Genomic DNA, 144,179 nt, shown 5'->3' on the forward strand with positions numbered 1-144,179 from the left:
CACGCCTCCTGGTTCTGGCTCTGTCCCTTGCCTTGTCATCGCCTACGCTATTCTGATCTTCTTTGCTCCATCAGAACTACAACCTCGAGTCTGACCATGCTCCCCTGCTGTCTGTGGGCACGCCTGTCTACTATCTCTCCAAGAGACCCTGCAAGGCCCACCTATGTCCAAGTGGCCCGGATCCCTACGGGCTCCTCCCGGGGGAACCTTGGGCTTCCAGTGGTGAAGTTCATCCTAGCCTCTGTCTCCTCCAGTGCTCTGCCCCCTGGGGGCAGTGCTTCCTGGTCCCTACTAGGGAGCCGTTCTCCACTGATCCAGGACAATTGTCTACTCCCGAGCGCAACGCCTTGCACTTATCCACATTAAATTTCATCTGCCATTTGGATGCCCAATTTTCCAGTCTAACAAGGTCTTATCACAATCTGCTTGTGATTTAACTACTCTGAACAATTTTATATCATCTGAAAGTTTGATTACCTCACCCATCATATTTCTTTCTAGATCATTAATAAATATATTGAAAAGTATGGGTCCCAATACAGATCCCTAAGGCACTCCACTGCCCACTCCCTTCCACTAAGAAAATTGTCCATTTAATCCTACTCTCTATTTCCTGTCTTTTAGCCAGTTTGTAATCCACAAAAGGACATTGCCACCTATCCCATTACTTTTTACTTTTCCTAGAAGGCTCTCATGAGGAACTTTGTTAAATGCCTTCTGAAAATCCAAATATACTACATCTACCAGTTCACCTTTATCTACATGTTTATTAACTCCTTCAAAAAAGTGAAGCAGATTTGTGAGGCAAGACTTGCTGACTTTGGGTAAAGCCATGTTGACTTTGTTTCATTAAACCATGTCTTTCTATATGTTCTGTGATTTTGATATTTAGAACACTTTCCACTATTTTTCCTGGCAATGAAGTCAGGCTAACTGGTCTGTAGTTTCCTGAATCACCCCTGGAGCCCTTTTTAAATATTGGGGTTACATTAGCCATCCTCCAGTCTTCAGGTACAATGGATGATTTTAATGATAGTTTACAAATTTTTACTAATAGCTCTGAAATTTCATTTTTTAGTTCCTGTATAACCCTGGGGTATATATCATCCGGTCCAGGTGATTTACTACTCTTCAGTTTGTCAACCAGGCCTACCACATCTAGAATCACCATGATTTGGTTCAGTCCATCTGAATCATTACCCATGAAAACATTCTCTGGTACCGGTATCTCCCCAACATCCTTTTCAGTAAACACCGAAGCAAAGAAATAATTTAATCTTTCCGCAATGGCTTTATATTCTCTAAGTGCCCCTTTAACCCCTCGATCATTTAACGCAGATTACATGCCAGAACTGTAGGTGTTCCCGAATCGGGCTGGAATCTAAGTCCCTGATTTACTAAGACTTTTCTCTCATTCTGTGTCTATCGGGAAAATGCTTACTAAATGAAACCCTAAGGTTGTACCTGAGATAAAAGAAGGTGAAAAGTTCAAATCCTGCTGACACTCCCTGGATCACATCCCACTGCTTTAACCAGTAGGCTACTCCTCCTTGCCACTTCTGCTTTCTTGTCTTTTTACTATCTGTAGTAAATATGATCACCCCTGCAAACCATTTTGCTCTATTAACATTATATATTATCCACATTATGTATCCAGTTTTATTACAGGCAAATAACACTTCTTCCACCATATGTCAAAAGTGATCTTGCAGCGAACTCCCTGAACCCTGATGGATGTATGGCTGAGATGGTTCTAACTCCTTGTTTCCTTTAGGTACCTACCACCATTGACTTCTTCAAGACTTTCATTTCTTTCTCACACTCTTTCAGGCAATCACCTCCTATCCTCTGTCAGTTATTGGTGACCATCTTCACATTTGCTTCATGGTGTACACATTAGAAATAAGCCCCAGAATGAAACAATATGAACCCACCCCCAACAATATATGGAGAATATCACTATACTCAAGGCTGTTAGGAATGTGTATGCAGGTAATAATACATTAATGATGTTCTCTGCCCTGGGCTATGATCAGGAAGGGTAGATTAGAAGGATTAAAAAAAAAAAAAAAGGAATGACTCAACTTTACTTGAACTTTGACCTACTTCATAAATGAATTTTGTTTTCAGTAATCCAGAACGGTCCAGATTAATTCAGATATACGTGAATATTCAAGGATTTGAACTCATTCAAAGTATTAAAGTTCAATGTTTTTCATGAATTGCTTATAATGCAAATCTGAGACTAGTCAAAAAGATTGAGTGTATACATAGATCTGAGTTGAACAAAAAACTGCTCAGAATTATCAAACCATTCATGATCTGTTCAAGTTCAGTTATCCAGACTTCTACTGGTTCATATGTGAAATAGGGTGATTTATGTTTGATCTGAATTTGTTCATTTGTACTATTTGTCAATATTCACATATTCCATTCAAACATGAGTTGATGTATATCAGCGGTGCTCAAACCAGTCCTTGGGGGACTCCCCAAACAGTCAAGCTTTCAGGCTCTCTCTTATGAATATTCATGAGATTTGTATGCAAATATTTTTCTTCCTTATTAATTAGGGATATCCTGAAAATCTAACTAGCTGGAGGGGTCTGAAGATGGCTTGAGCACCTCTGATACATCTGTATCTCTCTCTCTCTCTCTCTCTCTCTCTCTCTCTCTCTATATATATATATATATCAGGGGTGGCTAACTCAGGTCCTTAAGAGCCAAACAGACCTGGTTTTCAGTATATCAGTAATGAATATTCATGAGATATATTTTCATACTATGGAGGCCACCTCTGAAATATATATATATATAAACTAAAAGAAAGAAGACAATGTAATGATGCCTGAAGTACTCAATATAACACTAAAGAAGTAACTCCAACCAAGGAAAAGAAGAACACTAATGTTACATGTTCATATGTAAAAGCAAAATTTATTATCAAATCTAAAAAATAAAATATGTAAGCACCTTCTAAAATACATCTAACGAATTATTTTGTAGATGTAAAATGGCCTATATAGATATACATATTATTTAATACATAAGTGTCAAGGGGCTGATGGCATGTATCAGTTACATATAGTGCTCTTTAAATATGCCAGTCTTTATTTAATGGCTCTTTCTACACAGTTATAATTCACATTTGTTGCGCTTCCCGGCCGCACTGGTGCCACAACTGGGCCTGCTCACCTGGCGTGCCCATCTACTTGCTCCTCACTCGCAGTCTCCACCAGCGCTGCTTGTCCACGGCACCCCTGGGCATCTCCAAGCCCATTGAGTCCCTCTTCCTCGCAGTGCTCCTCCCGTTGGGGCTCGGCATCCTCCATGGCGTTGGTGCCACCCCCTAGCGCACGAGTGCGTGGAACTCCCAGACATTTAAAGTTCCAAGCGCAGGAAACCCATCCAAGGCGCACCCCGATGATGTCAGCTGAGCCCAGTATATAAGCAGGGCTCAAACTACTGCTCTTCACCTTGGCAATTGTATCTACACCGTTGGTATGATAGTTTGCCTCTGTTCCAAGTATCTCCTATTCCAGTGTATCCTGTTCCAGTGTCTCCTTGTTCCTGTGTCCTTCCCAGGTAGTACCTATTAGGGATGTGAATCATTTATCTGATGATTGAAAATATCGTCCGATATTTTCAATATCATCAGATATCGGGGGTCCCCGATAGCGATAGGAAACCCCACGATTAATTTAGTGGGTTATGGGGGGTGGGGGGGCGGGAAGAAAGTACACAACCTAAAAACACAACCTGACCCTTTAAAATGAGTTTGTTAGTATCCCCCCACCCTCCGGACCCCCCCAAATTTTTTTTTAAATACCTGGTGGTCCAGCGGGGGTCCCGGGAGCATTCTCCCGCACTCGGGCTGTCGGCTGCCACTAATCAAAATGGCACCGATGGCCCTTTGCTCTTACCATGTGACAGGGGCTATCAGTGCCATTGGTCGGCCTCTGTCACATGGTAGGTGCACTTGATGGCCCGCGCCATTTTTAAAGATGGCCCAGGCCATCCATTGCTCCTACCATGTGACAGGGACCAGCCAATGGCACGGATACCCTGTCACATGCTAAGGGCAAAGGGCCATCGGCGCCATTTTGTTTACTGGCAGCCAACGGCCCTAGCGTGGGAGAATGCTCCCGGGACCCCCGCTGGACCACCAGGTATTTAAAAAATTTTTTGGGGGGTCCGGAGGGTGGGGGATACTAAAACTCATTTTAAAGAGTCGGCTGTATTTTTGATTATCGGCTCAGACGCAGCCGATAAAAAAAACCTGATCGGACTGCAAGAAAAAAATTTCACGATGTGAATCGGAACCGGAATCAGAACCGATACCGGTTCCGATTCACATCTCTAGTACCTATCCGGACTGATTTTTTGATACTGATCTCTGCCTGCCTGACCATTCTCTTGCCTGCCTCCTGGAACTGACCACTGCCTGCCTGGAACTGACCACTCTACTGCCTGCCGCCTGGAACAGACCCTCTCTTACCTCGACTATGCAAGGACTGATTCTGTTATTGACCCTGCTTTGGCTGACCTCTCTTGGACTGATACTCTGGCTCTGACCCTTGCGCTTCACTCGGACATTCACTTCTGGCCCCCAGTGACCATTGGGCCAACATACTTGGATAACAACCATGGCTTCCACGTAGCTAGACCTGCAGGCATTGCGTGGCTCATCTAGAGGATTTCCTTGAACTGTTGTCTTCCGAGGTCTCCGGAACCTCCGGTTCAAGTCTAGTTCATCCACTTTGCATCAGCCGCGCACCCTTGCTCATGGTGGGCACACCTCTCCGATACCTCTCCAGGAGACCATCGGAGGCCAACCTAAGTCTAGATGGTCCAGGTACCCAAGGGCTCAACCTGCGGAAACCCCGGACTGTTATTGGTGAAGCTCCAGCTAGCCTCTGTCTCCTTGTGTGCCCTGCCTCCTGGTGGCAGGCACTCTTTGGGTCCGACCAGAGGGCCGTACCAATCCTGCACCAGGCCAAGGGTCCACCTCCAGCGCAACAGGTTGCCAAGGCCATGGACTCGGCGGAGTCTCCGGCCTTACAGGCCATTCCTGGTATGGCTAATCGTGTCCGAGAACAACAGGTCCTGGAAACATTGGCCTCCTCCTTGGAAAGACTACGCTCTCAATTGAGGAGTCTGTCATGGCCAATTCAGGGGGTCTTGCCCAAAGCCTATCCTCTCGTGCACCACTGGCCCTCCCAGCTCCACCCTGTTTTAATGGGGATATGCGCTTTTGTCAAGACTTCATAAACCAATGCTATATGCAGTTTTCATTGCAGCCCTCGCTGTTTCCTGATGAAGCAACTAAGATCACTTTTATCCTTTCACACCTTGAGGGGAAGGCCCTGGCATGGGCTTCCCCACTTTGGGAGCGTTCTGACACCATCCTTCGCCAGCTTCCCCAGTTCATCTCCATTTTACGAGAGACCTTCAAAGACCCAGGCCAACAAGTGATCGTCGGGCACCACCTGCTCCACCTCCATCAAGGCTCACATCTACTTGCTGAGTACACTGTAGAATTCAGAACACTTGCTATGGAACTGGGTTGGCAGGATGACTGCTTAAGAGCACTCTAACTGGAAGGACTGTCTCTAGCTCTTAAGGATGAATTGGCCACCCATGAAATTCCCATCTCCCTGTAAGAATTGATCTCCTTGGTCAGTAGGATTGACTACCGCCTCTGACAATGTAATCATAAGGTGAGGGTCCTTCGAGCACCTACTCCACAACTATCAAGTGCAGAAAGTCCTCCATTGAAGGCTTTACCAGCCCCTCAACCGCCTGAGGAGCCCATGCAAATGAATCGCGGTAGGTTGACCCCAGGATCAACCTACCTCAGGATCTTCGATGCAAAAAAGCAGGACTCTACTTATATTGTGGCAGTTCTGGACACCTTCTTCAAACCTGCCCCGTGCGGCCGGGAAACTCCAAAGCCTGAGGCCGGCGGGGGTCCCGAGCTTGGGCACTACTGTTTCTGGCCCTCAACTATTGCTCCCTATCTCCTTCCTAGGAGAGATGCATTCCTTTGCTACCACCGCCCTCATAGACACTGGGGCGAGTGGAAACTTTATCATGTAAGATATTGTTAATATTCTTCAAATACAGACCCAACCACTAGCAGTACCTCTCCATATTGCCTCAATCCAGGGGGAACACCTCCACGGTCGTATTACTCACTGTACTATGACCAGTCGCCTCACCGTTGGACCCCTCCATGACGAAGAAATCTCTTTACTGATCCTGAGACGGTCCATGCATCCTGTAGTCCTTGGACTTCCCTGGTTCCATTTACATTTTTATTTATTCATTTATTTTAAACTTTTCTATACCGTCGTTTAGTAGTGCACCATCACAACGGTTTACAGTTAGGCACAAATATGTTTAGTTTGGTTTCTAAATTATTCATAGGGTGCCAGTATTATACGGTTATATAGTTCAATAATATACTCTAAGGGGCGGATTTTAAGATCCCTGCTCACCTAAATCTGCCCAAATCCGGGCGGATTTAGGTGAGCAGGGCCCTGCGCGCCGGTGAGCCTATTTTACATAGGCTCACCGGCGCGCGCAGACCCCGGGACTCGCGTAAGTCCCGGGGTTCTCCGAGGGGGGCGTGTCGGGGGGTGGGCCCGGTCGTCGTGGCGTTGAGGGGGCGTTCCGGGAGCATTTCGGGGGCGGGCCCGGGGGCATGGCCGCGCCCTCCGGACCCGCCCCCAGGTCGCGTCCAGGCGCTCTAGCGGCCCGCTGGTGCGCGGGGATTTACGCCTCCCTCTGGGAGGCGTAAATCCCCCGACAAAGGTAAGGGGGGGGCTTAGACAGGGCCGGGTGGGTGGGTTAGGTAGGGGAAAGGAGGGGAAGGTGATGGGAGGGCAAAAGGAAGTTCCCTCCGAGGCCGCTCCGATTTCGGAGCGGCCTCGGAGGGAACGGGGGTAGGCTGCGCGGCTCGGCGCGCGCCGGCTATACAGAATTCATAGCCTTGCGCGCGCCGATACAGGATTTTAGCGGATACGCGCGGCTCTGTGCATATCTACTAAAATCCAGCGTACTTTTGCTTGCACCTGATGCGCCAGCAAAAGTACGCCTATTCGCGTTTTTTGAAAATCTACCCCTAAATGAGGAATGGGTGTGGTTACCATTTATGATTGTTAGGGTAATCATATGTTTATAATGGCTTTCTAATTTAATACTTAAATATGAGAAAAATAATTAAAAAAATAATAAAAAATGCACCCCACTTTGACTGGCAGTCCCTACAACTCACACAGTGAGTCCCTCAATGTCAGAACTGCTCCATCTGTGACCGTGCTCAACACTACAACTCTTACTGGACTGCCTGCTCCATACTCAGACTTCAAGGATGTCTTCTCAAAACTAAACCCTGATATCTTACACCACTTTGAGAAATTAACTGTCCCATAGACTTTCTACCCAGAACCATGCCTCCCAAGGGCAGAACTTATCCCCCTATCACTTCCTGAAACACAAGCCATGTCTGCATATATCAAGGAGAATTTAGATAAAGGATTCATCATACCTTCTAATTCCTCGGCAGGAGCCTGATTCTTCTTCATAAAGAAGAAGGACGGCAGCCTGAGGCCCTGCATAGACCACAGAGGCTTGAATGCAGTGACTCATAAGGCCCGCTATCCACTGCCACTCATTAGCAAATTATTTGATCGTCTGCAGGGCGCACAGATCTTTACAAAATTGGATCTCCGAGAGGCATACAACCTTGTATGAATCCAACCAGAAGACATATGGAAAACTACCTTCAACACAAGAGATGGCCATTATGAGTACGTAGTAATGCCCTTCAGGCTTTGCAACTCTCCTGCAGTGTTTCAGCGCCTAATGAATGAGATCTTTCGGGACCTATTATACTCCTTTGTTGTGGTATATCTGGACAATATATTAATATCCTCCAAAGACCTAAAGTCCCATTGTTCCCACGACCAAACAGTCCTTCAATGCCTCAGAGACTATCATATCTATGCGAAATTAGAGAAGTATATTTTTGAACAATCCAGACTTCCAATTCTAGGCTACATCATTTCTAACCATGGCTTCACCATGGACCCTAATAAACTGCAGGGTATTAGAGACTGGCCACAACCAGTTGGTCTCCGTGCCCTACAAAGATTCCTTGGGTTTACAAACTACTATCGAAACTTTATTGCTAACTACTCCTCAGCCTCTCTACTTACCGCCATGCCTAGAAAGGGATGTGATCTCTGAGTGTGGAATCCTAAAGCTCAGTCAGCATACCACGCCTTGAAAGAAGCCTTCAATTCTGGTCCATGTTTATGTCATCCAGATCCAAACCGTCCCTTCATTGTCAAAGTTGATGCATCCGCCATTGGAGCAGGAGCAGTTCTGAGTCAATACTCCACAAAAGGAACCTTAGTACCATGCTCCTTCTACTCACACAAATTCTCACCCACTGAACAAAATTACACTATAGGGGACCATGAACTCCTAGCCGTGAAGCTAGCCTTCCAGTAATGGTGTCCTTGGCTGGAAGGGGCACAACACAAGTTCACAATATTTACTGACCACAAGAATCTAGAATACCTAAAGGAAGCCCAATTACTTAATCCCAGACAAGCCCGCTGGGCCCTGTTTTTTGAATGCTTCAACTTCGAGCTCTGCTATTGCCCAGCAGCTAAAAACCTCTGGGCAGATGTGCTCTCTAGCTCTGTCAAGCCGGAGAATACACCCAAGACTCCTAGGCACATTATCTGTCCAGCTTGCATATCCATTGCAGTCACCACCATGGTACCAGCCGGGAAGACGGTGGTCCCCCATCATCTCCGCGAACGTGTGCTGCATTGGGCTCATGACTCTAAGTTAGTTGGTCACCCCGGCCGAACCTGGACTCTCGAAATGCTTCGAAGGCACTATTGGTGGCCTAATATGGTTAAGGACTCCCGTTACTATGTGGACTCATGTCCAGTTTGTGCACAACAAAAACCTCCAACTGGCCATCCCTGGGGCATCCTCCAACCTCTTCCGGCACCCACTGAACCTTGGTCAAGTCTCGCTACTGATTTTATTGTGGACCTGCCTCTCTCAAAAGGAAATACTGTAATCTGGGTAATCATTGACCGGTTCTCAAAAATGGCTCACTTTGTCCCATTGCCTGGTCTCCCTTCAGCTACAGAGCTAGCTAAACTCTTTCTGACCAATGTATTTCATCTGCATGGACTCCCACAGGAAATCGTCTCTGACTGGGGCCCTCAGTTTGCTGCCAAATATTGGAGATCACTTTGCAAGAAGTTTAATATTACATTAAACTTAACCTCAGCCTAACATCCACAAGCAAATCGCCAAGCTGAAAGGACAAATTATTCCTTAAAATCATTTCTACGGTCATATGCCAAAGACCAACAAAATAATTGGGCTGACCTCCTGCCTTGGGCAGAACTATCCCACAACACCCATGTTGCCTCCCCCATGGGTGTCTCATCTTTTGCATTGGTCTTTGGTCACCAAACATGCCTATCCCTAATGGTTCCACTCACTGTACCTTCACCAGCAGCTCAGTTTACAGTGAAAACTATACACAGACTCTGGAATCAAGTAAAGAAGAGACTCAACCAAGCAGCCGAGCGGGCCACACACTTTACCGATGCCCATTGTCGGGCCACACCACTGTTTCAGTCTGGCCAGAAAGTCTGGCACAGTACAAGACATATTCGGTTACGCCTACATCTCAATGACTAGCCCCCAGATTCATAGGGCCTTTCCCAATTCTTCGATGCATTGGTGCAGTCACCTATCAGGTAAAACTCCCTGCCTCCATGGGAATCCACAACACATTCCACGTGTCACTGTTGAAATCTTTGGTCCTGTCCTGGCCTTCCCAAAAGCCTCCTCCACATATACAACATGCTGCTGAGCTCGAGAACATCCTACAGGTAAAGGAGGTCCTGGATGTATGGCATCATGGGGGCCATTGGGAATACCTCCTGTCATGGGAGGGCTTTGGTCCAGAAGAGAACTCCTGGGAGCCCTCCCACCACATCTATGACAAAGACCTCCTCGCTACCTTCCATCAGAGTAATCCTGAGAAGCCTAGGCCGGTAATGGGGAGGCCTAGAAGAGGGGTACTGTTGCGCTTCCCGGCCGTGCTGGTGCTGCGACCAGGCCTGCTCACCTGGCGTGCCAGTCAACCAGCTCCTCACTCGCAGTCTCCACCAGCGCTGCTCATCCACGGCACCCCAGGCATCTGCAGGCCCATCGAGGCCCTCTTCCTCGCAGCGCTCCTCGCGTCGGGGCTCGGCATCCTCCACAGTATTGGCCATGACTCATAGCAAGCGGAACTCCTGGACATTTAAAGGGCCAAGCGCAGGAAACTCGTCTGTGGAGCACCCCGATGACGTCACCTGAGTCCTGTATATAGGCAGGGCTCAAACTACTGCTCTTCGCCTTGGCAATCGGGTCGACATCATTGGTGTGATAGTTTGCCTCTGTTCCAAGTGTCTCCTGTTCCAGCGTCACCAGTTCCTATGTCTCCTTCTTCCTGTGTCCTTCCCAGGTATTACTTATCCGGACTGAGTTATTAGTACTTATCTCTGCCTGCCTGACCATTCTCTTGCCTGCTGCCTGTAACTGACCTCTGCCTGACTTACCATTCTCTTGCCTGCCTCCTGGAACTGACCACTGCCTGCCTGACCACTCTACTGCCTGCCGCCTGGAACCGACCCTCGCTTACCTCGACTATGCATGGACTGATCTGGTATTTACCCTGCTTTGGCTGACCTCTCTTGGACTGATACTCTGACTCTGACCCTTGCGCTCCACTCAGACTCTCTCTTCTGGCCCCCGGTGACCATTGGGCCAACATACTTGGATAACAACCATGGCTTCCATGTGGCTAGACCTGCAGGCTCTGCCTGTCTCATCCAGAGGACCTCCTTGAATTGTTGCCTTCCCAAGGTCTCCAGAACCTCTGGTTCAGTTCTAGCTCATCCACTTTGCATCAGCCGTGCACCCTTGCTCGTGGTGGCACACCTCTCTGATACCTCTCCGGGAGACCACCGGAGGCCCACCTAAGTCCAGGTGGTCCGGATACCCAAGGGCTCAACCTGCGGAAACCCTGGACTGTTATTGGTGAAGCTCCAGCTCCTTGTGTGCTCTGCCTCCTGGTGGCAGGTGCTCTCTGGGTCCGACCAGAGGGCCGTACCAATCCTGCACCAGGCCAAGGGTCCACCTCCAGTGCAACAACATAGTAATGTACACTAACCCACTCATACATTCATTCATAACCTCACCCATCCATACCTTTATAACTACCAATTACTAAATTATTAATTATTACATATTGAAAATAACAATTTGCCTATAACATTGGATCTACTCAAAGCAGTTTATAAAACTTATAGATTTTTATATAGTGTTTCCTGGATCTGATGTAAAAAACATCAGATTAAAGATTTAATTAATTGGCTATACTATACTAAATGTTGTGTATGTGGCATTGTGGACCCTTAGTCACAGTGGAGATGACTCCTCCCATAGGGAGGGGCCCCATGGGGAACCACAGCGTTAGGCTAAATGCAAAGAGTGGACACTTGTAGGTGGAAAGATTTATTGTACTGCTGTAGATAGATGGTATGAGGCAGGAAGGGAAGGCACTGGAGTTCAGCAAGGTGGCAATATGTTCTGACAGTCTCAGATGTAGATATCTCACCCAGATGTTCAAGGTAGATAGGACCCCACAGTGCGGGATAAGCTGAGCCTGGTGGGTGAAGTTGGAGAACTGGATCAAAAAGGTACTCACTGGAATGTAGTGCAGGTGTCTTCCTGGTAGTGAAGATGCTGAGACCGAAGGTCCGTAGTGCAGGATACTAGACCGGTAGGCCCTTGAGGAGCGAGTACCTGATAGTCCTGAGATCCTGAAAAGTATAAGAGAGATAGACTCCCAAGGAGCGGTTGTCTAATTAGTAGAGACCCTGAAGGGTGATGGAAACGAGAGACCCCCGAGGAGTGGGTGTCTAGAGCTTCTAACGGAGCGAGGCTCTGGAGTGTAGTGCAGCATCTAACCATGCAGCTTAGTGTGATCAGAGAAGCTAGACATAGTCTTTGCTAACTCAAAGGTGGAAGCGTAATGGAGGCTTTAAATACCCAGAGGTATTGACGTCATGCGGTTGGGACGCCCACGAGGTTTCCGCCATGAGGTGTATTTGAGCGTAGGAGATGTATGCGCGCGCGCACTAGGAGGCCACGGCAGTGAGTATGGTGTACTGGGATGCCCATGCTAAGTTGGAGACGCCGAGGCCCTCGGCACTTGGCAGCGGAAGTAGCCATCTTGCCCAAGGAGAAGGAAAAGGCAAGAAAAGATGTAAGGCAGAGTGGTCACAGCCGTCTGTGACCGACGGATACAACACTAAACTTAATCAAGATTATGAGAAGTCACAAATTTATTGAGCACCATCAAATAAAGAACTAAACAGCTATAAAGACTATCACCATTAGGTACCATTGTTTGTTAGTCAGAATAGTACTGAGTCACTCAGGACAACTAACTGTAGTGTAAATTAGGGATGTGAATCGTTTTTTGATGATTTAAAAAAATCGTCAGATATATTTTAAATCGTCAAAAATCGTTAGAGTCACGAAAGAATAGAAATTCCCCCGGATTATCGTGAAAAATCGTAAATCGGGGGAGGGGGAGGGCGGGAAAACCGGCACACCAAAACAACCCTAAAACCCACCCCGACCCTTTAAAACAAATCCCCCACCCTTCCAAACCCCCCCAACATGTTTTAAATTACCTGGTGGTCCAGTGGGGGGGTCCCGGCGTGATCTCCCGCTCTCGGGCCATTGGCGCCATTTTGGCTGCCACTAATATAAATGGCGCCGATGGCCCGATAAAAAAAAAACCCACCCGACCCTTTAAAATTACCCCCTTAGCCTCCCCCACTCTCCCGACACGCCCCCAAAACTTTTTACACATACCTGGTGGTCAAGGGGGGCCGCGGGCAGCGATCTCCCGTTCCCACGCTATCAGCTGCGCTAAAAAAAATGGCACCGATGGCCCTTTGCCCTTACCATGAGACAGGGCAAAGGTAGCGCCGGCGCCATTTTGGATATTGGCAATACGGCCCGCATGCAGGAGATCGCTCCCGGACCCCGGCTGGACCCCCAGGAACTTTTGGCCAGCTTGGGGGTCGGGAGAGTGGGGGAGGCTACAGGGGTAATTTTAAAGGGTCGGGGTGGGTTTTATTTTTTTTTTATCGGTGCAGGCCTCAATAAAAAAAATTAGTGATGTGAATTGGAATCGTAACTGATTCCAATTCACATCTCGTAACGATCAGATTTCGCCCCCCCCTCCCCCCCCACAGCCGAACCCGATCGTTAAAACGATCGGGCACACGATTCACATCCCTAGTGTAAATCTCCAAAGGGATTGTTTTACACTAATTTACCTTAGAAGCACATTATATATTGCAAGGGAAGAGCTCAGTAACCCACAATCCAGTGGGAGCACCGAGAGGAGAGGATCACCTTGCTGGTGGCTGAAAGGAATCAGTAAGTTTTTGCTTGGGACATTATCTTTTTTAAAAGTATTGGGGCAAAGTTAACTATTTGGGAATATTATTTAGTGTGTTTGTGTGTTTGTGCTTTTAATAGTCTGTAAGGCAGCGAATAAACAGATGTTAGACTGTATTTTTAAATAGTCAGTCAGTAAGGCAGCTAGTAAGCAGTAGTTAGTGTGTTTATTTTTAAAAGTCTGTAAGGCAGCTAGTAAGCAGAAGTTAGAGTGTTTGTATATTTAAAAAAAAAAAGCCAGAAATAAGCTAGGAGCAGTGTATATCTAAGTTAAAAGTTTGAAAAGCTCAGTTCAGTTACTCACCTTGGAAAGGTGTTGAGGTAGTGTGATTTGGTTTGATTAGGTACCAACATTTGTTAATCAAGAGAGCAGTGAGTCACTCTGGCTGAATAACTGAAGTTAGACTGTTTGTATTTCCCAACCCTCCCACCCCTAGCTCATCCTTTAATTTATAGGCGGGTGCCACTTACCAAAAAAACCCTCAAAAAACAAAAACCATAGGGCCAAATCTTAAAATCTATGCACGGGCGTAGATTTCTTCGCCCAACTCGGCGCAAACAAATCTACGCCCGATTTTATAAAATCCGAGCTCAGCACATGCAAGGGGGTGCACACATATGCACTTTGCGCGTGCCGAGCCTGAGGGGAGCCCCAATGGCTTTCCCCATTCCCTCCAAGGCTGCTCTGAAATCGGAGTGGCCTCGAAGGGAACTTTTTTTTGCCCCCTCACCTTCCCCCACCTTCCCCTCCCTTCCCCTATCTATCCCACCCCTAACTAAATCGTCCCCCCTACCTTTATTTCAAAAGTCACGCCTGCTCTCCAGGTGATGCATTGACCTTTCGCACTGAGGATTTATCCCCCAAAGCCTACTGCCCAGGAGGGAAGGGTTAAGTCGGCCTTCATAGTTGTTGATTCGATTATTAGGAATAGACAGCTGGGTGGCTGGTGGGCACGAGGATCACCTAGTAACATGCCTACCTGATGCTAAGGTGGCGGACCTCACGCGTCACCTAGATAGGATTTTAGACAGTGCTGGGGAGGAGCTGGATGTCGTGATACATGTGGGCACCAACAACATAGGAAAATGTGGGAGGAAGGTTCTGGAAACCAAATTTAGGCTCTTAGGTAGAAAGCTTAAATCTCGAACCTCCAGGGTAGCATTCTCTAAAATGCTCCCTGTTCCACGGACAGGTCAGCAGAGGCAGGCAGAGCTCTGGAGTCTCAATGTGTGGATGAGATGATGGTGCAAGGAAGAGGGATTCAGTTTTGTTAGGAACTGGGGGAACGTTTTGGGGAAGGGGGAGTCTCTTCCGAAGGGATGGGCACCACCTTAACCAGGGTAGAACCAGACTCCTGGCACTAACCTTTAAAAAGGAGATAGAGCACCTTTTAAACTAGAACAAAGGGGAAAGCCGACAGTCACTCAGCAGCGCATGGTTCAGAGAGAGGTATCTTCAAAGGATACTAATGATGCATTAGAATTAGGGCATCCTCACAGTGAGGTTCCAATAATAAGAAAAGTAGTCCAAGTGCCTGTAACTAAAAACTCACCTGAGCTAAAAAATTCGAACTTATCTATATCAATTAAAAAGCAGAATGAAAATACAAACAAAAAACAAACTTTGAAATGTTTGTATGCTAATGCCAGAAGTCTACGGCGGTTACTACCCCAAACCAAATGTGCCTGATACTTCACTTTCGATGCATATCCAGCATGGCTCTCTGCTTCAACGGCATGGGAGAAAGACTGATACATCACGCATTTCCAGCATAGCTCTCTGCTTCAACAGCAGGGGAGAAGAAAAACTGATACTTCACGCATATCCAGCATAGCTCCCTGCTTCAACGACAGGGAAGATGAAAAAAAACAACCAATAAGGGCTGTATAACATAGTCTGGGTAAAACAAATAAGCATGGGTGTAGCTTGCTTATTGCGGCGGTTACTACCCCTACTACCCCTAACTAATCAAGCTAGATATTTCACTTGGATGCAGCTCTATCACTGCTCTCTACATTAATTTTATTTTATTTATTTATTTATTTATTTAACAATTTTATATACCGACCTTCATAGTAGATTACCATATCGGATCGGTTTACAATTTAACAAAGGGAAAAAACTAGAGTAACAAATTCACGTAAACGAAAGATAACCAAAGCAGGAATAAGTCAAAGTTACAATCAACAGGGGGCGAGAACTTGGAAGCTTGCAACAAGCTGGAAAGAAGAAAAGGCCAGTAAAGTAATTTTACCGTAGAGTGTACAAGTTACAAACTTAAGAACGGTGCTTTAATCTGAAGTCTAAGAGTCCATTTATTTTTTTTCTTTGAGAAACGGAGTGACAGACTGGGTAAGAAAGAAGGCCAGCTAGTGATTGTCTGGTGGTTCAGGGAAGGCTTGGAGAAAGAGCCAGGTTTTAAGATTTTTCCTGAAAGTTAATAGGCATGGCTCCAGTCTGAGGTTTGATGGGATACTATTCCAGATGGAAGGGCCTGCTGTCGAAAAGGCTCTGTCTTTGGTCGTAGCGAGGCGTGTAGCTTTAGTGGGTGGAACATTAAGAGTGCCTTTGTAAATGTCTCTAGTTGGTCTGTTAGAGGAGTAAAGTTTGAAAGGTATTTCTAGGTCAAGTTGAAGTTGATGATGGATGGTTTTATGGATTAAGGTGATTGATTTGTATAGAATTCTGTAATTTACTGGTAACCAGTGTAGGTTCCTGAGAATTGGTGATATGTGTTCATAGCGGCTGGTGCTGGTCAACAATCTTGCTGCCGCATTTTGAATCATCTGAAGAGGTTTGGTAGTGGATTTGGGGAGTCCTAGTAGAAGGGCGCTGCAGTAGTCTATTTTGGCGAACAGTAGCGCTTGGAGGACTGTCCTGAAGTCGTGGAAGAATAAGAGAGGTTTAAGTCGTTTTAAGACCTGTAATCTGTAAAAGCAATCTTTCGTTGTTGAATTGACCATTTTCCTTAGGTTTAGACGATTGTCTAGAATCACCCCAAGATCTCTAACCTGCTTACATGTGATGTGGGGGTTGAGTGGTGTTGGTTGGTGGATATTGATATCATTTGAGGAGATGAGGAGAAGCTCTGTCTTAGAAGCGTTGAGGACCAAGTTTAAGCTGTTGAGTAGGTTGGTGATGGATAAAAGGCAGTTATTCCAATGGGTGAGCGCTTTTGAGAGTGATTCTGTTATGGGGATTAGAATCTGTACGTCGTCTGCGTACAGATAATGAGTTAGATTGAGATCTGTTAACAATTGGCTGAGGGGGAGGAGGTATATGTTAAAGAGGGTTGGGGATAAAGAAGATCCTTGTGGTACGCCCAGATTAGATTTTGTTAGAGGTGACTCTTTATTATTGATTTTGACTTTGTAAGTCCTATTGCTGAGGAAGGACTTGAACCAGTTGTACACAGTACCAGAGATGCCAATATCTGCTAGGCGATCCAACAAGATGGAGTGATTGACGGTGTCGAAAGCCGCCGAGATGTCTAATAAGACTAGTAAGAAGGAGTGTCCTTTATCTAACCCTATAATAATATGGTCTGTTAGTGAGATGAGGAGGGTTTCAGTATTGCGTGATTTATGGAAACCATATTGCGAAGGGTGTAAGATCTTGTGGTCTTCCAGATAGTCAGAAAGCTGTGTGTTTACCAGTTTCTCCGTTAGTTTAGCGACGAATGGGAGGTTAGAGATGGGTCTGAAATTTGCTGGTACGTTTGGGTCTAGATTGTGTTTCTTGAGGAGGGGCTTGAGTGAAGCTGTTTTTAGGATGTCTGGGTAGCTTCCTTGGGATAGGAGGCTGTTTATTATGTTGGTCAGGGGTCCTGAGATCAAGTTTGGGATGAGAAGCAGGAGTCTCGATGGGATATTGTCAGCTGGATGGCTAGAAGGTTTCTGTCTTTTTAGAAGAGATTCAATCTCTTTGGTGGAGATTGAATCGAAACAGTCAAATTTGGGTCTGTTTAGAGAATTGGAATTCTCACCTGACTTGATGGGAGTTGTATTTGTAGGAAGGAGGGCGAGGGTATTTAAGATCTTCTGTTGGAAGTAGGAAGCAAGTTCTATGGCTTTGGTGAGAGCTTGTTCATCAGGAATAGGTGGTGGGGTTGATTTGGTGATTTGTGATACGTAAGAGAAAAGGGCCTGCGCATCATATTGAAAGTGGTGTATTTTGTTTGCATAGTATTCCTTTTTTTTCTGTAGAATGGCGGTCCTGTAATGATTTAAGAAACCCTTGTATGATGCGAGGGTTGTATTGTTTGGGGTTTTGCGCCATCTATTTTCTTTCTATTTTCTATTTTGACTTTGTCATTAATGGTGGGGGTGGAAGGGAAATAGAACCAAGAGCTAAGAGAAAGATAAGTATGAGAGAAAAAATGTGTGAAGCTTGCTGGGCAGACTGGATGGGCCGTTTGGTCTTCTTCTGCCGTCATTTCTATGTCAGTTCTAAGTAAGATGGGAAAATTAGAATGTACAGCAGTGAATGATGACATAGACTTAATTGTCATCTCAGAGACATTGTGGAAGGAGGACAACTAATGGGACAGTGCTATACTGGGGTACAAATTATATCGCAATGACAGAGAGGAGCACCCAGGAGGTGGTGTGGCGCTTTATGTCTGGGATGGCATAGAGTCCAACAGGATAAACATCCTGCATGAGACTAAATGCACAATTGAATCTTTAAGGGTAGAAATCCCTTGTGTGTTAGGGAAGACTATAGTGATAGGAGTATACTACCGTCCACCTGGTCAAGATGGTGAGACTGACAGTGAAATGCTAAGAGAAATTAGGGAAGCTATCCAAATTGGTAGTTCGGTAATAATGGGAGACTTCAATTATCCCAATATTGACTGGGTAAATGTATCATCGGTACATGCTAGAGCAGGGGTCGGGAACCTATTTGGCTGAGAGAGCCATGAACGCCACATATTTTAAAATGTAATCCCGTGAGAGCCATACTAACTACAACCCCCCACCCTCCTGACTCCCCCAAGAACTACCAAATTAATTTGCTACAACCCCCTACTCTCCTGCCACCCCCAAGACCTGCCAAAATAATTTACTAAAACCCCCATCCTCCTAACCCCCCCCCCCCCCAAGACCTGCCAAAAGTCCCTGGTGATCTAGCGGGGGTCCAGGGCTCGCAGACAAAATCTTTAATAAAAAAGTAAAAATCTAACAAAACCCCCCACCCTCCTGACGCCCCACAAAACCTCCAAAATTAATTTACTACAACCCCCCACCCTCCTGACGCCCCCCAAGAACTCCAAAATTAATTTACTACAACCCCCACCCTCCTGACCCCCTCCCCCCCCAAGACCTGCCAATAGTCCCTGGTGGTCCAGCAGAGGTCCGGGAGCAAACTCCTGGACTTGGGCTGTCGGCTGCCAATAGTCAAAAAAGCGCCGACGGCCCTTTGCCCTCACTATGTCAATGGGGTTGACCAATGGCGGCGGTAGCCCCTGTGACATAGTAAGGGCAAAGGGCCGTCGGCTGCCAGTAATCAAAATGGTGTCGACGGCCCTTTGCCCTTACTATGTCACAGGGGCTACCGCCGCCATTGGTCGACCCCAGTTACATAGTGAGGGCAAAGGGCCGTCGGCGCCATTTTGACTACTGGCAGCCGACAGCCCAAGTCCAGGAGATTGCTCCCGGACTGCTCCTGGACCCCCGCTGGACCACCAGGGACTTTTGGCAGGTCTTGGGGGGGGGGGGGTCAGGAGGGTGGGGGTTGTAGTAAATTAATTTTGGAGGTCTTCAAGGGCATCAGGAGGGTGGGGGATTTTGTTAGATTTTTACTTTTTTATTAAAGATTTGTCTGCGAGCCAGATGCAGCCATCAAAAGAGCCATATCTGGCTCCCGAGCCATAGGTTCCTGACCCCTGTGCTAGAGATATGAAGTTCCTGGATGGAATAAATGACATTGTTATTTATCTATCTATTTATTTATTTATTTAGAGTTTTTTATATACCGACAACCGTTTGCACATCGTATCGGTTTACATATAACTTGTAACTTTTCGGCAGTGCCTTTACATAGAACAGTAACTATACGTACAGAAACTAACAAAATAACCTAGAAACTGAGTAACTATTTACAGGGTTCAATAGCAAATCGTCCATAAACTGGTAAGAGACAGAGTCCATAAACTGATTGAGGATCTGGGTAGGCATAAGAAAATTACAGGATTTGCGATCGAACAGAATGGTAACAGAAGACGGTTTCAAAGAAGGTTTTGGCAGAGGGGGGAAGAGAAGAGAGGAATAAGTAGTTTAACTAAGTGTTAGCACGAGGAGAAGTGGAAGCACATTGTAAAAGGTAATGCAAAGTAAAAGTACTATAGGCAGCTCAGTGGGTCGTCAGGATGGTGGTTATCGTAGGAAGGGTAGGCCTGTAGGAAGCAATTGGTTCAGGAACCGCCAAGAGAAGGAAAAATTTTAGCTCTAATTCTCAGTGGAGCACAGGATTTGATAAGAGAGGTAATGGTGAAGGGGCCGCTTGGCAATAGTGATTATAATATGATCAAATTGGAATTACTGACTGGAAGGGGACAGTAAGCAAATCCACGGCTCTCATGCTAAACTTTCAAAAGGGAAACTTTGATAAAATGAGAAAAATTGTTAGAAAAAAATTGAAAGGAGCAGCTACAAAGGTAAAAAGTGTAAAAGAGGCGTGGTCATGGTTAAAAAATACCATTCTAGAAGCACAATCCAGATGTATTCCACACATTAAAAAAGGTTGAAAGAAGGCAAAACGATTAACGGCATGTTTAAAAGGAGAGGTCAAAGAAGCTGTTTTAGCCAAAAGATCTTCATCCAAAAATTGGAAGAAGGATCCAACAGAAGAAAATAGAATAATTGGCAGGTTAAATGTAAGACATTTATAAGACAGGCTAAGAGATTATTTGAAAACAAGTTGGCTGTAGAGGCAAAAACTCTCAGTAAAAACTTTAAAAAATATATCTGAAGCAGAAAGCCTGTGAGGGAGTCAGTTGGACCGTTAGATGATCGAGGGGTTAAAGGGGCACTTAGAGAAGATAAGGCCATCGTGGAAAGATTAAATTATTTTTTTGCTTCGGTGTTTACTGAAGAGGATGTTGAGGAGGTACCCGTACTGGAGAAGGTTTTCATGGGTAATGATTCAGATGGAGTTAACCAAACCACGGTGAACCTAGAAGATGTGGTAGGCCTAATTGACAAACTGAAGAGTAGTAAATCACATGGACTGGATGGTATACACCCCAGATTTCTGAGGGAACTCAAAATTGAAATTTCAGACCTAGTAGTAAAAATATGTAACCTATCATTAAAATCATCCATTGCACCTGAAGACTGGAGGATATCTAATGTAACCCCAATATATAAAAAGGGCTCCAGGGGCGATCCGGGAAACTACATACTGGTTCACCTGACTTCAGTGCCAGGAAAAATAGTGGGAAGTGTTCTAAACATCAAAATCACAGAATAAATAGAAAGACTTGGTTTAATGGAACAAAGTCAGCATGGCTTTACCCAAGGTAAGTCTTGCCTCACAAATCTGCTTCACGTTTTTGAAGGCATTAATAACTGGTAGATGTAGTGTACTTGGATTTTCAGAAGGCATTTGACAAAGTTCCTCATGAGAGGCTTCTAGGAAAATTAAAATGCATGGGATAGGTGGTGATGTCCTTTTGTGGATTACAAACTGGCTAAAAGACAGGAAACAGAGAGTAGGATTAAATGGACAATTTTCTCAGTGGAAGGGAGTGGGCCATGGAGTGCCTCAGGGATCTTATTGGGACCCTTACTTTTCAATATATTTATAAATGATCTGGAAAGAAATACAACGAGTGAAGTAATCAAATTTGCAGATGATACAAAATTGTTCAGAGTAGTTAAATCACAAACAGATTGTGATAAATTGCAGGAAGACCTTGTGAGACTGGAAAATTGGGCATCCAAATGGCAGATGAAATTTAATGTGGATAAGTGCAAGGTGATGCATATAGGGAAAAATAACCCATGCTACAGTTACACAATGTTAGGTTCCATATTAGGTGCTACCACACAAGAAAGAGATCTAGGCGTCATAGTGGATAACACATTGAAATCATCGGTTCAGTGTGCTGCGGCAGTCAAAAAAGCAAACAGAATGTTGGGAATTATTAGAAAGGGAATGGTGAATAAAACGGAAACTGTCATAATGCCTCTTTATCGCTCCATGGTGAGACCGCACCTTGAATACTGTGTACAATTCTGGTCGCCGCATCTCAAAAAATATATCATTGCGATGGAGAAGGTACAAAGAAAGCCAACTAAAATGATAAGGGGAATGGAACAGCTCCCTGTGAGGAAAGACTAAAGAGGTTAGGACTTTTCAGCTTGGAGAAGAGATGGCTGAGGGAGGGATATGATAGAGGTGTTTAAAACCATAAGAGTTCTAGAATGGGTAGATGTGAATCGGTTATTTACTCTTTCAAATAATAGAAAGACTGGGGGCACTCCATGAAGTTAGCATGTTGCACATTTAAATCTAATCGGAGAAAGTTCTTTTTCACTCAACGTTCAATTAAACTCTGGAATTTGCTGCCAGAGGATGTGGTTAGTGCAGTTAGTATAACTGTGTTTAAAAAAGGATTGGATAAGTTCTTGGAGGAGAGGTCCATTACCTGCTGTTAATTAAGTTGACTTAGAGAATAGCCACTGCTATTACTAGCAACGGTAAAATGGAATAGACTTAGTTTTTGGGTACTTGCAGGTTCTTATGACCTGGATTGGCCACTGTTGGAAACAGGATGCTGAGCTAGATGGACCTTTGGTCTGACCCAGTATTTCATGTTCTTATGTTCTTATCCCTTCACGATATCTCAATAAAAAGTCTGCTTCCAGTGTGCTTTTTGCTGCTTAGTGACTCTAACACTCATCAGTGCTATTATCATCACTGCTATATATCGTGATTTGAAATTGGGACTTAAGTGTTTCAATATAAGGTTTATGCAGGTTACATTAGGCCTTATTAGTGGATATGGTGGAGAATGGGATGCTGCAGCTGGAAGTGTCAGGCCACAGTGATCATGGCTGGCGCAAGACAGGCTTATGCAGGATACATCAGGCTTGAGTGGAATCTTTTGGCGAACCTTTTGGGGGAGGGGTAGGCTTTTCCAAAGGGACAAGCTCCACCTTAACCAGGGTGAAACCAGGATGCGAGAGCTAACCTGTTAAAGGAGATAGAGCAGCTTTTAAATTAGAACAAAGTGGAAAGCCAAAAGTCGCTCAGCAGCTCATGGTTCAGAGGGCGGTATCTTCGAAGGAAAGGGCATCCAAACAGAGAAGTTAAAAAAAAACGCAAAAACAGTCCATTTGCCTATAAATAAAGAATAGTCTGAGCTAAAATATTCCAAATTATTTGTGTCAACTGAAAAGCAGGTTGTTAAAACAAACAAAAAACACACTTTGAAATGTCTGTATGGCAATGCCAGAAGTCCATGAAGTAAGATGGGAGAGTTAGAGTCTAAAGCAGTGAATGATGAGATAGACTTAATTGGCATCTCAGAGACATGGTTGAAGGAGTGCAATCAATGAGCTAGGGCTATACCAGAGTACAAATTATATTTAAATGATAGGGAGAAGCAACTTGGTGGGGGGGGGGGCACTTTATTCTGGGATAAAGATTCTGCAAGAGACTAAATGCACAATAGAATTTTTATGGGTAGAAATCCCATGTGTGTTGGGAAAGAGTATAGCAACAGAGTATACTTCCGTCCACCTGGCCAAAATGATAAGAGGGATGACGAAATGCTAAGAGAAATTAGGGAGTCTAACCAAATTGATAGTGCATTTGTTATGAACTCGCTGCCCGCAGGTTTCCCGCTATTGGGTGCGAAACCGGCAGCGATCGTACCGTGGCGGTGCGATCGCTGATGGCTAGCCCAGGAACTCCCCCCGTTTTGGCCCCCTGCCCCTCATTCCCTAAAGTATCGCAGGCCTGCGATACTTTAGAAAATGAGGCCCTTAGTTTGTCAATCTGGCCTACTACATCTTCCAGGTTAATCATGATTTGATTCAGGTCTTTTGAATCTTCACCCTTGAAAACTGTCTCCAGAATGGATATCTCTTCAATATCCTCCTCATTAACCACTGAAACAAAGAATTCATTTAGCTTTTCCGCAATGGCTTTATATTCCCTAAGTGCCCCTTTAACCACTCAATCATCTAATGGTCCAACTGACTTCCTGGTTTGGATATATTTTTATTTTGAGTTTGGTATGGATAAATTCTTTCCAAATTCTCTCTTAATCCATCTTATCAATGCTTATGCTTTTTCTGATTTTCTTGAGATAGATCCTTCTTCCAATTTTTAAAGGAAGATGTGTGGATAAAATAGTCTCTTTCGCCTCACCTTTCAACCATACTGGCAATTGTTTGGCCTTCTTTCCTCCTTTCTTAATATGTGGAATACATCTGGACTGCGTTTCTAAGATGGTATTTTTAAAAAATGTCCACACTTGCGGCCGGATTTTAAATGCCCTGCGTGCCGGCGCACCTATTTTGCATAGGCTGCCGGCACGCGCAGAGCCCCGGGACGCGCGTAAGTCCCAGGGCTTCGTATAGGGGCGGGGAGGGGGCGTGTCGGGGGCATTCCCGAAATGACGTGGTGTTTCGGGGGTGGGTCCAGGGGCATGGCGACGGCCCGGGGATGTGGTCAAGGCCTCTGGACCAGCCCCCAGGTCGGGTGATGGCGCGCCAGCAGCCCGCTGGCGCGCGCAGATTTACGTCTGCTTTCAGCAGGCGTAAATCTGCCAACAAAGGTAAGGGGGGTTTAGATAGGGCCGGGGGGGTGGGTTAGGTAGGGGAAGGGAGGGGAAGGTTGGGGGAGGGCGAAGGAAAGTTCCCTCCAAGGCCGCTCCGAAATTGGAGCGGCCTTGGAGGGAACAGGCAGCGCGCACCGACCCTGGATTTTATAAGATACGCGCGGCTACGCGTGTATCTTATAAAATCCAGCGTACTTTTGTTCGCGCCTGGTGTGCAAACAAAAGTACGCGATCGTGCAAATTTATAACATCTACCCCTTGTTGTATACTCTCAACCTTTCATTTTTTGGTCTAACTAGTTTTCTCATTTTATCAAAGTTTAACTTTTGAAAGTATAATGCTAAAGTCGTAGATTTACCTATTGCCCCACTTCCAGACATTAATTCAAATTTGATCATGTTATTATCACAATTGACAAGCAGTCCTACCACTGTTACCTCTCTCACCAAATCCTGTGCTTCACTAGGAATTAGATCTAAAATAACTCCCTCTCTCATCAGTTCCTGAACCTATTGCTCCATAAAGCTGTCATTTTTTTCATCTAGGAACTTTATCTCTCTAGCAAATCCTGATATTACATTTACCCAATCAATAATGGGGTAATTGAAATCTACCATTATTACTGCTGTTACAAGGGGATGTTTTAGTGTGCCCATGGGCCTCAGCCCGACTCCAGATGGATCCAGGACCGAACCGAGGGTTGACAGCGTGTACCAACATGGCTGATGGTCTTACCCTCTACCAGGACTGCAAGCTCCCAAGGCCAACAACATGATGATGTTGGAATGTGAATGGTTTCAGACCTGCCGCTTGGATCAGCATGGAGCAGCAGGCCTGGCCTGAGGTCGAGTGCAGACGGGCCTTGACACGAAGACATGACAGCAGGATTGATGCAACGGCATCGCGGACGAAGATTTGGCACCAAGGCTGATGTAGACTGCATCACAGATGAATTCATGGGCTGATGCAGACAGCATCACAGACGAAGACATGGGTTGATGCGATGGCATCACAGACGAAGACTTGGGCTGATGCGACGGCATCACAGACTAGACAAGGAACTAGGCGAAAGCTGGAAGGATAGACTTTGGCACTGTCTCTCAGGGCGCCCTACTCAGCCCACCTTCACGGGCAGACCCAATGGGCTGGTCGCGGACCACCCTGTCCCACTGCATGCTCTACACAGCCCGAGGAGGCTGGTCACGGACCACGCTGAGAACGGGACAAGTGCAGGGAAGGATCCAATCAAAGCAGAAGGTGTAGCTATTGGGCGCGAACTCGGACGCGAAAAGGGTCTTACCTTTTCATCATCTGCGGTGTCTTCGCGGAGTCGGCCTCAGTGACGCCACAACTCCTCCTCTTCTGGGGCCGACTACGCCCCCATTTTGCTATCGGACGCGATAAGGGACTTTGCGTGTGAAACGTCCCTTATCGCGTGTGATCTGGATGGAAAATGAGGCCCTAAGAGTGGCAAATCACCTGGACCGGATGGTATACACCCCAGGGTTCTAAAATATCTCAAAAATTATATTTCATATCTATTACCAATAAGATCTCAAAATAAAGGACTATTGTCTATTCCTACCGGTAGCCCCTGTCGTCAGTGACAGGGCCGGCAGTGCCATTTTGATTACTGGCAGCCATTGGACTGGGAGTGGGAGATCACTCCCAGGCCCCCCGCTAGACCACCACAGACTTTGGGTGAGGTTTGGGGGATCAAGAGGGTGGGTGGCCCAAACCAAAAATGAAAATGACCTGAAAAAAATTAATTTGCATACCTCTACTAATCAACACTTTTGATTCTGCCTGCCACTTTCCTTGTGACAGTGCCACCAAACAAAACCCCATTTCTACCATTGTGGCTGTCACTTCCAAGGTATAGCTGGGGGTCTACTGCTTTTGGCTTGTCACCTGACTGATAGAAGGAGATGAAGGCCTGTAAGCAGCTTGAAGAACACATCCCATTTTAAAATATTGTTCTCTGCCTTGCAGAAGGGGTCCCCTGACTACTGCTTTCACCATCATCCCAGGTGCATATTGAAAGAGATGCTGCTTCTTCAGGTGATGCTCTATCCCAGAATGGCTTAAATGGCCTGCTTGCCTCCTTCACTGATCTTCTTTTTACAATAGTTATATTGTGCAAAGCATGGGTCCTCCCTGATTTAAAAATGGCTCCAGATCACAGATTTCTTTCTTGATCCCTTATCTCTGTCTGCATCCTTGGTGGTGGATGATAGTGGCACTGAAGTGGCGGTGGAGAGAGATGGAGCCTGAGAAACTGGGCTAAAGGATTCACTCATCCTCTGCTCTTGCACTGTCAGTGTGGTCTGCTCTCCTTCACCAACATCAGTTCCTGCTTCTCTCTCCTCCATCACTGAAGTGGAGGATACAACAGTACTCATTTATCCTCCTAATTCAGAGTTCTTAGCTAACTGCTCTTCCGAGTCAGGAAATCCTTTAAAGAGAAATTCTTCAAATTCTGATTTAGAGGAAGAATATGGCATAGCTCCTTTTGCTGCCTCTGCTTACCAGTGGTTGATTGCACTGCCAGCGTTGTAGTTTTTACCACTTGCACTACAACTTCCACAGGCACTGCTGGTGGTTGTACCCTACGACTGCTGTCTGTCCTTTCTCTCCCCTCCGACACAACAGGGTTTGGCTAAGATACATCTGGTTCTGGCATATCCTCCTCCCCAAATTTCAATTTCTTGCAGCTTGATATGCCTGCCTCTCCTGCTGATGTTTTGGATTAAAAAAAAACCCCTCTTTATTTTGGTTGGGGGACTCACTGTTGTCTTATAAAAGAATCATTTTCTAAATGCGGGCTTGCCATTATGTAATTTTAATAGGTGTTGTACCAGCTTATTGGGATTTAAATGATGGATTGGACAAAATATGTTTTAATCTTTATTGTTTTCAATCAGGTGAATATGTTTGACAATGACAAAACTGAGTATATCACTCTATATATACAGTTGAACAGAGGGAAAGCACTACAGTACTATTTTAATATACTATATTTTTCTCTTCAGGCTAGTGCACTGAGCAACACACACACAAAGCAGAGAATGATGAATAATGCTATAATATGTGTGAGTGCAGCCATGCGTGCACTACTAGTACTGCAGTTACAAAATTAATCTACAAAGTGGCTGGCTGTACCTTTGACAATGACTGCCTGTTTTATTTGTAGATGCACTGACTCTGGTGCACAGACCCTTATAGATCAAGAGTGTAGAAAAAATATCTCTATCTTGGGCACTGTAGTACAGCTAGCATAGCACTAGCTGCCTGCCTGGCACAGCAGCTGGCTCACTGGAACAATCACTTCAGCCTTTCCTCTTCAGTGACAGTTGTTACAGTAAATAAAAATTAAAAACATATATAGATTAATTCACACAGCAGCCAAAAGGATTGGAAAGGAATGTTTGTGATGTTGAACAAGAGCACACTGTTGATTTAAAACACTGTGGAATATGGAACAACACAGCTCACATAACAGCTAACAATGGACCTCATTTTCTAAAGCTATCGCAGGCTTGCGCTAACAGCGCAAGCCTGCGATAGCTTGCGAAGGGAGCGCACGCCGCGCTACCTAATTTGGGGTGGAGTGAGCCCCGGAAGAGGAGGAGTTGGGGCGTCACCGGGTCCAACTCCACGAAGACGCCGCGGACTGCAAAAAGGTAGGTGCCTTTTTGCGTCCTATTTCGCGCCCAATAGCTACATCTTCTATGGTGGTGCTATTGGGTACGAAACCGGCAGCGATCGCACTGCCGCAGTGCGATCGCTGCTGGCTAGCACATGACTGCCCCCCCCGGGTCTACCCCCTGCCCCCCATTAGCGCAGGCCTGCGATACTTTAGAAAATGAGGCCCAATGTTTCTATCTCGAGAGAATGATTCAAATGCACTTTCAAACAGTTTGCACATTCTAAAGACAATAGACAGAGCAGTGATTCATTGATTTAGAAAATGCTTCACTCCTATATGTTCCCTTACATTGTCAGTCTGGTTTCCTTGTAAATAAATACAGTTACTCTCTGACCTCACACTTGAGTCACAGGCACAAAGGCTGGTTGCTATGGAAATTCTCACATGACCAGCCTCAGACAGGGTCTAATCTTTACAATGCTCTTGAAAGTAGCCCATTCTTTTCTAAGGGAAATGTAAATGAATGACATATGTTTCATTTGTGGGAAGTGCCTATTCTTATTTGCGGACCAGAGAATGAAACAAATTCTTCATCACGGATTGTGAATTTATTTTAAATGAATGTACATCCTTGCTATCCGAGTACAACCAGCCCAGAGGTTACAGATATATATATATATATATATATATATATATATATATATATATATATACATTTTTACAAATTACAAAGTGTGACAACATATTTGCAGAATTACTACTAAAAATAAAATATTTAATAAACTTGATCAGCGCTGATTCCTACAGCTTTGAGTACAGATAAGTCTCTGCCACGAGCAGATCATTTCTACGGCATCTCCCACTTTTTAGCTAGCCATGCTGTGCTAATACAATACAAGGCTGTCTCAATCAGTAAAGTATACTCTAGGTCTCATTTTTCATATTAATAATTATACAAATGTCTTACGAAGAAGCTTAATTTCCACATGCCTTATATTCACTATATTTTAAATATTTTTTTCTTTATTTCATTTTCAGACTTGAGGATGGGAGTTTCAGTTCCAGAGAAATAGTCACGTAATGTATTGTTAGTCCAAGTAAAACATTATATTATTAATGTTTTTTTACTAGCATAGCTGTACTTTCTTCTCTTCTGAATATTTGGCCACTAGATGGCACTATGTAACCCATTAAGAATCCCCAAGATAATATTTTATCCATAATTGAATTGAAGTTCTCTTTCTAATATCTATAAGACAAAACAGAAAAATTCTGTATGTAAAGATATGCAATAATTATAACAAACTCTTATCTATTGATAAAGCTAGTTCATAATAATAACTTTTCTGGATGTGTTCAAATATAATTATGGCATATGACATTGTGAAACAATTGATAGCATATTATTTATCACCATATATGTTCAGTATTATTGTTATAAACTTTAATAAATTTGTAAATAGTTAAAGGATCAATTTTCAAAAGCCAACTGGGTAAGATAACCAGTTATCTTTACACACATTTTAAACTGCAATTATGAAGCTACTTGTGTGGCTATATAATCTGATTAATATATAGTACTCACCCAAAACTTGAGAATGTAGATTCAGGCCTGCCATTTGCACATCCAGGGTTACATGGCTAAATTTGATAGGTTACCACTGAAAATTGTGCTAGCCAGCTAATAGCCCATTATCGCGAGTGTTAGGGCATTATTGCACGCGATAATGCCCTAACACAAGCAATAATGGGCTTATTTCAGTGGCAAAATTAAAAAGGGGGATGGGTGGAGTTAGGGAGGAGCTTGGGAGAGGTTTAGGGGAGTGGGGTGGCGACAGTGCTGCCGACGATAATATTTTGGACATCATCGCTGGCAGTAGCACAGGAAATAGCACCACCTTTTAGTGTGGCGCTATGGGGCGATAGTTTGCAACACAGCCACACTGCAGCAGGCAAAACCTCACTGTCGTGATGCTGCCGGCTGCACACTAGCTCCCCACCCCCCCCCCCCCCTTTTTTTTCGTCCTCCTCATTCTGCAGGAATGAGGAATCTAGGCCTAAATTTGAAAGCTCACTTCAGGGAAAATAATGACCTGCCCCATCATTACCCAGCTAAATTTATGTAGCTTGAGATTTTAACTGCACATATTTAGCCAGGTAAAAGGGCCACATTTTTAAATGCGTAGATTTATATGGCTAAAACATATTTTTATCTGGATAAATCTTTTGCCTCTAAAATAAATCATTTATAAAACTGTTATACAGTAAGGCAATACACAGCAGAGTTCAACAATTGTATTTTTAACACCAATTTGTCATTTTTCTATACTTTATAATTTAGAAGACTTGGGTAGAAAGTAGAGCTTTTTTATATTATTTTGGAGGATCTTTCCCTTCCTTCCATTTTTTCTTACTTATTTTTTCTCTTGTCTTTTTCTTTTTTTTTTTAACAATTCATCAAATGTAGCACAGTCAAGTGGTAGAAACTTATCTGGGAAGAAACTATGATCTGCAGGTACTTGTTATGCTCTATTTCTTGTTTTTTCCCCAGAAGTCAGGAAAAAAGTTCATGTGGCCATTACTAGTGAAGATATGCAACATAGTTTAGATTAATAATTCAAGAAACCTGGAAGAATTCCAAAAGTTTGTTGAAGTGGTTGATCCAACTTTTTTGAAGAAATCTGTATCAAAACTGAAAATCTTTTTAGAGATTTCTCAAAAATGCAAAACAGATTGTTGGATTGCAGATCTGCTTCATGTTTTTCAAGGAAATATGAAACATATTTCAAAAATATTTCCTTATAGCCTCTGTCCTGTTCTGGTCCTGGGGCACACAGGGAGAGACACAAACCATGCAAGGCCCCATGACCATCCTGGGGTGCGTACATAGTGAGGGAAAAACAGTTTTCAATGCCCTTAGGGCTTTTATCTCTGGAGGATACTTCTGCACACCAATCAGTCACACTAAAAAACATTTATCACTTGCAGGTTGTTGTTCAAAATATGGTCTTTACTCACAAAAACCTGGTGGCAAAACACAAATCCAAAAATCAGCACACATAGGATAGTGCCTCAATACTGTAACAGAATTCCACACCACAAAAACAAAAATCACAGTCTTTTTCCAACTCTCCCTCAGACAGACCAGCTCTTTTAATAGGTACCCTTTTCTACCCTGGGCCCTCCCAATGCCTGTTTGGCAGATGGAATCTGTTCCTCCAATGTCCTTATCCTTTTACTTTCCTGTGAGTCTTGGGCTGATTTTAGCTGGATCAGTCTTTGACTCGGTCACTTTCCTAAGTAGGTTACCCTTTCTCCTAGCACTTCCCAATATACTGGTCCACAAAACTCTGCTAGGATTTTTTCTCTTCTCTCTCTCACTTTCAAACTCCTAAAACTTCTACCTTGGACCTTTTCTCCTCCTCTTAAATCTCTCTGGGACCAGCTCTGTTGGAGACAGGCCCTATGTGTAAACTACCACCTGTGTGTGGTGAAGATGGCTGTCATGTCCAAGGTTGATGTTAAAGGTGTAGTTGATATAACCAGGGCAGCAAGCTCTCAGATGTTGCCCACAGGGGTGCAGTTCAGTATCCTCCTCTCAGCCAGGTCTCCTAGCCGGAAAAAGGTCCTCAATCCACCCAGCAAAGTCTCTCAGGGTTAAAAGGGAAGGTATTAGGTAAGGATAAAACAAACCAAGGAATGAATTTCCCTCAGAGATATTCAGTTAACTGTATTTATTTAAAACAGAACAGTATGATAGCAAACAATACTTTTGTTACTCAAACTTAGGGGCAGATTTAAAAAAAATACACGCGCGCGTACTTTTGTTCGTGCAACCGGCGCAAACAAAAGTATGCCGGATTTTAAAAGATACGCGTATAGTCGCGCGTATCTTTTAAAATCCGGGGTCAGTGTGCGCAAGGCTGCGCAAAAATCGGTAGCCTGCACACGCCGAGCCACGCAGCCGGCCTCGGAGGGAACTTTTTTTTATCCCCCCTCACCTTTCCCTCCATTCCCCTATCTAACCCCCCCCCCCCCCCCCCCCGGCCCTACCTAAATCCCTCCCTACCTTGTTCGATGGAGTTACGCCTGCAGGCGTAACTCCATCGAACAAGATAGGGGGGGATTTACGCAGATGGAATCTGCTCCTCCAATGTCCTTATCCTTTTACTCTCCTGTTAGTCTTGGGCTGATTTTAGCTGGATCAGTCTTTGACTCTCGTAACTCACGCGTGCCGGCTGGCCAGGTCCTGACAGAGGCCGCTGTGTCGGGGCACTCGGCCACGCCTCTGGACCACCCCGGACAGCAGGCACGTCCCTGGATACACCCCCGGACCGCAGACATGCCCCACAGATCGCCCATTTTAGCAAGCCCTGGGACTTATTCGGGTCCCGGGACTTTGCGCACGCCGGCGGCCAGTGCAAAATAGGTGCACCAGCGTGCGAGTGCCCTGCGTGCGGAAATCCGGCTGGATTTACGCGTGCAGGGCTTTTAAAATCTACCCCTTAGTGTTATATTAATCCACAAAATTAAAAAGCAATACTTTATTTTGCTAGACTATAATTTAAGAACACAGTGCAAAGACTTCTGAATCCTACATTCTATCAAATAGCACAGCCAGATAAGTATCAGTTCTGTTCATTGCAACTTTTGTTTCACTTTATAGTTGTTTCTTTTGTATAACCTTAGGACCAATTCTTTGTGGTTTCTTTGTTTGTCTCCCTAGGTCACCAGTGAATATTTATTCTTCCTTTAGGAGTGTCTCTGGGTAAGTATTTTTCTTTTATAATTTTCTATTTTCTGTCTCTCGTTGTGCATTTTTCCTATTCTCTTTTCCTTTCTTTCACTGTTCTTTCTATTCTGTTGATTCCTGTGTTGTCCCTAATAAACAGGCCTGCATGTTTAGCTGGTTTGGTCACCCTTAACTCTTTGTCTCTTGGACTTGTTTGGAGTTCTTTGAATTTGTTGCTGGGGTGAGTTGATTGTTTCTCTTGATTATCATAGCTCTGTATCTACTACCTGACTCTACAAAATCAGTAAGGAAAATTGACTCTCTAGTACCAATAGTTCTTCAGGAAACTAATCATGTACCCTAGGGTGCTGTATCCATGACAGCTTGTTATCTAATACGGCTAGCTATTAAAATAAAGGATAATTATACATTCCCTAACTAAGCTGATCAGGAACAATAGTGGGTAGCTGCCTTACATTTTGTTAGTGAGAACTCACTCTGAGTCACTGTTATTTATAAGGCCTCTTTTGTTTCAAGTTTCTTTTCTTTCTTTATCTTTATTCTTTTAGTTGTATTTATCTTCTGTTTGAGAGAACTGGGTGTCTTATTTTCAAATGCAAAAACTATTTTTCTTTTCTTGAAATCCCTCCAGTTAGAACTTAGAATTTCCAACCAGTCTTCTCAGGCCCAAAAGCACAAGCTCTTGTCGCAAAATAACTTCTCACTTCTCTGAGCTCTTAACTTCCAGGTTTTTGGTTTTTTTTTTACAACCTGTTCAACTTTTTCTCACCTTAAAATACACTGAACTCAGAGTAAGGGTTTCAGTTTGATACTTTCTCTTAAATGGGGAGTCTCAAAGGCGTTTCATGTGTCTTCCGAGTTAGTCATTCTCTCTCACAAACAGTTTTCCAAATAATATATTTCCCCTCTCAATCATTCTTTTTTTTTTTTTTTTAATAAATTTATATTTTTATTGATTTTTCATTTTTAAAACAGAAACAGAACCATCAAGAACCAAAAAAGAAATACAATATAGTTGGTACAGTTAACAACCTTCCCAACCCTTTCCTTCAATATTACAATAACCATACATTTGTTTTTTTCATAATCAAAAGAAAAAGGTACTTTTGTCAACCTAAACAGAGGCTTGGTAGCATTTAGGGAGAATACTATAATGACATAACTATAAATTCAAAAAGAAAAATTCATAATACTGTACTATAATTATACACTTTCACTGGTTAGTGGGGAAGAGGTGGTTATTTTTCATTGGTCTATAAAGTTTTTTAGCTGGTCTGGTAGAAAAAATATAAACACATCCTGTTCTTTCCTTATTACACATTTACAGGGAAATCTCAAGTTAAATATATACCCCATAGCTATTACTTCCTGACGGTAAACCAAAAACTTGTTTTCTCCTTATCTGTGTAGTAAATGAGAGATCAGGAAAAATCTTTACTGCATTTTCATGAAACATGATAGGATATTTGGAAAAACATCTTTTCATGACCTTATTTAGGTCTGCAAAATTTATAAAAGAAACTAGCAATATCCCTCTATCTATTATTTAATTATTTGAATGTTCAAGAAAATTGGTTAAATTACCTTGAAAAGGTAACCCCAAAGCGTTCAAATTGGAATTTTTCTTGGGCAAAAAACAACAATAACTTATTTCAGGAAATTCTTGTTCAATCATTCATTTTAACTATCAGTACTGACACTAAATAACCATTGGATAACTGCCTTTTACAATGAAATTTATCTTTCTTAATCCTTATCTTTGTTGGTTTCATAATTATAATTGAACATTATGGAGTAGATTTTAAAAAAATGCGCGTTTGCGTACTTTTGTTGGCACACCAGTCGCAAACAAAAGAACGCTGGATTTTATAAGATACGCTCGTAGCCGCGCGTATCTTATAAAATCCTGGATCGGCGCGCGCAAGGCTGCCGATTTTGGGCAGCCGGTGCGCGCCGAGCCGCGCAACCTGCCTCCATTCCCTCCGAGGCCGCTCCGAAATCGGAGCGGCCTCGGAGGGAACTCTCTTTCGCCCTCCCCTCACCTTCCCCTCCCTTCCTCTACCTAACCCACCCCCCCCGGCCCTATCTAAACCCCCCCACACCTTTGTCTACGGATTTACGCCTCCCGGAGGGAGATGTAAATCCACGCGCGCCAGCGGGCTGCTGGCACGCCGAGACGCAACCCGGGGGCGGTTCCGGAGGGCGCGGCCATTACCCCGGACCGCTCCGGGCCGAAACCACGCCCCCGGGCCCGCCCCCGAAATGCCGCGTCCCGCCCCCAAAACACCACATTGATCGGCCCCGCCCTCGACACGCCCATGACACGCCCCCAACAAAAAACCCCAAGACTTACGCGAGTCCCGGGGCTCTGCGCGCGCCGGCAGGCCTATGGAAAATAGGCGTGCCGGCGCGCAAGGCCCTGCTCGCGTAAATCCGGGCAGATTTACGCGAGCAGGGCTTTTAAAATCCGCCCCTAAGTGAACTTAATAGCAGGTAATGGACTTCTCCTCCAAGAACTTATCCAATCCTTTTTTAAACACAGCTATACTAACTGCACTAACCACATTCTCTGGCAACAAATTCCAGAGTTTAATTGTGCGTTGAGTAAAAAAGAACTTTCTCCGATTAGTTTTAAATGTGCCCCATGCTAACTTCATGGAGTGCCCCCTAGCCTTTCTACTATCCGAAAGAGTAAATAACCGATTCACATCTACCCGTTCTAGACCTCTCATGATTTTAAACACCTCTATCATATCCCCCCTCAGTCGTCTCTTCTCCAAGCTGAAAAGTCCTCACCTCTTTAGTCTTTCCTCATAGAGGAGTTGTTCCATTCCCCTTATCATTTTGGTAGCCCTTCTCTGTACCTTCTCCATCGCAATTATATCTTTTTTGAGATGCGGCGACCAGAATTGTACACAGTATTCAAGGTGCGGTCTCACCATGGAGCGATAGAGGCATTATGACATTTTCCGTTTTATTCACCATTCCTTTTCTAATAATTCCCAACATTCTGTTTGCTTTTTTGACTGCTGCAGCACACTGTACCGACGATTTCAATGTGTTATCCACTATGACACCTAGATCTCTTTCTTGGGTTGTAGCACCTAATATGGAACCCAACATTGTGTAATTATAGCATGGGTTATTTTTCCCTATATGCATCACCTTGCACTTATCCACATTAAATTTCATCTGCCATTTGGATGCCCAATTTTCCAGTCTCACAAGGTCTTCCTGCAATTTATCACAATCTGCTTGTGATTTAACTACTCTGAACAATTTTGTGTCATCTGCAAATTTGATTATCTCACTCGTCGTATTTCTTTCCAGATCATTTATAAATATATTGAACAGTAAGGGTCCAATACAGATCCCTGAGGCACTCCACTGTCCACTCCCTTCCACTGAGAAAATTGCCCATTTAATCCTACTCTCTGTTTCCTGTCTTTTAGCCAGTTTGCAATCCACGAAAGGACATCGCCACCTATCCCATGACTTTTTACTTTTCCTAGAAGCCTCTCATTATCCAGTCATTATCCAGTTCTGAGCAACATTTACACTTTTGGAGAGGAGAACTAATGCAGCACTCCCTCTGTGACAACTGCAGTTCAGTTCTCTGCCAAATATTAAATGGTCAGTCTTTCCTAGCTTTCCTATATCCATGTTCCATGATGTCATCTGGTTTCATATTTCCTGATGCTGGACGGGATTTCCCTTATTACGCATAAGTCCTTGGGTTAACAATGCAGGTTCTGGGGAAATATTCCACAACATTTCCTTTTTTCTTAATAGTACTTAATAATCTGCATCATACCTGTGCTTTAATCCATCTTAACGATGCTATGCCTGCCTCTTTACTGGTTGCTAGCAAAGCCATTCCTATGTAACCCTTCGATACAGTTTCAGAATTCCCATCATTGTCATAGCATTCCTAGGATTTTAGGGCAGCTTTAGGATGAACCACCAACTTTAGACGGATGTTACCATTTACTTATAAAACATTAATTTTCTTCTTTAGCTGTACTTAAAATGTGCTTTTCTGGTTGGCAAAAATATTTCCCAGATTCACCTGCTTTTCCCCATGGCATCCTGAACTGTTAAAGGGTCCAATAGTTTTTCATTCTCATTTTTTTTTAAAACATTTTTCGGATAACGTTTCCAATAGCAAGGTAAGGGTTCCCAGGCACCCTGATGTGGCCAACATCAAAATTCCCTGGTTTTTAAATATTGTAGGGGAGGGTTAAACCCCCAAACTAGCTTGGCATCCATTGGGATAAATATGGCTTTGGAGTGAGTGAGGTGGTGTCAGTCAGGTGGCCCTCACTGACATCAGCAGGATCATGGCCCAGCATTGCTCACTTTAGTGTCAGGGCTTCCCCAAGGCCCCGACACCAATTTTTTTTAAATCCAACCGTGGTGGCAAAAGATCTGGTTGTTTACCCCATTGGCCCAGGCCAATCATGAAAGGAAGCAGCAGGAGCAGTAGTGACTATCAGCACCAGCAGCAGCAGTTGCATTTGAGTTCTTCTGGCCCAGCCCCCTCCTGTCACGATTACCAGCTAGGCTCATCCTTTTCGCCACTGGACTCGAGCTGTCATCTCCTCCTATGTGGGCCTGTTTATCCCTGCTGCTGCTGCTTATCCACATCTCTCTCTCTTGCTCCCTGCTGGCTCCAGGATGATCACGGGAAGAGGAAATCGACACTTCTTTCAAAACTGGTCCCTCACTTCAGTGCTTCTTGTCACATCAGTGCCTTCTTTTCTGTGGCCATCTCTTCACCATGCCCTCTGCGCCTCTCCTCCATACTGCATTGGGATTACCAGTATTCTCACAGTCCCAACCAACAGGCCCTTCATCTCATTATGGCCTATACCTGCTCTCAGTCTTTTCTCTCCCGGGGTCCACCCCTTGAGCCACCTTTACCACCCACAATCAGGATCCTTAAAGAGATGGCCCAGGACCAGGAAATCTATTTTTTTAAATATTTTTAGGGTACCCTGTTTACATGGAAGGGGACTCTAGACACTACCTAGGTACTTTGAAGTACCTAAATAAAAAGAATACAAATAAATACATTGCTAATTAGAGTGGTATACTTACAATATTGATGAACTATAGAAAAGATGATATTCAGGTGATATTCAGGTGATATTCACTGGGAAGTATTTTATTAAGAAAAATATTTTATAAATATCACAACACGAGGGTAGAATTATTTGACTTCCAAAACTGTGTGTGTTTTCTTTAAAAACCAAGACCCTTTTTTTTATTTTGACTACCAAAATTATAGGAATGTATCCAATTTCAAGTGTATGGAGTTTTGACTTCAAAAGCTTAAACTTAAATTAAACTCCCAACTATTTACTAGAAAAAAAAATTCTCAATATCAGTCAACAAGAGTGGAGAAAACTTACACAGTCTTATCTCTTACACTGCATTATGAGTTGCAAATTCTTTTTTAAAAATCTATTTTCTATAACCCAATAAAATAATTTATTTAAAATAAAGACAAAAGGGATGCTTCTAGAAGTGTTTGCTTAGATCTACAGTGACAGAAATAGCAATGCAAGATCTTTTGAAATACATCTAATTGCCTCAAGTGAATAAGAAAACAGAAAAAGGAAAATGAGGTATGTTGATACATATGTTTCTTTTAACTACTGATTGTATTATTGTAAGGGTATTACTTTTATTGCTGAATAGTAAGAGCAAACTAATATTGTATATTACTTAAGGCATTTTGATTACAGATGTTAGATACAGGGCAATTTTTATTTATTAATTGAAGTGAGCATTAGTTACGTATTTGTTGAGTGCTGTTTCATTTTCACTGCGAGAAAAGACAATTATTTTCCCCTGCAGGAAACATCTCTACAGAATGGTAATTGATATTGTCATCTCCAGATGTATCCATGATAGAGGGAAAGACAGAAAATAACACATCAGTTGCAATTTTCAGGAACATTTTGTACTTAAAATGCATATGCTTTCTGCTCTGAAAGACACCCGAAGCTGCAACTTCCCCTTCCTCAATTATTCTACTGAATTGTCAGACTTCACTTGAACTAAGCATGCAATGTGTGCATGTTTTCTGGAAAGTAATCCGAATCATATTTAAAAATGAGAAACCACAAAGCCTGAGAAAAAATGTATTTGGGATTGTTTGAGTCCCTGTCTCAGTTTGATGAGAATCCTCAATCTATCCTATCTATTGCTGATGGAGAAAGGTAAGACTCCTTATTGCCACCAGTAGCACACCCAATAGCATCACCTTTCATGTGTCGCTATTGGGTACAAAAGCTGGCAGCAAGAACACTGCAGTGGTGCAATCGCTGCTGGCTTTTGCAAGCCCACCCCCCTGCCCCCACACTATTCTCAAAGGCCTGCAATTTTAGAATATCCAGGCCTAAGGGTAGATGCAGAGGTATTTATTTATTATTTTTATATACTGAAATTCAATCTCAATTGAGATATCACACCGGTTTACATTCAGGTACTGTATTTCTCTATTCCCCCCCCCCCACCGAGGGCTTACAATCTAAGTTTTTGTACCTGAGGCAATGGAGAGTAAAGTGACTTGGACAGCAGGACTCAAACCCTGATCTCCTGGTTCTCAGTCCACTGCTCTAACCACTAGGCTATTTCTCCTCCCTTTAACCACTCACTAGCAATTCCCACTCCTAATGAAACAATAGAAATTATGCTTGATTGCTCTTGAAGGAGCTACTAAAAGGGCAATATCCTTTCCTTTGCCCTTTTGGTGCCACTCTGCTGGTGGTACCCAAAACCTGCAGGGGAGTTTTACTTAGTATCACCCGCTGATGACATCAGCAGGAGAGAGCAGGGCTGTAGGTAAACATCAGAAGCAGGGCTGCAGGATCTGTGATTTATCTGCCTATACACTAAATTTTCAAAAGGGTTAAATTAGAAAATTAGCATAAATGCACATAAATAGCTTACAAGTATATTTTATACTGTTTTAGAAATATCAAGAGTATGCATGTATTTTCAGTTTCATGTGCACATTTACAGAACCTGCACAAAAACGGGGTGATCTACAGGTGTTACAGGGTGGGGCCAAGAGATAAACACATAGAAGATAATTTTCTAAAGGGTTTAAGTGCATAAACAGGCTTTTGAAAACTATATATATATACATACATAATCTCTTTGAAAATTCACTCTATGAATTAATATTTTATAAGAGATTCACATTAATACATTAGGCAACTTATTTGCACAATTTTATGCCTGCTAATTAATTAGTACAATTGATATCAGACTCATCTATTGCCTGTTATTTTTGGGTAAGAGGTCTGAATGAATGGGGAGTTCAGGGTGAAGTACTGGAGTTGAACCAAATGAACTGATTAAGGTATTGGCAAACAGATGATTTCAAGTATAGATGCATATTTTATAATCTATCTACCTCCATATATAAATGAGGGTTTTATGCATACATTTTTTTCGCATATAAAATATATGCTCTTACAGGTGATTTTTCAAAGGAGTTAAGTGTTTAAATATAACATACTGTCATAGCAATATTTAAAAGTCATTTATACATGCAAAGTGCACTTATGCGAGCAAACCCTATGGACAAATCAATGGCATATTTTCTAGCAATTTTCAAAAGCCCACTTACACGGCTAACTTGCATTTACACTTATAAAACCCAGTTTTACACATGAAAATGCTTTTGAAAGTCAGGCATATAAGTTTGTAAAATAAGTAAAGTACACACATTCAATGCTAATGAATATTTGCGCGTACCAAAGAGAGATGTATATTTTATAATCCGTGCAGACCAGATACATGCAGTTGATAAATTACTATAGTAAATCTCTGCAAACCTTTACACATTCATATATAGAGCTGCACAGAGATATTTGACAGTTATCCTCTAAATGTTAGTATGCATGTTAAATTATTTAGCATGCACAAAATATAGTTTACAATACACTATTGACAACATGCATTATAAACATTTGAGCAGCATTAGCAAGTATATGATAAAATAATCCTATATCTATATTAAAATCAGGGAATACTGTATGCAAATGAGGATTTTATATGCACAGTAAGCATGTGCAAAGGCAAATTTTATTTTATAGATCACCTCCATTCATTTGGTTTGTTTCAAACTTTTTTTTTGTAACAAATAAATATAATGTACTGGCAGCTAAGCAGAGTGGCAAAAAGATATCAAAGTGGTACATCTGGGGCATGACAGCTTGGCAGAGTGGTAGCAAGACCCCGCAAACAGTACATTTTGGGTATTGCAGCTAGGCAGGACAGTACCCAGACATCAAAGGTGGTACATCTGTAGCAAGGCAGCTAAGCAACATAGTAGCAAAACACCCAAAGTGCTTTCAATCATCTTCCCACTTGAATGGAAATTCTAGAAAGCCCAGTGTAAGCACATTGATTTTCAAAATATTAAACTTTATTATTATCCCTGGTACCAGCTTTGAATGATGAGGATTTATGATGTCCCCTGCTATTGAGAAGACTCATTTACTGGGTAAGCTGGTTGGTGAGTGAAAAGATAATGCTGAGCCACCTTGGCTAGGTCTGGCCAGACTGTGAACTTGTGTGCCCAATATGACAGCTGATCTGTGTGTTCATGTCTTCAATGGGTTCTGCTAGACCTTGAGACACAGAAATTTCTGTGGGGGTCTCATTTGCTGAAGTGGAGCAAGGGCCTCTATTGACTGCTGCTTTAGCTATGACCTATGTCAGGAGAAACGGCTCTTTGTGGGCAATGTGGCTTTGGCATTTTAAAGTTGGAGAGTATGTGGTAGCTGACAGGGTGCTGCTTTTGTTTCACTAATCTCTAGGGTGGCCACTTTTTTTCTGTGCTACATCCTAACAAAATAACATAGTATCATAGTAATGATGGCAGAAAAAAAAACAAATGGTCCATCTAATCTGCTCAGTAAGTTTCTTATGGTAGTAACTTCCACTCTATGCAGGTTACCCCATGTTTTTGTTAAGGATAGTAATTATCATTCTGTGCAAGTTACCCCAAGCTGTATGTTAAGGGTAGTCATATTTACAATCAAAACTAAGCAACTGCCAAACCCATAGATGCCTCTACCTCTGGATCTCCTGTTCTGTTCATGCACCTTAGGCTTCTATTTATCCTTCATGCAGCAATCCTGACAAGCTGTGGGCACTGAGGACAGCCCCAGCCATCACACCTGATGTCATCCAACATCACTAAGAGGTCTAGATAAAAGGTGAGGCTCATAGACTTTCTGTATGACTGCAACTTATGAGGCAGAAAGCACTTGACTTGTAAGAACTGCAAGAATGGCACGATTTGCTGCTATCAACTGGATTATTTATCTGCATTCAGTGATCTTTATTAGCCACAAGCACTGAGGACAGGCATACTCATCACATGCGACCAATGACAGATTGTGGGAAAATATTGGCAGAGGGGATATTTATTCAGACTGGCCCAGGTGTATCCAATTACACACACAGAAAAAAAAAATTATATATATATATATATATAAAACAACATTTCTTGACCACTAAATATAAAACATTATAGAATAAATCTAGACATAAAAATATGGAAAGTACAAATATTGTAATATATAGTGCAAAATTTTAATACTTTGGGGTGAATTTTAAAAGCCTGGTGCATGCCAAAACCAGGAGGTACATGCAGAAATTGGGCTGGTACGTGCCGAGCGGATTTTAAACGGTACATGCATAAGCGCTTATCTCCCGGTATGCGCACAAATCTTTTTTTCTGAAAAAGGGGTGGGGTGTGGGTATGGTCTGGGCAGGGCATGAGATTTATGAATTACACTAGATTGTAAATACTTATGTGCTCAAGCGCGCCGATATCCCCTACCGGATGACTTTACTTCTGCTATGGATAGTGTGTAAGTCCTAAAAAAAAACAAAAAACTAGGGTAGTCAGTGGGGATTTAAGGGTTGGGGCTTTAAGGGTAAAAGCTCAATTTTTTAAAAACAAGGTATCATCCATCACGGCACAGTTCTCGCACAACAACCTCAATATCTGTCTTCCCAATATCAACTCTCCAGTCTCCCTTTCCTCATTTGAGTCCTCATCTTCCCTAGAAGTAGAGAACATATTTAAGAAAATGAAACCATCAACACATCCCTCTGAAACTATTCCCTCTAAACTCCTACTATCTATACACAATGTAATCGCCAAACCCATTTCAAATATTCTCAACTGTTCCCTAGAGCATGGCTTTGTCCCGGATTTTCTGAAACAAGCTATAGTTAAACCGCTCCTCAAAAAATCCAACCTTGACCCCACCACTCTTTCTAATTACAGACCGGTGTCCAACCTACCCCTCCTAGCTAAAGTTCTTGAGAACCTGGTGAAATCACGCCTATCCGATCACCTTGAACAGAACAACATCCTCCCTCCTACCCAATATGGTTTCAGGAAGCATTTAAGTACTGAAACATTGCTCCTCTCCCTACACGATACCCTTATCAAAGGAACCGACTTTGGATCCTCCTACCTTATCGCATTACTTGACATCTCGGCTGCATTTGACACAGTCAATCACGATGTCCTACTCAACATACTCAGAAATATTGGGATCACTGGCAAGGCCCTTGATTGGATTCAATCTTATCTCCAAAATCGCACTTTCACTGTCACAATGGACAACAATGAATCTGATCCCATCAGTCTTCCCCAAGGTGTACCCCAAGGTTCCTCACTCTCATCCACGCTATTTAATATATACATGCTTCCCCTTACCACGCTTCTCACTAACCTGCACATCAAGCATTTTATTTATGCTGACGATGTGCAAATCATCTTCCCTTTCTCTGACACCATCCAAACTGCTTTACACAGCTGGGAATCCTGTCTTTCCTCCATCAACCAACTCCTAAAGGACATGCACCTAGCTCTTAATTCCAACAAGACTGAGCTATTGATCATATCTAATAGGCAACCGATCCCAGACATCCCTCCTGCTTATTCAGCTACCAACTTCCCATCGCACACTCGCAACTTAGGAGTTATTATTGATAATCACCTCTCATTTAAACCATTCATCAAATCCATTATAAAAGACTGCTATTTTAAACTCCAAACAATAAAGAAACTCAGACCCCTACTACACTTCAATGATTTCCGTACAGTCCTCCAAGCTATTATTTTATCGAAGATTGACTATTGTAATGCGCTCTTACTTGGCATTCCTGCAACACACACTAAGCCACTTCAACTCCACAAAATGCCGCCGCTCGGATATTGTCAAACACAAAGAAAAGAGATCACATCACCCCCACACTTATTGAACTACACTGGCTCCCTATACAGTCACGAATTCTTTATAAAACACTCTCGATCATACATAAGAGTCTAGTAAATTCCAACCTCAACTGGCTTAACCCCCCCTCTTACCTCGTACCTCCAAGAGACCTACACGCTCAGCCCTCCAAGGAACACTACATGCCCAATCTATTAAATCTTTTAAACTCTCCTCCACTATTAACAGAGCCTTTTCTCTTGCCGGCCCCACCATATGGAACTCACTGCCCCATGATATCTGCATAGAGACCTATACCCCCACTTTCAAAAAGAAACTTAAAACCTGGCTCTTTCAGCAAGCCTACTCCATCTCACCCCCTATTACATAAACCCCCCTATGAATGTTATACTGATATCTTGGTATGAACGCCTTTATGTCTGCTGATTTTGTACTTTGCACTATCATGTATATAGTTATAGTTATATTCCATAGCATCTACCCATTGATGCCTGTTATATGTAAGGGCTCCTCCCATAAATTATTTATATGTTGCCTAGTTCATCATATTATATTATGTTATCTGTTATATGTACGGGCACTGCCCAATGGTTTTTTGTTCACTGTGAACCGATACGATGTGCGAACGGATATCGGTATAAAAGAATTTTTAAATAAATAAATAAATAAATAAATAGGAGGCTAATTAACTGGGGGGGGGGGGGGGGGGTAGGAAGTCCTATCTTTTACCTGGGCAAACTGAGAATGAACTGGGCAAACTGGTAATCACGTCGGAGAGGGTGTCTACAAAAATCCCACAACTTATGTGGTAGAGGCAGCATTTCTGCACACGTGCATGTCTATATAAAATTGTGCGCACATGTTCGTGCACACAATCTATTTTAAAACCATGCATATGTACGCACAAATATTATCCTATGGCATGAGCCGGCATGTGCCTGTGCAGCTGTTTCAAAGTTACCATCGCAATATATTGTTCAGAAAATGTTTCAGTAAGCACTTTCATTCAGTAAGAAACCTACTAGTTTAGGATAATTTTCAGTTTTCAGTGGAAGAGCAGGTGGCAGCTTAACAATGCAGTGCTCCAGTCATCAGCAGCTTGAACTAACAGGCTTAATCCCAGAGTCAGAAAAAGCTGACTTCACATTACTGCTAAGGGTCATTAGAAAGACAGAACTGGTCGAGAGAACTTACAGAGAATGCTGTGGTTACCAGTGAGCAAGACAGAACTGGTTGAGATAGTACTGATTAAGTGAATAAAGTTCATTCACATTTGGTGGTTTCTGCTGAGAGAGACTGCTTCTGGTTACTGCTGATTTAGAGAGAACTGGCTGAGAGAGACTGCTGCTGGACACCACTGACAGAGAGAAGTGGCTGAAAAAGACAGCTTCTGGATATTACTGATGGAGGGAGAATTGGCTGAGAGATGCTGCTGCTGCTGGTTACCACTGAGCAAGAGAGAACTGGCTGAGAATGACTGCTTCGTTACCACTGATGGAAAGAGAACTGGCTGAGAGAGACTACTGCTGCATTGCTGCTGATTTAGAGAGGACTGGCTGAGAGAGGCTACTGCTGCATTACTGCTGATTTAGAGAGGACTGGCTGAGAGAGTCTGCTGCTGGTTCCACTGCTGACAGAGAGAGAACAGGTGGAAAAAGACAGCTGCTGATTACCAGCTGCTGATTACCAGTGTTTACCGTGAGTGTGAGAGAACTGGCTGAAAGAGACTGCTTCTGGATACTACTGATGGAGAGAGAGAATTGTCTGAGAGATGCTGCTGCTACTGCTGGTTCCACTGAGCAAGAAAGAACTGGCTGAGAGAGACTGCTTCATTACCGCTGATGGAGAGAGAACTGGCTGAGAGAGGTGCTGCTGGTTACTGCTGAGCGAAAGAGCAGAGTAGCTGTGTATGTGGTGGTGTTTGGTGGTGGTGGGGGGATCAGAGTTGGTGTGTGAGTTGGGGGTTGAGAGGTGTGTGGGGTGTGGGGTGTGCATGTATGGGGTTGTATGTGGGAGAGTGGTGTTGGATGGATCTAGGTGAGTGTGCGCAGGTGGTGAGGTGGGAGGAGGGACAGTGGTGGTGTATGTGAGATTTTCACAGGGGTTGGGCTGATGCAGAGTGAATGTGGGGTGTACGCATGTGTGGAGGGATGGTGGAGTGTGTGATAATGTGGAGGTTGTGGGGAGAGTGTGTGTGTGTGTGTATGTGTGTGTAAAGGGTGATGTTGTATAGGGTGTAGGGATGTGCAGAGGGACCGCATATGTTACATTCAGTATTTGTATTCGTGGGGGGGCAGATACGTTGCATTCAGCAAGGGGGGCCCCGATCTGTTCATGCGTTCCATTCTTATTCGTTTCCCGGCTAAAATTTAACTAACTACAACTCCGCCATCTCCTGTACTCACGCCGTCGGCTGCCAGTATTCAAAATGGCACCGATAGCCTTTGACCTTACTATGTCACGGGGCTACCGGTGCCATTGGTTGGCCCCTGTCACATGGTAGGAGCAATAGACGGCTGGCACCATCTTGTGCTCCTTCCATGTGATAGGGGCCGACCAATGGCACCAGTAGACCCTGTGACTTTTGGCGAGTCTTGGGGAGGTCAGGAGTCCCCCCAAGACTTGCTGAAAGTCCCTGGTGATCCAGGAGTGATCTCCTGCACTCGGGCTGTTGGCTGCCAGTAATCAAAATGGCGCTGATAGCCTTTGCCCTTACTATGTCACAGAGGCTATCGGCACCATTGGTCGGCTCCTGTGACATAGTAAGGGCAAAGGATATCGGCGCCATTTTAAATACTGGCAGCCAATGGCCTGAGTGCACTGGCAAGTCTTCGCAGCGGCTAACGGTGCCATTGGTCAGCCCCTGTGACATAGTAAGGGCAAAGGCTATCGGCACCATTTTGATTACTGGCAGCCGACGGCCCGAATGCAGGAGATGGCTCCCAGGCCCCCGCTGGACCACCAGGGACTTTGCGTCTCACCATGGAGCTATACAGAGGCATTATTTATGACATCCTCCATTCTATTTTCCAATCCCTTCTTAATAATTCCTAACATTCTGTTTGCTTTTTTGATTGCCACAGCACACTGGGCCTAGATCTCTTTCCTGGTAGTAACTCCTAAGATAGATGCTAACATTGTGTAACTACAGCAAGGGTTATTTTTCCCTACATGCATCACTTTGCCCTTGTCAACATTTGTTCGGGATCTGATGCTAGGAGTTAGCAATCTGTTCATGATCTGTTATTGATCTGATGCCTGATGGGAGGAGCAATCAGATAGTAGTGAGAGTAGAGGGTGAATCCTTGGACCAGTGGCAGATGACCATGCCCCCGGGGAAATGATCCCGAGAGGGACCACCGGTCAGGCTCAAAGTTAGGAGACAAATATACACTAGTTCTTTTATTAGACAGTATACTGAACCACTAGAGATGGCAGTAGTGAGCTGGTAAGCCCAGCTGGGCTGTAGTCCCTCAGATTCTGGAACAGCAATCCCTGGAGGCTGAGCTGAAGAGAGACTGAGATATAGTGAGTAGTAGGGATGTGAATCGTGTGCCCGATAGTTTTAACGATCGGGTTCGGCTGGGGGGGGGGGGGGGGAAATCTGATCGTTAGAGATGTGAATTGGGATTGGTTCCGATTCCAATTCACATCACTAATTTTTTTTAGTGAGGCCTGCGGCAATAAAAAAAACCCACCCGACCCTTTAAAATTACCCCCTTAGCCTCCCCCACTCTCCCGACCCCCCCAAAAAAACTTTACATATACCTGGTGGTCCAGGGGGGCCGCGGGGAGCGATCTCCCGTTCCCAGGCCATCAGCTGCGCTAAAAAAAAAATGGCGCCGATGGCCCTTTGCCCTTACCATGTGACAGGGTATCCGTGCCATTGGCCGGCTCCTGTCACATGGTAGGAGAACTGGATGGCTGGCGCCCCTACCATGTGACAGGGACCGGCCAATGGCACGGATACCCTGTCACATGGTAAGGGCAAAGAGCCATTGGCGCCATCTTTATGAGTGGCAGCCGATGGCCTGAGAGCGGGAGATCACTCCCTGTGCCCCCCCCGGACCACCAGATAATTTTAAAAGGTTTTGGGGGAGGGGGGTCGAGAGGGTGGGGGAGGCTAAGGGGGTCAGTTTAAAGGGTCGGGTGGGTTTTTTTTTTTTTTGTCGGGTCATCGGCGCCATTTATATTAGTGGCAGCCAAAATGGCGCCGATGGCCCGAGAGCGGGAGATCATGCCGGGCCCCCCCCCCCCCCCCACTGGACCACCAGGTAATTTAACATTTTGGGGGGGTTCGGGAGGGTAAGGGATTGGTTTTAAAGGGTCGGGGTGGGTTTAGGGGTTGTTTTGGCGTGCCGGTTTTCCCACCCTCCCTCCAAATAATTCCCGTGCCCGATTTAACAATTTTTGACGATAAATCGGGGGAATTTGTATTGTATCGCGCACTTTAACGATTTTTGACGATTTAAAAATTATCTGACGATTTTTTTAAATCATCAAAAAACGATTCACATCCCTAGTGAGTAGGCAGGGTATGCAGATGGTAACACTCAAATAATGTCCCAATGAAGCCCAGGAGCTGGAAAGTATAGGCCCTCGAGGAGCGAGTACCTGGTTCCAGGGAAAGCTCAGAGAGAACGATGGTAGCTCACTGATGTAGTTGGCAGTGATGACTTCCAGGCAGAAGAGAGTACCGAGTGCCCTCGAGGAGTGAGTACCGGCTGCAGACTGTCACCTGAAAAAACAACGAGAGAACGAGGCCCCCCGAGGAGCAGGTATCTCAGGTAAGTCCGAGGAGGCAGAGTTGCTTAGAAAGACAAAGCGAGTCCATTGCCAATCCTCGCTAACCCGATGTGTTAGCAAATATTGAGACCTTAAATATCCGTCGCGGGTGACGTCATCTTCTGGGGACGTCCCAGAGGTTTGCGCCAATGCCGGTACTTCAATCGGGGCCACGCTGTGCCCCTAGGCCTCCAGGAAACATGGTGATTGCAGCGGCGAGCCAGTCTGGGAACACCCGAGGACAAGTGGCAGGAGAACGCCGCGGCAGCCAATCTTCCCGCGGACGGAGATGGAGGCGCCAGAGTCTAAGTAGGGTGGAGAGAGGGCGTCGGGCACTGATGGACACAACATTAAATTTCTGTTGCCATTTGGAATCCCAATCTTCCAGTCTCACAAGGTCCTCCTGCAATTCATCACAATCTGCTTGATATTTAACTACTCTGTATAATTTTGTGTCATTCACAAATTTGATCACCTCATTCATCATACCCCTTTCCAGATCATTTATAAATATATTAAAAAGCACAGGTCCAAGTATAGACCCCCAAGGCACTCCTCTGTTTACCTTTTTCCACTGTGAAAACTGACCATTTAATCCTACTCTCTGTTTCCTGTCTTTTAACCAACTTGCAATCCACAAAAGGACATCATCTCCTATCCCATGACTTTAGTTCTCTTAGAAACCTCTCATGCGGGACTTCGTTGAATGCCTTCTGAAAATCCAAATACCCCACATCTACCGATTCAGGTTTGTCCACAAGTTTATTCACCCCTTTAAAAAAAAATAGATTTGTGAGGTAAGACTTCCCTTGGGTAAATCCATGTTAGCTGCATCCCATCAAATCATGTCTATCTAAATTTTTTTTTATTTTATTTTTTATAACCGTTTCCATGATTTTTCCCAGCACTGAAATCAGGCTCTCTGGTCTGTAGATCACCTTTGGATCCCTTTTTAAATATAGAGGTTACATTGGCCATCTTTCCAATTGTCAGGTATATCACATGATTTTAATGATAGGTTACAAATTAATTGAAATAAGTCTGAAATTTTTTTTAGTTCTTTCAGAACCCTGGTATGTATACCATCTGTTCCAGCTGATTTACTACAATTCAGTTTGTCAGGCCTACCACATCTTCCAATGTCACTGTGATTTGGTTCACTTGATCTGAATCATCACCCATGGAAACCTTTTCCAGAAGGTGCATCTCTCCAACATCTTTTCAGTAAACACCGAAGCAAAGAAATTGTTTAATCTTTCTGTGATGGCTTTATCTTCTCTAAGTTCCTCTTTAACCCCTTGATCATCCAACGGTCCAACTGACTCCTTCACAGGCTTTCTGCTTCAGATATATTTTAAAATATTTTTATTGTGAGTTTGTCTCTATGGCCAACTTATTTTCAAATTCTCTCTGTTGCGCCTGTCGGTCGCAGACGGCTGCACCCTCTATCGCTCACCTTTTTTCTGCCTGATTCAGTTCCTTTTGGGAAGATGGCTGCCTCTCCTTCTCCATGCCGACCCCTCTGGTCCGGCATGGGCGATTGCGTTCACCATCTTTCTCCCAGAGTCACCTAGGACACGAGCGCACATGTAGCCTCATCCTTTACATGCGTCATGGCAGGAAGCTCATGGCATCCCCACCGCATAACGTCACAAGTTCTGGTATTTAATCTCCATTCACGATTACGAATAAGAGTTAGCAAGGAATCCTCATGCTGATCTCTCTATGGTACCAGACATCTCACTTTGTGTACTCTTGCTCCAGGATGACTTAGGTACCCGCTCCTCGGGGGCCTTGCTTCACTCCTATCTACCCTCTGAGGTTGCCTACCACCTACAAGGATGCCTAAGGTACCCGCTCCTCGGGGGCCTTATTTCGTCCCATACCTCTGCTCCTTGGGGGTTCTCTTCTACTACAACTGCCAGTATCAGAGTGAGTACTAGCGCGCCAGTTCTGTCTCTACATTGTCTCACCTCTCTCTCCATAGATCCTCAGCCTACCCCGTATTGTGGACCTCTACCAGATCTTTCATTGGCCTTTCCATCATGGCCTGGGTTCTCAGCCTACCCTGCTTTGTGGACCTCTACCAGACCCATCTCCCTCTCAGGAGCTGGTGATATTGCTTGTCTATTCTGCAGCTCTCAGACAGAACATTGCCATCAGACCTCTCCTCTGCTGGCTGGGATCATTACCCATTCCTCGAGTTACCATTTACGTTGCAGTATAATAAAAACTAACTTTTCTGTGTCCATCTCTGCTCAGGAGCTACCTATCGCTGCAAGTCCCCGCAGGGATCTGCCCTGTGGGAGGTGCCATCTCTTGCAGCGACCAAGGGCTTACGCTTCAATGTCCAAAGTACAACAATCTCTCTAGCATGCCCCGATGTTTCACTTACCCAGTCAATATTGGGGTAATTGAAATCTCCCATTATTACTGCACTACCATTTTTGTTAGCTTCCCTAATTTCTCTTAGCATTTTACTGTCAGTCTCACAATTTTGGCCAGGTGAATGGTAGTATATTGCTATCACTATTCTCTTCTGCAACACACAAGGGATTTCTTCTCATAAATATTCAATTGTGCATTTAGTCTCATGCAGGATCTTTATCCTTGTTCTGGATCAGGTAAACATTTGTGTTTTGCTATCCAGGCAGCTAAACTTTCTCTCCAATCAGTCCTCAAGACAAATATTCTGTAAGTTTGAAATTATATATTGTACAGGTAAATTCTGCTTACAATTGTTGCATTTCAAACGTGAGCCCCTAGGCAAGAATCTTTGGTAACAGGAGACAAGGTAGGAGGAGAGAGAAGGGAGTCTCTTGTGTTGCAGGAGTTGGTAGAGGTAGAGGTAGGAAGCATGAGGAATATGAGGCCTTAGAAGAAGGTAGTAAGAGAAGGTAAAACCTAGTCCATTTCAGGTGGTGTCACAGAGCACTGCTTGTTCAGAAGCAAGCATGGAGCAAAACCGAACTCTCGTCGAGAGCTGCTAAAGGAAACGCCTCCACAAGCTGGAAGCAGGAGTCAGTGGTCCAATGGCAGCGAGCGTGAGAACCATGTAACACAGGGGGAGCATGAAGGGCAGTCCTTCGAACCTATAAGGCACCTGGGAAGACTCAAGTTAGATTGAGGGGGATTCAAGCTCTTCCGATGGTGAGAGAAGGTGGAGGGGGAGGGAGCTTCTCTTAAAGGCAAAGGCTCACAAATTTTATCATAGGTTACAAATGGTACTTCAGTATTAAGAATCCTCAGAAGGGAGGACTATACTAGTTAAACTATAATATATACAGATACAAACATGTACCCACTGCTGGGCACAGAACAATCCTGTTGGACTCTATGCCATCCCGGACATAAAGCACTACTCTGTCACCAAGAAGCTTCTCTCTGTCATTGTGATATAATTTATACCAGGATATAGCACTATCCCATTGGTTATTAGGGATGTGAATCGTGTCCTCGATCGTCTTAACGATCGATTTCGGCTGGGAGGGGGAGGGAATCGTATTGTTGCCGTTTGGGGGGGTAAAATATCGTGAAAAATCGTGAAAAATCGAAAAATCGAAAAATCGCAAAACCGGCACATGAAAACCCCCTAAAACCCACCCCCGACCCTTTAAATTAAATCCCCCACCCTCCCGAACCCCCCCAAATGACTTAAATAACCTGCGGGTCCAGCGGCGGTCCAGAACGGCAGCGGTCCGGAATGGGCTCCTGCTCCTGAATCTTGTTGTCTTCAGCCGGCGCCATTTTCCAAAATGGCGCCGAAAAATGGCGGCGGCCATAGACGAACACGATTGGACAGCAGGAGGTCCTTCCGGACCCCCGCTGGACTTTTGGCAAGTCTCGTGGGGGTCAGGAGGCCCCCCACAAGCTGGCCAAAAGTTCCTGGAGGTCCAGCGGGGGTCAGGGAGCGATTTCCCGCCGCGAATCGTTTTCGTACGGAAAATGGCGCCGGCAGGAGATCGACTGCAGGAGGTCGTTCAGCGAGGGTTCCGGCGCCTCGCTGAACAACCTCCTGCAGTCGATCTCCTGCCGGTGCCATTTTCCGTACGAAAACGATTCGCGGCGGGAAATCGCTCCCTGACCCCCGCTGGACCTCCAGGAACTTTTGGCCAGCTTGTGGGGGGCCTCCTGACCCCCACGAGACTTGCCAAAAGTCCAGCGGGGGTCCGGAAGGACCTCCTGCCGTCCAATCGTGTTCGTCTATGGCCGCCGCCATTTTTTGGCGCCATTTTGGAAAATGGCGCCGGCTGAAGACAACAAGATTCAGGAGCAGGAGCCCGTTCCGGACCGCTGCCGTTCCGGACCGCCGCTGGACCCGCAGGTTATTTAAGTCATTTGGGGGGGGTTCGGGAGGGTGGGGGATTTAATTTAAAGGGTCGGGGGTGGGTTTTAGGGGGTTTTAGTGTGCCGGCTCACGATTCTAACGATTTATAACGATAAATCGTTAGAATCTCTATTGTATTGTGTTCCATAACGGTTTAAGACGATATTAAAATTATCGGACGATAATTTTAATCGTCCTAAAACGATTCACATCCCTATTGGTTATCTTCTTTCCACCATGTCTCTGAGATGCCAATTAAATCTATGTCAGTCACTGCTATACATTCTAATTCTCCCATCTTACTTCTTAAACTTCTGGCATTAGCATAAAAACATTTCAAAGTGTGTTTTTTGTTTGTATTTACATTCTGGTTTTCAGTTGACAGGGATAAATTGGAATCTTTTAGCAATATCAGCAATAACTCACAAAACAATTGAATTTATGCTAATAAATTATCATCCTTCACTGGATAACAGTCAATATTGCTATAACCTCTAGGTGACCAGCCCTCAATGCAGTCAGTCAACAAGCTGTTGTCAAAGTAAAACTCGGCCAGAAAAGCCATAACATTGCAGGAGTTGCTACCAGGCTGGGATCTGGACCATAGAAGTCTCAGGATCTCATGTGACCACTGCTAAGTGTTATGGCCGTCGGTCACAGATGGCTGCGACTGTGTGTTCTTACTTCCTACACTGATCTTCTTCCCTCCCTGGGACTGCTCACGGCTCGGGCCAGTTTTCACCACCACGTTCCCCGGGACTTTCTCATGGCAGCCTGGATGCCACTGCCATCTTCCTCGACTTCGGGCCTCCTTATGCGCGTGTGCCACTGGGCCCTCTTATGAAGACTCATCGGCGGGAACCTCGGGGGCATCTCTGGTTATGACATCAGGCCGGGGTACTTAAACTCCAACTTTGCCCTCAGCTAGCTGACTTGGCAACAAGTTCCGTAAGTCTTCATCTACTGTCTACGTATTCCTGAGACTCGCTTTTGTCTTGGACCTGGACCCTGTCTGATACCCGCTCCTCGGAGGCCAGTGCACGCACTGGGGACTCGCTCTCCTTGCCTACCCTGCTCCTCAGGCTGGCTCTGCATCTCTTGGGTTCTACCTACAAGGCCTCCCATTCCTCTGGAACATCTCAGTTTCCTGTGAGTTCTACAGAGGGAATACCCCACTCCTCGGGGTTGTGCCCATGACCTTAACAAGACTGCTCGCATCTCCTTCTCCTTGGGACCGTGTTCACATTCTACAGCAACTGTCAGAAAAGCCTGTACCTGATGCCCCAATCACCTGCAAAGACAACTGTAATACCCTTGAAAATTGATACCGAGAATTAGCAGTGAGCTGGACACTTGTATAAGTATTGCTCCATGTTCAGGACAGGGCATGTAATGACTACAACTGACCTATGCAGGACTATCTTTGCACCTTTCACATATTGATCCATTTTAGACCTGCGGATCATCAGTAGCATGCTGTCGTGTGACAAAGCTACATCCTTCAATTACAGGCTTGATGTAGCCAGCCTGACTGAAGACTGTGCCCTCAACTCACTAACATGCAGTGTGGCAAAAAACGCAAGGGAAAACGCACAACAGAAGAAGCAAAACTCAAATGTTGAAACACACACTATCCATTACGGACAATAGGCATGCCAAAGTGTCATGCATAATAAGATGCCTTGAATCCAGTGGCCTGGCTTTTTCCTTTACCCATCCCATTATGATCCTTTTTGACAGCAAAGTGCACTGAGGAGATCTGACAGCTGATTGCTTTTGAGAAAAAGGAAAAGCCCACCAAACTATTCGCCACCGTGGATCTTGCGTAGCATAATGTACTGTAGTAGCCAGTGCACAAGTATAGGCCACTTTAACGCCTTGCCCTCCCCAGCTAGAAAAGTCTGAAAATCAAACAAGACTTGGCAGTAGCTCCTCTTTCAGTTCTTTTCCAAAGATCAACTCCCAAAAGTCACCTCTGGGACGAAGAACCTGAAAGACGCCCACTTAAAGCTGTACAGAGAATTAGCAATATTATTTTCAATTCCTGGGATATGCACAGTGAAAAAAATATAATATTGTGTTGTGAGCAGGTAAGCACTAATATTTTAAGAAATGCATTCAACCCTACAGTCTTGGCTGGCAACCTATTGATGACCTCCTACTACAACCTTGTTGTCAGACCGAAAGCGAATGCTGGCCCTGGTCAAATGTCCTCCCCAAAATATTAAGGCAACTACTATAGAGAAGAATTCCAAAAAGGTAATATCCTTAGTTAACCTTCCCTCATGCCAGTCCAAAGGCCAGGCCTTAGCACAGCAGGTACCCCTGAAATATATGCCAAAACCAGATCCCTCTGGAAGCATCAGTAAATAATTCTAATTCATTGCTTCCCCTGGGAGTGTTCTGCCAAAACACCCCTTTGAATTCCCTCATGAAATGATCCCAAACTTGCATGTCCTCTCTAATTGCTTGGGAAACTGATATGGTGGTGTTTTTCCGTGACCACCACTGTTGCTAAAGCCAATCTGCGGGTGAAAACTCTACCCACAGGGATCACCCAGGAGGCAAAGCTTAGGAGCCCAATTAGGGTTTGGAACTGGTGCAGTGTCATCTTCTTAGCCCGGCACATGTACCGAATGGCCTCCCTCAGCCTCAACATCTTATTCTCCGGTAATCTGGATAACTGCACCTGCACATTCAACTCTATATCCAGAAAAACCAAGGATCTGGCCGGACCTTTCATTTCCTTTCCTGCCAATGGAATGCCAAATTCAGCTGTGACCATCTGAAATGTTGATAAACAAACATTTACATTCATGTGCATCCCTTCCTACAATGATCCTGACTGCTGCTTGACAGCCCAATACACAAAAGAGCTGAATAACTCAAAGTACGCACAAGAAACTGAGTAACCCATCGGGATGCATTTGTCAAAGTAATACATGCCTCTAAAAGTAAAACCCAGGAGGTGAAAGGAGTCTGGATGTACAAGCAAGAGATGAAAAGTGGACTCTGTCAGCTTTTGCCATTTTCAGGTGACCACCAGCTTCATTGATGATGTTGATGGCAGAGTCCAAGGAAGCATAGAAGACTGCACACTACTGAGGGTCAATCAGGTCATTCACCGAGTCATCTAATGGGTATGACAGGTTATGAATGAGCCTGAACCTCCCAGTTCCTTTTTTCAGACTATTCCCAAGGGAGATATTACCATGTTAGGGAAAGAGGGTGACTGAAAGGGGAACTCAGTTCTGCCTAGAGTCATCTCAGAAGAAATTTTTTGTTCCACCTTAATTTCATGCAATGATAGTGAGCATTCATTATGTACTGGGGAAGGACACTCAGGGGAATCCTAAAACTTGTGAAGAAACTCGGACTGATCTGTGATGTCTTTTCCTTGTAGGGATAATGCTCGAGCCAAGGCATCATCACCTCAATGTTGACTGAGGATGGCGCCAATCCCTTCTGCTCCACGTACTAGGAGGGGAACCTGCTGTCTATGGTTCCTTTGAACATGACACTGGGTTGCCGGGTGATCATTGCCACAGGATGAGCAGGCATGCCTGAACTTGCATTGGGCCCAAACACAGTGACCTGAATTAAATTGTCTGCAAGAGTCATGCCTCCCCCAACCCCCCGTAGTATTAAACCCATCCCTCGCTCTCCCAACTTTAAAGCCTGGCTTTTCTGTGCCGGATGACCTGTACAATCAGAGGTCTAAGTGTTTCCATGAAATGGAGCTGTTTCTGCCATGCTTCACCTGAACTTAATGTCATAATTCAGTTAAGCCCAACCTCCCAGATTGTGGGCTTTTATAATGGTGTCTAAATACCTAATTAAATAAGGTGCCTGCTTGGGTTCACACTTGATGACCACGCTCATGAATATATGAAATGCTGCCACCCAATTATTAATTGTTTTTAAAATGTTTGGCCTCTTGTCTTTTGCTTCTGCAGCCACACCTTTGACCTTTAATTCATTATCCCCCCATGTTGCTCCCTAATAAGAAGCAAGAATATATCTATAAACTATCATCTCAAAATCTTTTTCTTGATTTTTGTGGCTACACTGCATGCCAGCGAGTTGACCACACATAATACCTTCTCTTTACTGAGCAAGGTCTGTCCTGCCAATGCTTCTAACTGTGAACCTTGATCCTGGGTAACTTCTTGCCCTGTATTATCAGCACCCCACACAGTTATAGCAGAATTAGCAGTTAATGTGTCACTACATCTACTGCCTGCTCTCTTTATCTTGAATGATTTTAAAGTGTTCTGCATTACTGATGCCAAAGCCAGCTCCTCATCACTGCTATCTGGAGCTGAGCCTGAGTCAGAGTCACTAATAGTATCCTTAGAATGGGCCGCTAATTGTGCACCCTCATTGCCTTATGGGGCTGGAGGCATGCCACTCACTTAAGATGTACCATTGCCTCAATTCATGGCTCGATTGTTAGTGGTGCTGACAGTTCCTGCCAAACAATGGTGAAGCCAGTTTGTACCATGAGTCTGAGCTTGCTGGTGCAGCTCGGACATAAGGTCATAACGTTTGTGCTGCTCATTGCTGTTCTTTTTTGTTGCCTTGCAAGGTGCTACATTATGTGGAGTATTGCCACGTGCCCGCCTGCAAGCATTTGCCTTCTGCTGCCCGCCATTACACCTGTTGCTCCACTCTTCCACAAAACCTTTCCCCTCCTTGAAGATGTGACATGCTTCTTTGGAGCCATTTGACTGGGACCCACTGCCCCTGTTACAAATGGAACATCTGAGTATGACCCAAATTCAGGGGAGGTTAACTCTTCCCTGGACAAATGCATTTCCTCTTATATATCTGCATCACATGACAACCCTAGGAAGATTACTTAAATATACACATTCAAGGAGAAAATAATTAAATGCAAGACCGTGACAAGCAGAGCAGCATGGCAATAGTACAGCGAGTGCGGTAACCCAGTTCTTTTTTATTGTACATTCCATCACTTCCCACCCAGAAACTTCTGCTGCTATGTTACTGGAGTATTGCTGCTTCCCCCAAGTGCAAAATAGCTCCCTGCTTCCTTTATGTCCTCTCCAAAGATGACCATGACTCCAGTCCCTACAAGAAACAAGATTGGCCGAAGCTACATTTCCATTGTTCTGTGCCCACACCTAAGATGGCCGCCAGACTCCCTGACCTGCCCCCCTCAAAAAGGCCAACATCCTCCTTTCCCTGAACAAAGATGGCCGCCGCCTCTTTGGAGCACCCACTATAATGTTCTGCTGTTGGCAAAGATGGCCACCGCGTTCTCTGCTTTACTGCACCAGAGATGTCCGGCATCCTTGCACCTTGCACACAATAAATAAGGCATCCCTGCCTTTAACCTTGCAGTCGCGATGAACACTGTGGCCAACCGCAAAAGAAAGAAGAGAGAGGCCAGGGAATCAAGGAGGTACACCCAGCTATGTGAAAACAACCTGCTCTCCACATCTTCAAACTGTCCGAGCCTCCACCCACCTTTCTCCCTTTTTCTTTAAATAAAAGAAAATGTGCTGCAACTTTCAAAAAGCAGGGTGGAAGGGACCATTTACTGACATCTATCCAAGCTTGTTTCTTACTGGCTGCTTAGTATAGGCACCCTTTCCCTTAAATCAACTTCCCTTTAAGGGAAAGTTTGGCCGCACCCCCGGTGCTACCTACCCTTGGTGCTTTAAGAAGTTCTGTAAGGTCTCCGTGCTACCCCTTTGCCACTATTGGTATGCAGTTACCTGCTGCAAATCCTACCTTATTCCTCCTCTGTCACCCAGCGGATCACCAGCCTGCTGCACTTCTTCCCCACTGTGCCTGACTCATCTTTTTTGGGCTCGGACTGCTGAAGCTGCTCCTGCAAGCAAGTTGTAGGAAAATCTTTGCAAGCAAGAACGACTGGTAACTTGATTTCAAAGCACTGCCAAATAGCAACCAAGCACAGCAAAAGCTCCAAGCCATGCATGTAGGACAAAAGGGGCTCACTGTCCCACCAGTCAAACTCCAAGCACAGCCATGCACGCAGAGCAAAAGGGGCTTAGCCAGGTCTGCTTACCCCTTTTGCTTGCTGTCCCACCAATCCCTTACTCACCAGTCCTGGGCCCCCCCCAAAACCTGATTTGGCTAGCCCTCCTGCCTACCCTCTCCTCCCCCTCCCCCGCTTCCTGTGTATGGGCCATTAAACACCCATGTTGTGGCCTGCTCCCTGAGCTTTCTTTTAGTCACAGGACCTGCATTCAAATAACATATGAGAATAATACTGGCCATAATAACCTCAGCCAGTGTGAAATTGAAATGATAAAGTATTCTTTTTCACTCAATGCATAATAAAGCTCTGGAATTTGTTGCCAGAGGATGTGATTAGTGCAGTTAGTGTAGCTGGGTTCAAAAAAGGTTTGGATAAATTCTTGGAGGAGAAGTCCATTAATGGCTATTAATCAATTTTACTTAGGGAATAGCCACTGCTATTAATTGCATCAGTAGCATGTGATCTTCTTAGTGTTTGGGTAATTGCCAGGTTCTTGTGGCCTGGTTTTGGCCTCTGTTGGAAACAGGATGCTGGGCTTGATGGACCTTTGATCTGACCCAGCATGGTAATTTCTTATGTTCTTATGTTCTTATGCCCTCACTTTGTCAGTTGTTCAAAAATTAATCCCAATTTCAGTTCTGGAATAACTTCAAGAATGAATTTAAGATTCAAGATAAAGGAACTAGGATAATTAAAATATAGTTTCAGCTATTTAAAATAACAAATGCTAAAATAGTTGCAGAAGTGCAGTGTTTCCTTTTTAAATGCAAGCTATATAAACTTAATCTCTAAATTGATGACAGAGGGAAAGAAACCAAATAAAACTGACTGAGGATCAGTGTTGTAGCCAGAATTGATTTTTTGCATGGGCACAAGGTTAACATGCGTTGACTGTAGGCTTGCAAGTCTGAGACCTACTAGTTGTATTCTTATTGATAAATTATGCTATATACTGTACCCTATAATGGCTTTCTAAGTAATTTGCTACAACCATTATGCATCTTGCATGAAACTTTAAAATATTTACCCTCAATTATTTCAAGCACTTACCAGCATTAAAAATTACTTATTAACCTGTATTAATTTATTTTATATTTATTGCAGTTTATAGATGCACAAGTATGTCATAGGGATGTGCATTTGTTTGCAACGTACTGGCAATCCGCAACGTATATGTCCATATTCGTTGTATTCGTGGGGTCGCAAAACGTATCGCAATTCCCCACGAATATGACATATCATCTGTTCCATACGTTTGGCGCCACACGCTTTTCTTAGCGGCCATTTGAAATCGGAGAACACCATTTGGGTGTATCCAAAGCCAAAAACCAGTCCTTTCCTGTGAGTCATCAGTGACCTCACAGTCCTGTCAGAGTGGGTCGGGCAGGTTGGTAAGGAGACCAGAATGCAACGTATCAGCAATAAGAATCTTTGCAATGCAGCCAATCGCGCTCTCACTCAGTGGTCGGTGACACTTTTCCTGATGACCCAGCACTATATATACTTAAGCATGTGGCGTGCCATGCACTTTCTTTGCAGGGGTGGTGTAGAGAGGTGGTCTCTCTGTGGAAGGTGACTGTACTCAGAGCTAGTCTGAGTTCTCAAATCTGTATTCAATTGCTAACTAGGCTAGCTACTTAGATACAAAAATATATTAGTTCTGCATTTGGCTGCAGTGCCAGCCCTGTTTTTTTTTAAGCACTTTATTTTGTTGATCTGAGATGGTCTCTCTGTGCCACGGAGAGAAGCTGCTAGCAGTAGCATTTTGCTACTTAATTCACCCCCTGGGGTAGGTTGCCAGCACCATTTGGGTGTTGTGGGTGGGAGAGATATATTCAATTTCTAGCTAGTTTGCTAGAATTTCCATTGAAAAATATATTTAATCGATTTTCCTGCTGTGCCAACAATTCCAGCTTTTTTGTTAACTGCATTTTTTTAAATTGAACTCACTCAGTCTCTCTGTGCACTGGGCATCAGTGCCAGTGGGCACTTGGTAGTTTTTCAGACTCAAGTATATTGGGACAGTAGGTGTCTGTGAAGCCAAATCCCCAGTGGGCCTCTTTTGTAGTTACAAGCTTGGTGTGTGCACACTCATTACATTGTGCACATCAAGGCACTGTGCCCGAGGGGAGCCAGTTTTGCAGACTCAAGTATATTGGGACAGCAGTGGTTTGTGAAGCCAAATCCCCAGTGGGCCTCTTTTGTAGTTAACACTTTGTTGTGTGCACACACATTACATTAGTGCACATCAAGGCACTGTGCCCGTGGGCAGCCAGTTTTGCAGACTCAAGTATTTTGAAGTTTCAAGCTTGGTGTGTGCACACACATTACATTATAACATTATAAAAAGCCTAACTCAGGCCAAGTTTTGCTCCTTTGAGCTGCTTCAGGGGCTATCAGAACAAAACAAATATAATCTCATATAAAACATATAAATACAAATAAAAACATATACCCCATATAAACATAATAAAATCATAAGAAATAATATAAGATCAAAATATACAAGACAGTAATCAACAAAAATTATAACAACACTCATTGACAAGAAACACAAACATAATCTGATATATTAACTAAGTAATGAATTGTGACATTCCTTCCTAATAAAAAAACCTTGTATCTATGTGTGTAATTGTATATATGCTTTTATATTAAATCAAATGAACTGGTGCAGTCTATTAAAAATAATTTATTAATTTTAATGTGTAAATACCTATCACATTTGATGCCGGTTGTTGTCTCCATACAGCAGTTCAGCTCCTCTGAGCATGCTGCACAAGTTAAAAAATAAATTAAACTATCCTACTCAGGATTAAAAACATTGTAAGAAATTAAAGAGCACTTTGAGACAGTGTAACACATCAAAGTCTGGCTAGAATCACCAGAGTATCTGGCAAAAAATAAAGGATACCAGAGTGCATTCCATATGAAGGCACAATTTTGTAGTATGTGTCTTTTAGATTTATCCTTAAATTAGGCTAGTTGTTTTTAAAATATTCTTTTTTTTATAAATTTGTCAGTATATGAGTTGGTTAATATTATATGGATTAATTGCATATGGATTGCTCTCTGGCAAATTTTGTGTTTCTTGTCACTGACTGTTATAATTTTTGTTGATTACTGTCTTGTATATTTTGATCTTCTATTATTTCTTATCATTTTATTATGTTTATATGGTGTATATGTTTTTATTTGTATTTATTTGTTTTTATATGAGATTATATCTGTTCTGTTCTGATAGCCCCTGAAGCAGCTCAAAGGAGTGAAACTCGGCCTGAGTCGGGCTTTTTATGATGTTCTGTGCAGAATAAAGAAGTCCTGGTGTTGACTGATCCTTTTGTTTTGGTCGCTACTGCAGTATTGGTTCGGTTTCTGGTTTGTTTTTTCACACATTAATGCACATCAAGGCACTGTTCCGATGGGCAGTCAGTTTTGCAGAAAAGTATACTGGGACAGCAGTGGTCTGTGAAGCCAAATCCCCAGTGGGCCGCTTTTGTAGTTACCAATTTGTTGTGTGCACACACATTACATTAGTGCACATCAAGGCACTGTGCCTGTGGGCAGTCAGTTTTGCACACCCAAGTATATTGGGACAGCGGTCGTCTGTGAAGCCAAATCCCCAGTGGGCCTCTTTTGGAAATAATTCTGTTAATTGAAATCCCTACTAGGCAGTGACATTAAATCCATAATGTCAGGGAAAGCTAGAAGTGGTCGAGTGATTGGGACTGGCAGAGGAGGCACTTCAAAAGGCACTAGTGCCAGTCCCCCATTAAAATTAAAAAGTGACCTGTTGCAATCTAAACTCTTTGGCGGGGCAGGTAGTTCCATCTGGAAAAAAATGAAATCTAAACATGATACATCACCACCACCTGTTTCTGTCTGTAGTTTTGGAGGTGAGGGAAGGGTAGTCTGAGTCATGCCAGACAAAATGTCAACCCCCAAAGGCAGCAGTGGGACAGCAGCCTCGACTTAGTGTTGACAATGTAGTGCAGGCACGGTTAGCTTCTGATTCAGATAAGAAATCATCTTGTGTGGGATTCTCATCAGAAACGGAAGCAGTAATAGCTGATGAAGTATTAGGAGGATTCAGTGCAGCAGGGGAGAGATGAAACTGATGATGAGGAGGAGGAGGAAGAACAGTCAGCACAGGCAAAGAGTGTGACTGATGCCCCTGGCATTGCTTTTCAGGGTGCATCCACTTTAGCTCCAGTGCCAGCATCCACTCCCAAGGCTATACAGAAGGGAGGATCACAAAAGACATCTGCGATCTGGAGCCACTTTAAAGTGACAGAGGACCCAAATTTTGCTCTGTGTAATTACTGTGGCAGGGCTATTAGCAGAGACAAGCAAATGGGACATCTATCTAATTTTGGCATGATGCATCATATGAAGAGGCAACGCCCAACAACAGTACTGCCATCTGGGGATGGTGGCAGTAACAGTCAGAGGACCCATTACAAGCAGCATAAAGTGGTTGAAAAGGAGCAGAGTCACCCCAAGCCCTCAGCCCTTTCTAGCAGTCAGGTGGCAGGCCAGCAACCCCCTGACATGTAGCATAAGTGACAACCCACCATGGAGGAAATGGGGTGGAGTGCGGTAATGCTATCCCAGGGTAGGAGACAGGCAGCCTCTAAGGTTGTAACCAGGAGCATTGGGGAAATGATTGCCCTTGATGACCAGCCCTTGCAGATAGTGGAGAATGTGGGTTTCAAACATTTTCTGAAGGTGGTACTTCCAAATTACAAAGTCCCCTCCAGAACCACATTTAGCAGAAAGCTCATCCCCTGCCTGTACAAGCAGTGTCGCAGTCGCTTCCAAGCGCTGCTAGCTAAGGCAGAGGGGAGTGTGCATTTCACCTACGATATCTGGACCGCCATGAATGCTGCACACTCTTACCTCTCCCTGACAACACACTAGTGGGACCTGGCCGAGGCAGGGGCAGACAGCAGCTCTATTTGTGAACAAGTATCAGGTTGGAGGTGTGCTTTAATGCTCACCCACCTGACAGACCAGGCCCATACCGCAGCCAATATTCTAGCATGCTAGAATACTGTGTTACATATTGTTCTATATTGTTACATATTGTTACATATTGTTACATATTGTTCTAGCATGCTAGAATACTGTGTTACATATTGTTCTTTGTAAAGGCCTCGCCTATATATTCCTTGTTATAAGTTACTTGTAAACCGGCACGATGTGCAAACGGTTGCCGGTATATAAAATAAAATAAATAAATAAATAGCATGCATTAGACAGATGCTGGAGGGCTGGCAGCTACACCAGCAAAACAGGAATCCTCAGGCAGGGTTCTTTGTCACAGGCAATGGTACAAACATGGTTAAGGCAATAACTGAGGGGCGCTTTAAGAACATCCGATGTGTTGCACACACTCTGCACCTGGTAGTGAAGTCACCTCTGGGGATGGAGTCCAATCACCAAGAGAATGGATATCTGCAGGACTTAATACACAAGTGCAGGAACATAGCAGCGCACTTCCACAGACGTGTGAAGGCGGGGCAGGTTCTCTGACAAAAGCAGACTGATTTGGAGATGCCTCACAAGCATCTCATTCAAGACATTGCCACCCGGTGAAATTCCACCTATATGATGCTGCAGAGGTTAGTGAAGCTGCAGACACCCCTTCATGAACTTTCTGGTTCAATGGACATAGGTGTGCAGAATCCCCTAGGGCATAATGAGTGGTTAGTCATGAGTCAGCTGGTAAAAATCCTGAAGCCTTTCAAGGATGCCACGTTGGAGCTGAGTTCCAGAAGTGCCACCATGGCTGACATCATCCCTATTGTTAATTTCCTGGATGAAAATTTGGAGGCCTTTAAACGGGAATGACAGCTGAGGTGCTGCATTGTCTGGATGTTTTGCAGCAGCAGGTGCAAGAGAGATTAAGGCCTTTAACAGAAGAGCACACATACATGCTTGCCACAGTCTGTGATCCCTGTGTGAAAGGGAAACTCGCCCTACAATACGATTGTCTCCTATTGGTGAAGGACCTGCTGTTAGCAAAAGTCCGTGAACAGGAGCGCCGTATGCAGAGACAGATTAAGCGTGAAGAAGAGGAGGAAAGCGGGCACTTCAGAGAGTTGTGCTAGCCCAAGCATGAACAGCACTCTGTCAACGACAGCTAGTACTTCCTCCTCCTCCACTTCAGTACGCCAAAGGCATGTTGCCCATAAAGATTCATCTTTTGTGCTATGGGCTAGAGAGAAAGCAGCTGGCATGAGTGACTCTGAGGCCACCCAAGTAAAGGAGACACCAGCACAACTGTCAGTGACACAGTATCTCTCAGAGCCTACTGAGGATGTGCAGACAGATCTGCTGGCATATTGGGCAAACAAGTCCACTGTCTAGCCACACCTAGCCAAAGTGGCTCAGCGATATTTGTTATGTCCACCAATCAGTGTGCCCAGTGAACGTGTATTTTCAATCACAGGGGATACCATGAGTCCTCACAGCTCAAGGCTGGCACCAGAGCTGATGGAAATGCTAGTGCTTTTGAAAATAAACCTGCCTTTGCTTGGTTTTCCAAATTTTCCCTGTGAATGGCAAGATGATTAAAACGCTATGCCTGCCCGTCCACTGTCCAGGCCGTACATCCCTACAAGGGCCTGACCTGAAACGCTGTGCCTGTCCATCCACTGTCCAGACTGTATGTCCCTACAAGGGCCTGACCTGAAACGCTGTGCCTGTCCGTCCACTGTCCAGACCGTACATTCCTACAAGGGCCTGAACTCAAACACTGTGCTGGTATGAGTTTTGTTCTGGTATTTCTAATTTCAGTGCTGAAGTGCATAAGTACAATTAATAGCTTCTGGGTATTCACAAATAATCTCCAGCTCAGTTCTTGCTTCACAAATGGCAGTCTCTATTGCTCTAAAAGCATCCTGTGTTGAATTATCTTTCAAAAATGAAAAAGATGCAATTTTCTTCTGACAGTGAACCAATTCAAGAAGAAGTGACAGGTCAAACCACAACATACCTGCGCAAAGGAAATCCTCGAATGCTGCATTTGTTTGTCCAGGCTTTATGCCCCTACGAGGGTCTGACTTCTATCCTCGAATGCTGTGCCTGTCCGTCCAGGCCTTACGTCCCTATGAGGGCTTGACCTATATCCTCTTATGTTATGCCTGTTCGTCCAGGCCTTATGTTCCTACGAAGGCTTGACCTGTATCCTCTAATGCTGTGCCTGTTTGCCCAGTCCTTACATCCTTATGAGGGCCTGTCCTCTTTCCTCGAATGCTGTGCCTGTATGTCCAGGCTTTTCGTCCCTATGAGGGCTTGGCCTGTATCCTCGAATGCTGTTCCTGTCCATCAAGGCCTTATCTCCCTACGAGGGCTTGACCTGTATCCTCTAATGCTGTGCCTGTTTGCCCAGGCCTTACATCCCTATGAGGGCTTGACCTGTATCCTCTAATGCTAAGCCTGTTCGTCCAGGGTTTATGCCCCTAAGAGGGCCTGATCTCTATCCTCAAATTCTGTGCCTGTCCATCCAGGCCTTACGTCCATATGAGGGCTTGACCTGTATCCTCTAATGCTGTGCCTGTTTGTCCAGGCCTTATGTCCCTACGAGGGCTTGATCTGTATCGTCTAATGCTGTGCTGGTTGTCCAAGCCTTACATTCCTACGAGGGCTTGACCTGTATCCGCTAATGCTGTGCCTGTTTGTCCAGGCCTTATGTCCCTACGAGGGCTTGACCTGTATCCTCTAATGCTGAGCCTGTTCGTCCACGCTTTACGCCGCTATGAGGGCCTGACATCTATCCTCGAATGCTGTGCCTGTTCATCCAGGCTTTATGTCCCTATGAGAGTTTGATCTCGAATGCTATACCTGTCTGTCCAGGCTTTATGTCCCTAAAAGGGCTTGACCTTTATCCTCTAATGCTGTGCCTGTTTGCCCAGGCCTTACATCCCTATGAGGGCTTGACCTGTATCCTCTAATGCTGAGCCTGTTTGTCCAGGGTTTATGCCCCTAAGAGGGCCTGATCTCTATCCTCGAATTCTGTGCCTGTCCATCCAGGCCTTACGTCCATATGAGGGCTTGACCTGTATCCTCTAATGCTGTGCCTGTTTGTCCAGGCCTTATGTCCCTACGAGGGCTTGATCTGTATCGTCTAATGCTGTGCCTGGTTGTCCAAGCCTTACATTCCTACGAGGGCTTGACCTGTATCCGCTAATGCTGTGCCTGTTTGTCCAGGCCTTATGTCCCTACGAGGGCTTGAACTGTATCCTCTAATGCTGAGCCTGTTCGTCCACGCTTTACGCCGCTATGAGGGCCTGACATCTATCCTCGAATGCTGTGCCTGTTCATCCAGGCTTTATGTCCCTATGAGAGTTTGATCTCGAATGCTATGCCTGTCTGTCCAGGCTTTATGTCCCTAAAAGGGCTTGACCTTTATCCTCAAATGCTGTGCCTGTTTGTCCAGGCTTTATGTCCCTAGGAGAGTTTGACCTCGAATGCTGTGCCTGTCCATCTAGGCTTTATGTCCCTAAAAGGGCTTGACCTTTATCCTCAAATGTGGTGCCGTCCGTCCAGGCCTTATGTCCTTACGAGGGCTTGACCTGTATCCTCAAATGCTGTGCCTATCCGTCCAGACTTTATGTCCCTACGAGAGTTTGACCTCGAATGCTGTGCCTGTCTGTCCAGACTTTATGTTCCTAAAAGGGCTTGACCTTTATCCTCAATTGCTGTGCCTGTCTGTCCACATTTGGAATGTACGAACATAAAAAGCTGACTTAAGATGTTTGGAGCTTGTGTATTTCATATGCTCAATAGTTTTCATGACTTTTGTAATATGGGTGCCATGTTCCTAAATCTTTCTTAGATGCCAACATTAATGTTTCTTCTAGTACTATAGAAAAGGTGATAGTTGCACTCTAGTTCATCCTCTGTCCCATTGTTTACAGAAACACTGTAGGGTACAAAGTCAATATAGGCTGATATTGTAGATTTGGGCGAGAGATGACGTCAACGCTTCTTTTGGTCCTAACGGCTGAACCCTCGTTGCAAAGGGAAACCTCAGTCTCCGGCAATTCAAAATACTAATCCTTCACAGTATGGATCCTTAAATAAAAGAAACAATTTTCTTTTAGTTTCAGGGCAGAGCAGAGAACCTCCTCCATCTTGCTCATGAAGTCATGATCTGTTTGCATATGCTTAAATCCTAACAATTTTTACCATTATACACTGTAGGGGCCAACCCATTCCGGGGAGCCCTTCCCTCCTCAAAGGAAAGGGAACTCTTCCCGGGATAGCCAGCCTATCTCTTAGTACCTGTTGCCCATGTTGAACCACTGTTCACAGTGAGACCTCCTCCACGTCACCACGCTTGGAAGGTTCGTGCTCTACTCTAGGGGCCAACCCATTCCAGGGAGCCCTTCCCTGCTCAAAGGAAAGGGAACTCTCCCCGGTGTTCCAGCTATCTCTTAGTACCTGTTGACCCATGTTGAACCGGGTGGCGCGCGCACAGGCCACTCTCCTGGGCGTGCGATTCAGCAGGGTGGCCTATGCAAATTAGGGCCCATGGTAAAAAGAGGCGCTAGAGACACTAGCATTTCCCTAGCACCTCTTTTTTGATAGGAGCGGCGGCTGTCAGCGGGTTTGACAGCCGACACTCAATTTTGCTGTTGTCGGTTCTCAAACAGCCACGGGTTCGGAATCCGGATGCCGGCAAAATTGAGCATCCGGTTTCCAACCCGTGAGCCGTGGGCCAATTTCAATTTTTTTTTTTAACTTTTTTAAACTTTTGGGACCTCCAACTTAATATCGCCATGATATTAATTCGGAGGGTGCACAGAAAAGCAGTTTTTACTGCTTTCCTGTGCACTTTCCCGGTGCCACCAGAAATTAGCGCCTACCTTTGGATAGGTGCTAATTTCTGAAAGTAAAATGTGCGGCTTGGCTGCACATTTTACTTTCTGAATTGCGTGGGAATAACTAATAGGGCCATCAACATGCATTTGCATGTTGCGGGCGCTATTAGTTTTGGGGGGTTGGACCCACTTTTTTGACGCACTATTACCCCTTACTGAATAAGGGGTAAAGCTAGCGTGTCGGTGGAGCGCGCTGTACTGTATCGGCCTGATAGAAATAAGAGACTACAAATTAGATACAGAAACAGGCATACAAAAACAAAATAAAAAGCCTGAGAAACTAGATTCTGAACAGTGGAATACGGAAGAAAGAGCAAAATACAAAAATATAAGAAATGTACATTCCCAAATATGGCATATTTAAATTGCTAAAATCAAAATAATTTATTTTTTTTACCTTTGTTATCTGATCTTTGTATTTTTCTAATCAGTTGGCCCTGGTCTCTTTTTCCCATTTTCCCCTTGTCGCTCATTTCCTAATTCCTTTTCAGTGTCTCTCTACTCCTACTGTCTTCTTCCCTTTCTCTCTCACACTCACACACACATTCTTTCTCTCGCAGACTCCCTCACAGACAAGCTCTCACTCTCATATGTTCTCCCCACACACAAGCTCACATTCTGTACACACTCACACAAGCTCTCACTCTACATGCTCTATCATACACAGACAAGCTCTCACTCCCCCCCCCCCCCCCCCCCCCGTCTCCCATTCTTATGCACACACAGATCCACATGCAGGCTCCCAATCTTATACATACAGAGACGTACACCCAGGCACTCATTCTCACCCATATACACACATTCAAGCTCCCATTTTCACCCACACATACACAAATTCAAGCTTCCATTCTCACCCACCCACACATGGGCTCTCACACAGACACATATACATGCACACACATAGGATCTCACAGACACATGTACATGCACACACAAACAGGCTCTCAGAAACACACTCATTCAAACATACATAAAGCTCACACACATAATGGTCTCCTGTTATCATCAGGCTGTGGTGAGATAAGCTCTACCATGGCCCCGAAGGCCTCCTCCTACTATCTTCGGACCATATGGCAGCAGGCAAGGCCATCACACCAATTTTCTACTCACCAGTCCTGGGCCCGCTCCAAATCCTGAAGGGAATGGTGAATAAAACAGAAAATGTTTTAATGCCTCTATATCGCTCCATGAAAACAGACCACACATTGAATACTGTGAACAATTCTGGTCACCGCCTCTCAAAAAATATATAGTTGCACTGGAGAAGGTGCAGAGAAGGGCAACCAAAATTATAAAGAGGATGAAATTGCTCTCCTATAAGGAAAGGCTAAAAAGGTTTGAAGAAGAGATGGCTGAGGGGGCATATGATAGAGGTCTATAAATCATGAGAGGTCTAGAACAGGTAATAGAAGGACTAGGGTCACTCTATGAAGTTAGCAAGTAGCACATTTAAAACAAATCAGAGAACATTCTTTTTCACTCATAACACAATTAAGCTCTGGAATTTGTTGCCAGAGAATGCAGTTAGGGCAGTTAGTGTAGCAGGGTTTAAAAAAAGGTTTGGATACGTTCTTGGAGAAGTCCATTAACTGCTATTAATTAAGTTGACTTAGGGAATAACCACTGGTGTTACTAGCATTAATCACACAAATAAACCCACACACACCAACTGGTGTATTCCAGTACACACCAATGTAAACAACCCAAAAAGCAAACAATGTACTGGTCTTAAGTTAATATAGCATATAGAACGCCAAAACAACTTATGTAAGACCCTCTAATCACGAGCAGACAATTTATATGGGCAACTCGTTTCTCATAGGGGTCTCTGTTACTTTAATAGTAATTGTCCATGAAATTAATTTTTTCTTAGTTTTTTAAATTTTCTTTAAAAAGTTACCACGATAATTATAGGGAACTTCCCAATTGAAATCAGAAAAAACGGGTACTTATCCACACTGAAAAGGTCCCAGATAACCCGACATGGCCATGTTTCGGACCGTCGTCCTGCTTCAGGGGAAATAGTGGAAACCGATTCAGACAGCCATCTCCTATGTGGCTCAGCAATCCATGTTTTTGCGGCGTATTTTCTCCGTGCCAATCCCTTTTTCAAAGGCGAGCTGAATTTCAACCCTCTGCGTTTCAACAATGGTGACAAACCGGAAACCTTTTATACGGTACTACCTGAAACACAAGCGCTTAGTACCTCCTCTTCCAGTGCTGTTTACTCCGTTAGCAAATGGTAGTTCACCATCACGTTCTCTCCACAAAGCGCTACTGATCTCACAAACTCCTCTTCATATAACAGCGAAACCGCGATATCCTCCTCATTGACGCAAAAGGAGATTTATCCCGATCTTAAGAAACCCACACTCAAATATTATGAATACCAGGGAAGAAACCTGCTGCACATCAATTCAAAGAGTTTTCTAACACGTCCTCGCCCGACATTAGAAGTTCACCAACACGTTCTCCATCACGTCCTCACACAGCTGTCCATTACATCTGCTCTTAGCTCTCGCTGTATAATTACATAGAGCAGTCAGTCAATATTGTATTCAAGTAGACTCAGCAGCAGGATGACAGGGCTAAAACGAAAGCTTCTTAAGACGTGCCACCTATCAGCACGCGTCAATAACCGATACGGGTGAACTGTGGGCTTACTTAAAGATAGCTTAAGATATTTGAGTGAGAGGAAGTTTCTATAACCTCTCTTATAAGTCTGGTCCCTTTGAAAAATAAATAAGCAGAAAACTGATTCTTCATCAGTTGAATAGCTGGATAGGCAAAAGCCATCACTGCTATTAAACCAGGTTATCATATGAGTCGCAGATATGATACTTGAATATTAATTAGTGAATGAACAATCAAATGAGGGAATACCAATTAATCCTCTCATTTAATCCATTTGGGTCCACAGTATTAAGAAAAAAGATCCAAAAATGTTCCCGTCGGTTTAACAAAGCCTGTATGTCTCCTCCTCTGGGATTCTGATCAACCTGTTCCAAAATGGACCAACGCAAATCGGTAAATTGGTGGCGCTCATTCATGCAATGTTGCACTAGTGGGGCCGCAAGTTTCAATGTCTTAATGCAACTCCTATGCTCAATGAGCCGCGTGCAAATTTTTCTCTTGGTGCGGCCGACATACACCAGGCTGCAGGGGCATTGTATTACATAAATAACACCCGTTGAGTCACATGTAGTTGATCTATTGTGCCGAATCACTACCCCCGAATTATCGTGGTAACCTTTTAAAGAAAATTTAAAAAACTAAGAAAAAATTAATTTCATGGACAATTACTATTAAAGTAACAGAGACCCCTATGAGAAACGAGTTGCCCATATAAATTGTCTGCTCGTGATTAGAGGGTCTTACATAAGTTGTTTTGGCGTTCTATATGCTATATTAACTTAAGACCAGTACATTGTTTGCTTTTTGGTTTGTTACTAGCATTAATAACATGGTATCTACTTAATGTTTGGGTACTTGCAGGTACTTGTAACCTGAACTGGGCACTGTTGGAAACTGAATGCTAGGCTTGATGGATCTTTGGTCTGACCCAGTATGGCATGTGTGTGTCTATCTCTATGACAGATTGGTTGAGAGGTTAAAGAGATGATGCAAGGGAGAGCAGAACCAGAACATAGTAAGGGCACCTGCCGCCCCTCCACCGCCCCACTGAAATTCAATTCCTCTTTCCTATCATCTAGGATTCTATCTCTCAGATCACAGAAACTTTGATCCTTCATGCCTCTTCTTTCTCCTCAGATCCTGGCCGTTTCTCCCTTCCTCTCCCCCTCCCCCACCACTTTCCCCCATATTTCTGATCTTTCCCATCTTCCATCTCTTGTTCTCTCACCTTCTCCTCACACCATTCCTGTATCCCCTCCCTTTCTCCCCTCATTCCTGGCCCTCACCTTCTCCTCTGAGATCTCTTCCCTTTACTGATACTTCAGATCCCTTTTTCTCATCCAGTAAAGAGAAAATTATATACATACAAAGCAAGGTTTATAATCTATTATAAAAGCAAATGCTTGTCAACATACTTCAGAATTTTCACATCTTTTGCCGCAGAATGTACCCCTGAGCTGCCACAGGAAACTGTAGGGCTGTTGTCTGACTGCACTATATTGTGTGTGTGTGTGGGGGGGGGGGGGGGGGGAGCAACATCATCAGTGACTAAGGGCAGCAAAATCCTAAATCCATCACTAACACCACCTATACCAGTGCCTCCTCCAGTGATACCTCAACCACCACAGAGGAAGGAACCCCACCATTGGTGCACAGCTGAGCACCTCCCCCTCTGCTACTATGGTAATTGACTCTTCTTGTACTTCATCTGAAGAGGAGAGACCCACCATTGCTGTAAGCCCTTCATCCTCATACTCCCCTCATGTCAGCTCTCAGGAACAACTCTGCCCTCCACAGCCATTGTGCATAGTGTTTGGGTCCTCTGAAGGCACTGTGAGTAGTGACTTGACACCATGGCTGCAGAGGATTACTAGACTGGGACAGTACAAGGCACTGGAGCCACCCCCCCCAAAAAAAAAAAAAAGAAAAAAGAAAAGGATGCCTTAGAAAGTAGGGATGTGCATTCATTTTCAACAAATGTGCAATCCGCAATGCATACGTCCCTGTTCATTTGATTCATGGGTTCGTGAAATGCATGGCGATCCCCCATGAATAAAACATATCATATTAGTTTCATTCTTTTGGTTCGCAGTGATTTCTTAGTGGCCGTTTGAAATAGAAGATGGCCATGTGGGAGTATCCAGAAGAAAAACCAGCCCTTTCCTGTGAGTCATAAGTGACCTCACAGCCCTGTCATAGAGTGGGTCAGCAAGGAGATGAGAATGCAACATATCAGAGCTAAGCATTTTTCTAATGCAGCCAATCACCGCTCTCACTCAGTGCTCTGTGACGCTGTTCCTGATGACGCTGTACTATTTATACCTTAAGCACAAGGCGGGACACTTTCTTTGCAGGGGTTGTCTGGGGAGGTGGCTTTACTCAGAGCTAGTCTGAGTGTCTCAAATCTGTATTCAATTGCTAGCTACTTTGATAGAATTTTCCATTGAAAAATATATTTGTTCGTTTTTGCTGCAGGGCCAGCCAGCCAGGCTTTTATTGACCGCACATTTTTTTTTTTATTGAACTCAGATGTTCTCTCTGTCTCTCCCACTGGGACAAACTGCCAGCAGTGGCATTTTGTTGCTGATATTACCATCCTGTGGTAGGTTGGTGCAGGCACAGGCAAGGTTTGGGTGGTGTGGGTGGGAGATAGTGTGAGTTGGTATTTTCAAACAAGAAGCAGCATCACTAGGAATTGTGCTTGCTCAGGCTTCCAGTCAAGTCTTTTCTCTGCTGTTTCATTTTTTTGTGCACACAGAGCAGTCTCTATTGTAGTGTACATCAAGGCACTGCACTGCGATGTGGGCAGTTTTGCAGACTCACATATATTGGGACAGCAGTGCTCTTTTAAGTCAAATCCCCAGTAGGCCTCTTTTGTTGTTACAAGTTTGGTGCATGCACATACAGCTGTCTCAGTTGTAGTGTACATCAAGGCACTGCATCTTGCGTCTGTGGGCAGTTTTACAGACTCACATTTATTGGGACAACAGTGCTCTTTTACGCCAAATCTCCAGTAGGCCTCTTTTGTAGTTATAAGTCTGGTGCGTGCACATACAGAGGTGACAGTTCTAGTGTACATCAAGGCACTGCATCGTGCGTCTGTGGGCAGTTTTGTAGACTCACATATATTGGGACAGCAGTGCTCTTTTTTTTTTGTCAAAATCGTTTTTATTGAAGAGTAAAGACAGTGCAACTAGCAAAACATAAAGGAAGTGTTCGATATCCCACAACAGATCAGCAACAGTAGTGTCTAGCCACACCCCTACATTGTGCCTTCACCAGATGTCAGACGCACTGTTCCACTCCTTTTCAACGCCCAATGGACGTAGCCATCAGACAAAATCTGCTAAAGCAGGCACCCATCCCACTCACCCTATTCAGTCCATACATACACACATCTAATCCCCGCCCCCTCTTCTCCGAACCCCCAGGAGAGTAACACATAGAACTCATAAGATATACTTTTACAGAGAAAAAACATATAAAGCAGGACATTAAGGCCCAAGAATCCCTCCAACAAATCCCTAAGTCCAGCCCCTTGGGCCCATGGATATGGATTCTCTTACTATAAACTAGCATAGCTTAGTTACTTCCATGAAGACTGATATCCCAGTGAAAGGTAATTTTGGACGTCCAGCGGCATTAAAGTGAAGCAGGTAGCCCAACATTGCCTGTAATCAGTGTCCGGTGGCCGCAATCCTTGCAAGGAGGCTAATCTCTCTAGTTGCATAGAGGAGGCCAATCAATAGTACCATGCCTTTGTGGTAGGGGGTTAATTTGGTTGTATCCAGTATGCCAGGATCATGCGGCAAGCCAATAATATAACAGTGTGGCCAAACCTGTCGAAAGAAACCTTATAGACTGGTACCGCATCTCGCAGGCCTGACACAAGAAGCTTGCCGCTCCTCCCTATGGTTGAGTGTGTACTTTGAGCAACGACTGTCAATACTTCATTCCAAAACCCTGCCAACTGTGGGCACGTAAACAGTCTGTGGACCAGAGTTCCTCTGTCTTGATTACATTTGATGCACATGGACGAAGCAAGCCTTTCCATTTGATAACGACGCACATCATCACAAATAATATAATGTAAAAATTTAAATTGTAGTTCCTGGCAGGGATGTGAATCGTTTTTTGATGATTTAAAATATTGTCCGATATATTTTAAATCATCAAAAATTGTTAGAGGCACGATACAATAGGAATCCCCCCCCCGATTTATCGTCAAAAATCGTAAATCGGGGGAGGGGGAGGGCAGGAAAACCGGCACACTAAAACAACCCTAAAACCCCACCCCGACCCTTTAAAATACATCCCCCACCCTCCCGAACCCCCCCCAAAATGTTTTAAATTACCTGGGGTCCAGTGGGGGGGGGGGGGGGGTTCCGGTGTGATCTTCCACTCTCGGGCCACGGCTGTGTTAATAGAAATGGCGCCGGCGCTACCTTTGCCCTGTCATATGACAGGGCAAAGGTAGCGCCGGTGCCATTTTGGTTCCTGTCCCCCGACGTCACGAGCGCAGGAGATCGCTCCCGGACCCCCGCTGGACCCCCAGGGACTTTTGGCCAGCTTGGGGGGGCCTCCTGACCCCCACAAGACTTGCCAAAAGTCCAGCGGGGGTCCGGGAGCGACCTCCTGCACTCGGGCCGTATTGCAAAATGGCGCCAGCCATATGGCCGTATTGACGTATTGCAAAATGGCGCCGGCCTATGGCCGTATGGCCGGCGCCATTTTGCAATACGGCAATAAGACCCGAGTGCAGGAGGTCGCTCCCGGACCCCCGCTGGACTTTTGGCAAGTCTTGTGGGGGTCAGGAGGCCCCCCCAAGCTGGCCAAAAGTCCCTGGGGGTCCAGCGGGGGTCCGGGAGCGATCTCCTGCGCTCGTGACGTCGGGGGACAGGAACCAAAATGGCACCGGCGCTACCTTTGCCCTGTCATATGACAGGGCAAAGGTAGCGCCGGCGCCATTTCTATTAACGCAGCCGTGGCCCGAGAGTGGAAGATCACACCGGGACCCCCCCACTGGACCCCAGGTAATTTAAAACAATTTGGGGGGGTTCGGGAGAGTGGGGGATTTATTTTAAAGGGTCGGGGTGGGTTTTAGGGTTGTTTTAGTGTACCGGTTTTCCCGCCCTCCCCCGATTTATGATTTAAATGATTTTTAAAAAAACAAAACCGCGACGATCAGATTCCCTCCCCCCCCCAGCCAAAATCGATCGTTAAGACAATCGATCTCACGATTCACATCTCTAGTTCCTGGAGTGATAAATCTGGCACACGTTTTTGCATATTTTTAAAACATGAAAGCATGTAGGGGGACAACACGTCAGTCGTCCACATCTCAGTCCAATATTGCACTAGGTGTGAGAGATGTTGGGGTGAGCGATATCTTCTTCCCACATCACACCATCCTTTGATTGAGTTTTGCTTTAAGGCCGCATCAAAAAAACACTGGGCAAATAAACGTTCCCATCTGTACTGGTCATCTGTCCAGTTAAAAATGTGCAAGTAATGGCGCATTTGTAAATATGCAAACATTTTCTTAGCTGGTAATTCATAGTCTGTAGCCAATGATGCAAAGTCTTGCACTAGTAGTGTGTCCTCAGAATAAAACTGATATGTGAAAGAGAGTCTTTTTGTAGCCAGTCATCAAAAATAGCATACTGTTCACACCCTGGGGGAAAATCCCAATTACCTAGCAACAGCATTAAGAGAGAGGTAAGTCCAGTCAAGTCTCCTTGTGCCCAGATCCACCACCAAGCTTGGCGACAGAAGTGAACCAAACTATGCGGAATTTGTAAAGAACGATATACTTTATTGCTAGCTTGCATAAGGTATAATGGAGACCACGGGGAAACCATACTAATGACTAGCCCAACTTCACAGTAAGAGTAGCAGTCTAGGAGCCACTCTCCTATGAAAGTAGTTGACAGGCTACATTAAAGAGTCGAATATCTGGCAGACCTAGGCCCCCCTCCCCCCTAGCATATGTCAACACCTTATAGTTTAGCTGAGCTCTCTTTCCAGCCCACACAAACTTTTGAAACGCTGCTTGTAACCAATTGACGTCCCTGCTTGTCAGCCAACAAGGCAACATGTGCATCTTATAAAGTAACTTCGGCAATAGAACCATTTTAAGCAAAGCACATCTTCCAAATAGAGAAAGAGGCAGGGCCCGCCACATCTGAAGTTGGGCGGCTACAGCTGTAATCGTGTTGGAAATATTGAGCTCATAAAGATCTTTCAGATCTCGTGATATCCAAACCCCCAAATATTTTATTTTCTTTTGGGCCCAAGTAAAGGGAAAATCCCCCCTCCACTGACATTGCACCATTGGGTTGAACGCTAGAGCCTCCGATTTTGCAAAATTAATTGTCAAGTCTGCTATATTGTGAAAAGAGGTAAAATGACGGATAATGACCTGGATACTCGCTTTCGGATTACTAACAAACAGCAAAATATGATCAGCGAACATTGCCAGTTTCATCTGATGTCTTCCCAGTCGTAGACCCTTAAATTCCCCATCCAGCTTTAATTTAATCACCAGGGGCTCCAACGCCAGAACAAATAAAAGAGGCGAGAGGAAGGGTGTAGACAATGTCCCATTAATGAGGAGATGGGCGCCTCTTTTGTAGTTACAAGTTTGGTGCGTGCACATACAGCTGTCTCAGTTGCAGTGTACATCAAGGCACTGAACTGCATCTGTGGGACGTTTTGCAGACTCACATATATTAGGACAGCAGTGCTCTTTTAAGCCAAATCCCCAGTAGGCCTCTTTTGTAGTTACAAATTTGGTGTGTGCACATACAGCAGTCTAAGTTGCAGTGTACATCAAGGCACTGCACCGTGCATCTGTGGGCAGTTTTGTAGACTCACATATATTGGGACAGAGGTGTTCATTCACCAATAAAGAAATAATTCTTGTAATTGAAATCCCTAGTAGCCACTGACATTAAATCCATGATGTCAGGGAAAGGTAGACGTGGTCGAGTGATTGGGACTAGCAGAGAGGCACTTCAAAAGGCAGTGCCAGACCCCCATTAAAGTTAAAAAGGGAGCTGTTCCAATCTAAAATCTCTGGAGGGGCAGGCAGTTCCATCCAGAAAAAAACAGAAATTTAAAGATGATGCACTGCCACCTCCTGTTTCTGACTCTGTAGTTTTGGAGATGAGGGAAGGGGAGGCTGGTCATGCAAGACAAAGGGTGAGACCCAAAAGCAGCAGTGCGACAACCGACTCAACTTAGCTTTGAAAATATAGTGCAGGCACTGTTTGCTTCTGATTCCGATGAAGAATCATCTTGTGTGGGATTCTCACCATCAGAAATGGATGAAGTAATAGCTGAGGAGGATTAGTTAGTTCTGTCTTAGCCTCCACTTCAGTGCTGCAGGAGAGACATGAAACTGATGATGAGGAGGAGGAAGAGCAGTCAGAGCAGGCACAGAGTGTGACTGATGCCTCTGGCATTGCTTCTCAGGGTGCACCCACTACTTCAACTCCAGTGCCAGCATCCACCCCGAAGGCTATAGAGAAGGGATCACGAAAGAAATCTGCGAGCTGGAGACACTTTAAAGACAGGGAGGACCCGCATTTTGCTCAGTGTAATTACTGTGCCAGGGATATTAGCAGAGGCAAGCAAATGGGACATCTAACTAATTTTGGCATGATGCATCATATGTAGAAGCAACACCCAACAGTACTGCCATCTGGGGATGGTGGCAATACCAGTCAGGGGACCCCTTTTTCCAGGCAGCGTAAAGTGTTGAAAAGGAGCAGACTTACCCCACGCCCTCAGCCCCTTCTACCTCAGCCCCTTCTAGCAGTCAGGTGGCAGGCCAGCAGCCCCCTGCCAATTGTCAGAAATGGCAACCCACCATGGAGGAAACGTGGTGGTGTTTGGTAACGCTATCCCGAGGAAGGAGACTGGCAGCCTCAAATGTTGTAACCAGGAGCATCGGAGAAATGATTGCCCTTGATCAGCCCTTGCTGGTAGTGGAGAATGTAGGTTTCAAGCATTTGCTGAAGGTCTTAATTCCAAATTACAAAGTCCCCTCCAGAACCACATTTAGCAGAAAGGCCATCCCCAGCCTGTACAAGCAGTGTCGCAGTCATATCCAAGCACTGCTAGCTAAGGCAGAGGGGAGTGTGCATTTCAACTGCAATATCTGGACTGCCATGAATGCTGCACACTCTTACCTCTCCCTGACAGCACACTGTTGAGATCTGGCTGAGGCAGGGGCAGGCAGCAGCTCTATTAGGGGTAGATTTTCAGACGAGCGCGAATAGCCTACTTTTGTTTGCGCTCCAGGCGCAAACAAAAGTACGCTGGATTTTAGTAGATACGCGCGTAGTCGCGCGTATCGGCTAAAATCCTGGATCGGCGCGCGCAAGGCTATCGATTTCGTATAGCCTGCGCGCGCCGAGCCGCGCAGCCTACCCCCGTTCTCTCCTAGGCCGCTCCGAAATCGGAGCGGCCTCGGAGGGAACTTTCCTTTGCCCTCCCCTCACCTTCCCCTCCCTTCCCCTACCTAACCCACCCGCCCGGCCCTGTCTAAACCCCCCCTTACCTTTGTCGGGGGATTTACGCCTCCCAGAGGGAGGCGTAAATCCCCGCTCGCCAGCAGGCCTCCTGCGCGCCGGGCCGCGACCTGGGGGTGGGAACGGAGGGCGCGGCCACGCCCCCGGGCCGTAGCCACGCCCCCGTACCCGCCCCCAAAACGCTGCCGACATGCCCCCGAAACGCCGCGACGACCGGGCCTGCCCCCCGACACGCCCCCCTCCGAGAACCCCGGGACTTACGCGAGTCCCGGGGCTCTGCGCGCACCGGGAGGCCTATGTAAAATAGGCTTCCCGGCGCACAGGGCCCTGCTCGCGTAAATCCGCCCGGTTTTGGGCGGATTTACGCAAGCAGGGCTCTGAAAATCCGCCCCTTAGTGAACAAGTATCAGGGTGGACTTGGGCTTTACTACACTCCCACCTGACGGACAACACCCATACCTCAGCCAATATTCTAGCATGCATCAGATAGAAGCTGGTGGGCTGGCAGCTACACCAGCAAGACAGGAATCTTCAGGCAGGGTTCTTTGTCACAGACAATGGTGCAAACATGGTTAAGGTAATATACGACGGGGGCTTTCAGAACATCCTATGTGTTGCACACACTCTGCACCTGGTAGTGAAGTCAGATCTGGGGTTGGAGTCCAATCACCAAGAGAATGAATACCTGCATACATTAATACACAAGTGCAAGAACATAGCAGCACACTTCCACAGAAGTGTGAAGGCAGGGCAAGTTCCCCGTGAAAAGCAGACTGATTTGAGGATGCCTCACAAGCATCTCATTCAAGACATTGTCTCCTGGTGGAATTCCACCTAAATGATGCTGCAGAGGTTAGTGGGGCAGCAGACAACCCTTCATGAACTTTCTGTGGAAATGGACATAGGTGTGCAGAGTCCCTTAGGTCATCATGATTGGTTAGTCATGAGTCAGCTGGTAAAAATTCTGCAGCCTTCAAGGTTGCCATGGTGGAGCTGAGTTCCTGAAGTGCCACCTTGGCTGACATAATCCCTATAGTTAATTTTCTGGAGGAAAATTTGGAGGGTTTAAAACAGGAATAGGGAATGACAGAAGAGGTGCTGCATTGTCTGGACTTGTTGCAGAAACAGGTGCAAGAGAGATTACGACCTTTCACAAAAGACCCCAAATATATGCTTGCCACAGTCTGTGATCCCCATGTGAAAGGGAAACTCGCCCTACAGTCCGATTGTCTCAAATTTGTGAATGACCAGGTGTTAGGAAATGTCCGTGAACAGGAGCGCCATAGGCAGAGACAGATTAGGCATGAAGCAGAGGAGAAAACAGTGGGCACTTCAGAGATTAGTGCAAGCCCAAGCAAGAGCAGCACTCTATCAGTGACAGCTAGTACTTCCTCCTCTACTTCAGTATGCCAAAGCCATGTTGTCCCTAATAAAGCATCTTTTCTGGAACGGGCTAGAGCAAAGGCAGCTAACAAGAAGGACTCTTAGCCCACCCAAGCAAATGAGACACCAGCACAAATGTCAGTGATACGGTATCTCCAAGAGCCCATAGAAGACATGCAGGCAGATCCGCTGGCCTATTGGGCACACAAGTCCACTGTCTGGCCACACCTAGCCAAAGTTGCTCAGCGATATCTGTCATGTCCACCAACCTGTGTGCCCAGTGAACGTGTATTTTCAATGACAGGGGACATCATTAGCCCTCATCACTCAAGGCTGGCACCAGAGTTGATGGAAATGCTAGTGTTTTCGAAAATAAACATGCCTTTACTTGGGTTTCCAGATTTTCCCTGTGAATAGCAAGATGAATAAAAGCAATTGAAAGCCTTGCAGCAGCTCCAACTGTCTCATATGCTCCAGGTAATATCAGCACATGTACCTGACCTCAAACGCTGACCCAGTCTGTCCACTGTCCAGGCCGTACGTCCCTACAAGAGCCTGACCTCAAATGCTGTGCCTGTCTGTCCAGGCCTTACGTCCCTACAAGGGCCTGACCTGAAACGCTGTACCACTGTCCAGGCTGTGTCCAGGCTGTGTCCACTGTCCAGGCTGTGCTGTCTATCCAGGCCTTATATCTCTACAAGGGCTTGACCTCAAATGTTGTGCCTGTCTGACCAGGCCATACGACCCTACAAGGGCCTGAGCTGAAACTGTGTTCCAGTCTGTAGACTGTCCAGGCTATACATCCCTACAAGGTCCTGACCTCAAATGCTGTGCCTGTCCATCCAGGCCTTTCGTCCTTACAAGGGCTTGACATCAAAAGCTGTGCCTGTCCATCCAGCCTTACATCCCTACAAGGGCTTGACATCAAATGCTTTGCCAGTCTGTCCACTGTCCAGGCAATATGTCCCTACAAGGGCCTGACCTCAAACGCTGTGCCTGTCCATCCAGGCCTTATGTCCCTACAAGGGCTTGACCTCAAATGCTGTGCCTGTCTGTCCAGGATTTACACCCCTACAAGGTCTTGACCTCAAACGCTGTGCCTGTCCATCCAGGCCTTACATCCCTACAAGGGCCTGACCTGAAACGCTGTGCCAGTCTGTCCACTGTCCAGGCCATACGTCCCTACAAGGGCTTGACCTCAAACACTGTGCCTGTCTGTCCAGCTTGGAGCTTGGATATTTCATATGCTCAATAGATTTCATGACCTTCATAATATGGGCCATTTTCCCTAAATCTTTCTTAGGTGCCAACATTAATGTTTCTAGTACTATAGAAGACTGGTAGTTTACTCTAGTCCATCCTCTGTGTTCCCATAGTTTACAGAGGCACTGTAGGATACAAAGTCAACTTTGGTTCATATTGTAGATTTGGACTTGTAGCAGTTTTCTTATTTCAGAGAGCTCTTCAAGTTCCTTTGACATCAGCTGAAGTGCATAAGTACAGTTAATACCTTCTGGGTATTCACTAGACGTCAACGGAACCACCACACTTTCTGGGCCAACCCATTCCAGGGAGCCCTTTCCTGCGCAAAGGAAAGGGAACTCTCCCCAGGAGTAGGCAGCCTATCGCTTAACACCTGCTGACCCATGTTGAACGCTGTTCACATGGAAACCTCCTCCGAAACGGCCCTTAAAATTTTCGTTTGTATATCTGCTATATCCGATAGATTTTAAAAGACCAGCGAGAGCTCACTAGACACCAATGGAAACACCCCACTCTAGAGGCGAACCCATTCTAGGGAACACTTTCCTGCACAAAGGAAAGGGAACTCTCCCCAGGGCCAGCCTGCCTTGCCCCTATCAAAACCATAGGGACATGACTACCTCAGCTCTGCCAGCCTGTCTTGCCCCTATCAATTTTCTGCCACTCTGCCTTGCTGCCATTCACCAGATGACTCACTCTTCTCCTTGTTGTGTTCTTGCCACTATCATGGTTCCTCAGTGTGTTGGTGCTAGTCTTTCTGCTACTTTGTCCCTTTATCACCGCCTTGTTGTTTTTTCTGACACTGTTTCTGCTTGCTATGTGCCCCCTTCATTGTGCTGTAGGATGTTGATGCCACTTGTCTTGCCACTTTGCCTGTCCTGCTTCCTTCGAGGTTTCATGCAACTGTTATCGGTGCTCTCTTTTGAATCTGTGGTGTGTTTTTGACACTCTCGCTCCTGCTTTGCACCTCTGTTAAAGCACTCTTGCCACTCCTGGTACCCCTTTGCCCCTTTACAGTGCCTTAGGCTATTCATGCCACTTTGGTGCCACTTTGCCACAGTCTAAGTACTTTGGAGCTCTTTTCTCGTTCTGATGATTGCTTCCCGGAAGTTTCATCAGAATTGATAAGAAAACCCAAATTCTGCAGCCAAAAATAGGCTGCAAATACTTCACCCATTGACTTTAATGGGAAAATGAAAAATGAAGAAAACTAATCAACAAATTGTTTTTTCCCACTATGAAACTAATGCAACGCATTTGGGTCCCTGCGAAACAAAAAACGAATCGAAACACATTTTTTCCTTCTGCACATCCCTACTAGAAAGTATTAAACTTTAGTTTTCTATGCACAGTAATACCTTTTATTGTAAATAAATGCATCTTCACAACTGAACATTTCTTTGAATTAGAATGTTTCTTTCCTCTAAAGCTTGCTGCTGAGTCTGGTGTTATATCACCTGAAATTCCTTCTGGCTCAGCTCATTTGCCTCCTCCTTTTCCTCAAGATGATCATCTAATCCCTTTGGTGGAGGCAGACCTCCGTTTTGGTGAGTTTATGAAGCATGCAATAGGTTAGAGAGATCTCATACACTTCTGTGGTGTTGTAACAGACACATGTTTTGAGAAAGCCAAAAGTTCTCTCGATGACTGCCCTAGTCAGCCAGTAAGCTCTGTTGTAGTACACTTCTGGGCAGTCTGTGAGAATGCTAACAGGATCATGAGCCAGGTTTTGCGTGGATACTCTTTATCACCTGTAAGGGAGAAGGCAGAGAAGAGCTGAATGAGATACCCATGGTGGTTAGCAGTGGGGCTATTCCCAGGTAGAGACTAAAGCAGGACTCCTGGGCTTAAGTATCTGAACTCACACACACCAGCCCCCCGCCTATTCGTAACGAGCAGGCACAATCCAAAGCCAATGAACTGGCTATCTTCTTCCAAACCAAAATCTCCAACCTCTTAACTCTCCTGCCCCTTAGCCCAACCTCTCTTCCTACCCCCCTTGATCTCTCAAATAAAGGGATATCACTTGAATCGTTTGAACCTACTACTGCCATGGAGATCAAAAACATACTAAAGAAAATGAAACCCTCTACCCATCCCTACGACCAAATCCCAACAAAACTACTCCTACTGGTACCTGACACCATCTCCAAACATCTGGCTGATATCATAAACTGCTCACTATCACAAGGAATCTTCCCAGACGATCTAAAACTCGCTTCACTTAAATCTCTCCTCAAAAAACCGAACTTGGATCCAAAGGAACCCAACAATTTCCGCCCCATTTCCAATCTGCCATTTGTAGCTAAGATCATGGAGAAACTAGTCAACTCCCAACTTTCAGACTATCTTTAAGATCATCAAATACTGCACCCTACACAATACGGATTCCGTAAGGCTGTAAGCACTGAAACCCTCCTCATTTCTCTAAGACCACCTCATCATGGGATTGGACAAAGGACAGTCCTTCCTACTAATCCTTCTTGACCTCTTGACGGCTTTCGACACTGTAAACCATCCCATCCTCCTCAACCGATTATCTGATATCAGAATAACAGGAACTGTCTTCAAATGGTTCAAATCATTTCTCAGTAACAGAGGATATAAAGTCAGAATCAACAACAAAGAGTCCCCTCGCATCAATTCATCACTTGGAGTCCCACAGGGCTCCCCCTTATCCCCCACTCTCTTCAATATATACCTCCTTCCCCTATGCCAGCTACTAACAAATCTAAAATTAAAACACTTCCTTTACGCAGACGACGTGCAAATCCTGATTCCCATAACAGAATCCATCACAAAAACACTCAAGTACTGGGAACATTGCCTCCAAGAGATCAACCTCCTCCTCACTAACTTAAACCTGATACTCAATTCAGCTAAGACTGAACTTCTCCTCATCTCCCCGGACAATAGTGATCCCCCTCAAAGGACACTCACAAACACCTTCATCACCCAAGCAAGAGACCTGGGAGTATTAATTGACAACCATCTAAATTAAAAAACTTTCATCAACCACACAACCAAGGACTGCTTCTATAAACTTCAAGTACTAAAAAGAATTAAACCACTTCTACACTTTCAAGATTTTAGAACTGTTTTCCAAGCCGTTCTATTCTCCAAGATAGACTACTGCAATTCCATCTTGCTTGGTCTTTCAGCCTCTTCCATTAAACCCCTTCAGATACTTCAAAATGCGGCGGCCAGACTCTTGACAAACACCTGCAGAAGAGACCACATCACACCCATCCTCAGAGATTTACACTGGCTACCAATAAGCTTTAGAATTCTACACAAGTCCCTCACCATCATCCACAAAACCATCCATAACCAAACCCCCCTTGACCTCCAAATCCCGCTTAGATTACACACCTCGTCCAGACCTATCAGAGAAGCCTATAGAGGATCCCTGCAAGGCCCCCCCCCCCCCCAACTAAATCCACTCATCATCTAGCAAACAGAGAATGGGCCTTCTCTACAGCAGGACCAACCATATGGAACGCTATTCCCACTGAACTCAGACAAGAACCATGCCTGCGAACATTTAGAAAAAGGCTTAAGACTTGGTTATTTAAACAGGCCTTTCCCTAAATCATCGACCCACCATAACTATCATTACCAAACTTTCAGCATAATGTAAATATTTGTTTCTACCATTGAGTTACCTTCTGCTCTGTCTTCTTCTTCCCCAGTTTAATTGTAACTTTTGCTTCTTATCTCTAGTTTAATATTTAAGGTTATGTTATTCTACCCCGGTTCCTTGTAAACCGACATGATATGATTGTATCATGAATGCCGGTATAAAAAAGCACTAAATAAATAAATAAGTAGTAAGTCCACTTAAATATCAGGGGGAGAAAAGGGCAGAAGTTAATAGCTGTATGGTTGCAGTGAGAGCAGCATGCCTACCTAATCTAATCCCATTGATGTAACCTTCCTGGAAGCAGTCATGTATTCATGGATGTGAGAAGATGTAGGCATTGTGACAGGATCCAGAAAACTTAGGACAATATCTGTAATGATCCCCTTGGCATTGCAGACCAACTTCATGTTGAGGGAGTGGAAACCTTTGTGGTTGTGAAAAGTTGCCTCTTTGCCCGCTGGTGCCCTTATAGGGATGTGAGTGCAGTCGATAGCCCCCAAACCTGAGTGGAAGCATGCAATTTGGTGGAAAACAGTCATAAATTGTTTTTGTCTTCTCTAAAGAAAAGATATAAAGTAATGTGTTTTCCTGAAAAAGGCAGCCAGAAACTGATCAATGCATATTATGGAGGTGTCTTACTGATTTATTATTGCCATGACCCACAGAGGTGTCTGGAAGATGCTGGAGGCCAAAAGGCCAGGGCTGTGGTGACCTTGACATGTACTACCAAAGCATGGCCTCCCCAAGTGGAAAGGCACATGTCCTGCTCTGTTGGCATAGCTAGAGTATGGTTTCCTGGTTGAATATTAACCTGATGGCTTGACTTGCTCCCCTGACGGATCCAAAAACTATGCCCTGCACTTGTTTACTCTCCACTTCTTCCTCTGTTCTCTCTCCCTGCTCATTCTTTCTGCCATGAGTATCTATAAGTTTATTATACTCATTTTTACTTGATTTTTCCATCCTCCTACCCTCCCTAATACACTCACTCACTCACTACCCCAGTATACCCAAGTGACACTCACTCACCATCCTGGTAAACCCCAGCGATACTCACTCACCACCATCTCCAGAATACCAATCTCTGCCCCTATATACATCTGTCACCATGCGCACGCACACACACACACACACACACACACACACACACACACACACTAACCGTCTCTGGAATGCAGTGCAATTCACTGATAGGTTTCCCCCATAGAAAACAAGCAAATTTTGTATCAGGCTGAAGAGCAAACCATACAATAATAAGTTACATGAAAAGAAACTTCTGGGCAAGGATTACAATTTCTCTGATTGCCCCCCAGCCCCTCTGCCTCTCTTTCTTGCCTGCTGCAATGTGTCCACTCACTGGAAGAAGCCAATTTGCCAAACACAAGTAGAAATAACAGTTCATTTGTTCATACATTCAGGTTGACATTCGCGTGTATGTTGCTTCTAAAATAGCAAAGTATGTTCAAACTTGCAAAGCATGTCCTGACATGCCTGAAATATGCCCCACTTTGTTCAGGTGTACCTTAATTGCGATAAATGCACTTGTCACTCTTTTGGAAAAGTGAGTTTGAACCATGTAGGCCACACATACACACAAATAAGCAGCTTTTACGAGCAAAACTCCTTTGAAAATTTAGGCCTATGTTTTCAAATGTAGGTGCATTATTTTCAAGAGAAATAATGTCAAGAGAAAAAGCAAGTGGAAATCTCTGCAGGTATTCCCCCCCCCCCCCCCCCCCCCCGGGGAATTATCAAAAGAAAAGTATGCTTGTGTTTTCCTTGGAAAACTAGTGCAAAGCTCATGCATAAAAAAGTACCTGCAGAATTTGCACCAATGTAAGCACTTTTAAAAATGTGCCCCTTAAAGGAAGAGTTTTGACTTAGAAGAATAATTTGGAGAGTTTTTCAGCTATTCATGTCATGTATCTACCTCTAGATCTAAGATTAAAACTAAAGAAAAATAGCAAAAGCAACCTCCTTTTATCTAATTGTTTTAAGACCAAATTGTTGCAGATTTTAGTCCTGGTTGAGGTATTTTCTCACAATACAGTTTTATATTTAAACAAGCCGTTAAGCCCGTTAAAACGGGCTACATCCCTCTGTCTCTCACCTCCCCCTCATTCTCTCTCCCCTCACTCTTCACCACCCCCTACCTCCCTCCCTCACACTCACCCACTCCTCCCCACCCTCCCTCTCCTCTCAGTCCCTCCCTCCCACTCAGTCTCACTCACTCCCTCCCCCCTCTCTCCCTCCCTCTCACTCACAATCAGTCCCACTCACTCTCACTCACTCTCCCTCAGTCCCCCTCACTCAGTCCCTCCCCCCCAGTCCCTCCCCCTCAGTCAGTCACTCCCTCCCACTCTCTCTCTCCGTCCCTCCCACTCAGTCCGTCCCTCCCTCTCTCTCTCTCCTCCCTCGCTACTGGCCGCTGCCGCCGCCCGCTGCCGCTACCGCTACCGCCGCCGCCACCGCCGCCCGCTGCTGCTACCGCCGCTGCCGCTGCCACCCGCTACCGCCACCGCTACTGCCGCCCGCTGCCGCTGCTACCGCCATGTTTTGGGTTTTTTTTGACGCTGCCTAAGACCGCCGTGCTCGCCCGCACATGCGCATTTGCGGGCCGTCGGTCAGGGCCCATTTATAAGGTAGATGCCCAGAAATCTCAGCTGGCTTCCTATAGGGTAATAATTGAATAAGCAAATTAATTTAATAAGTAAATTCATTTACTGTATAGTACTTGTATTTGTACAGAAAACTAGATTCTTTGAAAATTATATCTTTTATTGGATCAAAATAAGAATCACCTATGAAAACAGCATCTGTATAGTATTGATTGTGGTATTGCAGTAGGAAGGGAGAATGGCCAGACTAGATTGTCCTTGTGGTCATTATCAAAACACCATATTTTATATTGCCTATAAATTAGAATATCTGTTATACTCCATAAACCTATATATTAGTGTAACTAGACACAGATTAACCAGGTGTCATTATAATCTGAGTAGTCCAAACTATGATAGTTTTACAATGACTATACATAGTACTGAAAAGTACGGTTACATATATTTGGCACTTGGTGACACATGCAGAAAAATGATTTAACTAGCACAATCTTGACACTTGTTCACCTTTACAATTGGTGCTGCTGCTTAAAAGTGTCAAAGTTATGCTAATTCAGCCATCTTTCTAAATGCTATCTATAATTTAAAAATTTTGCTTGGTATCTTTGACTGATGAGCATATGTTATTTTTTTCAGACCCTATTCTGTATGCTTTATTGCATAACAAAACAAAATAGTAGAGATGTGAATCGGAACTGAAATTGGATCCGATTCTGGTTCCGATTCACATCTCTACAAAATAGTGATATATATATTAATTTGGAAAGAGCAGGCAGTAGATTTAAAGTACAGCTTGTCATGCCAACCTGCATTTTTAAATATAATCATGTATGTCAATCAATAACTATAATAGCTTAATACAGAAAACCAAATTTAAGGCACATATCTTTGTAATGTGTGAATTTATGAATTATTAGGTATGTGCATTTAGTTGCTTTCATTTTAGAGTTAATGTGTGTAAATGTTTTGCACAGATATAATCAAATGTTATGCACATAAGTACAATTAACGCATATTAATCATGCATCTCAACCTTCAAAAAAAGACTAAAGACCTGGATATTCATTCAAGCTTTCCCGGACGCCAACATGGTCAACTAATCTCCAACTACACCTTGTTTAACCATATCCTATATCGTTTACCTGTGTGAATTAATAACCTGTCCTTTCTCTTCCTTCTCAGCCAAGTTCTTATCACCCTGTTATATGTAACTGCCTTTTCAGCACCATCGTTATAGTTATGTTTACTATGTTCACTATGTTTACTATGCACCCATGTTCTATGTGAACCAGCATGATGTGACTGCTGTCTCGAATGCCGGTATATAAAAATCGGAAATAAATAAATAAATAAAAATAAATAAATTGCCAAAATGAATATTTACTTATTATATACCAACATTTGATCTGAGATATCAGATTGGTTTACATTCAGGTACTGTAGGTATTTCTCTATCCCCAGAGGGCTTACAAACTAAGGGCCTAATTTTCTAAAGCTATCACAGGCTTGTGCTAACAGCGCAGACGGTGAAAAGGTAGGTGCCTTTTTGCGCCCAATAGCTACACCTTCTATGGTGGCGCTACTGGATGCAAAACCGGCAGCGATCGCATTGCAGCGATGCGATCGCTGCCGGCTAGTATGATGATGGCAAGCAAAGAAGAATCTTAATTACCTGGCAATAAAACAATTTAGAAATATAATCACTGAACAAACATGAAGCAAGTAGCTGTTAATTCTATTCTAATGTTAAAAATGCCATATGTGGTTTTAAACTTGACTTCTCTAAAAGACATTTTATTGGGACAAACTGAATCAAATTAGGAAGTAAAAGATATTGAATAAAATAGTTTTTCCTAGTTCAAAAATATGAGTGGACAAGGGTATCTGAAGCTTGCATCAATTTCTTGATTCAGTATTCCTAGTATTTTCCCTATTTAGTAAGCAAGGCAGCTGACAGCTGAATTAGTACTCTCTTCTTAGTGCGCTAGTGGCTCATGACAATAGCCTAAGGGGTAAGATATAGATAACTAAGAAGATTTCTCACTGTTGTGATATATGTTTTCACAGGGGTAATAAGGCAATTGAAATGACATTCTGTCACAGTGTTAGTTTCTTATGAATTTCTAATTTATTCTGTGCAGTCACTAGGTGGAAACACATTCAGTTGCACAGAGATTGTTGGCTTTTTTTTTTTTTTTTTTTTACTAAAAGAATGATACTATAGATTTAATATTATGCAATCTTGAATGTTCCTTCTGTGTTGGTATTTTGCTGATGTTTGTTTTTCTTAATGGTAGGAACATTTCTCACCATGCACTTCACTGCACTGCATTGCATTTTAGGAATCTGCAAACTTCTTTAAGTGATGGTAGCAAACCAATTTCCTCAACTTGCAAAATCTATATATTCCTCAGATTGGTTAATTATAATTAATCTATTTAAAAAATGGTTGCTCCAGTGGATTTACACTCACCTCTTTCCAAACCATACAAAATCATGGTTTGGTGAATTTCCTAAATGTAATAATTTTACATTTCAGAAACTAAAAATTGTGTTACCTCATAATGAATAGTCTATAACATTAGATAATATTGCTATTTGACCTCAAGTGAAAATGAATCAGAAAACATTTTAGAAGATATATTTCATGACCAGCATGTATTAATACCAGAGAAGGGAAAACTACTTCAGATTAAGGGAGTCATTTACTAAGCTGCAACAGGCATTTACAGCATGGTAAATTGTATTTACCACATCATAAATGCCTTAACACAGCAATAACGTGCGATATTTTAAATATTGCATGTTATTCCCTCCTTGCATTGCAAGCATGGTAATGTGTCGATTAGCATGCAAATGCTAATGCAAATGCTAATGCAAATGCATGCTAATCGATCCATTACTAGACAGAGCCATGAAAATCAATAATATAGCTGGCCTCAAAATTTGCAAGCTGCATTATATAATCTAAAGTCCATGTTTTCCCATTTCAGATCTTTTTGATCTAGTTGAGATGTAAATATTCACAGATTCAAGCTTACATTGGAAGTATTTGTTTTATTTACTATTATTTATTTTGTTTAGTAATTTATATTCTGCTTTTTTGGCACTTCAAAGTGGATTACATTCAAGTTTTTTCCTATCAGCAGAGGGCTTATAATCTGTTATGAATTTTTATATTAAATTTGTATATTAGTATATTAGTAAATTAGTATATGAAGATATATACTTTCTCTGAATACATTGAAAACCTCATCTTTGTGAATATTTGACTAGGACAAGTAGAAAAGTGTTGTGCTTTAGAAATAAGTAATAGTAGTAGTAGCAATAGTAGTAATAGTAGTAATGTAGAGTAGTGGTAAATGCCAGGTGTTCATTAATGGAAAGAGGGGTAATTAGTGAATTTTTTCAAAGATCTGTCCTGAATCCAGTTTTTTTCAATATGGAGGTAATTTTCAAAGGATTTCCGCATGAAAGAAATTTTAGTAATGAAGGTACATTTATTTATAAGACAATGGTGATATAAAACAGGAAATTAATCCTTCCCAGGCCATCCTCTCTTTTTGAGGGTGGCTCCAGTGCCTTAGACTGGAGTCTGTTGCTTTTCCCTGGCAGCATCTCCTTACAACTGCCCTTGGACAGCATGTACACTGGGGTAGCAGCTGCAGGAAGGCTGTTGAGGGGAGCAATTGGGGATGTTCGGCAGATCAGAGTTAGGCCAGGTAGCAGTGGTGTATCTCTCCTCGACTACTGCAGAACTAGAGGAGACTATCCCCTTTAGCTGCAGCACTAGATGAGACCAACCCCAATAGAGCTGAGGATGAGGACTCCACCTATGCCCTCAGAGAAGGGGAGTTTTCCTCTGCAGTGGTGGTGTTGCTGGAGGCTGCATAGGTATGGATGGTGTTGACATTAGAGGAGGCAGTACCTTCATGACTAGTGTTGAAGCAAGAGGGGTGCCTTCAATCGGGCAGACAGAACTACCACATGGGGATGCTCAAGCCATGGTGATGGAGCAGTAAATGCTGGTCGAGGCTACATCCAAAACCCAAAGGATGCCAGGGAGCATTCCATGGCTGCTGCTGCTCATACCGCCTGCTACAACATCTCCCTCCAGACAGCGGTATGGGCCTGCATTTCTTCCAGCAGCATTTTGACAAGGCCCTGCATTTCTTAATGCATACCATGCATCTCTTCCTTAAGCATATCCTTCAGGCCATGGATGTACTGTCTTAGGCCTGCAATTTAGTCAGTCACTCTTCCATTAACTACCAGCATGCACCTCTCTGCAGGAGTGCAAGGTACCTCTTCTTCTTTGCCTGAGTGAATGTCTTCTTTCGGTTGCCTGCCTTCCTCCCCTTCAACATTATGCTGCCAGGTGTCAGGAGTGCGTGGCTGAGTTTTGGGGGCACTGGTCTTCGCCTTCTACAAAAAATCCTGGTGACACTCAGCATTTGTAGCCATATCTGTTGGCCCCTCCTCTTTATCCTTGCTTTCATCCTTAGGGCTTTCTGGCAGCACCCATGGTTTCATTATATATTTTTGTAATTAGCATTTTGAATATCTTGAATATTTTGTAAAAGATGTGTATAATAAAGTATTGTGAACTTAAAATACAGTACATGATACATATTCCTTTAATATTTGGCTATTATTTAGAGTTAGGGATCTTATGTTATCTTCATACATTGAAGCACTCATGGATGCCATCATGCTCATTTAAGGCCACTGAATCTGAGTAAATCAGAGTCATGGCTTATCCCCTCCCCTGCAAAAAGAAAAAATGTACACACTGTCACTACACAGTGGGCTTTTCTCTTCTCACTCAGTGGATTTTCCTATTTGGCAAGAACTTCTCCATGGACCCAATTTTACCACCTCCTCCAACTCCACAAATTAATAATCTAGCATTCCCATGGGTGACAAAGCTACCATGATTACCATTCCCATGGGTGACAAAGCTAACATGATTACCATTCCTATATTACTGTATTATAGGGGTGTGAATCGTGTGATCGATCGTCTTAACGATCGATTTTGGCTGGGGGGGGAGGGAAATCTGATCGTCGTGGGTTTTTTTTTTTTTTTAAATCGTTAAAAATCGTGAATCGGGGGAGGGCGGGAAAACCAGCACACCAAAACAACCCTAAAACCCACCCCAAACCTTTAAAACAAATCCCCCACCCTCCCGAACCCCCCCAAAATGTTTTAAATTACCTGGGGTCCAGTGGAGGGGTCCCGGCGCGATCTCCCGCTCTCTGGCCACGGCTGTGTTAAGAGAAATGGCGCCGGTGGCCCTCTGCCCTTATCATGTGACAGGGCAAAGGTAGCACCAGCGCCATTTTGGTTCCTGGCTCCCGACGTCACACGTGCAGGAGATCGCTCCCGGACCCCGCTGGACCCCCAGGGACATTTAGCCAGCTTGGGGGGCCTCCTGACTTGCCAAAAGTCCAGTGGGGGTCCGGGAGCAACCTCCTGCACGCGGGCCGTATTGCCAATATTCAAAATGGCGCCGGCGCTACCTTTGCCCTCACTATGTCATACGGGCGACGGTCGGGGCGATAAATCGGGGGCATTTGTATTGTATCGTGCACTCTAACGATTTTGGACGATTTTAAAATTATCTGACGATAATTTTAATCGTTCAAAAATGATTCACATCCCTACTGTATTATATGGTTACCATTTTATATAGCTTCTGCTCTTATCCTGGTTTGAACTCAGTTTTTTGTAAATCTCTTTAAGCTGCATTTTTGTTCCATGTAAACCGATGTGATGCTCCCAATGAATGTCGGTCTATAAAAAATGTTAAATAAATAAATAAATAAATAAATAAATAAATAAATAAATAAATAAAATAAAATGATGATGCACCATTATACACAGACAAAAAAGAGGACTTTGTATGGATCTTGATTACTGATCAAGCCCCAAATAACCAAGTATTAAATAGAATAATCCATTAAAATTGATGAGTGGAGGTTTGAGGACAGAGGGTCTTACCAAAGTACATGAATGGCTGTTTGTGGGTGTGAGAATGAGTGGATGCGGCTGTGTAGATAGTACTGAATGCTGATATTATATGATTAACAGCATAATAATGAAATGAGCATACAGAAATTTAAGAAATATAAATATTATTATTAAAATATTACATTTGTACTTTAGAAAATTATTTACAATATTCAAAATAAAATAGGTAGGGGGAAAATAATGATTAAACTATTTATATAACAAAAAATTCCCCGGGAACCACATGAGACACCATCCCTCTACTTCACCACCCTCACCCCATCCACCCCTTAACAACCTCTACCCCCACACACTTTTCCTCCACCTGTTCACCCCCTCACATACTACACCATCCCTAATTTCACCCTCCACCCTTCTCCATATTTCCCACTTCGTACTCACTGCACAATTAAGGCAGTGCTTACCTTTCCTACCTGTTTTATAAACATACGAGTGTATATTTTAGATACATAAAAATAGAACATGTATGCGTAAAACCAAGTATTCCATAACATACACGTATATACACCCATTTTATATATGCTCACTTTTTTGGGTGAAGACATGAGATTGCATGTCCTCTCCATGTTCTGAAAATCAATGTATTGGTGTATGGTAAATGTATTCATGCATAAGGCATTTTGCATGTGAAACCTCTTTGAAAATGTACACCATAGTCTATGAAATCCATAGTGAGAAGATTTGGAATAAGCATTGTACAGTAATTGAGAGTCCAGTGAAGGAGTTTCACCATAAGCTCAACTCTCCTAGAGCACATAGACCAGAGGTGAGCAACTCCAGTCCTTGAGAGCCACAAACAAGTTTGAATTAGGCATGTTAAAATAGTAGGTGTAAAAGCATTCACACATTCAAAGCAAACAAAAAATTCATGTTTTATTTGTTTTTCATTTGCCATTAAAGTCAATAGGGGAAGTATTATAGCCTATATTGGGCTCCAAAATTGTGCTTTTCTAATCAATTGGGTGAAAAAAAAGGGGGGAATGGGATTTTTCACACAAACTTAAGATGTGAATTTTAGCATGTGGCACATTTAAAACTAATCAGAGAAAGTTCTTTTTCACTCAACACACAATTAAACTCTGGAATTTGTTGCCAGAGGATGTGGTTAGTGCAGTTACTGTAGCTGTGTTTAAAAGAGGATTGGGTAAGTTATTGGAGGAGAAGTCCATTACCTGCTATTAATTGAGTTGACTTAGAAAATAGCCACTGCTATTACTAGCAACAGTAACATGGAATAGACTTAGGGCCTCATTTTCTAAAGTATCGCAGGCCTGCGATACTTTAGAAAATCGTGCTAACGGGGGAGCGGGGGCCGAAGCGGGGGGGGGGCGGTCCGGCAGCGATCGCACCGCCGTGGTGCGATCGCTGCCGGCATCGCGCCCAATAACTACATCATAGAAGGTGTAGTTATTGGGCGCAAAATGGTGAGCGAAAAGGGCCTTACCTTTCCGCTCGGCGCGCTGTCCTCGCGGAGTTGGCCCCGGTGACGCCCCTGACTCCTCCTCTTCCAGGGCCTCCGCCCCGATTTCAGTAGCGCACGCCTGCGCTACTTTCGCTAGCTATCGCAGGCTTGCGCTAACAGCGCAAGCCTGCGATAGCTTTGGAAAATGAGGCCCTTAGTTTTTGGGTACTTGATAGGTTCTTATGGCCTGGATTGGCCACTGTTGGAAACAGGATGCTGGGCTTGATGGACCCTTGGTCTGACCCAGTATGGCATGTTCTTATGTTCTTAAAAAATCTTTAAAATATGGACATTAGCCTATGATTAATTATAAGGCAATGAAGGTAATGTGATATTGTGAGTGCCTAGTCTGAGACTACAATGTATCGTTAGTATTGATGTTAGAAGGAATTGGGTATATTGGCTATATTTAATTTCTCCTTTAGTTCCTTCACCATTTTTTGTGTTAGGCTATTTTATAAACATCAAATGTATTTTTGGTTTCACACATACATTTACTGGTGCAAAAAAAGGGCAGTATAGGGTTGGAGTCAAGAGGTATATGCAGAAATTGCTATTTTATAAGAGCTATTTGTGAATAAATTATCTAACTATTCACACAATTTTACACCTGCTAATTAACTAGCAAAATTGTTGGACTTATCTGTTGTGGGAAGAAATCAACTGAAGAGGAAAAGGTACCTAAGACTATGGACACCAGATAATTGCACCAAAAGTGGCATTAATAGCCTAAGACTTCGTAAAAGGGCAAAGGGATACCAGTATTGGCAGGAGTTCTTGAAATCATTGTGTGAGGAGCCAAAAAGCAGCAAAAGTAGGAAGAACTAATTAAAGCTCCAAAATAGGGCACCAGCAATAGTGACATGAACCCTTGATCGTATCTCAAGTGGCACAAAAAATGTCATCAGCTTCATAAGGCAGCAAGAATAGGCAATGAAGCAGAAACGATGGTGAAAAATCCCAACAAGGCACACACTGATAGAAAGGCAAGCAGTACAAAGAGTGGCTTCAAGACTCCAAGGCAATATCAAAAGTGCAAAGCAGCCATCCAGCATTGCAAGAGCAAATCCAGGTGTAAGGTCTGGGATAAGACAGCAAAGCACAGTGGCAAACAAAAATGGAAGGTTTAAGGTCTGGGCAAGGAAGCAAGGTTGAGCTGCATGAAGACCCCTGAGGTGCAGGGTAGAATTTGGATTTTCTTGTGAAATGGGATTTCCAAAGGAAAATTATATCACAATTAGAACATGGAAATGATTTCACAAAGATCCGGGCTGGGGTTTTACAAAGTTGTGAGTATTGTTGGGTTTTTTTTAATTATAAAAAAATATACCACATCCTATATTTGAATGCTTGCTGATGCATTTCCTGATTTTGTGATTATACATGAGTTCCTTCATCCTACGCTAGCCTCCTATGGCATTCAGTACATGAAATAGTTTCTCTTGATCATCTTTTCTCTTGTGCCAGTATTTCTTACTCTGAAATATTTTTTTGGGAAAACCACCCCACTGTAATCAATCATCAAACAGATTTGGAGAACCAAGCTAAGAATGTGGAGGGGATTTATGTCCACCAACTGTGCCCTGATAATGTGTGTGAGTGTGAGGAAAACAGAGGCTGCTGCATCGAGTGTCAAATTGTGTGCACTAGTTCTCTGACATTGCTGAGCTTAGTGATAGATTTCACAACACAGCCTAATATGCTTCAGTCTCTGCCCTGCCCTCAATGCTCACCTTGTGCCCACTGTGCACTACCCAGGCAGAGACAAAATCAATAGCAACTCTGGATCCTTGGGCTGGTGGCAGATGGCCACGCCCCCGGGGGAAGATCCCGAGAGGGACCACTGGTCAGGCTCAGAGTATGGAGACAGACCAGTGGCATAGCCATGGGTGGGCCTGGGTGGGCAGCTGCCCACCCAACTTAGACCCAGGCCCACCCAACTGGCACTGGAACTGCAAGGCTGTCGCGGGATCCCATCCTCGCGACAGTGAACAAGAGAACCCATGCCTTGCGCGCAACATTGCACACATGGGGAAGCGCTGCTGCGGCCGTATGGCCAACCGATCTTCCTGTTTGGGGGGGAGCGGAAGCGCCGTGCACAGCTTCCGCTTCCTCCTCCCAAAACAGGAAGATCGGCTGGCCTCTCCTGCTGCCTCCTGCTATCTTCAGGCCATACGACCGCCGAACTTCCTGTTTGGGGGGGAGCGGAAGTGCAGCGCACAACTTCCGCTTCCTCCCCCTCAGCAGGAAGATTGGCAGGCTGTACAGCCCGACTCCCGTATATAGCAGGAGGCCGGTGGCAGCAGGAGAGGCCAGCTGATCTTCCTGCTTTGGGGGAAGGAAGCTGAAGCTGTGCACGTGCTTGAATGTGTATGTGTGGATGAGAATGGGAGTCTGAGTGTGTGTGTGTGTGTGTGTGTCGGTGAAAACTGGAGCCTGGGTGTGTGGGTGGGTGAGAATGGAAGCTTGAATATGTGGGTGAATGGGAGCTTGAATATGTGTAATGTGTGGGTGAGAATGGGAGTCTGGATTTGTGTATGGGTGAGAATGGGAGCTTGAATGTGTGTGTATATATGGGTGAGAATGGGAGCCTGTGTTTGTGTGTGGGTGAGACTGGGAGTCTGGGCTTGTGTGGGTGGGTGAGAATGAAAGCTTGAATATGTGGGTAAGAATGGGTGCTTGAATGTGTGTATGTGTGGGTGAGAATGGGACCTGAAATGTGTGTATGTATGGGTGAGAATGGGAGCTTGAATATGTGTATGTGTGGGTAAGACTGGGAGCATGGGTTTGTGGGTGAGAATGGGAGTCTGGGTTTATGTGTGTGGGTGAGAATGGGTGCCTGGATGTGCATCTATGTGTGCATAAGAATATAAGCCTGGGGAGGGGTGAGAAAGTGAGAGCTTGTATGTGTGTCTGCAGATAATGTGAGAGTGAGTGTGTGAGGGGGAGTCTGTGTGAGAAAGTGTGTATGTGTGTGTATGTGGAAGGGAAGAAGACAGTAATAGAAGAAAGACACTGAAAAGGAATTAGGAAAACAGCGACAAGGGAAAAAATGGGAAAAAGAGACCAGGACCAACTGATTAGAAAAATACAAAGATCAGACAACAAAGGTAAAAAAAAAATATTTTGAGATGTTAGCAATTTAAATATAAACAACACAATCGCTCTCTCAAAATTTATGGACAGGTAGTAGCCGTGTATAAAATCGTAATAATAAGAAGGCTAAAGTACCACAAATCACCGTGGATTATGTTTGTTTGTATCATTAAGTTGTTTTCTTGTTTTCTTGTTTTAAATTATCTGTTCTGTTTCTGTTTCTTTTATATTTATATTTGGTTCCAATTTCTATGTAAAGCTCGGTTAGCTATAAGTTATTTAATGTAAACCGATGAGATGTTCCCAACGTTCATCGGTATATAAATCTTCTAAATAAATAAAATAAAAAATAAATAGACCTCATACTTAGGCGTAGATGTGAATGCTATTCTGTATAATGTTTTACACCAGTAGAATAATCATGGGTCAGAAAAGCATTTTTATATGCTTAGTGAGTCCAAAGTGAAAAGAGTTCAAAGTTGATGTAGCATGACATTTCCCATTGTATTCATTGTTGCAGAATTTCTTAACTCATCATAGTATTGACAACATTCAATTTCTTAAGATAATGTAGCTACTTAGCTTTTTTTGCATGTGAAGAAATGCCTGAGAATTAAAGATGTTACAAGGCTCGAGGTGTACTAGCCCGACACGGACCATGTTTCGGTGTCTACCTTCATCAAGGAGCCGAATGTATGTGAGATGATTTTCGTGGCATTTTCACTGACATGGAAGTAATGCGTTTCCTCACATTCCTACATTATCTTAAGAAATTGAATGTTGTCATTACTATGATGTGTTAAGAAATTCTGCAACAATGAATACAATGAGAAATGTCATGCTACATCAACTTTGAATTCTTTTCACTTTGGACTTACCAAGCATATAAAATTCATTTCTGACCCATGATTATACTACTGGTGTAAAACGTTATGCTGAATAGCATTCACATCTACGCCTATGTATGAGGTCTACTTAATCATACAAAAAAACGTAATTCACTGTGATTTGTTTTGTTGATAATCTGTTGTACTTTAGCCTTATTGTTACGAGCAATTTAAATATGTCATCTTTGGGAATGTGTATTTCTTATATTGTTGTATTTTGCTCTTTCTTAAGTATTCCACTGTTCAGAAATTCTAGTTTCTCAGGCTTTCTATTTTGGTTTTATCTACATGTTTCTGTTTCTAATTTATAGTCTCTTATTTCTATATTAGGTAAGGGTCGGTCTCAGTTTTGCCTGTGTGTGACACAGTTTCTCTGTAGTAGTAGTCCAGCTTGTTCTGCTATTCCCGTAGGTGATGTATTAATGTTCTAGGGCCTGTGTAATATTTGCATTGCTGCTTTTTCATAAGGTTGCTGTTATTTGAATCCTGAGAGTCAGTGCTGTGACTGTATGGCAAGGTTCTAGATGCCTCTTTCTTTGCAAGAGTTTGTATTACTTCACAAAATAGCAGTGGAGGGTTATTTTTTGCTGAGGTGACACCAGAATTTGAATTTTTTTTTCATGTTCGTTATAATGTGAATTGCCCTAGCTCTGTGCTGCACCTGTTCTGATAATTAATTATATTTTATTGTATTTATGAAGATTTCTGGTTTTCTGCAAAGATGGTTCATGAAAGAATACATTAATTTTTGTTTTAGTACATGATTGGATCTGATTGTTTTCTATACTTGTACATTTATAAACTACAATAAATATAAAATAAATTCTGATTAATAAGGAATTTTTAATGCTGGTAAGTGCTAGAAATAATTGAAGTAAATTATTTTAAAGTTTCATACATGATGCATAATGGCTGTTGCAAATTTCTTAGAAAGCCATTCTAGGGTGCAGTATATATCCAGGATTGCTGTTCCTGTATCGGAGGGACTACAGCCCATCCGGGCACTTCCAGCTCACTACTGCCATCTCTGGTGGTTCAATATACTGTATAATAAAATAACTAGTGTGTGTCTGTCTCAGTGGCGTAGCCAGAATTGATTTTTTGGGTGGGCACAAGGTTAACATGGGTGGGCACAAGGTTAACATGGGTGGGCTGATAAATAATGCATGCCATAGATCCCAGTTGATTACTTTGAAACAAATAATCCTATATCCTTATTCCAGATGTTCTTAAACATAGAAACATAGAAACGACGGCAGAAAAGGACCAAACTGTCCATCCAGTCTGCCCAGCAAGCTTATAGTAGTATCTGCTGCACCATACAGGTCACCCCCATACTTATCAGTTTTCCAGACCATAAAAGTCAGGGCCCATTTTTATTGCTGCCTGAGTCCAATTCTCCATTACCTCTTGAATTCCATTACTGGTTTTGCCTGTACCACCTCCCTGGAAGTTCATTCCACCCTTTTCCATGAAGAAATATTTTATGATTTTTATTCCGTGGCTACCCCCTTGGAGTTTCATTTTATGATGTCTAGTTCTAGAACTTCCTTTCTGTTGAAAAAAGGTTTGCTTATTTTGCATTATTTATACATTTGAGGCATTTGATAGTTTCTGCCAAACCCACCCTATCTCTCCTTTCCTCTAGGGTATACAGAATATATATGAAAACTGAATTATCCTCTCATTCCTCATCCCTTTGAAACAGAGTTGAGGCATACTGACAAGGAGAGGTGGTGAGCACTGTCGATGCCCCATCTATGTTCTATATATAATTGAACACTTGATTTTCTATTGCTGTCAGTCAAGGGGCCATATTTAAGTACTGGGCAAACAAGTGTAAAAACCTGCAAATTAGTTTGCTTGCAAAATTTAAATATGGAAGTTATTTAACCCAGGACTTTAATTTCCTGCAACTCTTGTAAAAGAAAATACGATGCCACTGAAAAAAGTATGGAAATTGATTTGCTGGATTTTTGTGCCTTTTTGTCCAGTCTTTAAATATGATCCTAATTTTCTTTAAACATTTCCATGGGCAGGAGGCATGAATTCAGTTCTGCAGTCCTGAATAGTAATTGACTCCTTAGCATATTTTTAAAAGGCTTTCTTCATGTTTAATTACACAACAAAAACTGCTTTAGATTGATTATTCATTCTGTCATAAGATTCTTTTAAGAATTATTTTTTAAAGAACATATCATTTTAGATTAATAACAAATTGATCAGCTCATTATTTGTTTAAATAGAATTTCCAAAGTAGCATTGAGAATAAATTCCTTGCAGTGAAATGTTTTCATGAAGGATTCTGTGTTAGTAGGACAAATGACATGTAGCAGGTGTAGCATTACCAGAAGATATAATAAATATTCTTCATAAAGCATACTGAACCTTTTTTTTCCAGTAGGGCTTCCATCATGTTACAGAAGGTGTCAGTTCTGTCACAGAAGGGAACCATATTTCCCCTGTTTCCAGTGTTTTTACTTTGTTTGTTGTTTCTTTGCTTGTCATTTCGCTTTGATTGCCTTTGATGTGGTAAAGCCTTCTGATCCTTGCAGGTGACCAAGCTTTCATCCATAATCTGCATTATTCAGATTAAGGGACTAGTCTATAGATTCTGGGATTTGCTGTGCACACCAGTTAAATCCTCCTTGGGTCCTGAGTGAATAGGAAAAAAAAAGCAAGAGAAAGTCAATGAAATCTAGTCAATGTAGTACATACAATCAGATTGTATTACTAGACAGTAAACAAGTTAACTTTTTCATTTCAGCAAGATGTCTTCTTATGAAATAATTAAACTGTGAAGTGCAGTTACATCTAGTGATAAACAGCACGAAACAATAGAGTTCAAAAAATGGGAACAAAAGTAAATTGTTATATGAAATACAGGTATTCATATAGTAAATACAACCCATACAGAGAAACTTCTTACTTCTTCTTTGAATCAATTCACTGTAATAATCAGAGAGGCCGATCCAATAAGTCACGTGTTGAAAACAGGCACTCGTATTGAGTGCCTGTTTTCCTAACACGCACGCAGCCACATTCTCCGGGTGCCCAGTGCAGTATTTAAATGAGGGGCTGTGTAAAAAAGGACACACTAGGAGAGAATTGTGCATCCTTAGTGCTCAAATGCAGCGGGTGCCCACAATTGCCATGGACGCTCAATGCAAACATCCATTTTTATCCCACTTCTGGCTAGTTTTGCTGAGGTTGCTGAAAATGCCCTTAGCCAAGCGCCCCTTGCTATGGGCATCTAAATTATGCATCCAGATGAAGTTTTTTTAAAAATCAAGCCAATATACATTTATTTTTCAACACTGCAAGCAGTAAATTGAAGTGTCACAATGATGCTAAGTAGGTGGAACCACAGAGGACCGTATTTTTAAATTTTTCATGAGTCCCTGACTTAGATTGAGTTTATGCCACCTCCGGGGATGGAATTAAATTTGTCCATTAAAAAGTGTGCGTTGGGCGGCCAGCAATTTTCTGCATGGGGGGAGGGGGGGTTATAGTTAATAGCCTCATCAACATGGAAGTTGCATGTGATGGGAGCTATTGACTGCACATTTGTTTGGAGGAGCTAATCTCCTAATTACATCGGATGCCAGTCTAACACATCAAAACATGCGTCCAAATGCATGCAAATGCATGCGTTAGGCTAGGCACTAGCTCCTATGTGTGGTATGTATAAGGACCTTCATTATCATTATCATTTTTTTTAATTTTTTCCTGGGAATTTTAATGTTAAAACAAAAAAATATCAGTGGAAAAATGACATTGTTATAACTCACAGGAGAAAAATCAGTGGAAAAGTCATTTTAGTGGAAAAATCATTTTTCCATTAATTTTTTTTGTTACTGAAATTCCCAGGAAAAATACAATAAAAACTGAAAATGAAGGTTCCTAGGTATATCACACCAAAGGACTTTTTAGAGCTTTGCAATGTATAATAGAATAGATTTTTTTAAAATTTTAGAAATAAATTTTCAACCTATCAGGAGATAACTTATCATAGTGAACATAGCACATTGATGTTAGTAATTTCATTTTCTTCTGATTTGTCTAAATCATATATGTGACATTCTCATTCTGTTCTATATGAACAGGTATCATACCCAGGATATGAACAAATCACTGACGACACAGAAGGCTTCTTCAAAAATACTTTTATTGGTAGATCACCAGTGTGCGATTTTGGAGATGAAATTGGAGGTAGGCATGGGGATAGTACTAAAAGAGGGGATGACTCACAGCCAACATTAGGAAACTTTTCTTCACAGAGAGAGTGGGGGATTCCTGGAATGCCCTCACGGAGGGGGTGGTGAAGTTGAGAACAGTTAGGGGTAGATTTTAAGAGAAGCATGCTCGGAGTACATTTGTGCACGCTACCCGGCACGCACAAATGTACACCCGATTTTATAACATGCGCGCGCTGCCACATGCATGTTATAAAATCCAGGGTCGCGCGCGCAAGGGGGTGCACAATTGTGCACCTTGCGCGGGCCGATCCCTAGGGGAGCCCCGATGGTTTTCCCTTCCGAGGCCACTCTGAAATCAAAGTGGCCTTGGAGGGAACTTTCCTTCTGCTCCCCCCCACCTTCCCCTCCCTTCCCTTATCTAACCCACCCCTCCCCAGACCTACTTAAATCCCCCCTACCTTTGTTTCAGGAGTTACGCCTGCCGGCAGCCAGCCTTGTGCATGCTGGCCGGCTGCCGGCATGCCTTTCCCTGGCATGCCGGCAGCCGGCCATGCCTTTCCCCAGACCGCTGCCCTGGCCTGGCCCTGCCCCCAGCCCGCCCCTTTTTCAAAGCCCCGGGACATACATGCATCCCGGGCTTGCGCGCACTGCTGAGCCTATGCAAAATAGGCTCGGTGCGCGCAGGTTTTTTTTAAAGGGTTACGCCTTAATGAATTCAAAGGGTTACGCCTTAATGAATTCAAAAGGGCATAGGGCAAACATTGGAGAAGAAAGGGATGGTGTAACATTTCTGCATGAGGGTAACCTGAACAGAACAGCAGTTACTACCCTTAAAAGAACATAATGTGGTAACCTGCATGGAGCGGCAGTTACTACCATAAGAAAGTGTTGGGCAGATTAGAAGGACCGTTTGGTCTTTATCCGGCATCATTACTATGTTACTATGTTACTATGTCAGGTAAAGCTAGACAAACATGATGCAACTGGTGAAAGAAGAGATAGGTTTTCAGGTTTTGGCTGTGTAATGGATTGACATGTTTCAGTATATTCCCTTATTATTGTAATCATATTGATCAGAATGGAAAAAACCTATGGTTAGAGCAGTGGGCTGAAAACCAGGGTTCAAATCCAACCACTGCTTCTCTTAACCTTGAACAAGTCACTTCATCCTCCATTGTCTCACATACCAACATATAGGATCATTCATCAAAATGTGTTAGGGCCCGAACATGCGTTAAATTTATTTATTTATTTATTTATTTATTTATTTATTTATTTATTATTTTTGTTATACCGAATTTCATGAACTGCATCACATCAATCCGGTTTACAATTAACAATGTGAGAAAGGCAGAGAGTAACAAAGTAAAACAATATTCGCAATTCAAACTTCAAATACAGTTAAACAATGATAAGGATGTGATGTGAGAAAGTTACAATAAAACAGGGTAAATTAACTAGGATCTGGAAAGGGGAGAAACAAAGAAATATTTACATATCAAACAAAGAAATATTTACATATCAGTCAATTGCATCAGATAATGTAGTTGTATAGGCAAATAAACAAATATGATAGAGTTGTGAAGGCTGATTGTATGCTGCTGCGAATGACTTTGTGCTGATGGGTGGAGGATTTAATCAAGGCCTGGGAATGCGTTTTTGAAAAGCCAAGTTTTTAGTCTTTTCCTAAATGTTAGAGTGCATGGTTCTTGCCTTAAGTCAGGTGGGATAGAATTCCATAACGTTGGACCTGCTAAAGAGAAAGCTCTGAGACTCAAGGATTTGTGTTGGTAGGTTTTGGCATGTGGAATCTGGAGTGACTCTTTGTAGTATTCCCTAATGGGTCTGGCGGATGTGTATTTTTTAAATGGGATTTGTAGGTCGAGTTGAGTGTGTTGTAGATGATATTGATGGATTTGTACATAATTTTGTAGTGAATCGGTAACCAATGGAGGTCTTTGAGGATTGGGGAGATGTGGTCGATTTTCCTGGAATTTGTAAGGATCCTGGCTGCTGAGTTCTTTACCATTTGTAGCGGTTTGGTATAAGAAGCTGGGAGGCCTAGTAGTAGAGAGTTGCAATAATCTAGTTTTGAAAAGATTATTGCTTGCAAGATTGTTCTAAAGTCTTGAGTGTGGAAAAGAGGCTTTATTCTTTTCAGGATATGTAGTTTGCAGAAGCAATCTTTGGTGGTTTGGTTAATGAATGGTTTAAGGTTGAGACGGTTGTCTAAAATGGCCCCTAGGTCTCTTACGTGAGCGGTTTGAAGGAGGGCTGGTGGCTTTGTATGTGTGTTGTTGTTTTCCGGATATATGAGTAGGTATTCCGTTTTCGAATCATTGAGGACGAGGTTTAGGCTGGTGAGTAGATGTTTAATTTCTAATAAGCAACTATCCCAGTATTCCATTGTTTTTGAAATTGAATCTTTTATGGGGATCACAATCTGTACGTCGTCTGCGAAGAGGAAGGGTTTCAGGCTTAATTTTGTTAGTAGTTGACAAAGGGGTAGCAGGTAGACATTAAAGAGCGTAGGTGAAAGCGATGAACCTTGTGGCACCTCTCAGTTGGAAGGGTGATATTGGGATTCTGTATTATGAATTTTGACTCTAAATCTTCTGTTTTCCAGGAATGTTTTGAACCAGGTTAGTGTAGCACCTGTCAATCCAATGTTTGCCAGTTGTTTTAGAAGGAGGGCATGGTTGACGGTGTCAAAGGCCGCCGAGAAGTCAAGGAGGATTAGTAAAAATGCTTGGCCTTTATCGATTCCAGAGAGGAGGAAGTCCGTGAGCGAGATGAGTAGCGTTTCGGTGCTAGCGGCTTTGCGAAAACCGTATTGGTTTGGAGACAGAATACTGTGGTCCTCTAAGTAGTTGGATAGTTGAGTATTTACCATTTTTTCCATGATTTTGACTATGAAAGGGAGGTTGGAAATAGGGTGGAAATTGTTGGGATCACCTGCATTTAAATTTGGTTTTTTTAAGAGTGGTTTGATTGAGGCCGTTTTTAGGTCATCTGGCTAGATACCATGTGACAGGGAACAGTTTATGATTTCGGCTAAGGTTTTTGATATAGTATCAGGTATGAGTAGAAGCATTTTGGGGGGGATTTGATCAAATGAGTGTGATGAAGGTTTCATTCTCTTCAGCACCGATTGAATCTCTGCGATTGTGATGGGTTCGAAAGTGTTAAGCTGAATGTCTTTGTTTGTGAGAAGATATGCGTTATCTGGGGAGGTAGTGTTTGGTATCAGCTGGTTGAGGAGGTCAGATATTTTTTTGTTGAAATGAAGAGCTAGTTCGTCTGCTTTAGTCTGAGATAGTTTGGGTGGTATATCTGGAATGATAGGTTTAGTAAGACTGGAAACGAAGGCGAATAGAGCTTTTGAGTCAAAGATGAGGTGGTGCACCTTAAGGGCATAGTAGTCTCTTTTGGTTTTTAGAGTAATGTTTTTGTAAAGGTGAAGTGAGCGCTTGTAATCTGAGAGTGAGGCCGGTGAAGGGGCTTTGTGCCATTTTCTTTCTTTCTGCCGAAGTAGTTGTTTGAGCTTTCGCAATTCCTCATTAAACCAGGGTTGTCTTTTGGATGCATTTGAAGTCTGTTTTTTGGTTGTCAAGGGGCAAAGAGTGTTTGCTATTGATTTTGTTATGTTGGACCAGGATTGAAGTGCAGAGTTGGGTGTAGAGACATCGATGAGTGGTAGATCTGAGGTTAGAAGTTTGCTGAGGTGATCCGAGGTGCACGGTTTTCTGTATAGGAAAGAAGGTCTTGAGTCGAGATTGGCGTCTGATTGTAGTAGAGAAAAGCTGGTGGAGATTAGAAAGTGGTCTGACCATGGGATTTTTTTGCAATCTGGTTGTTTTGTTAAAGAAATACTGGAGTTAGTAAAGACGAGATCGAGTGTGTGGCCTGCTTTGTGCATGGGTTTGTTGATATGTTGTTTGAAACCCATCGCTGACAATGCGGTGAGGAAGGCTTCACAGTTTGTTGAAAGGGGGATTTTGTCAACATGTAAGTTGAAGTCACCTAGGATTATAGCTGGGGAGTCCAGGTTTAGGTGCAGAGTTATGGTTTCGAGAATAGGGGAGGCGTCTGATTCTAGCAGGCCTGGAGAGGCATAGACTAGAAGGATTTGGAGATATTCTGATTTGAACAATCCTAATTCTAGTTTGGTAGTTGTGTTGATAGGGTAGTGTGTGAACCTTAGGGATTTTTTGGCAGCTAAGAATATGCCCCCTCCTCTTTTTTTTTGTCTTGGGATAGAGAAAAAATCGTAAGTCTGTATTGGTAGTTGGTTAATGAGGGTGATGTCAGTGGATTTGAGCCATGTTTCTGTTATAGCGCAAAAATCTGGGGTTGAGTCCTGCAGTAAGTCATTAAGTATAAGTGTTTTGTTGGTGAGCGATTGGGCGTTGAATAGGATGATGGTGAACAGAGTGAGACCTAGGAATTGTGTGGTGGGGGAAATCATGATTGGGATGAGGGATTTGTAGTTGCGTGGGTGGTAGTGCATAATTGATAATGTGTGAGTACTGCTGGAGGCTTGCTGGGTGTTGGATGAGTGCTGCTGTAGGCTGGATGGGTGCTGCTGGAGGCTAGTTGAGTGCTGCTGGAGGCTGGATGGAGGCTTTCTGGGTGTTGGATGAGTGCTGCTGTATGCTGGATAGGTGCTGTTGGAGGCTAGTTGAGTGCTGTTGGAGGCTGGATGGGTGCTGCTGGAGGCTGGATGAGTGCTGCTGGAGGCTGGATGAGTGCTGCTGGAGGCTGGATGGGTGTTGGATGGGTGCTGCTGGAGGCTGGATGAGTGCTGCTGGATGCTGGATGGGTGTTGGATGGGTGCTGCTGGAGGCTGGATGAGTGCTGCTGGAGGCTGGATGGGTGTTGGATGGGTGCTGCTGGAGGCTGGATGGGTGTTGGATGGGTGCTGCTGGAGGCTGGATGAGTGCGGCTGGAGGCTGGATGGGTGCTGCTGGAGGCTGGATGGGTGTTGGATGGGTGCTGCTGGAGGCTGGATGAGTGCTGCTGGAGGCTGGATGAGTGCTGCTGGAGACTGGATGGGAGCTGCTGGAGGCTGGATGAGTGCTGCTGGAGACTGGATGGGAGCTGCTGGAGACTGGATGAGTGCTGCTGGAGACTGGATGGGAGCTGCTGGAGGCTGGATGAGTGCTGCTGGAGACTGGATGGGAGCTGCTGGAGGCTGGATGAGTGCTGCTGGAGACTGGATGAGTGCTGCTGGAAACTGGATGAGCGCTGCTGGAGACTGGATGGGAGCTGCTGGAGGCTGGATGGGTGTTGCTGGAGGCTGGATGGGTGTTGGATGGGTGCTGCTGGAGGCTGGATGAGTGCTTCTGGAGGCTGGATGGGTGCTGCTGGAGGCTGGATGGGTGTTGGATGGGTGCTGCTGGAGGCTGGATGAGTGCTGCTGGAGACTGGATGGGAGCTGCTGGAGGCTGGATGAGTGCTGCTGGAGGCTGGATGGGTGCTGGATGAGTGCTGTAGGGGGCTGGATAAAAGAAGTACGTTGGCTGTGTTGTGTGCCAATGTTGAGGCCAATGATAATTTGAGGAGGCTTTAGTACTAATTCCTGGGGCTCCTGGGGCTCTCCAAGGGGAGCTCTAAGGGGCAGGCCCCTTAGGTCGCGCCCCTTGGGGCGCGCGACGCCCGGCGCGCGACTCCGGCAGGAGTCTCGGCGATTTAAAGGTCTAGTTGCCACCCTCTGATAGGCCTAGTGCCTCTGAAGGGGCGCGGCTGACTCACCGGGTGGGTTCCGTTTTTGATGTCGGCGGGGATTTCTTCCGCTTTTTAGTTTTTCAATTTCGCCTTTTTTTTTAAATTTCAGCTCGGCTGCCTCCTCTGTATGGCTCGTGCTGGAATCGAGCGGGCTCTGGCCCCGATTAGGCCTCGAGAGCCCCAACAGAGGAGGAGGTAAGGGGTGCCGGAGTCGGAGTCAGAGAGAGGGTTGCCGGCGGGAGTCTCGGCAATTTAAAGGTCTAGTTGCTGCCCTCTGATAGGCCTAGTGCCTCTGAAGGGGCGCGGCTGACTCACCGGATGGGTTCCGTTTTAGATGTCGGCGGGGATTTCTTCCGCTTTTTAGTTTTTCAATTTTGCCTTTTTTTTAAATTTCAGCTCGGCTGCCTCCTCTGTATGGCTCGTGCTGGAATCAAGCGGGCTCTGGCCCCGATTAGGCCTCGAGAGCCCCAACAGAGGAGGAGGAGGAGGTAAGGGGTGCCGGAGTCGGAGTCAGAGAGAGGGTTGCCGGCAGGAGTCTCGGCGATTTAAAGCCGAGACTCCCGCGTAGGGCACACGATAAATAGTGTAACGCAAGCTAGTATACAAATAGAAAATTTAGTATGCATGTGAGAGGAATTAATGCAAATTAAGGTGGCCTACCGCTTTTTGTGATAGCTTAACACACACTAACACGGGATTTAACATCAGAAATAACTACACCTTTTTTTTCCATACAAAGATAAAAAGTTTTATCATGCACCTGTGGCCATTATGCAGATCGCAGCTATTATCATGGCTATTATCACGCACGATAAAAAGATGCCTTCTATAAGATACACCTACCACACCATTCTGGGCCGATAAAAACATCTGTCCTTACTTGGCATGTCTTCCTAAACCTATAATATTTGTGGCAAGTTTACTTGTTAGGGGATACTGGATTCTTCTGGAGGCTTGCCGCAGACAAAAAGAAGAATAACAACAACCACAGAACAGTCAAGGGAAGTTCCAACTCCTCCTAGGAAAGTACCTACACTGTAGCCTGAGCAACTGGCCCCACAGGGAGAGGGTCAGGGCCCACGGTAGTGCTTAGCATGCAGATGAGCATGGTGGAGGAGATACAGGGAGCACATCTTTCCTCCAAGTATCTCATTGCTGAGCATGCCAGAGGATTATGAGGTTAGAAGGTATCACTTTAACTCTCAGGCTATCCTGGAATTTATATGAAGAAATCCAAGGGGATCTGGATCTTGTCATGGAAAGGTCCCATGTTATGATAGGCCTCACCAAACTATTGGCCACCCTGCATTTTATGGCAACTGGCTCCTTCCAAATAACAGTAGGGGTCATGGGGGAAAATGTCCCATACAAAATTTTCCTGCTGTCTGGACTAGGTCATAACAACTGTATCTGACCACATGAATCACTACATAGCATTTCCTTAGGTCAGAAAAAGCAGGCTGGTCTAATGTTTTCTGACTGATAATGAGTCTAAAAGAGGTATGTGTCATAAGAGAGTTTGTGTAGGACTGCCAACAATGTGTACTTAGCTTGGCCTAGCTTGCGGAATTTTGCTTGGCGGGTCTATATCTAGCACGCAGTCCTAGCCCTCATATACTGGTGAGATAGTGCCATAGGTGTGACGGAACTCCAACTGGGCCTTCAACATGGAGATCAACTGCTCTAGAAATCCTATAAATCACAAGTAGCTCTGAAGCTTAAAGGCACAGCCTAGAGCTATAGGTAGACAGTTTAAGGTATAAATTACAGTTACCATTTTAAAGCCTCATCCTACAGCTAACAGCCATGTGCATATGAAGTTATACACCTGTACTTGGAATACTTTCTGTCATGTGGGCCTGCAAAGACCCTATTCACAGCACTGCCTCATCTGTTTCAGAGCCAGCGTTGACATCAGAGTGCTCACCTAGCAGGCCTTCTGTTCCAACCTTTAGTAAAATGCCTATGCAACATTGTGGCATTCTCATAATGGTCACAGGTCATTCCAATCTAGCATACCTCTTTCTGGTTGCATGCACCCATACACAGATGCACCCTCCTATACCTAGCTAGGCAAAAGTCAACTATCATGACAGATGGTGAGGGCCTTAGAACATAAGAACATACGAAATTACCATGCTGGGTTAGACCAAGGGTCCATCAAGCCCAGCATCCTGTTTCTAACAGAGGCCAAACCAGGCTACAAGAACCTGACAATTACCCAAACACCAAGAAGATCCCATGCTACTGATGCAATTAATAGCAGTGGCTATTCTCTAAGTAAACTTGATTAATAGCAGTTAATGGACTTCTCCTCCAAGAACTTATCCAAACCTTTTTTGAACTCAGCTACACTAACTGTACTAACCACATGCTTTGGCAACAAATTCCAGAGCTTAATTGTGCATTGAGTGAAAAATATTTTTCTCCGATTAGTCATAAATGTGCTACTTACTAACTTCATGGAATATCCCCTAGTCCTTCTATTATCCGAAAGTGTAAATAACTGATTCTCATCTACTCCTTCAAGACCTCTCATGATCTTAAAGACCTCTATTATATCCCCCCTCAGCCATCTCTTCTCCAAGCTGAACAGCCCTAACCTCTTCAGCCTTTCCTCATAGGGGAGTTGCTCCATCCCCTTTATCATTTTGGTTGCCCTTCTCTGTACCTTCTCCATCGCAACTATATCTTTTTTTTTATTTTTTTATTTATTTATAATTTTCATATTTACATAATATGAAATATTCAAGATACATTATTCAATGTTTAGCAATTTGATAAATTCCAACTTTTAAACAACAAATTCATTCTTATGATATAAACTTATACACCTTTAGTTGGAAAATAGAAAATAATTTGTTGAAACAATTTTTTTAAGATAAACAGATGAATCAAAGCACTTTTGGATTTTAGAAGAAATCTAAAAAAGAAAAAGGAAAAACCATAGATTTGTTTAACCAACCACCTAACAATTAATATACTTTCACTCCCTGTATTTCAAGATTCAACAGGTGACGAGGTAACTGGGACACGAGATTCAACAAATTGAATTAGATGTTCCACCTGTGTAAAAACAAAAGATTCTGTTCCTCTTTTAAGAACACAGCTACATGGGTATTTAAGGGTAAAATAAAACCCTAATGACAACACTTTTTGTCTTAATTCAAGAAATCTTTTCCTTTTTTGACGTGTAATTACTGAAAGATCAGGGAATATCTTTACATTTTGTCCCAAATATGTTGTTGGAAATTTCTGAAAGTAAGTCCTCATTAGTGAACTTATATCTGTTGTAGTTACTAAGGAAACAATTAAAGTTTCTCTCTCCAAAACTTGAACCTCTGAATTTTCCAAGAAACTAGTTAAGTTAGCCGGAACAGAAACTACTAATCCAGAAGTTCTCTTTTTTATAAAGAAACATGAATTTATCGATATCATATTACTTTCAGTGAAACCCAAAACTTCAGTTAAATATCTCTTGAAGGAAACATATGGGATTTCTCCTGCTATTCTAGGGAAGTTTGTTACTCTTAAATTTAATTGTCTAGTACTATTTTCAATAAATTCTAGTCTCCTAGAGGACAAAGCCTGATCTTTAATCAATGCTACATTAACAGCCTGTATAGATCTGATATTCCCTTCCAATGAATCCATTCTAACATCAATCTCATTTACTTGTTGTTGTACTTCTACATACTGCTGTGTTAGCTTCAGAGGGAGCTACTGGTGTAGTGGACTTGGTAGCTGAGAGTTTGGATAAAGCAGCAGGAATGTCTGCTGAGTGTCAACAGGATCCCTCTCACTTGGATCATCTAGTGGAAGTTAGGCCAAAAACATCCAAACCTGAAATGGTTACTCTGGCCTCAATATGGGACTTGGTCAGTGGACTAAACGAGACTGTCAACAGATTGGAGAGTAAGATAGATACTGTATCCTCAAGGTTAACACAGCAACTATATCTTTTTTGAGATGCGGTGACCAGAATTGTACACAGTATTCAAGGTGCGGTCTCACCATGGAGCGATATAGAGGCATTATGACATTTTCCGTTTTATTAACCATTCCCTTCCTAATAATTCCCAACATTCTGTTTGCTTTTTTGACTGCTGCAGCGCACTGAGCCGATGATTTTAAAGTATTATCCACTATGATGCTTAGATCTTTTTCCTGGGTGGTAGTTCCTAATATGGAACCTAACATCATGTAACTACAGCGAGGGTAATTTTTCCCTATATGCAGCACCTTGCACTTGTCCACATTAAATTGCATCTGCCATTTGGATGCCCAATCTTCCAGTCTTACAAGGTCCTCCTGTAATGTATCACAATCCGCTTGTGATTTAACTACTCTGAATAATTTTGTTTCATCCGCAAATTTGATAACCTCACTCGTCGTATTCCTTTCCAGATCATTTATATATATATTGAAAAGCACCAGTCCAAGAACAGATCCCTGTTTACCCTTTTCCTCTGAGAAAATTGACCATTGAATCATATTCTCTGTTTCCTGTCTTTTAACCAGTTTGTAATCCACGAAAGTACATCGCCTCCTATCACATGACTTTTTAGGTTTCTTAAAAGCCTCTCATGAGGGACTTTGTCAAATGTCTTCTGAAAATCCAAATACACTACATCTATTGGTTCACCTTTATCCACATGTTTATTAACCCCTTCAAAAAAATGAAGCAAATTTGTTAGGGAAGACTTCCCTTGGGTAAATCCACATTGACTTTGTTCTATTAAACCATGTCTTTCTATATGCTCAACAATTTTGATCTTTAGAATAATTTTCACTATTTTACCTGGCACTTAAGTCAGGCTCACTGGTCTATAATTACCCAGATGACCCGTGGAGCCCTTTTTAAATACTAGGGTTACATTGGCCACCCTCCAGTCTTCAGGTACAATGGATGGTTTTAATGATAGGTTACAAATTTTAACAAATAGGTCAGAAAATTCATTTTTTAGTTCCTTCATTACCCTAGGATGCATACCATCCAGACTAGGTGATTTGCTACTCTTTAGTTTGTCAATCTGGCCTACTACATCTTCCAGTTCACAGTGATTTTGTTCAGTTCATCTGTCTCATCGCCCCTGAAAACCATCTCTGGAACTGGTATCTCCCCAACATCCTCAACAGTAAACATGGAAGCAAAGAATTCATTTAGTCTTTCTGCAATGGCCTTATCTTCCCTAAGAACCCCTTTAACCCCTCGGTCATCTAATGGTCCAACTGACTCCTTCACAGGTTTCTTGCTTTGGATATATTTTAAAATGGTTTTATTATGTATTATCCTATGTTCTTCAGATGGATCCTTCTTCCAATTTTTGAAGGATTTTTTTTTGGCTAAAATAGCATCTTTCACCTCACCTTTTGACCATGAAGGTAATCATTTTGCCTTCCTTCCACCTTTCTTAATGTGTGGAATACATATGGACGCCTCTAGGATTGTATTTTTAAACAATGTCTATGCCTGTTGAAGCCTTTTAACCTTTTCAGCTGCACCTTTCAGTTTTTTCTTAACTATTTTCCTCATTTTATCAAAGTTTCCCTTTTGAAAGTTTAGTGTTAGAGCTGCAGATTTACTTATTGTCCCCTTTCCAGTTAATAGTTTAAATTTGATCATGTTATGATCACTGTTGCCAAGTGGCCCCATCACCATTACCTCCCTCACCAAATCCTGCGTTCCACTAAGAATTAAATCTAAAATAGCTCCCTCTCTTGTTGGTTCCTGAACCAATTGCTCCATGAAGCAGTCATTTATTACATCCAGGAAATACCCAGTCAATATGGGGTTAATTGAAATCTCCCATTATTATTGCACTGCCAAATTGGTTAGCTTCCCTGATTTCTCTTAGCATTTCATCATCTGTCTGACCATTTTGTCCAGGTGGATGGTAGTATACTCCTATCACATCCACCAGCCACTCTGCTATCTACATTTCTAATAATTGAATCACCAACTATGATGGCCGGCCTAACCCTTCCCTCCTGGGCAGTAGTCCTGGGAGACTTATCCTCAGTGCAAGAGGGCAATACATCACCTGGAGAGCAGGTCCTTGCTACAGGATCACTTCCTGTTACACCAGGGTGATGTTCTCCTACTGGAAGACCTTTCTGATCCAAGGCAGCACTGGGGCTGCCAGACTGGATTTGGGACTTCGCTACTATATCCCTGAAGTTCTCATCAATGTACCTCTCTGTCTGCTTCAGCTCCTCCAAGTATGCTACTGTAGGCTCCTGAGATCGGACATGTTCCCTGAGAGCCAGGAGCTCTTTGTACCGAGTACACACATACAATCTCTCTCTGGCGGGTAAAAGAATCATACATATGACACTCAATGCAAAAGACTAGAAAGCCCCCCTCTTGCTGCTGGACTGCTGCCTTCATCTTAGTTTTATTGAGTCTCTAGTTAAGTTTAGGATACTAAGGGATTTGGAATTAGAGTACTTTAAATTTACAGGCATATTTACTAATTAATCTGATATTTATGTTTGGGATTCTAAGGGAGTTGGATTTAGAGTACTTTAATTTTACAGGTGACTTTACTAATTAATCAGCTAGTGTCTTATAAGGGGATGATTAAACTTTCAATAAGAGCTGGTACAATAGTATGATTTATATAAGACCCTGATTGATTTTTAATGGGAAAGTGTCTCTTGCCTAAAAATCAAGGGTTGAGTAGATGGGAAAGACAGACACTAAAATTAACTATCTCTGGTGGTGTATTACCTCAGACACACACACACTCTAAAGAATATAACTCTCTATTTCACCTTGCACCAAACTTTTAGAAGTCCAAATATTTCCCTAAACTATACTTACCAATCCTTTTAAACCACCGTTAAATTGATCTTCATTCAGTTAATTGAAGGGTTTGAGATTTGCATGCCGTTAGATGCGCACTTCCGGTCCCCTTCTACTGCAAAGTGTGTGGGGCCTCTGGAAGCTGGGGCTGTGGAATTCAATCCCTGGATCACTTTTGGTGACCTCTGGACTCCTCTCCTGGGGGATGCTGGGAGCAGTATGCAGATGAGCCTTCCAGTCCTCTTCTACTGCAAATGGTGTATGGCCTCTGGAAGTTGGGGCTGTGGAATTTAATCCCTGTATCGCTTGCGGTGACCTCTGGATTCCTCTTCTGGGGGATGCTGGGAGCAGTATGCAGATGAGCTTTCTGGTCCTCTTCTACTGCCTTGACTGTTAGGATATAATGTTGGTTAACTTAGCTTCTCAGGGAGACTACACAAGAATGTTATTCAGTCTGTGTGAAGGCAAGTATGTGAATCAGATGGGTGTAATGCCTTCCTTCACTTGTATTTACAATTCACTTCAGAAATGTCAATGTCACAGAGTTGTTTCTAATGACTCTAAGAGCGCCTACATGTCTCTTAAGAAAAGGTTCATGTCAATGAACCCATTGCAAAGGTGTGTTAGAAGCTATTTGATTTACCTGACCCATCACAGGTAGATTTTTTCAAATATAGAGATTAGAGATGAATTTCGTTTTTCTGGGTCGGGTCGGGTTTCAGTTCGGGCGCTTCATGGTCAGAGCCCCCCCCCCCCCCCAAGACTTGCCCAAAGTCCCTGGTGGTCCAGCGGGGGTCCTGGAGCGATCTCCTGCACTCGCGCCATTGCCTGCCAGTTTTCAAAATGGCGCCAATAGCCTTTGCCCTTACCATGTCACAGGGGCTACTGGTGCCATTGGTCGGCCCCTGTCACATTGTAGGAGCACAAGATGGTGCCGGCCATCCATTGCTCCTACCATGTGACAGGGGCCCACCAATGGCACTGGCAATTCCTGTGACATCGTAAAGGCAAAGGGCCATCAGCGCCATTTTGGTTCATAGCAGGCCTGACAGCCTGATGGCCCGGAAGGAGAGATCGCTCGTGGGACCCCGCTGGACCACCAGGGCTTTTAGTAAGTCTTGGGGAGGAATTGGGATGGTGGGGGGATTGTAATACAGTAAATTTGAAGGGTTGGGGTGTTTTTTTTTTTTTTTAATAAATGTGCCCCTTCCCCCCCCCCCCCCCCCCCGCACTAACCCAAAAAACAAATTTTCCCCGAAGTCCGGGGAAAAACCGATTCGTTGTACGGGTCCCCTGAACCACAAAGAATTAGGCAATTTCAACGAAATTGCCTAATTCATGATAAAAGAATGCACATCTCTAATAGAGATGTCACGGTGCACCAAGACCCTTGGCCAGTCTAGCTCAGGGCTAGTCATGTGGTGCTGCTGTATGTATGTATGTACCTAGAAAATATGTAGAGTAGTTTGCTTGTTGTGATAGCTAATATCAATAACAGTCCTTATGCTGTCTGTGGCCAAGCTTAAAGCTCATAGGCTAAGGAATCCTGGGCTGAACAGCTTACAGAATGATCTGTTTCCAAGGTCAGTCACCACTTGTCAGGAGTTTTATGGTTGGAGGTCCTTGCTGATCTACATGGCTGGCAAGAGTTACTGTGTCTCATGTGCTGTTTGCCACTTTTACAGTTAGTAGTGAACAGGGCAGGTGTGCTGATAGACCTTCAATTATCAACTCTGTGTATAGCATAAGGACTAGAGAAGCTGTTGTCAGATAATTACCTCAGGAGCCTACAACCTGCCTCATTCACAAACCTGTCACTATGCTGAATGTATGGGACATCTGCTACCAGAGGTGTCATGTGGTTGGCATGATGGCTTATGCACTTTCTGGGTAGGCCTCTTGCAAGACAAGCATTTCCTGCCACCTGAGGGCTTGAGCGGCCCATGTTCATACCTCTGAAAAAGTGCTTATCATATATTCTTCTCACAGATGTTGGTCATGTTGACAGGTGTACCAAATCTTCTGTGTGTAGTTCAGACTCTGACTCCCTCATTATCAGATAGGGACCAGGCAGCCACAGATATCAATGATTGAGTATTACAGAAATGCCAGGAACATACTTATTGGAGGTAGTCTGTTCCCAAAAAAGTGCCAAAACATATGTGTGAATGTGTGCATCTGGGTGAGTGATGTACTATGTTAGCTTTGGTCTGTATCTGTGTCTGGGGGTGATATTGGCCTCGTTGTTCCTTCCATTACCACACCTATGCATACTCCACACCTATGCATACTCCAGAGTAGGCAGTGTGTGTGTGCAACCATTTTGCACAGACTGTCTTTCAACACAAGTGATCATGTGCTTCCATTATTACAATGGGGGCCTCAGGAATACCATTGTATCTTATGGGGAGAAAATGGCCTCACACTTACTCAAATAACATTCCATCTATGATTCACATTGTTTATTCCTTGTGTTGAAGGGGGGAGGATGTGAAACTTGACAGCGTCAGACCTTAGAAATTGTCTGTACATTTCTGGATGAATATATATCTACCTTTCACACCCCGGACCCTGATGTTCTTTCACCTAGTACTTGGAGTGGGTCTAATTATCCTGTTATTTGGGTGTGTGTATTGTCCAAGAGCTTAAGCTGCCAGAGAGGGTTTGCTGTTTAGCGGGGGAAGGGGTTGTTTGAGGCCTGCTAGCACTCCTATTAGAGGTTCGCTTTTTCAAGACTGTGGCCTACCTACCCTCCTCTCTGCAGAACAGATCCTGGAAACTCCACATAGAAGATACCACATCTTTTGAGTCTTACCTTGCCAGATATGTATGCTGGCAAGTTACACTTACAAAGATGTTGCCATATGTAGCTCAATATGTTTTGTATACATACATAGAAGTGGTAGAACATTTCTTCAGTAGATTTTAGGGGACAGGTTTAGCAGCCAATTTTGCTCTATGCAGCCTGTGCATTATGTGAACAGATATCATACAGATCCACATGCCAGGCCAGTACAGGGGAAGAAGCCAGTCTGTGGAGGTCAGCCTGCTCCCACGCAACTGCAGGCCTCCTAGCTATATGCTCTTAGGCTGTTGAGTTTCTCTAACCCAATAATATGCAGAAAATACTTAAAACATTTTTTAATTACTCTGATTCCCACATTTGGATCTTACAACTCTATGAGATGGAGGAAAAGACCTTAGAACTTGAGCAAGTCTAGTCAATAAGGCTTAAGAACTTGTTCCACACAATTCAATTATTGGTCATAAAAACTTCCAGTCATCCTTTTATTCAATGCAGAAAATTATTTTTATTAATTTTTCTGTATATATAAAACTTATCTTGTGATAATGTCCATTTCAGTCCACAAATTATTTTCTGTGTTGCCAACATTAACCAGCATTTTGCCAGCAAGGCTTCTTCAAAGCATGAATTCGTGTTGAAAATCCAATGGCATCTTACTCCCAGAGCAGAATGCTCTCACTCTGACTCATTGAAAGGAAGGTTGGATGTTTTTATGACCGATGATTGAATTGTGTGAACAAAGTTCTTAAGCCTTATTGACTAGACTTGCTCAAGTTCTGAGATCTTTTCCTCCATCTCATAGAGTTGTAAGATTCAAATGTGGCAATCAGAGTATTTCAAGTATTTTGTGAAAGTATATTCTGCATATTATTGAATTTTTCATTGACTTTCACTGGCCTGTTGTGTTTGGGGTTTCTCTAACCTACATAACTCTGTTACTCCTCAGTTGTCACTTAGCTGCTGACATGGTGTTAGAGAAGCCTGCAAGTAGAAGCCATTTTGTTTAATGTGGAACCTAAAAAAGGGTTTTGTCCAGATTGCTTTTTAGGTAGAGTGAGGACTCAAGTATGGGGCCCAATGTTAAGTCTTGTGGGGTGATTAGTGTAACTTGCCCTTAACACCACACAGGCTTTACATGTACACTATGCATGCCATGTCCCGGACACAAAAGAACATAAGAACATAAGGCTTGCCATACTGGGTCAGACCAAGGGTCCATCAAGCCCAGTATAAAGTTTCCATCAGTGGCCAAGCCTGGTAATAAGTACTTGGCAGGATCCCAAGGGGTAGATAGAATCCAAGCTGCTTATCCCAAGAATAAGCAGTGGATTTCTGCAGCTCTTCCTTAATAATTGTTAATAGTCATTTCCTCCAGGAACTTGTCCAAACTTTTTAAAATGCAGCTATACTAATAGCTTTCACCATATCTTCTGGCAACAAATTCCAGAGTTTAATTATGCAATGAGTACAAAAATATTTTCTCTTTTTAATTTTAAATATATTACCAGTAACTTAATTGTGTATCCCCTGGTCTCTGTACTTTTCAAAAGAGTAAACAACTGATTAACAGTTACTCATTTCATTGCACATTATTTTATAGACCTCTATCAAATTTTCCTCAGCTGTCTCTTCTCTAAGCTGAAGTGTCCTAACCTCTTTAGTCTTTCTTCTTAGAGGAATTGTTCCATCAGCTTTATCATCTTGGTCACCCTTCTCTGTACCTTTTCTAATTCTGCTATATCTTCCTTGATACACTGTGAAACTCCCTCCCCACACATCTCAGAAACGAACCCTCACCACAAGTCTTTAAAAAACAGCTCAAAACATGGCTGTTCTTAAAAGCGTTCCCTCCTGAACCCCACCATACTAAAATACATGTTCTTGAAAGCCTACCCACTTGACTACCACACTGCACTAACGCTTAACACCCCATTCCCCCTTCACCACCCCCCCCACCTTTCCCTCCCTCCCTCCCTTTCCTCCCATATCCTTGTCCCCTCTCTACCCGTACCCAAGACATATTGTACATTTTGTAAATAGGCTATATGCCACAACTCTATACTCACATTTATATATACAACTGTTGCAATGTTTCTTATGTTATTTTATTTTATTTTATTGTTTAAATTAATTTAATTGTTATCTTGTTACAATGTAAAATAGGGCAGTTCTCGCCCTATTCAACCTGTTATCTGGAAACCGATGTGATATCTTGATCGAATGTCGGTATACAAAATAAATAAATAAATAAATAAATAAATATGTGGTGTCCAGAACTGAAAAAATACTCAAGATGAGGTTGCACCATGCAGCGATACAGAAACATTATGATATTCTTTGTTTTTTCATTCCTCCATTCCTTTCTTAATAATCCCTAGCATTCTATTTGCTTTCTTGGTTTCTGATGCAGTGAGCAGAAGATTTCAATCTATCTTCAACTATGACACCTAGATCCTTTTCCTGAGTGGTGACTTCTAATATGGAACCTTGCATTTTGTAGCTATAATTTGGGTTACTCTTCCCAAAGTGCATCCCTTTGCACTTATCTGCATTAAATTTAATTTGCCATTTGTATGCCCAATCTCCAAATTTTGTAATGTCCTCTTGCAATTTCTTACAATCATCTTGTAATTTGACAACTTTGAGTAATTTTGTGTCATTGGCAGATTTTATCATCTTACTTGTTCTTCACATTTCCAGGTCATTTATAAATACACCTGCAGCTTCACATTTATGCTCCATAGAGATAAAACACACCTAGGGCTTTATGTCATTTTCAAGTAGCCCTCTAACTGAAGACGTATGTCATGATAGCTTTCAGTGCCAGAGCCAGAGAAAAAGATCATTGTTGGGTCAGAGGTGATATATCTTCACAATGTTATAGGAAATTGTTTGTAATAGGTGCACTATGACCTTCACATTGCTAGACAACCGATTGTTCCTAGCAGAGTGACAACATAGCTACTGCACTTCTAGGCAAACATTTCTACACCTATTCCATTGGACTGCATATGGAGGTGAACACTAGCTAGCTAGTGCCCATCTCACATATATGCCCATGTACCCAACGATTAGCAAAAAGTATGCTCTCTATAGAAGGCAACTGGAGTCAATACTGAAGCTCCAAGCTTCTTGTTTAGCTCTTGCTGACTTCCTTAGGAGCATGCAAAATGTTTTGGCTGTATGCCATAGGCCATATGGTCTTTGCTGCCAGAAAAGTGCAAAGCATTGAGGAGGGCATTAGAAGTAGAAAACACTGGCAGACTGTAGACCATCCCCATCTAGATGGCATAGAGACTCTCTAGTCAGAACAAGCCCAGATGGCTTCATCCATCTAGCTGGCACAGGAACTCTGTAGTCAAGTGGGGCTCAGCAGGTTTCTTCTATCTAGCCAGCACAGGAACTCTATCCCTAAGCCCAACCAGACTTATTTATTTATTTATTTATTTAGAATTCTTATATAATTTATTTACTTATTTATTTTGAATTCTTGTATAATTTACAAATCGTATCGGTTTCCAATACAACAGAACAATCGCGGCTAAGGCGTTACATTAAAACATAGCGTCTAATAGAATATAAATATGAAAACATATGAACAATTCGAATAGAACGTAAAGGGGACCCTAAAGAACATTAGCACATTAAAACTTTAAAGCATTAATAGTAAACATTAGCATGATCCGTAAACCTTAACTTTAACACCTAAGTATAATAGTTCAGGTTGCCTTGGCATAAAAGATGACACAGTGTGTGAAGAGAGGAACAAGGGAAAGGGTAGAGATAAGAGGGGAGGGGGGAAGAGAGGAAAGGGCTGTTAGTCAGGAAGAAAGGAGAGGAACAGGCTAAGGTAATTGAGGAAGGAGAGATCCTAGATCCCAATTATGTCCTGTTATGTCCTTTAGCCGGTGTCAGAATGGTCTTGGGAATCCGGGAAGGCTTGTCTGAAAAGCCATGTTTTGAGGTGTTTCTTAAATGTTTGATGGCAAGGTTCTTGATGAAGCTCCGGTGGCAGAGAGTTCCAAAGGGTGGGCCCTGCTGTTGAAATTGCACGCTTTCTTAGTGTGGATTTGACCGGTGGGGCGTATAATGATCCTTTGTATGCGTTTCTGATTGGTCTGTCTGATGTATGAGGACGGAGTTGTGAGCTTAGTTTAAGATGGGCAATGCCATGAATGTCCTTGTGGATCATCATTAAAGCTTTGAAGGTGATCCTAGATTTTATGGGAAGCCAGTGAAGGAAATGAAGGATGGGCGTGATATGGGCTCTTTTATTTGAGTTGGTAAGTATCCTAGCCACGGCATTCTGGACCATCTGTAGATGTAGATAGACTTGTTCAACAATTCTTGTTCTTAGGCGTTACAGGGCAGCAGTTCCAAAACTTCATGGCTCTTTGCCATTCTGTGGCTTGCCACTTGGGGGTGGAATGTCTTTGGGGGGCCTATCTCTGGATCATTTCTTGGGCTGGTGACTACTACATAGTATGGAGTCTTAGGATGCTGGTGGAGGCACAGGTGGAGGCTCCGGCATTCTTTATAGAAGCTGGGTCAGGATGCTGGTGAGTTTATTTATCGAGGTAGCCACTATGGTGATCTGCTGTCTGGTCATGCAGGGCCTGAGGTTACCCATTCACAGCCCTCCTAATGTGCACTAGCTCTGCCTATATGTGGTGGAGATACATACCATGGCTCCTTTCCAGCCGGTCCAGCTGCTGGTGCATTGAGGCCTCTGTTGGTGCCAGTGCTAAACTGGAGCTGGTGCTGGAGCTACTGCTGGTGCTGTGCTTATAATAGCTGAAGCAGAGGTTTGGGCCTCCAGAAGTTACATGAGGGGGCTGGTGGGCTGCTCCGGCTCAGTGCCTGCTGCCTCGTGCTGGCCATGTGGTGTGCTGGAGAGAGATTGCACAGGCTCAACTTCCATGAATGCTGAAATGTTTAAGCTCACATTCAGTGGGCTTGCTGAGCCAAGGGCTTCCAGGATCAGGCTGTGCAGGAAGCTGCTGCTCCTCTTCCTTCTTCTCGATGAACTGGTTCTATGCGTCCATAAGCAAGGGGGCACAGAAAGGTTCTGCTGCGCAGTTGGTCCCTGGGTCCTCACAACTTGTCTCTGGGGCTTCACTGCTGGTCCCTTTGGCTTGACAATTGGGACTGGCAGATTTCTGGGTGAGAGCTGTGGAAACAAAGAAGAAGACCTAAGTACCAAAGCCAAAAGGTACACACATGCACCATTTGGCATGAGATGAGCACTTTGTATGTCAATCAATAGGAGCATGTAATGCCAAATGATGTGCACAACTCTAGAAGCCTTGCCATTTATAGATGAGGTGAACTTACTGGCTCTGGCTCGTTTGGTGTCCAGCTACTCAGCCATTCCCTTGAACAAATCCGGTCCCAGCCATTGGCCAAGGTGCTCCTCCATGGCGGTGAGCACAATCAGACAAGGGGCTCCTCCACTGGACTGCCAAATGTATTTGTTGCAGTTAGCCACCTTTGTCTTCAACTGTGCCTTTATGTCCCAGTACCTGTTGGCCACCTGCTTCCCACTGCATTTCACACCGCTGAGCCTAGAGATAACCTGGGCAATGGTGCACCAGATCTGGCCCTTGGATGCCTTCAAGGTTTGGTCACATGTTTGCCAAAGAGCATGGAATAATGTTCCAGGACCCCAGGAGTGATCATCTCATTGTCGTCTGGGCTGAACTTCAATGCCCTCAGACGAACATGCCCTGCTGCCTGAAGGAGGTGCCACTTCCACTTCCGGAGACATGTCCTCCCTTTCCTGACTCTCTTTCCCACTCCCTTCTCTCCGCTCCCTTCCTCCCCCTCTCCGGCACCGGCCCTATCAACTCCCCTCCCCTCTGCCCTCTCAATCTATCCCTAGCCTTTCGTCTTCCTACTATCAGACTCTCTTACTTATCCCCTTCCCCCTCCCACCTCCTCTTATTCCTTCCCTCCTTATCTCCTTCCATATCTCCACTCCACTCCCTATCTCCACTCCTGTCCCTCCCTCCCTGTCTCCACTCCTATCCCTACTCCAACTCCTTCCCCTAGCACTCTTGCTTTTGTTCTCCTCCTCTTCTCCTCCCTCCTCCCCTCCTCTCTTCATGCCTCTCTTCTCTCTCTCCCTGCCTCCCTGCAAAGTGCTCATCTCATGCCAAATGGTGCATTTGAATTTGGTACTTAGGTCTTCTTCTTTGTTTCCACAGCTCTCACCCAGAACTCTGCCTGACCCTCCCTCTCTATCTCCACTCCTGCCCTACTACTACTCCTTCCCCTAGCACTCTTGCTCTCATTATCCCTTCTCCTCTCCTCCCCCCCCCCACCTCTCTTCATGCATCTCTTCTCCTCTCTCTCCCTGCCTCCCTGCAAAGTGCTCAAATCATGCCAATCCTTTCCACCCCTCAACATCACGATGCCTCACCACTCTTCCATCTCACTAGAACACCTCCCAACTCCTCCTCTGCCTCATCATCATCATCACATGCTTTACCACTCCTCCTTCACCTCACCACAATGCCTCACCACTCCTTACCACTCCTCCTCCACCTCACCATCACGCCTCACCCAAACACAAAATCAGACAGGCAAATGGGACAAACTAACAAAAACTTTCACACACAGATCAAGACAAGAGAAAAAGGGAAAAGGAAGCAGATGAGAAACAAACCACAGGACACTTCACTCAGAACTTGCTAATTACCTCCAATCAACTACCAACTATCACCAACTTACTCTCCTGTCCTCTCTCCAAATGCCTGACACACCCACAAAGAGGCAGCTGCAGGAAGCCGGTATATTTAAACCAGAAAAATAATGTGCCATAAACAAATCAATGTATGACACATAAACTGACACGCAACGCGATGACATAATGTGAGACACAAAAATTGCCTACACGATGAATTACTAGCAGGCCGATTCAGTAAAGTCCGCGGGAGAGCAGGTGAATGCCCACTCTCCCGGCACGTGCACAGGCCACTCACCTGTGCACGCGATGCAGTATTCAAATGAGGCCCAGCGGTAGAAATGGGCAAAAGGTGGCACTAGGGACACTAGCGCATCCCTGGCGCCTCCTTTTTGACAGGAGTGGCGGCTGTCAGCGGGTTTGACAGCCGACGCTCAATTTTGCCAGTGTTGGTTCTTGAGCCCGCTGACAGCCACGGGCTCGGAAACTGGACGCCAGCAAAATTGAGCGTCCGGTTTTCGACCCGACAGCCGCCGGCCGACTTCAAATTTTGTTTTTCTTTTTTTTAAAACTTTTTTACTCTTCGGGACCTCTGACTTAATATCACCATGATATTAAGTCGGAGGGTGCACAGAAAAGCAGTTTTTACTCCGGCCATCAGTTGCCAGTAATCAAAATGGCGCTGATAGTCTTAGCCCTTACTATGTCATAGGGGCTACCGGTGCCATTGGTCAGCCCCTGTCACATGGTAGGAGCACAAGATGGCGCTGATGGCCATGTGACAGGGGCTGACCAATGGCACCGGTAGCCCCTATAACATAGTAGGTCAAAAGCTATCGGCGCCATTTTGAATACCGGCAGCCGAAGGGTGTGAGTGCAGGGGATGTCTCCTGGACCCCCCCGCTGGACCACCAGGGAGTTTTGGTAAGTCTTGGGGGGGTCAGGATGGTGGGGGGTTGTAGTTAATTTAATTTTAGCAGGGAAACAAATAGGAATTGATATATAGAATATATCGGGGGGCCCCCTTGCCAAATGCAAAGTATCTGCCCTCCGACGAATACGAATCCTGAATGCAACATATGGCGTCCCTCTGCACACTCCTACCAAATACAGAATAAAGAGACCATAAAGTATAAATAGAAATATACAGACAAATATTGAACTGGAAATTGCAAGAAGCCAGACACTGTATGCAGTGCACAGGGCCAGAGCAAAAGTATTAGGCGTCCTAGGCGTCTTCTGTGTTCCCACTCCCCGTTTCACCGCCCTGACCCACCTGGCCCACGCACTCTCTCCCATCCTCCGCGCAGAGGAAGCCGGAGCAAGGAAGGAGCCTCCACAGGTGAGGTGAGGTGAGGTGAGCTGAGGGGGGGGAGAGGCAGCCAGGTTACCGCATGGCTGAGAGAAGCGCTGGGCCAGGTGAGGACGGATGGGTGGCTGGCTCTTGCTGCCACTGCCCCTGAGACCCTGGTGCTCTAGCCCCCGACCTAGTTTGTCTAGTGCTTCTGCCAGCCCTGGCAGTGCAAATATCAAATACAATAAAGAAATATAAACCATCAACCATACCAATAAAAACAATGTCAAATTAGCTGGTGAATTTAACTTCATCCAGTAATTAAAAACACATACAAAAATGTTTAAAAAATTACCAAACACCAATAAAATATTTCAAAACAGCATACACATCACATCTAATAATTAAAACTAATAAGAATTAAAAATATTTCCCCACTCTCCATAGCTGGGATCTTTATATTTCCAGTCACATTGAGATTATTGTAGATTAGAGGACTGAGCATAAATAGCAACTTCACTCTTTCTCACATAAATACACATACACAGGTACTCTCTCTCTCTCTCTCTCTCTCTCTCACACACAGGTGCACTCTCTCTCTCTCTCTCTTACACACACACACACATGCACACACACAAATAGGTACTTTCTCACTCATACACAGGCATTCTCACCAACACAACTCTCAAACATACACAGTCTCTGGACCTTTTACTCTTCTTCAGCCGTTGGCAACAGGGGAAATGCCAGTGCCTTGCTAGGCCTCTTCTTCAGCTGCTGGCTACAGGGGAAATGCCAAAAGCCCTGCAGGGCCTCTTCTTCTGCCAAAGGGTTATTCCTATACTAGCAGACAGTAGGAATTGAACCAGAATGTCATTGTTCTGCACAGCTGTGGAGAATTCCCTATTACTAGCAGGGATTATCATTTTTTTGTTTACAATTGTTTTATGTTGTAGGCGAAAAACTAAGTGGATTATATTATATGTATATTTTGCACATCACTTTCAGTGATTTTTAATCTAGAAACAGCCATTCATAAATATTTTAAAATATAATAAATACATAAAACAAAATAAACCCTGCCAACTTATCATCTTTCTGTGATGCATTCTCTCAAACATCCATACAATCTCACACACATAGTCATACACAGAGGCATTCTTTCACATGCAGTCTCTCATACACACTCAGGTACTCTCTCTCTCTCACACACACAAGCACTTTTACACACACACAGGCACCCATTTTCTCACACACAGAGTCACTCTCTCAATCTCTCATACACACACAGGCACATGCTGAATCTATCACTCTTCTTTGGCTGCCAGTTTCAGGGGAAATAATAGTGGCTGTCACGGCTTCTTGTTTGGCTGCCAACAGCAGGAGAAATTCTGGTGACCCACAGGACCTCTTCTTCAGCCATGGACGTTTCCTTTTGTTGGAGGGAATGGGAATCCCACCAGCATGTCTTTGCTCTGCACTACCGTGGGGGTCTTCCCTATTGCTAGTGGGGAGTAGAAACACTTTTCTCATACTCACACAGGCACTCTCACTCATACACATACACACATAGGCACTCTGACTCATACTCAGAGGCTCTCACACATAGTGGCACTCACAGTCTCTCATACACACACAGGCACATGCTAGATCTCTCATTCTTCTTTGACTGCTGGCTGCCAGCAGGGCTTCTTCTTTAATTGCTGGCAGCAGGGGAAACACTGGCAGCCTGCAGGGTCTTTTCTGCCATGGGGCCCTTCTTAGTGCTGGTGGGAAGTGGGAACCCCACCACCACCATGTCATTGTTCCTCACTGTTGTGGAGGCCTTAGTGCTGGTGAAAAGTGGTAACCTCATCAACACTTCATCTAGTGGCACTGTGGGTCTTCACTAGCTGGATAATAATTAAAAAGAATGAGTTGGCTACTGCAGGGATTTTTTTTATGAAGGTGGGAGAGACACTTGCTGCCATTCTCAAAATTTTGCCACCTGAAATGACCGCCTTATCCTGCCTCATTGCAGAACTGCTCCTCATGTGGGCTACAGTGTATAGCTCCCTCATATGGGCTGCTGTGTTGGTTGATCCTTACTTCTATTAGGAGAAACATCTAGAGAAGGTATTGATTTTTGAGTTGACATTTGAGGATTTTTGTTCATTTTATTAAAAAGGGAGTACTCTTTAACCTTTAGGAGTAAGGTCTGTCTTGGAAAGAAGAAAGGGTAAATAGTCTTCTCTTTCTTGAGAAACTGTCTTTTTTGGATTTTGCTTTGGAGGAAGTGTTGTCCATCCTTCCTTCATTTTTTGTTGCTTTAGTAAGTCTGGATTGTTTGCTTAATCTAGCAACTAAATTCTCCAGGGCCCAAGGAATTTAGTCACTATTAGGAAGAAAGTTGTTTTTAAGGAGTCTCTCATTCATAGATTTTCGAGGACCTAGTGAAAAAGTGGAGGAGTAGCTTACAAGCTAGAGAAGCCATTGTTCAAATCCCACTGCCCACTCCTTGTAAACTTGTACAAGTCATTTCTCCCTGTATTACCTCAGGAGCCAAACTTACCCCCTCATTTATCTAAATGCGCTAAGGCATTTCCGCATGCGTTAAGGGCTTATCGCATGCGAAAGGTGCCGTTAACGCATGCGATAAGCCCTTAATGCATGCGAAAATGCCTTTAACGCATGCAATAGCACCATATCGTATGGTGCAATGCAAATCTGAAAAAGGAGTGGTAGGGAGCCCATCAAGCTAAGTTCAGAGAACATTGCACAAATCTCATCTTTGGGTGAGTTTCCTCACTCCGATGCTCATCAAGTATTCAAAAAACAGCACTGTTATGGTTGTATGTCTCATTTTGAATATCAAAGTGGACCCTAACCCCTACACTAATACCTAAACCTTACTTCGAGTTACTAGGTGGGCCTCCCATAGAGATATGAATACCTATCTAGTGGGCAGCCATTATGGCTAGGTTCTCTCTCTCTCTCTCTCGCTCTCTCTCTCTCTCTCAACATAGTCCCCACATTCTGGCACTTATTGCAATTTACAGTAACTTAGCTCTTCATATAGGTAGTACCACAAATTGCAATAAACTCCCTATTTCCATTAAACACACCCCTTTTCCCATCACATGCAATATTTACTTCATTTTGATAAATCCAGGCCTTAGGTTGTGAGCCCCCTGGGACAGTAAAATATGTACAGTACATAAATATAATCTGCTTTGAAGTGGTTGAAAGTCCAAATATAAATGTTTATTTATTTATTTATTTATTTATTTATAGATTCTTTTATACCGAGGTACGTATAGCTATACATCACCTCACTGGAGGTGGATTCTTGGGCTGAGGTGGGGTTGATGCAACCCACAGGCGAGTGCCTAGGGGGCAGTGAGCTGAATCTAGAGGCCACTGGAGCTTCACCTATATCAGCCCACGTTCCCCTTGGGTTGAGCCTTTGGGTGCTGGGGCCGGCAGGACTTAGGCTAGAAGGAGTAGCAAGCAACGTAGAACTCTGGGCACAAAGGAGTCTATAGGGTAGTCATCCATAGCAATGGTCAAGGCACTGAGAAAGCAAGCATATTCAGATGTAGCAATGGTCAAAGCATGGAGAAGACAGGTGTGATCAAGCATAGCAGTGGTCAGGGCACGGAGAAGGCAGACGTGGTCAGGCATAGCAGAGTTTGGAGTCCGAGAAGCAATCCAAAGATAGAGGTCTCTGGAATTGAAGGGTTACCTGGAGGCAATAAGGAACAAAGGAACCTGTTGCAAAGGCAAACTCTGACTGTCAGAGCTTGCCTTAAATAGTGCCAGGCGAGTAACATCCTTAGCATCATCCTTAGCGTACCTTCATCCTTAGCGTACCGTCATCCTTAGCGTACCTCGGGCCCTTTAAATTGAGAGGAAAGGCATGCGCGCACGCCTGGGGAAACCCATATGGGAAAGGAATCCTGTGGCGTATCGGCCGCAACATAGGCCCAGGAGGGGAACGGCGGCAGCGTTTCCACCGTGCTGTGAGGTGAAGGCTGCAGGTAGGACAACCAAGAAGGAGCCGGCGTCGAGGGCACTCCCCCTGTGCTGCAAGAGCGATGGCAAGAGGTAAGGAAGGCCGACCACAGGTTCCGTGGCCGGCCGACGTAACAATAAACCTAAATAAACAGCAAAAAGAATGGATTCATGTTCATTTTTGGGAGAAAGAAAGCTGTGGCACCTATCTGTTGAAAAGTACCACATATCAGGATACACTGGAGGAAAGTAGATAAGGAGTAGTCATCTGAATCATGTATGAGAAGTAGAATTGTATTGAATACTATCTAAATTTAGTGGAGAATCCTATTCCACCAATTCTGGGAGGGAGCTCCAATACTACCCCTGCAATTGAAAAGGGATGTGAAAATTGAAACGTAAATTTTCTATTCTTTTCAGAGTAAGATTGAGGAGAAGTAAAGAAAGGCTGTGCATATGACAGGCAGACTATTTGACTATTTGATGTGATTGAGCACCTTGAAGAAATCTGTGATACATAATATGATAGCTGTTTTATACATTTTATAGATTTTATCTTATTTACACAGCCATCTTAAAATAGTTTGAATTTTTAAATGCAGTATAAAGTAGGAAATAGATTCAGTTTTAGCTGTTTTACATACATTTAAATATTGATATTTGAGACTATTTTTGTAACTGATTTTTAATTGACTGGCACTTTTAATGTTTTAGTATTTTTAGATATTTAATGTTATTCTTGTGTGCCTTATTTGTAAACTGTCATGATAGTTTTTAACTTAACAACGGTATATAAAATTATTAAAATAAAATAAAAATAAATAAATAAATTAAAACATCACTAAAGAGTCACAGATTTATTGGAACTGAATTGTGGAATGGATTTCATGGAATAAAGACTTGTATATTGTCAATTACTTCATTTCTGCATTATTTATCTGTAAAGTTATATTGAAACTGCTTTCATCACCCAGTGTGATTATTACTGTATATGCTAAAGACATTTATTTATTTATTTATTTATTTATTATTAAAATATTTATATCCCACTTGCTCCATCGTTTGCAGTTGGTTACAAAGAAAATGTATATAAAAGGAAGCAGACAATGCAGCAGACAAAAAACAAATTGACATAGATTTGTTACTTTCATGACACAAATAAAAATACAATCTGAGAGTATGAATGTATGACTACTGGAGGAAAGCTGGCTATTAGCATAAGCAAACTGGAAAAGATAACACTCAGGGCCTTGGAGATCAGTTTCTTCCCACCCACCCTGACAAGGAAACCTGGAACTAGAGGGACATAAGAACAATATAGAAAATTTGGAAAGCTTAAGTCCTTGGAATTGAGGGCAGCCAATGTACTTCTCAGTATGGCTCTTAGCCCAGGGGTTACACATTTTTTGCACTTGGCAGTGAGAGATACCCTAGGGCCCAAGGAACATGAGATTCCAGTCCTGAAGTATATGATAGAAAGAAATAGTGAGGCATTTTTCTCATAGGCTAAAGGGTGAGCAGCTTTTCTGTGAAATGAAGGAAAAGTTTGGGATGCTCATAAATGACAGATTCAAGAAGTTAACACCTGGTGAGCTTTCAGCATTTGATGCATGAAAGTAGCCTTTGGAGCCACCAAAAATACATAACTCCATAAAATATTCAACAGTTTCTCCCTTAATATCTATTCTAAAGTGCTGATTTTAGTTGTGAAATGGTGAGGTCAGCCGAAGGATACTCAAGCCATCAATGGCCACTCTCAAAACACCCTAGAATTTGGTCATTTTCAGCATGACTGACAGAGAGGGTCATTCTCTAACGCTATCGCACGCGAAAAGGGACGTTTTGCACGCGAATAGTCCCTTTTCGTATGTAATAGCTAGCTTGGAGCGGAGTCGGGGCGGAGTCAGCCCCGGAAGAGGAGGATTTGTGGCGGTACCGGGGCCGACGCTGCAGATACATCGCTGGCGACGAAAAGTAAGATTCCTTATTGCCGCCAGTTTCGCGCCGAATAACTACACCTTTTATAGTGTAGTTATTCAGCGTGAAAGCCAGCAGTGATCGCACCACATGTAGAGAGGAATCTCAGGATCTGATAATGCCAGTTCAGAAAAAAATACACCTGAGGGTAAAGCTGGAGAGTTTTTATTCAGCTAAAATAAATAATAATAACCTAGCTTATCCCTGGGAGTAAGCAGCATGAAAACTACCTACTATTTGGGGTTCTGCTAGGTACTTGTTATCTGAATCAGCCACTGAATCAGCCACTGTTGGAAACAGAATACTGAGCTTGATGGACCCTTGATCTGACACAGTTTGGCAGTTCTTATATTGTTAAGAAAGTACAACTGCACAAGTCCAAGTCTAAAGAGCCATGTATGTCGACTCATACATAAGTCCCTGAAACAATCAACAGAAATCCTGGAAATCTCTGTTGAAGTGCATCTGAATGACCCCACTCTTCCCTTTTGATTGAAGACCTTTCAGGGGTAAGATCTCAAAAATGAATGCTTAAATGAAAAGCAACTTTTAAAATAATCTAAAATTCTGGATGATTACACCCTCATCCTCAGAGTCTCAATCTTATATACCCCAATTTACTGCATTTCTCTGAATTATGAAATTCAGTCTCAAAAGAAAACACAGAATCCATTATGATTTTTTTTCTTTCAATATTTTTTCTCTGTGACTAAAGATTTTTGGGTTACTTTGTCCTTGCAAAAGGTAATCCCTCCTCTTATAGGGGTGAAAGAAAAAAAACAAAAAAACAAATTGCTTGTATATATATATATATATATATATATATATATATATATATGGCAATTACTTTTACAGAGAGAAAAATGTAGCTCTTTCTTCTGTCTTCTACCCTCTGGCTATTATAGAAAATCTCATAGAGTCAATTTTGCCAAATATGGGAACTGTATAAGAGAGTGAATATTAGAACATAATCAATGTGTTGTGGATTTCTTCATACTTATATTTGATTGAGTTATCCTGACATTCACTCATTTCCACACAAAAATATTTGGGACATATGGGAGATTTGATTTACAAATAAACTATATAAACCCACAGTGGTGTCCCCTGGTTAGGAATTTTATAATAATTTTGCAAAATTCCTGACACCAATATTAGTGAGGTACAGCAGCCTCTCAATCAAATAATAGGACTAATTTGGACTTGGTTACTGGAAACACCTCACAGATCTATATTTTTCATGGAAGTTGATTTTCCTACTCCCTGATTATTTAGGGTATTTTTGCCATGATTTTTCACAGATACACCCTACCTTTCCTCTACTTCTCCTGTATCTTTCTTTTCCCATAGTTTAAATGTTCATATGTTGTCACATTTCTTTTCACCACAAGTTTTCATTCCCCTACTTTGCTTACAGGTATAACATAGAAGTGTTCTTATTCAAAAGACAGCTGGATGGACAACATGGAACTGATACTTTGATTAATCTTTGCACTGAGTGAAGACGAATATACAGATAACTCGGATCTTTGTGCCAACCGAAATTTGCTATCATGCACCTGCTCCCGCCAGACTGAGGTCTGAACTGGTATAGCTTCAGTCACACACTAAACAGCAGGACTAACATGTGTGCCTTTTATTAATGTCTATCTGTTACTTCAGTGCTTGGAATTCAGTCCTACCTACAAATCAACATCAGAGAGCACAGCCCTGTGTGTTCTACAGCTTTGTGAAAACATGAAACGAAGAAGAGAGACAGGGAGTGTGATAGAAATATAACTAATCACTTGCAAATACATCTTTCCTGTCTGTAGGTGCTTAACCTTTTTGTTTAATATTGCTGGGAAAAATGCACTTATTTTTAGTCTTTTGAAAATTTTTTTTTAAAGTATATGTTGGTTAGCTATGAACATGATCATATTTGCTTTCAAGTCAAATAGGCAAGTCCCTGATTTTTTTTTTTTAATAGCTTTTAAAACTACCATATAAAATGATAAGATCAATTCTATGGTATTTCTTTGGAGGGACAGCGAAAGTTAAAGCATTTCTTTCAATCAATGATGGCATGAAATAAAACCAGAAAAATGTTAATTTAAATTTGGATATGTCTATAAGAACATTTGTATTTGTATATCATCACTACCAACTTGAGGCTAGGTATTCCTAACTCAGGACTAAGATGGGGACAGGTTATCTCGTAGAGTGCTGTGATAAAATATGCTGGTATTGGGTCTATAGGGAGCTAAAATAGTTTTCTGGAAGAATGCTGTTGCATTTCAAAGCTTTATATGAGGAGCCATCCAATTCCACCCCCATTAAGTGACCTCATCATGGAGACTCTCCAGCATTTCAAAGGGTCTTGCTTCAAATTTTCTTACCTTAGACTGCTGCTAATTTTCTGCACTGAGCATTTTATGGTCTAAAGTACTGCCGCTACTTCTTAATTTCCTATGCCTGCCTGCTAGATTCCAAAGGATCAAGTCAGCTCCCTTCCACCAGTGACATCAGTATGAAGACTCTCCAGCTCTTCAAAGAGGCCTGTCTGCACACCTACCTTCATTTCTAACTTTATAGATTAACCCACTAGCTGGGGGGGGGGGGGGGGGTAGACATTGGTTGGCAGAGTATCACAAGGAAGTAATTTAGATAAATTTAATTACTGTAGAATCAAGTAAAGTTTCAGGAGGAGATTAATTAGTAATAGAGATGTGCATAGTTTTAAAAATGTGTTTCGTGCTTCATTTTTGGTGAACCGAGGGAAACTTCATTTTTCCCACAGTTTGGGGTTTTGTTTTTTTTCGTGGGTTCTCGATTTTTGGGTTAGTGCATGCTAACTCCCGTTAGCACACGCTAATGTTTTAGCTCTAGTGCTTGCTGATGGGCGTTAGCGTGCACTAACCTCATTAGTGCGCACTAACCCTAAATATGAATTTTTCCGAAATTTACAAAGAATACATCTCCATTAATAAAATTTGTAATCGGACATTCTCTAGCATCTAATCTACTTTGTTGCCCTCACTTTGCACTTGTCCACATTAAATTTCATCTGCCATTTGGATGCCCAATCTTCCAGTCTTGCAGGGTCCTCCTGTATTGTATCATAATCCGCTTGTGATTTAACTACTCTGAAAGATGAGATTTGTACAATGTTATCTCAGCCTAGTTTGATAGCAGCTAGGTAGAGAGTAGAGATGTGAATCGTGTCCTCGATCGTCTTAACGATCGATTTCGGCTGGGAGGGGGAGGGAATCGTATTGTTGCCGTTTGGGTGTGTAAACTATCGTGAAAATCGTGAAAATCGTGAGCCGGCACACTAAAACCCCCTAAAACCCACCCCTGACCCTTTAAATTAAATCCCCCACCATCCCGAACCTCCCCCCCAATGCTTTAAATTACCTGGGGATCCAGCGGTGGTCCAGAACGGCGGCGGTCCGGAACGGCCCCCTCAATCGCATCGTGTTGTCTTCAGCCGGCGCCATTTTGCAAAATGGCCGCCGCAAAATGGCGGCGGCCATGGAATAAAATGATTCGACGCAGGAGGTCGTTCCGGACCCCCGCTGGACTTTTGGCAAGTCTTGTGGGGGTCAGGAGGCCCCCCCAAGCTGGCCAAAAGTTCCTGGGAGTCCAGCGGGGTTCCGGGAGCGATTTCTTGCCGCGAATCGTTTTCCGTACGGAAAATGGCCCCGGCAGGAGATCGACTGCAGGAGGTCGTTCAGCGGCGGTCCGGAACCCCCGCTGAATGACCTCCTGCAGTCGATCTCCTGCCGGGGCCATTTTCCGTACGGAAAATGATTTGCGGCAAGAAATCGCTCCCGGAACCCCGCTGGACTCCCAGCAACTTTTGGCCAGCTTGGGGGGGCCTCCTGACCCCCACAAGACTTGCCAAAAGTCCAGCGGGGGTCCGGAACGACCTCCTGCATCGAATCGTTTTGGTCTATGGCCACCGCCATTTTGCGGCGGCCATTTTGCAAAATGGCGCCGGCTGAAGACAACACGATGCGATTGAGGGGGCCGTTCCGGACCGCCGCCGTTCTGGACCACCGCTGGATCCCCAGGTAATTTAAAGCATTGGGGGGGAGGTTCGGGAGGGTGGGGGATTTAATTTAAAGGGTCAGGGTGGGTTTTAGGGGGTTTTAGTGTGCAGGTTTTCCTGCCCTCCCCCTTCCCCCGATTTACGATTTTTTAACAATAAATCGGGGGAATTGGTATTGTATCGTGGCCCTAACGATTTTTGACGATTTAAAATATATCGGACGATATTTTAAATCGTCAAAAAACGATTCACATCCCTAGTAGAGAGTGCATCACGCTTGGGCAAGAGTACATTGTACAAATTTGTCTCATCTTTGTGTACCTTTCCTCATTCTAAATCACATTATATCTTTTCTGCTGTGTACTGTGCTATTGACCCTCCTACAGTGGTATAAATAGTTTACTTATAAGCACTTCTTCTAAAGAGTCTCTCTCTCTCTCTCTCTCCCTCCCTCCCTCCACTTTGCAATTAAAATATCATGGGCATGATAAACTTAACATGTGCTGTAATAACACAAAAATTAGCCTTACCACAGGCTATATTCATGTGAAATTTGTAGCAAAACAATGAATCTAGGCTAAGATAGTACAACCTTATTATACATGGAAAACATTTCCTTCAGGGGCCCCACAAGGCTTTGCACTATCTACAATCCCTATATTCCTTTCTTTTCACCTATAATAACTTAGATTTTAACGTATATGCTGATGATATACAATTACTTTTTCCTGTAGGAAACAACTGTCCTTGACTATTTGAGTCTATTTTAAATTTTTTGAATGTTTTAAGTTCCTGGTTAAGACAAAACTATTTGTTTTTAAATCCAACACAGGTTAGTCCGACACTGATCCCTGAAAAGATGATCAGTTTAGCAGTTGATGGTATTTTACTTCCATTTGTTGACACCATTTGAAACTTAGAAATACTATTTGATTCTCAATTATCTTTCAAGCTGCAGTTGATTGCTGTCATAAATTCAGGATTTTTTAAACTTAGAATGAAAAGTTAATTGCAGAGCATTCTGCCTAAGAGTGTGTTTCACATGGTTGTTCAAGCTTTCATCTTAACAACTTGCAATTGCCTTTATGTAGGCTTGCCAAAATATTTACTTAAGGACTTACAGCTTCTACAAAATGCAGTAGCATGATTGTTTCTCATTCTGTTAAGATCATACTATTTCTGTCTTAAATTGGTTTTCTATTGTTTTTCTATTACACAACATGTTGTTTTTAAAATGCTCACCCTTGTTTACAAAGCTATTCAGGGTGAGGGTACCACCTATCTTGCAGAGTAGTTTGATATATATACCATCTCGGTCCCTCGTTCTGTGGAAAGGCAGGGAATATTTCTTCTTCTAAAGAATTTCAACTTCAAGTTATCTTTAGCCATGCTTTTTCAAAGCCAGTTTTATGAAACAACTTGCCTTTCAAGCTTTGGGAAATAGAGGACTATAGGTTTTTCAGAAAAAAACTAAAAGACTACCTATTTCAAACAGCTTTTTCATGGTGATTTTATCTGTACTTTCCTTTTAATTTGTATTTCTGAGATGTTTTGAATGCTTATTTTATTGAATAATATCTTGTTTGCATTGTATTATTTGATGAGTTTAATGGTTATTATTTATGTTTAATCTAGTATATTATTTTAATTGCATTTGTAGAATTAACAATGGGAGTCATTTATCAAAGGGCTATATGGCATTTTCGCATGCAAAAAATGCCATTATTGTGTGTAAAAGCACCATAATGCATAGTGTGATGCAAATGAGAGAATATTGGGGTGAGATTTGTAGCCAACTGGGCTGTGCTCACAGTTTTGCATGGCTTTAATGTGAATTTTAACTACCCTTTTTTCTTTTGTGTAAGGCCATGTGATAGGGCTTTATCTAGCTCCTGGAGAGTCAGCCTAGATATCAGGACCCTCCTACAATCACTGGGGGGGGGGGGGGGGGGGGGGGGGGAGAGAGAGAGAGAGAGAGAGAGAGAGAACTTAGCCATAATGCCTGCACCCTAGATAGATATTTATATCTCTATGGGAGGCCCACCCAGTAACACGACTTGAGGTTTAGGTATTAGTGTAGGGGTTAGGGGCCACTTTGATATTCAAAATGAGACGTACGAACAGAACAGTGCTCTCTTGAGAAGATTTGATGAGCTTCAGACTGAGAAAACTCACCCAAAGATGAGATTTGTGCAATGTTCTGTCAACCCAGGTAGAGAGTCCATCAAGCTAGGTTGAGAGGCCACTATTGGAAACAGGATGCTGGGCTTGATGGACCCTTGGTCTGACCCAGTATGGCATATTCTTATGTTCTTATGTTCTTAAATCTTCACAAGAGAGCACTGTTCAGTTTGTACGTCTCACTTTAAATGTCAAAGTGGCCCCTAACCCCTACACTAATACCTAAACCTCACCTCGAGTTACTAGGTGGGCTTCCCATAGAGAGAGATAGTTATTTATTTATTTATTTATTTATTTATTTGTTTAGAACCTTTTTTATACCGGTGTTAGTGTGAACATCACATCGGTTTACAATATAACAAAATGAGTAGAAAATACAATTAACAAGGGAATAAAACAGGTGGGCGAAGAGAAACGTGGGAAAGCAGCATAGAAAGATAGTACAACTGGTGTACCTATCCAGGGTACAGGCATTATGGCTAGGTTCTCTCTTTCTCTCTCTCTCTCAGGAAATGCAACAATTCTGTCACTTATCACACAGGGGCGGATTTTAAGAGCCCTGCTCGCGTAAATCCGCCCGGATTTACGCGAGCAGGGCCTTGCGCGCCGGTGCGCCTATGTTCCATAGGCCTACCGGCGTGCGCAGAGCCCCAGGACTCGCGTAAGTCCCAGGGTTTTTCGAGGGGGGCGTGTCGGGGGCGTGTCGGATCGGTGCTGCGTTTTGGGGGCGGGATGCGGCGTTTCGGGGGCAGGCCTGGGGGCCTGGTTTCGGCCTGGGGCGGTCCGGGGGCGTGGCCGTGCCCTCCGGAACCGCCCCCAGGTCCCGTCTCAGCGCGCTAGAGGCCCGCTGGCACGCGGGGATTTACGTCTCCCTCCAGGAGGCGTAAATCCCCCGGCAAAGGTAGGGGGGGTCTAGATAGGGCCAGGGGGGGTGGGTTAGATAGAGGAAGGGAGGGGAAGGTGAGGGGAGGGCGAAAGAGAGTTCCCTCCGAGGCCGCTCCGATTTTGGAGCGGCCTCGGAGGGAACGGCGGCAGGCTGCGCGGCTCGGCGCGCGCCGGCTACACGAAATCGGCAGTTTTGCGCGCGCCGATCCAGGATTTTAGCGGATACGCGCGTATCTACTAAAATCCAGCGTACTTTTGTTGGCGCCTGATGCGCCAACAAAAGTATGCGAAGGCGCGCTTTTTGAAAATCTACCCCAAAGTGTGTAAAAGTTATCATAACTTGCACTTCATATAGGCATTAGCACAAACTGCATAATACCATAAAACACACCCCTATTGCATGCAATATTTAGTGCGGCTCTAGTAGAGGCAAAAGGGAGAGGAGTCGGCCCGGCCGAGAGGATCCATGCGGCTGGGCCTGGCAGCAGCAGCGACCGCAGGAAGGAACTTAAAGAGGACTGCCTGTCACCACAGGAGCCCTCAACGAGCCGAACGCCTCAGGTAATTATTTTAATCTCGGCCACCGGCCCAATCCTGACTGCGTCCCGCCGCGGCCGGCAGCCATGACACCCGGCCCCGGTTGCGGCTGGCGGTGCTAACAGAAGTATTCTCTTGAAGTTTAGCCTTTCGTTTAGTATGAGGCACAATGTTAGAAACAATCAGGGAGTAAACCAAAGAAAAAGAGACCAATCAGAGAGAGAGAGAGCTCTCAACTTGCTTCTTAATCAGCGGCCATTTTGGTCCTCCCTTGTTGGGATTTTACGTGTAGCTTCACTATGAAGCAAGTACAGCTGTCTGTCTTTCCTTAGAGTGTAAACCTCTGTCTCTCCCTCTTGATAAATAGTTCTTCAGGAGAAGAACAGATTGCAGGGCTGAAGATGCACTCCTTTCTTCCTGGCTCTTGGCTCCAACTCCTAGTCATCCCTGCTGCACACATACAGATGGAGTCAGCCAAATTGTGTGTTTTCTACCTTAAATGGTTTCCCAGCTTCTTCCTCTGCTGGCTATATGATGTTGTTCTCTGGGTCGTCTAAATATTACAACCCTTTTTCCAACTTGTTAATACTATGAGTGCTGGATACTGGTTCTTGAAGAACATTTGTCATTCACAGGAGATCATTTAGAAGTTTTTGATGTATTTTTATATTCCTTCACCTTGGCTGTGGTGGCTTGCAGTCTCTGCAGGGTTGAAAACCTCTTTTTGACAAGTCTAAAACACATCACTCAGATCCAGAAACAGCTCGGCCCACATTGTAGAGCTCCAACAAATAAGTTCATGGGGGTAGAAACCTAGTTTATAGTAGCTTGCTATGCTCTTATGTTTTTATTAATGCATTTTATCCTTTGTATTGTATAGTTCTTATGTGTATTTATGTTTTAATTATGGATATCATGTTGTGAGTTGCCATGATCACTGGAGTGTGTGACCAATAAATAATTTTAAATAAATAAATAAATAAATTGTGCCAAGTATATCAGCACTGAAAAGCCAGTGGGATAGTTAACAAATACTGGGATGTTGTATCACCTATAGATGCAGCATGTATTACAACTAAAAGCTGGGGATAGTAGTACTAGTAGTATTCAGAGGACCCTTTTTTCATTCAGAGGTCACTGTTTGAAAAGTGGAAAAGTGTTCCCCATGCTCCTTCACACTCAGCTACTTTCACTAGTGAGGTGGCAAGGCAACAGCCCCCTGACATACATTAGATGCATCAACCCACTGAGGCATGGCTAAGGTATTGACCAAGATAGTTACATAAAGACTCTGCTCCAGCTTCAATTTCTGGATCACTGCTCTTATTTTGATATCATTTAGAATTTTTTCAGAGATTTTGTCTTCAAAATCTCTCTGTCATGTAAGGGGTCAGGCAGCATGAGATTGACACTGTTTTTCCAAAGTCCAGTGATGCAAAATTCTCTAAACCTGATCCTCCGTCTCCCTCCAAAATGGTGGCCGCTAAAGAGACTCTGGAGTTTAAAAGAAATGTTGAAGACTAATAATGAAACTGTTCAGGCTTTCAAACAAGAGCTGACTGTGATTTTAACCCAACTTGCCTCATTTCATCAGGGAATAGGGGAGGTAGAGAATAGATTATCTCACTTGACAGATGATATTCTTCCCTCTGAAAGGGATCGAAAGATCATCACTGAGATGAAACATGATCTAGAGGAGGAGATTAATCAGAGCAGGAGGAATAATGTCTGCTTATTGGGATTACCTGAGGTTATGGAAGGCCTGGATCCATTCAAATTTATTGAAGATTTTATTACTCAGCTCCTGGGTCTTAGTTTCTAGAGGCCTTTCATGGTAGATCAAGCTCACAAGATTTCTTTGCCATCTTTGCAGAACAGAAACTATCCCTGGCCTTTCATTTAAAAAAGTCCTCCATTACCAATAAGCTTTCTCTATTTTGCAGCATGCTAAAACAAGGCCATGGACTGTTAATAATTGATGATTTGGCTAAATCCACTGCTACCTGCTGGAAGCAATTTCTTGCCTTAAGAACATAATTGAGGACGACAGGTGCTCAGTTCGGCATTTTCTACCCTGCATGGATGCGTGTGACTTATAATGCTACAAGAATTTAACTGATCCCGCTGAGCTGCGCTAATATCTAGCCAAACATTCACCTGCTTGTATGGCTGTGCTTTGACTTCACTGATATTTTCTTCCTTGAACTATTCTATTTACAACTACATCACATTTTGTTTGGGCAGAGATATCATCTGATTGTTTCAATTTTTTTTCTTTAAATCAATTACTTATCTCACTATATTTCAAAGTTCTCAAGGGTTAGTTGAACTTTATGAGAGTCTACTGTTTATTTAGATTATTGTTTGCTGCTAAATATGTCATTTAGCGGACCAGGCGGGTCCACTAAATGACCTA

Source organism: Rhinatrema bivittatum, chromosome 3 (assembly GCF_901001135.1).
Source record: "Rhinatrema bivittatum chromosome 3, aRhiBiv1.1, whole genome shotgun sequence".
Taxonomy (NCBI): Eukaryota; Metazoa; Chordata; class Amphibia; order Gymnophiona; family Rhinatrematidae; genus Rhinatrema; species Rhinatrema bivittatum.